We start from the raw sequence: 136,949 nt of genomic DNA, 5'->3' as shown, positions 1-136,949 counted from the left end.
TGATTAGCCCAATTCGAAGTTCATTTTGGCTCGTCAGGGGAAATTTTTTCAATGAATTTCAAACTGAGCTAATTCCATGACGCGTTTCGCCGAAACAGACAATTGAAACTGTACGCGACACATTTTTCAATGAATTAAATAAACTATGTCAAAAACTTTAGTCTCAATATGTATATATATACCCCTAATTCTGGTGGCGACGAATTATCGTCTATCGTTTTTTTACTTCGGGAGCCACTTGTAGAGTCATTAAGTTATTTTGAAGCAAGAGATATGAGAAATCTGCAGTGCCCTCACAAGGACTCTAACCTAAACCTCTCAAATACGCGCCAAGTGTGTTACCATTACACCGCAAAAGCATGCTGCAAGGAGGGAGAAAATACTTCATAACATTTCAAAGGAAATTTGTTCATATTCACTTTACATGTGGAAAACCAACAATGCAGCCAGTCCGTTTGCCGGGATTCGATTCCAGGTCGAACTTGGGCATATTTAGATAAGATATCAAATGCTAACTCATTATAATGGGATACAATTAACACCACTATGAAGCAAACTGAATGAAGGTTTTAATGTATGTTTTCTGCATCGAATTTAGCTTTGCATAAAACAGAAAGTAAATAAAGGTTTGCAGTCGAAAATTGAAACAGTAAAGCTACAATCTGAACAGTGTGACTTCCCTGTGTTTGAACCACAGTGAGGGGAATACTGCTTGAGTATTTTCACAGTTATCCTAGCATGAAATATAAATACGAGCCAGCTCCTCTTAGAAAATGCTCGAAGAACGCATCAGTTTCCTTACGCAGGTGGCCTTTTAACATTATTAAACAACCTCAACAAGAGCATGAAATATGGGCAACAAAAGCTCTTGACAACCCTTAACGATAGTTTTTATCAGCAAGTTGACAACAATTTGCGTTACCAGCTTGGCAACATTTGCCGATTTTTTTTCAATATGTCGAATTTTTCAAAAATTCCGGCAGAATGCATTTTCGAAGCTCTTAGGAGAGATTTTTCTTGAAATTTCATCAAACCCATTTAGCATAATTTAATTACGATTCTGACAGCTAAGTTTTGATTCAGTTTTGAGTACTTCGGATTGGTTTGTTTTACACTCATGTCCATAAATTAAGGATAATTCGGAGTCACGCGGAAATCGAACTCCAAAATAAATATATCACCTGTAAAATCACTACACACATCTTCAAGAATCATATGCAAATTTAAAGAAGTAACCAGATGACACCGATGGTACGTCACAATGACGAGAGTGTAAGAGAGTGATATATAAGGAATACAGGCAAAGAAGTAAAATTGTTCTCAGGCGCTTTATAAGCATTTCAGTGCAATAACCGAATAGTTATGACACAAAGGACGCATTTGGATAATTTTTTACGTGGTAGAATTATCGGCCGTCTGGAATGTGGGCCCACCTGGAAGTATCAGACGAACTTGGAATTGCCCAGAGTGTCATCTCCAGGCTTTGGCAACGATTCCAAGATGATGGTAATGTGAGTAGACGTTACAGCACAGGTCGCCCCAGAGTTACAACGCCGAATGAGGACCGGTATTTGGCAGTTACTGCCAAAAGAAACAGGCGGAGCACAGACTCAAACCTGTCTCGTCAGCTATCTTCAGCCACTGGTACGATAATTTCAAGGCAGACTGTGTACAGACGCTTGGGGCAGATTGGTCTATATGCTCGTAGACCTGTCAGGTGCGTTCCATTTACTGCAACTCACTGTCGCCTGCGGTCAGCCTGGAGTAGAGAGCATGCATTGTGGACACCGCAACAGTGGGCTTGTGTGATGTTTTCCGAAGAGTCCAGGTTTAGCTTGCAGTCTGATTCTCGCCGGACTTTCATATGGAGAGCTCCAGGTACCCGTTACCACCAAGAAAACATCATTGAACGACACCGTTACGGTGGTGCAGGAGTGCTCGTTTGGGGTGGAATTATTCTGTGTTCCAGAACTGAGCTGCATGTTCAAATTGGAACCATGACAAACAAAATTTATCGGGACTTCATTCTGGAACAACATGCACGTTTGTTTCGGGGCTCCATGGGCGCACAATTTGTGTTTATGGATGACAACGCCCATCCTCACCGTGCAAACATCGTAAGCGAATGCCTTCAATCGGAGGATATCACCCGTATGGACTGGCCAGCATTCTCACCGGACTTGAATCCAGCAGAGCACGTGTAGGACATGCTTGACCGACGAGTTGCAGCCCGTCAACCTCCTCTTACATGTCTACCGGAACTTCGGAGAGCATTGCTTTTTGAGTGGTGTAATATCCCCCCCAAGATCAGATCGATAATTTGATACTCAGCATGCCTAGGCGTTGCACGGACTGTATTGCATCGTCTGGGAGACATACAATGTATTAACAATCATACCAACCATGTAATATTGTATTTTTGTAAATAGGTTTTTTTTTTTTTTTTTTTTTTTTCTTGGTAATTTGCTCCAGGGAGAAAAAATCGCTAATTTTTTTAATAATATCAAACATATAGCATCTTTTTTTGCTCTTTACCTTTTGTTTAATAAATAAGCTTTATAAATAAGTCAAATTTGTTTTGCTTCTAACTCTTCCTTTGCCTGATTTTGCATTATCCTTAATTTATGGACATGACTGTATTTAATTTAACTATGGCAAAGCACTCTAGGACTCTCTGCCTAAGGGTAGGGATGTCTTCGTAGAGAACTCTCTAAGGCAAACTGGCTCTTATGCCATTAGAAATAATCTTCACTTAACAAATAGTATTAATGCATTTAACTATCAATAAATAATTTACTTTCTGTTTTTTTTTTTTTTTCCTGTCTTTTAAACAACCCTTCTTGAACAGTGAATCATAGTAGACGGTTCAGTTTCTGTTTGGTGTATTAACACCAAAGCACATTATGGCTATTTTCCTAAAGGGAGAGATGCATCGTAGAGGTCTTTCTAAAGGAAACTTGCTCGTACAAAAATTGCACATGGGGGAAAGCCACGAAAACATCCATACAGCCAGCCCGTTCGTTGGCATTTGAACCCCGATCCGAACTACCAGTTTTCAGGGACTTTGCCACTCGGGCTGAGTACTTCAGGAAAGCCGCTGTTCGCAGTGTTAGCTGAATATTGTTTTAGTCTTTGCTATTAGAGTGATACTGGTAATTTACGATTTTTCTCACGTAGTAAGGAGGACACGTGTTCTCCTTGTGTTATTTACAGCTATTTAATTTGCTGTGTTTTATTATCAGTTATGACAACTTTTAATTTCTTTCTGCTCACTAGTAGTGATTATTTAAAAAGATTCGTGCAACCAGTAGCTTGCCGTGCGTAGTATAACAATTACGTATAGTTTTATGAATTTTATATACTATATTGTATATATGTAAATATTTTGTACACATGTAAATAATTTTGTAAATGTATAAGTAATTTTAGTGACATTATATGTAAGTTGTAGTACCTCTTGCCTAAGTTAACATGAAAGGCCTCAGAAGGTGATATAGGTGAGAAATATTAGGGTTTTTTTTTTATGCTGGAGACTTAAAAATTTAGCAATGCTCTCGCTGGGACTCGAACCTGGATCTCTCGAATACGAGCCGAATGTGCTCCCATTACACAAAGAAGGCATGCTAGAAAGAGGGAGAAAACACCTCATACATAAGGATGCGTTTTCCTATTATTTAGGATGCTCCCATTACACAAAGAAGGCATGCTAGAAAGAGGGAGAAAACACCTCATACATAAGGATGCGTTTTCCTATTATTTAGGATGCTCCCATTACACAAAGAAGGCATGCTAGAAAGAGGGAGAAAACACCTCATACATAAGGATGCGTTTTCCTATTATTTAGGATGCTCCCATTACACAAAGAAGGCATGCTAGAAAGAGGGAGAAAACACCTCATACATAAGGATGCGTTTTCCTATTATTTAGGATGCTCCCATTACACAAAGAAGGCATGCTAGAAAGAGGGAGAAAACACCTCATACATAAGGATGCGTTTTCCTATTATTTAGGATGCTCCCATTACACAAAGAAGGCATGCTAGAAAGAGGGAGAAAACACCTCATACATAAGGATGGGTTTTCCTATTATTTAGGATGCTCCCATTACACAAAGAAGGCATGCTAGAAAGAGGGAGAAAACAACTCATACATAAGGATGCGTTTTCCTATTATTTAGGATGCTCCCATTACACAAAGAAGGCATGCTAGAAAGAGGGAGAAAACACCTCATACATAAGGATGCGTTTTCCTATTATTTAGGATGCTCCCATTACACAAAGAAGGCATGCTAGAAAGAGGGAGAAAACACCTCATACATAAGGATGCGTTTTCCTATTATTTAGGATGCTCCCATTACACAAAGAAGGCATGCTAGAAAGAGGGAGAAAACACCTCATACATAAGGATGCGTTTTCCTATTATTTAGGATGCTCCCATTACACAAAGAAGGCATGCTAGAAAGAGGGAGAAAACACCTCATACATAAGGATGCGTTTTCCTATTATTTAGGATGCTCCCATTACACAAAGAAGGCATGCTAGAAAGAGGGAGAAAACACCTCATACATAAGGATGCGTTTTCCTATTATTTAGGATGCTCCCATTACACAAAGAAGGCATGCTAGAAAGAGGGAGAAAACACCTCATACATAAGGATGCGTTTTCCTATTATTTAGGATGCTCCCATTACACAAAGAAGGCATGCTAGAAAGAGGGAGAAAACACCTCATACATAAGGATGCGTTTTCCTATTATTTAGGATGCTCCCATTACACAAAGAAGGCATGCTAGAAAGAGGGAGAAAACACCTCATACATAAGGATGCGTTTTCCTATTATTTAGGATGCTCCCATTACACAAAGAAGGCATGCTAGAAAGAGGGAGAAAACACCTCATACATAAGGATGCGTTTTCCTATTATTTAGGATGCTCCCATTACACAAAGAAGGCATGCTAGAAAGAGGGAGAAAACACCTCATACATAAGGATGCGTTTTCCTATTATTTAGGATGCTCCCATTACACAAAGAAGGCATGCTAGAAAGAGGGAGAAAACACCTCATACATAAGAATGCGTTTTCCTATTATTTAGGATGCTCCCATTACACAAAGAAGGCATGCTAGAAAGAGGGAGAAAACACCTCATACATAAGGATGCGTTTTCCTATTATTTAGGATGCTCCCATTACACAAAGAAGGCATGCTAGAAAGAGGGAGAAAACACCTCATACATAAGGATGCGTTTTCCTATTATTTAGGATGCTCCCATTACACAAAGAAGGCATGCTAGAAAGAGGGAGAAAACACCTCATACATAAGGATGCGTTTTCCTATTATTTAGGATGCTCCCATTACACAAAGAAGGCATGCTAGAAAGAGGGAGAAAACACCTCATACATAAGGATGCGTTTTCCTATTATTTAGGATGCTCCCATTACACAAAGAAGGCATGCTAGAAAGAGGGAGAAAACACCTCATACATAAGGATGCGTTTTCCTATTATTTAGGATGCTCCCATTACACAAAGAAGGCATGCTAGAAAGAGGGAGAAAACACCTCATACATAAGGATGCGTTTTCCTATTATTTAGGATGCTCCCATTACACAAAGAAGGCATGCTAGAAAGAGGGAGAAAACACCTCATACATAAGGATGCGTTTTCCTATGTATGAGGATCTCACCTGTCACCTGTATATCCGAAGACGCCTGCCAGTGGTCGAGTAGTGAAGACTGCTAAATTCGGGTAATTGGAGTCAAGTTCGATCCCAGGAGAACAGACTAGTTATCTAGTTGGTTTTCGTGATTTTCCCTAGGCATAAAGTAATTACGATCCAGCTTCCTTTAGCAGGTTTCCTTCACCAAGTCATCCCTCCCTTTAAAGAGACAGCCCTCGTGAGCTTTGCTGTATTCAATTAAAACAACCTAACATTTCTCAAAAGACATTTTCTACGCAGTCGCCTTTTGTTGCTGTTTCTAAAGTTGCTGTAACTCATTTTTATGGTCTTTTATATAATGCAGTTGTAGCTTATTTATATAGTAATTCCTCCACTATTCATTATTAACTTGTAGCGGAAGTTTAGAGACTAGCTTTGTAGATAACAAAAAATTGTGAAATGTGTCGAAGCTTTCAAAGCCTCTGCCTGCTCTACAATCTGTTTAAAGATTAGTTTCGTAAGCAACAAAAAATTCTCACAGTTAGTTAGTTAAAAATTCTCACAGTTAAAGCTTTCAAAGCCTCTATCTGCTCTACAATCTGTCTAGAGACTAGTTTCGTATACAACAAAATTTCTCACAGTTAGTTAGTTAAAAATTCTCACAGTTAAAGCTTTCAAAGCCTCTATCTGCTCTACAATCTATCTAGAGACTAGTTTCGTAGACAACAAAAAAAATTCTCAAACGTGTCAAAGCTTTCCAAACCTCTGCCTGCTGTTCAATCTGCATAGAGACTAGTTTCGTAGACAATAAAAAATTCTCAAATGTGTTAAAGCTTTCAAAGCCTCTATCTGATCTACAATCTATATAGAGACTAGTTTCGTAGACGATAAAAAATTCTCAAATGTGTCAACAAAAAATTCTCAAATGTGTCAAAGCTTTCAAAGCCTCTGTCTTCTCTACAATCTATCTAGAAACTAGTTTCGTAGACAACAAAAAATTCTCAAATGTGTTAAAACTTTCAAAGCCTCTATCTGCTCTACAATCTGCCTAGAGATTAGTTTCGTAGACAATAAAAAATTCTCAAATATGTTAAAGCTTTCAAAGCCTCTATCTGCTCTACAATCTGTCTAGAGACTAGTTTCGTAGACAACAAAAAATTCTCAAATGTATCAAAGCTTTCCAAACCTCTGCCTGCTCTTCAGTCTGTATAGAAACTAGTTTCATAGACAACAAAAAATTCTCAAATGTGTCAAAGTTTTCAAAGCTTCTGTCTGCTCTACAATCTGTCTAGAGATTAGTTTCGTAGACAATAAAAATTTATCAAATGTGTCAAAGCTTTCAAAGCCTCTGCCTGATCTACAATCTCGCAATAATTTTCTCCAGGCCAAATTCATTATTCTGTAAGTAATGTATTGCTTGTTAACCAACAGAAAACATTAATATAATGTTTTAGAAAGTCCCTCAGTGTTAAATTAAGTAGGTTATTTCAAAACACTATTATTATTTTACGTAGGTTATTTCAAAACACTTCTGAAAATCACTTTTAGCTGACTTATGTGTTCGTAATTCCCTTTCGTCATCCGAAGCGCTTTCTATTAAGATAATTTTTTAGTGAACAGAACTGTTCCTGATCCGAGACTCCAATGTTCTGTTGGAAATCTGTTGATGAACTGTAATCATCAACAGTTCTGTTCATGAGCGTGGATTCTGTTAGGTCTTGTACGAAAGTACTAGTGGTGTTCATCTTGTTAGTTACCAATCAGTCAACAAAGCAATTACTATAAACAATCTGTTGATGAGTACAGTAGAATGTTAAACATTTATAAAAACTGCTGAGTAAATCTTTTGACGATCTTTCGTGATCTTTTAAATGCTAAAAATTTATAAAAACTGCTAGATCTAGTACGAAAGTACTAGAGATGTTCATCTTGTTCGTTACCAGCCAACCAACAAAGCAATAACTATAAACAAGCAATGTTTAAAACACTTGCTTTAAAAAAAAAATAGCAATAAAAGTTTGAATACTAGCCCTTGAGGAATCGTGTCCAGAATATTTTTTAAACAAGATCTAGCAATTGGCATTAAAAATCACAATTGGATTAATAAGATCTAAAGTTATGACTAAAGAAATCCATAAAAAACTTCAGCAGAGAGAGAAAATAAAATAATAGAAAAAAAAAAAAAAAAGCATTCCTAAACGCCCAGACATTCTTAAGACCGGTGTCTTCTCCGAGTACCTCTTCTCATATCGCACCCGAATCGAAATTGCATATTACAACACAACTTTTCCCACTTTCCCACGCTCAGAGAATATTTGCGCATTCTTTTTTTGTTCTCCTTTTATTTTTTTAACCTAGGGCTCAAAATGGATTTGAACAGTAATGGGCAGGTGAAAAGGCATTTCCAGATGACCCCGCGGATCACCCGCGCAACATTTCCACCTTTCCTCCACGTTCCACTCTCCCTGTTCGACAGGGAGGGGCTCTCTGTTGTGAGAGGGAGAAAAACATTCCAACTTCGAACAGGTAGTTGTTCGGATGCTTCGAGTTTCGTTTTTAAAAGCCGTTAAGAAGCGCGTGAAATTACGCCAATCCGGGGCTTCTTCACTGGGCGTAATTTGCTTGCAAGGGTTGAGATGTGCTGGAAAAAACTGCACAAATTTCCTCGTATTTATTTATGAATTTAACTTTTTTAATGTTTAAATGACATAAATTTCTGCAAAATAATTTTCTTTTGGTTTGAATTTCTGTGTGAATGTAGTAAAACAATGTTGTATGCACTCAAGTTTAATAATCGAGAAAATATTTCAATTATATGCACTCTTTTTGAATATTTTTTTGCGCTTTTAAATTTGGATATTTTGCATATTGAGTAGTGGACATTTTTGTACAGCCCCTCCTTCCTACCTCAAAGGGCTATTACGGGGTCAAAGCCTAAATCTTTGGTATGAATACTGGACGCACTGCACAACTGGAAGACGTACATACAGCTACCTCCCGAAAGTCAGCACTGAACGCAACATTGCAATAGCTCCTCTTACGGCTTATATTACGGGACACGGCCCATTCCCGACCTACTTCAATAGACATGGCATAACAATCACGGACATATGCGCCTGCGGAGCGGAAGGCTCCCCAGACCACTATGTTTTTGAATGCCATCTGACAGCAGGAAATCACCTCCCTCTTCCCATCAACAATAGTGAAGCTTATCACCGCTTCCTTATAAAGCACAAACCGGCAGTAAATACAATTTGCAAAGTTGTTAACAAGCTCAAGAGAATGGGCCAAGATTTGTGCTCTCCTTATTAACCAAAACTCTCAAGGCATGATACACTAACTAAGTCAGCATGCAGTTCCACATTCTCAGACACATAAGTCTACTCCTAAAACTTACATAAGTCCCTATTACAGACACTTATCAAATAATGTACAATCAAATGTATTTAACATTTCCTCTTCTGTATATGCATAATACTTAATTTTTATTTTTATTTATTTATTTTTTAACCTATGAGCCTGTATTTTAATCCTATTATTTTGTAACTGTATTTTTGGATCTGTATATTTAATTTGTATTTTTATTTGAATTTTATTGTGAATATGCAAAATTACCATAGCAAATTGCAACAACAAATGTCAAAACGGTAAAACGAATGCAATCTGCCCTTGTATGGCCATGTAAATGCTCTTGTTAACATCCTAAAAAGCTCCCGAGGCGGCCTTTTGAGGCCTCAGGGAGTTGTTCCTGGTTAGTGGAGGGCGCGGAACACATGCCTGTTTACCTCTGTTAGACATCAGGCGTCCCCGTCCTCCGTTACCAACCAACCAACCAACCGATAGCAGGCCCTCAACTGACTTCGGCTTGGCCAGAAGTGGGGGTCACTTTATTATGAAGGCACCTAATAGGTGGACCACCTTTGCCTCCTATGAAAGGGAAAGGGAAGCACAGTTTCAACCATGCCTTCTTCGAGATTCGAACCCAGGCCCTTTGGTACAGCAGTCAGTTGCCCTAACCTCTGTACTGCTTAGACGGTAGGCCATGAAACTTTACATAGAATTCTATCTTTACAATGATTTTATGAAAATTTTATTATAACTATTATTATTAGTAGTAGTAGTATTAGTAGTAAGTGTTATGGAGGTACAAAAAAATTAAATGATCAAAATTTTTGGATGAGTAGATATTTTGACAAATATGAATTCCTTCTTCTGTCAGAATTCTACGTTTCCAGAAACGTTTGCTTGTAAAGAATTAAGAAATAAATTTGAAAAAAATTATCTGCAAGAGAATATCATATACAACTCTGAAAGAATATAGTCTGCGGCGGAAGTTCTTGCAATTCTCAGGCGAAAATATAGCAATTAAATATATTTTGAATTGGTAACTGCTAGACGTAATTCTTAAAAAATAAAGCAAGAATTTTAATTTTTGAGAAGCACATTTATTGCTTCTAAATCACTCAATTTGTCAATTAGTAATAACTTAAATGATAAATTAAAGGTTTTATATCAATTAAAATGGCAACACTTTGAAAACTGATTCTTTATTAGTCTCCATGACAGGCATCCAGTAACAATCTTGAATTTCAAGCAAAGTCAATACTTCCCAGGATGATAAATATATAGTTGAGTAACTAAAGATTTAAAGGTTTGGCAAGATTTCGCTAAAAAAAATTCTGAGATTAAACTTTACTTTTAAGTTCAAAAAGAAAAGAATTGAATTAAAAACTTTAAAAAACTTGAAAGCTTTCCGATTTTATGTTACGCACAAAGGGGCATTTATTTAACGTTTTATGTGTTACCTTTATTTATTAAATATCATGTTCTTCGCCCTTAAAATTTAATTCAACAGCAATATCACAAAATATTGGGTTGGCAAATAAGTAATTGCGGATTTTTTTTAGAAAATCAAAGACAATTTTTTCATGGAACTAAACAACTTTATTCTGTAATGTATTGCCCATTTTGATCAATGAACGTTTGCCATCTTTCAGGCAGCATCATAATCCCACGTTCATAAAACTTCTGGTTTTTATTAGCAAAAAACTGAATCAGGTACGATTTGACATCATCATCATTATTGAAATTTTTACCATTCAAGGAGTTTTGTAAAGATCGAAACAAAAAGTAATCAGATGGTGCAAGATCAGGACTACATGGTGGATGTGGCAAAACATCCCAACCAAGCTCCAATAATTTTTACCGAGTGACCAAAGATGTGTGTGGCCTTGCATCGTCATGATGGAATACGACACCTTTTCGATTTGTCAATTCGCGCCGCTTTTCTTCAACTGCATTGTTTAATTTCGTTAGTTGTTCAATGTAGACATCAGAATTGATCGTTCGGTTGGGTGGTAAGAGTCCAAAGTAGACAATTCCTTTGTAATCCCACCAAACTGATAACAAAACCTTCTTTTGATGAATATCAGCTTTTGATGTTGTTTGAGTGTGTTCACCTGGCCTGCTCCACGATCTTTTCCACTTAATATTGTTGTAAACAACCCATTTTTCATCGCCAATTATCAGTCGTTTTAAAAATGGATCATTTTTATTACGTTTCTTTAGCAAATCGCAGCTGTTAATGCGTTGCGTTAAATGAATTGCTTTCAGTTTGTGAGGAACCTATGTATCGAGTTTTTGAACATAGCCAAGTTGTTTTAAGTGATTTACAATGCATGTATGTGATACATGAAGCTTCTCTGCAATCTCACGTGTTGTACTGTGACGATCCGAATCGATTATTGCTTTGATTAGGTCGTCATCAGCTTCAACTGGACGACCAAAGCGTTTTTCATCTTTGAGTGAAAAATCACCAGAACGAAATTTGGCAAACCAATTTTGACACTGCCGTTCTTTTAAGGCTTCGTGACCATAAGCAGCACATAACTTTTTATGAGCTTGCGATGCGTTTTTCCATTTGCGGAAATAAAAAAGCAAATTATGACGAAAATGTTCCTTTTCATTTTCCATTTTTCAAAGAAAGCCAAACGAAAACTACGTAACCGATCAAAACACTTCTTTTACTAATTGACAGTTGAATTTCCAACTATCAAATAACAAAACGTGTTTTACATTTGTACTACGTCTGCAACCCTGAAAATTCAACTGAAGCCATCTATGATGAAATCCGCAATTACTTAGTTGCCAACCCAATAATTTAAAAAGAGCATGTCTTTAGAAGTTCCGATACACAGTCACGAGCGCTGCAGATAAAAATACTTTTTCCTATGCAGTATTGCCATCGCTTTCTTTGAAAGTCTTGAGATCAGTAATCAAAAATTCGTTAAAGTTTTAAAAAATATGAAATAGATTCAAAAGTTAATGTTATATATTAATTTTCAATATAGTTTGTAAATTATTACGTTTTAATTTAAATTTTGATATTAGTAAATATTGTTTTTACTTTTTTGAATTTATTTCACTTGCATTGGTTTTTGCATATTTTTATTTCACATGACGATAGGGCTGCTGCGTCGGGAAGACGTTTAAAATTTTCGTATGAAATATCATAATTTAATAATTTAAGATGGTTCGTTAGATAATTTTGGATGAACAGAAAAGCAGTTGTTTTCTTGGAAAAAGGGATTCAATTGAATCTGATATATTTCCTCTTGATAACGTTGAATCAGATTTTAATTGTATATTTATCTTCCTATTTTACACATTTTTATACCTTTTTGTTGTTTGGGGGAATACTTCTGGTTTGAAAATACTTAGGTGATTTGTTTTACACTTTTATCAGGGAATTTTGGAATTTTATTCGTTTTGAATGTCATATCTTTCATGTCTTTGTGAAATACGTTCGAAATTTTTTCCTATTTTTCTATAATGGAGTCTATGCACTGCTGCTGACCATTAAAATTGCAACGCCATGAAGGAAAGTAACCACCAAATAATTCTCCATGCATATACGTATTTACGTAACTAAGAGATATTTCCATATTCTAAAAAGAGTTATCACATAATTCAAAAAAATTATAATACAGTACAACTCGCTTATAACGAGCGCTGATTTAACGAGGAAGTGGGATGTACTTGGTTCATACAATGTTTAAGTTTATAGAAGCATAACTCTCTTTTAACGAGCAAAGCCCGTGAATAAACTTATTTTTCTTAAAGGTTATTTTTTATCGACGGACCAGCTTCACTGCTTCGTTTTTAATTATTTTATTTAGAAAAACATCATATACAAATATTTACAGTGAAGCAAAATACAATTTAATTGTGAGCTTCGGTTACAAGTAATTGCTCACGTCAGACCGGTTAGATTTCTTCTTCAAGTCTGCTGCCTCAATCGTACGAGGCGATAATTTGGCGAGATTCGTTGGCGTAAAATGCGCCAACAGCCCGGTTATAGCTGGCAATATTTTTATAATACGTAAAACTTCTATTGACTTCAACCTCTTCCAGCTCTGCTATTCCTTTCTCGAAAAAAATCCTTTAACATTCCGAAGTCAATCGGAAGTTAGTGATGAATCATAAAATCCTTACCAATTTCATATCAAGTCTATAGCAAGATAAGTCGCTTTTATAGAAAGTCTATAGTCTATAGAAAGATAAGTCGCTTTTATAGAAAGTCTATGGTCTATAGAAAGATAACCAAGTCTATAGAAAGATAACTCGCTTTTATAGAAAGGTCTATAGTCTATAGAAAGGTAACAAGTAAATCCCCGGTTATAGCTGGCAATATTTTTGTGATACGTAAAATTTCTATTGACTTCAACCTCTTCAAGCTCGGCTATTCCTTTCTCGGAAAAAATCCTTTAACATTCCGAAGTCAATCGGAAGTTAGTGATGAATCATAAAATCCTTACCAATTTCATACCAAGTCTATAGAAAGATAAGTCGCTTTTATAGAAAGTCTATAGTCTATAGAAAGATAACTCGCTTTTATAGAAAGTCTATAGTCTATAGAAAGATAACAAGCTAACCCCCGGTTATAGCTAGCAATATTTTTGTGATACGTAAAATTTCTATTGACTTCAACCTCTTCAAGCTCAGCTATTCCTTTCTGGGAAAAAATCCTTTAACATTCCGAAGTCAATCGGAAGTTAGTGATGAATCATAAAATCCTTACCAATTTCATACCAAGTCTATAGAAAGATAAGTCGCTTTTATAGAAAGTCTATAGTCTATAGAAAGATAACTCGCTTTTATAGAAAGTCTATAGTCTATAGAAAGATAACAAGCTAACCCCCGGTTATAGCTAGCAATATTTTTGTGATACGTAAAATTTCTATTGACTTCAACCTCTTCAAGCTCAGCTATTCCTTTCTGGGAAAAAATCCTTTAACATTCCGAAGTCAATCGGAAGTTAGTGATGAATCATAAAATCCTTACCAATTTTACCAAGTCTATAGAAAGATAAGTCGCTTTTATAGAAAGTCTATAGTCTATAGAAAGATAACAAGCAAACCCCCGGTTATAGCTGGCAATATTTTTGTGATACATAAAATTTCTATTGACTTCAACCTCTACAAGCTCAGCTATTCCTTTCTCGGAAAAAATCCTTTATCATTCCGAAGTCAATCGGAAGTTAGTGATGAATCATAAATCCTTACCAATTTCATACCATCCTTACCATCTATGCCAACTTCTTCCGTCCTGTACAGAAATTAAAATAAATGAATAAATAAATAAAATATAATTAAAAGAACTGAGAGATTTCAAATTTTATATTACACCCAAAGGCACGTTTTTCGACGATTTGTGTGTTACCTTTATTTATTAAATATCATCTTCATCGCACCTAAACCATAAAATTCAATTTAATAGCAATATCAAAATATTTAAAACAGCATATCTTTAGAATTTCCGATACAGAGTCTCGCGCGCTGGAGATAAAAATGTCTTTTATTTTTTCGCGTACAGTGTTGCTATTGTTCGCTTTGAAATCGTTGAGTTTCGTAACCAAAAACTCGTAAATGCTTTATAAAATATGAAATAGATAATAAAACAAATTCCAGATCTGGGCGCCCAAATGACATAAGTTAGACGATATATTGAGACGTAAGTTATTAAAAATTGGATGGTTATAAGTACCGTTGTTTTAACAAAATGCGGGAAACATACATACATTTATGCAGATTCTTCATTATTTAATTTCTATAAATATAATACAAGGCTCTAATATTTGGTGCCAACAATTAAAAAAGTGATTTGTCGTTTATAGTGAATCGACGCTAAATGCCCAAACGAAATTAATAGTCCTTCTGGGCAAATTGCTTCTCTGGGTTAACAAAGTAAATATATATATTATACTAAAAGTATGCGTGAACCTTTTATGGTTTTTTTCGCTGTCCCGTTTTATACGACCTCTCGGTTATAATGAGCAAATACCGCGGTTTCTTCGCGCTCGTTATAAGCGAGTTCTACTGTACGTTGTTTCGAACATGAGGTGGCTTCATTTACACATATACAGAACAGGAAAAATGAGGTTGATATCAAATAAAGCTTGGTTAAGAGAAGAAAAGAATATGGCATAACACTTAAGCTCCCTATGTTGACGGCGTTTTAAAAGGGAGTAAAATGACCTAAATTCCACAACTCAGTAAATATGTTTCCTTACAGTAAATTTAAAGGATTAGCACAAATTTATCATAATGTATTTTTTAAATGTCAGTTACAAATGTAAAATGGGTTTACCCACCAAATGGAAATGTTAAGGGGAAAAACAAAGTTTTATATTCAATCTAAGACAGTAATTCATTAAATCTATTGCTTCAGTTGCCTGCAGCCATGATGATAGTTAACCCAAAAATCATGAAAATTTTGAACTTTGACTTCAACATATTCTTCTCCAAATACTAAAGACAACACTGTTACGTCTCGTGATGAACGTATAAGGTCTTTGGGCAAGGTTGCTAGAATTTCGGGAAATTCCACAGCAACGGGTTAAGTATCTCAATTCACCTTGTCTCCTACATGAAAAACAAGTTTAATCCTTCGCTGTCGAAGTTGAATTGTGATTCTGATCCTGTTATGGTAAATCAAATGGATTTCCTCAATCCAAGACTGAAAATGCAGAAGGTTCAGCTCTTAAAAGAGGTAACTGAAATATGACTCATTTTAGAGTCATATTCAATGACTGCCCAAGGTTATTGCGTTACAGTTTCCAAAAGCTTATTGCTCATATGATTTAAGACAGCTACTGCCCACCATCCTGTGTTTGCTACGCTTAGACAAAAAGGGAATATTTTCCTTTCATGGTTCTTCGAGGATCGTCAGATACAAATGCCATGTCTCAAAATTTTTAACTAAGCTACTATGAAACCCGAACTGTTTTTCTAGTTAATTGAGTATTCCTCGCATTTGGTTTTACTAATTTCATCGTCCGAAAATCGAGAGGAGAAAATAATGAGAAATATTTGATAGCCGTATAAGGTATTTCTCCCACCTTCTTGGCGTGCCTTCGTGGTGTAGTGGTTCGGCACACTGGGCCGGTATTCCAGAGGTCCGTGGTTCGATTCCCGACGAAGGAGTTCGCTCATTTTTCATCTCTCCGGCCTCCAAAAAAATCCTAATGTCTCTGCAGTGGCGCCCGAACTAAAAGGATGTTGGGTGATGATTATCCACACCCAGGATTTGGCGATTGGGACCCCTAAAAACACCAATCACTCTTTAAAAGGGGGAGTATATAAAGTTTTTCTCTCCGGCCTTCCTAGCGTGCCTTCGTGGTGTAGTGGTCAGCATACTCAGCCGGTATTTCAGAGTCCGTAGTTCGATTCCCGACGAAGGCGTTTGTTCATTTTTCATCTCTCCGGGCTCCAAAAATATACCTAACCCTGGAGTACTACAGTAGTTGCTGAGTACACTAATACTACACTGGGGAACTGTATACCCCCATAGAGTAAAAAAAGCATTTTAATGAGGTTTGTATTACATATACTAAATCTTTCATTAATAATGACACTTAAATACATTTTAATTAGCTTTGTATTATATATACTCACTCTTTCATTAATAATGACACTTAAATACAATATTGACTATTACATTGATAGGATTTTTCTGAGCAACTATGAGTTTCATTTGCATTTTGGACATAAACTAATTTTATGTGTGTTGCAAACAAATTCTTTACGTCTCTCACACTTTACTGTAGTTTTTCTGTCATTTTTTTTTCTATGACAAACACTGCAACGTCCTGCTTTCTTTTCACTGTTCACCTGTGCAGCTTGTTGATTGCTATTTGAATTGTCCTTTTGGGTGCTTTCAATTCCCAATACTTCATTTATCACCTGTCGAACTTTTGTTTGTAATGTCGGTTTCACTGATCATATTTCAATCCACGGAATTACTAGTTCACGTCCTAGTTGCAAAAGAAAAGTCTTTCTTGGTATGGTTTGCTCTCCTTTTACAGCCATATTGGTATTATAAATAATAGCAGCATTCACCGCATCTATATTCATAAGTCCATAGAACACACATATTAGCCATCTTCTAGTCCTTCTTGAGCAGCTGTATGTAGTGAACTTTCAGTTCTGAATGATAAAACGCAGAAAAATATACTATATTATACTTACATGAATACTACACTGGGGAATAGAGTGCCTGTTGACTGCGATTATTCAGAAACACAACCGTCTAAAGCAAGTTCAAACCTGCAACTGAATAGATGTTTGTGAGTTAGGAGAATACCTGCAACCACAATTAGACAAGTGCTTCCATCTCCTGAAAATCAGAAAAACTAACTGATGTGGGGAGTCTAGTAGCCCAGTATAGTATTCCAGGGCTAATGTTTCTACAGCCGAAGAACGCAGTTACAGTAAGAATATTGTGGAGATTTATTTAATTTAGCTAACAATTTTATTTTAAAACAACTTTCTTTTGATCCTCTTGCTACATTGTTAATAAACCAGCGCGCTTGGCTAGACCAGCGCGAGTTATTCAAATGAGGTAGAAAGAAGTAGTATTAAGGGAAGATTTTGGCAGGTGATTTGAGAGCGTGTTATGCCTGCTTGAAGGCCACATTGCTATTTTGAAATACCAGCGATTAGATTTCTGTGGCCCTGGGCGCTTCTAGCCATTAGGTTTGTTTACACCCACTTGTATGAATCAGAGCCTTCCTACGCGTTAAATTGCCTGTGAGCGTTAGGCTAAACTTACTGCATTTTATTTTAAGTTCATCGTTACCTGTTTTGAGTGAAACCAAAAGTGTTGGATTTGTGTACGCCAAAGTGGGACCATTTGTAAAATTATATTGAGTGAACAAAGGGTTCTTTACTCCCTTCTTCTCTTCAGTAAATTCTGAGGATAATTCCCCATACATCCGCTTTTAGAGCTCATAGTTTATCATTCGAAAATCGAGAAAGAAATAATAATGAGAATAATTTAATTATGATCCTCTTTTCCGCTCACGCTTTCTTAAAAGAGTGTTAGGAAGCTAGCGCGCTTGTATTCAAGTGAAGTAGAAAAAAGGTTTCGGAAAAGTGATTTTAGAGCGTGTTGTGGCTGCTTGAAGGCCACGCTGCTATCTGCAGTTAATTTCTGTGACGTCGAGCGCTTCTAGCCATTAAGCTTGTTTACGCCGACTTCTACTTCAGAGCCTTCCTGCGCGTTAAATTACTCTGTGAGACGTTAAGCTAAACTAACTGCATTTTATTTAAAGTTTATTGTTTCCTGTTTTGAATGAAACCAGAAGTGTTGGCTTTGTATACGCCCAAGTGGGGCCATCTGTGAAATTATACTGAGTGACCAAAGGGTTCTTTACACCCTTTTTCTAATTTCTCTTCAATAAGATATGAGGGTAATTCCTCATACATCCTCTTTTAGAGCTCATAATTTATGCTACCAGAAGAGAACGAGATTTCATAACGTAACAAATGAAAAATAGTCGTGGATAAACTGCAGGTCATTTTCACAATATTATTCCTTTAAAAGAAACCTACATTGGAATAAGAATACATAGTAACATTACAATATCTAATAAAATATCTTCCTCCCTACTTCTTTTTAACTTGAATCTCTCCCGTTCTTATTGTTATCTCTGCTACTTCTTAGGCCTCAAATCATAAATAATAACAGGAGGTCAATGAGCAACTGACTCGAGAAACTGTAGACTGTTTGCTTCCCTGCGATAGGTCTGTGCTTGTATTGGGAAGACATAAAGATCAACAGTTGGGAGGGGAAATGCAAGGCGTGACATTTGCAGGTAGTTTGTGAAGGTTTTTCTACATCAGTAAGATAAAAGAAGTGGACGAATTCATTTTAAAATTTAGGGAAGCCCGTTCTTTGAAAGCACTGAAGAAGAAAAAAATTATGCGAATATCTTAAGATTTCCAGAATTTGGCTCTAAAAAGTTAGGAGGGAAAGGAAATACTGTATTCGGTACATCCAAGTCTGGGGATCTCTCTTTTAAATTTTAAAATTGGGGGCGAAAATAGAATATGTGACCAATATATCTAACACTGAATATGTCTTATTATTTCAATCTATGACTGATACACTGTTATAATTAATTTTGAATTTAGAATTTGATTAGCATTTTCTTACTGATTTCACTTTAAAATAGAAATATTGTTTTATTTGTACGAAACTAAAAAAATTTCAACAAAATTAAATTCAACCAATAAAGTATTAAAAATTACCAGAAAAAAGGTAGGAAATTCAGTTTTTATGAAAAACAAATGCTAGAAGTTGACACATGGCTTCTTTTTATGGACGACTATGCTCATCAGGTTAATTTACCGAATGGTTTTTCGGAAAAGTGGAAATTTTAATGGGATAGATTGACCAGCCAGATCTCCAGATCTGAAAAGTATAGAACATGTCTGGGAAAAATTTAAAAATATTACTAATAACGTAGTTTTTGTTCATCTAGTTCTTATGTCTTAATACTGCGAATCGAATTTTATAAGCAAATTGGTCAAAGATTTGCCAAATAATTCAAAACCTTTCTAACTTTCTTATTCATATGTTTATGTCTTATTGCTCTGAATCTTCACTCTAAAACTTGGGTACAAGATTCTTATTTAGTATTTAAAAGCTGGGCGCATTAGGCGTACCGGTCATTTGCAGTTTTAAAGATTTAGAATTAATTTCTTCTTTTTTGTTACAGAGAGATTAATAAATGATGTTGCGTGGGTTCCGTTTCGTAATAGATTGATTGAATGCACACAGCACCGACGATAGGTTGGTAAAATTCATTTTATCAAAAGAAGCGTTTCAGAGTTCAGGACGTTCCACAGAAGTAGTCATACAACTCTTTACAGTATCACAGAGTGCAATGAGTAGTTAAACTACTAAGAACGTTAAACTCAACGCAGTGCAAAGCGCATCTAAAGAGCGAAGCTAACCCGGAGATATCTCAGTACTCCGAACTCACACTGAACTAACAACTTAGAGCAGATGCTCTCTGCAGCCTTATATAATTTTCGCCCGGATGTGAAGAAATGTCTAGTACTTCTCGAAATTACTAGAAGGCCGGGTACGGTTACTGTTATGTACGAAATCAATTATAGTTATTCAATTAAAATACCTATTACGGTGATACAGGTACGGCACCAAAATGTCGCCAAGTTTGGCTACTTTTTTCGATTTCTCGTCAAATTTGGCGACAAATATTTGTCGCCAAAACCGTTGCCAGCTTGGCGATATCTCGCAATATTAACGCGATAGCCATTTACTCGGTGTTAAATAGACTTGCCCCTGTATTCTAATTTTTCCGGCAGAGCATCGTCTCTGTATATTTTCATGTTACATTATTCAGAAAAATTCTACACTTTGACATATAACTTCACTAAAATCATCTATGTATAAAATTCGTAATAATGCGCTAGAGTTAATTATTCTTCTCGGTTTTGTCATTCATGTTGTTTCTAATGCTTATTAGTGAAGTATTTTGCAATGTTATTAATGTAAATTTAAATAAATATGACTATACTAGGACTCATTTATCGAATAGAAACGAATTAACAAAATATGCTAAGAAACACAGCAAATAATTCACATTTTTCAATTAAATTTATTAATGAATTATAAAAAGACTGATTTTGTCTTGAATACCGTATTCACTCGCGTATTTCCTCGCCTTTTTTTATTAATTTTATCTTTCAAAAATCGAGAGAGGAAAATTTTGCCATATTTCCGGAAGACGAGATAACAATAAAATCACAATAAATGAAAAGTACTAATTGATGAACTACCAGTAACTATCACAATAATGATTTTTATAAAAAGAAACTTATATCGTAATAAAAATTGCCCGTTGGCGAAGTGGCTAGCGTGTTGTGCAGCTGCACCACACGTCCGGGGTTCGATTCGCGGGCTAAGGACTGGCAAGATTGATTCAGTTTTTCATCCCTTGAGTGGGTCGATAAAATGAGACCAAGTTCGCTTGAGGACTAAACACCGGGGGTCCTGCGAGAAGCTGACCGCTTGTTCAGGGCATATGCTGATGCTCTCCGGGGCCCAAGGTCAAGAAAGAAGATTTCGGGGCACTGCAGACATGGCCCACTAGGTCTGTGGCACTACTGAGTTTTATATGGTAATAAAATGCATAGGAATATTAACATTACAATATCTAAAAAGGTATTCATCATTATTGGATTCATCAGGTATTCATCATTATTGTAATCTGCTGTAAACTACTGTCTTTTTATCATCCTATACTGCATTTTTAACATTCTGTACTGTATTTTTATCAACCCATAATCTCTCTACAACTATATGTTTGACTTCTCTTCAGGAGTTTACCCTCGTGCTGTATCATGTATTAAGTATAATCGTATTTCACTTATTAGAAGTCTTATGCAATAACATATATGACTTCGTATTTACATTGTATTATGTTAAATGTATCGTAATCTGCTATTTACACAAAAGGCAACAATTCCTTATTGCCAAGGTATACTACAACTGTTTAAACTGTATCATGTCATATGCAGGTCTATTTTTAACTGGCATAATATTTTCAATGTATTTTACCGCAAACATCTTAGTCCATACCTTTGTATTCATCATTACTGTAATCTGCTGTAAACTACTGTATTTTTGTCATCCTATACTGGATTTTTATCATACTAAACCGTATTTTTATCATGTTATAATCTCTCTATAGTTATATGTTTGACTTCTCCTCAGGAGTTTATCCTAGCGCTGTGTCATGTTTTAAGTATAATGATATATCACTTGTTAGAAGTCTTATGCAATAACATATATGACTTCGTATTTACATTGTATTATGTTAAATGTATCGTAACTTCTTATTATTGTTTGTAATCAATCATTCATTTTCAATTATGTACTCACGTATTTGCATTAGTGTTGTCTAAGGGCTCTCTAGATCATGGTGGACGTGGTGCTATACTAATTAACCGTATCGTAGAGGCATAGTGCCCACGTCCCCCGTTCCTTATCCTTACCCTTATCCCTAGATCTTGAATCTCGCTTTGTTCTTGTTGTTGTTCTTATGCCTCAAATCTTTTAGCATTGTTGCCTGTGCTATCTGCTACTGTTTGCAGATCCGTCAGCATCATCATCGTTGTCATCATCTTCATCACTGCTGAATCTGTCTTCCCACAATCTTCCGAAAAATCAAGAGTATTATATATTCTCGTTTTCTTGGAGTTCTTCATTATTACTGCTCCATTAAGCAATGCCCATGCCCCCAAAATCCATGAGCAAATCAACTAGTAAGACTACATGACTACAATGACTACATGGAGTAATCCATTTTAAAATTTAGGGAAGCTGGTTTTCAGAAGCCTTGAGGAAGGGAAAAACTACGTGATATTAAAAAAGTGTCCAGAACCTTGCGCTGTAAAGCTAAGGGGGGAATGTGAGGGAAAAAAATACGCGAGTAAATAATGATTTTTAAATCTTTTCTGCTTACGCGTCATCAAGGTATCGCTTAAATAATAAGTAACGTTATTTAAAATGATAATGGATAATGAGTAAGGGTAAAGGATATCTAAAACTAGGCATTTAGTCTCTTTTTAATTTAAAGAAATCTATACACCACTCTGTCATTATTGAGTAGATTTGAATGTTTCAAATAATCAAAGAAACTTTTTTGTTTCGTTCTAAATACAGAGGAAAATAAATAACAAAAACTTAGCTCAGCTTACGATTTTTAATGGACGGGTATCGGAAAAACCTACAATTCAAGGCATAAGTCACGATTTATTTATTGTGCTGAAATGTCATTAATAAAATCAAGGCTAATGGTGTTCGAAGCGAAGCTTTGATAGCCAATAAAAACACGATTATGATTAACTATGTCCCAGAAATTTTTTTCCAACTCTAACGCGAGGAAAAATTCTTAATAACTGGCTATATTAATAAATCTTTGCTTACAATGCCATTTCAGCTTAATTAACAAGGATTTTACTACAACTACCTTAGAGACAAAGAAAAAAGTAAAAAAATAAATAAATAAACGAAAACTTGAAAAACTTTCACAGAATCAAAAAATTTTCAGTCAGGCTTTTAATAATATAACCGCATGTTATATTAAAAAACAAAAATGTGATCTTATGTTAAAGCCAGGAACACTAACTTTGACTGAAGGCAGAAATAGATTCAAATACATATAATGAACAAATGAGTATTAGAGTTACGTTTCATATTGTAAAAAATGCAAAAGAAAGGGAAAGTTATTAGTAAATATATTTTATATTAAAATCATGAATGTGATCATTAAATTCATGAGTGTTAAATTTGACTGAAGATAGGAATAGATTAAAATTCATGTAACAAATAAATAAGCATCGAAATTAAATTTTATGCTGAAAATAAAATTATAAAGAGGTATTATTAAATATAACTGCGAGTTATACTAAAATCTAACTTCAGGTATTCAGAAGATTCTGAAAAGCTAAATATTTAATTAAAACATGAAATATTATGGCTATGTTACCCAAATATTTTGAAGACAGACATGAGATAAAAATTATAACAAAAAGTGCAAAGGTAACAATGTAAAACATATACATAAAAAAAAAATTCTGAAAGCTTTCAGATTTTATATTACGCTCAAAGGGGAGTTTGTTTAACGTTTTGTGTGTTACCTTTATTTATTAAATATCAAGTTCTTCGCACTTAAACCATAAAGTTCAATTCAACAGCAATATTGCAAAATATTTAAAAGAACATATCTTTAGAACTTCTGACACACAATCTCGTGCGCTGGAGATAATTTTTTTTAGTCCAAAGAGGCGTTGAATCACTGTAAACTGCGATTCACTTTTCAAACTGTAGCCACCAAATTTTAGAGTCCTGAATTATATCTGAAGAAATTAAGTAATAAAAACTCTGCATATATGTATGTATATTTCTCGCATTGTGATAAAACAACGGTATCTAGAGCCATCGAATTTTGAATCACGTAATCGTCGTACGAATATGGGCATCTGGAAGACCAAATTTGGAATTTGGACTTTGTTTTATTATCGATTTCATATTTTGTAAAACTTTAACGAATTTTTGTGCATCAAACTCAACGATTTAAAAGCGAGCAATGGCAACACTCTATGGGGAAAAAATTATTTTTATCTCCAACCGCGCGGAGCTGTGTGTCGGAAATTCTAAAAATATGCTCATTTTAAAATTATTTTGTGACATTGCTACTGAACTTAATTTTATGGTTTAAGTGCAAAGAACATGATATTTAATAAATAAAAGGTAACACACAAAACGTTAAAAAAACGCCCCTTTACACGTAATTTAAAATCTGAAATATATTTCAGTTTTTTTTTTTTTTTTTTTTTTTTTTAACCCGTCTAGTGTTACCACTGCTCGCTTTGAAATCGTTCTTAATCAGAAAATCATAAATGCTTTACAAAGTATAAAATACGTAGTAAAACAAATTCCAAATTTCGGCTTCCAGTTCCTCACATTCGGTTGGAAATGTACGTTATTCAAACTTTGATGGCTCTAGGTACAGTTGTTTGGTACAATGCGAGAAACATACATACATTTATGCAGATTCTTCATTATTTAATTTCTTTAAATATAATACAGGGCTCTAATATTTGGTGACAACAATTTAAAAAGTGATTCTCCGTTTATAGTGAATCAACGCAAAATGCGAAAACGAAATTAACAGCCTTTCTGGGCAAATTTCCCTTTTAGGCCAAAACAATTCAAGAAAAGGGAATTAACCTTGCATTAATGCTTATTCAATAGGCGCAAATTCATCTAGAAATCCTCAGCAGAACAAAACAGATTAATCCATATAGAAAGATTAACTATTTACAATTCTAAAAGAAAGGAGTTCATTTCAGTTAACAATGCAAAAAATATCATGGGCACACTGATGTATCATATTTTAAGAAATGCACCTTATGCATGGTTGAAAATCAGGAAGACCATGTAGGTAGGATTAAATTTTGCTCAAAAGAAATATGTATTAAACATATATATAATTATTATATTTTAAACATAATTATATTAAACATATTGATATTAAATCCTTCTTTATCCTCCTCCTCGTCAATATTCTCGTAAATACTTTCTGTTCGCCTGCAAATTTAATTTCTGCGAATAGCTCTAGGAAATTTATAATGCCCGGAAGTGAATGAAACTAGTCCAGAAAATAAAGTTTAATGAAAATACTATTAATTATAGTTAGAATAGCTTTAAGGTGTATGTTATAATTAGTGGTTGTTGTCTGTACGTTTTGGATAGTAGTTGCTTTGTGAGCATATAATTTTTGTTTTTAATGTTTAATTAATTTGTGTTACTGTGTAATGTTAGATATTGCAATGAAGTTAATTTCGACAAAATATATTGTGCATTCAGTATGTAATTTTGCTTCTAAACAAGAATTAAAAAGAAAAAAAAATCTCAAAGGTTTTAAACTACGTCTAAAGGGACTTTTTTTAACGTTTTGTGTGTTACCTTTATTTATTAAATAACTTGTTCTTCGTACTCAAACCATAAAACTCAGTTCAACAGCAATATCACAAAATAATTTTAAAATGAAAAAAAAAAAAAAAAATCTGAAATGTTTCAGATTTTAAATTACGTCCAAAGGGGCGTTTTTTAACATTTTGTGTGTTACCTTTCTTTATTAAATATCATGTTCTTCGCACTTAAACCATAAGATCCAGTGCAACAGCAATATCGCAAAATAGTTTTAAAACGAGCATATCTTTAGAATTTCGGATACAGAGACTCACGCGCTGGAGATAAAAATGTTTTTTCTGCACAACGTTGCCATTGCTCGCTTTGAAATCCTTGAGTTTGTTAATCAAAAATTCGTCAAAGTTTTAAAAAATAGGAAATCGATCATAAAACAAATTTCAAATTTCAAATTTGGTCTTCCACATGCTCATATTCGTTGGAGGATTACGTTATTCAAAATTCGATGACTCTATGTACCGTTGTTTTATCACAATACGAGAAATATACATACATTTATGCAGATTTTTCATTATTTAATTTCTTCAAATATAATGCAGGACTCTAACATTTTGTGGCAACAGTTTGAAAAGTGAACCGACATTTATGAGTCCGACGCAAAATGCCAAAACGAAACTAATAGTCCTTCGGGATTCAAATCCCTTTGGACTAATAATATCTTTAGAATAGGATACAGAGTCACGTGCGCTGGAGATAAAAATATTTTTTTTTCGTACAGTGTTGCCATTGCTCGCTTTGAAATCGTCGAGTTTGTTAATCAGAAATTCGTTGAAGTTTTACAAAATATGAAATTGATAATAAAACAAATTTCAGATTCAAATTAGGGCTTCCACTTACCTATATTCTATGGAAGATTACGTTAATCAAATTTTGATGGCTCTAGGTATCGTTGTTTTATCACAATACATACATTCATGCAGATTATCCGTTATTTAATTTCTTTAAATAATGTAATACAGGGCGGTAATATTTGGTGGCAACAATTTGGAAAGGAAACTGGCATTTATTGTGAACAACGCAAAATGCCAAAACGAAATTAACAGTCCTTCATTTAACTTTCTTAAGTGTTCCCTAAGGCAAGTTGAAAATGACATTCAAAACTGCCAATTTTTAAATTAAATATCCTGGTCAATTTTTATCGTACGGGAGTCAAACTTCGTGTTTATTTTTTTTTTTTATTTATTTTTTTTTTTTTTTCAATACTGAGTACAAAATTTTCCCAAGTAAACTTGAGGAACCGACAGAATGCATTAAAAGTTAGATTTCTCTATTTGTCGAAATTTAATTTGACGTGTTGCCAAAACATGAATATTTTTGTCATTTTGATTTCGCTATTTGTCGAAACTTTTATTTTTTAATTTAACGTTGCCAAAACATGAATATTTTCATCATTTAGATTTTGCTATTTGTCGAAATTTAATTTTTGTTTAATTTGACGTTGCCAAAACATGAATACGTTCATCATTTAGACTTCGCTATTTGTCGAAATTTGATATTTTTTTAATTTGACGTTGCCAAAACATGAATTTTTCATCATTTAGATTTTGCTATTTGTCGAAATTTAATTTTTGTTTAATTTGACGTTGCCAAATATGAATATTTTCATCATTTAGATTTCGCTATTTGTCGAAATTTAATTTTTGTTTAATTTCACGTTGCCAAAACATGAATATTTTCATCATTTAGATTTCGCTATTTGTCGAAATTAATTTTTTTTTTTTTTAATTTAAAGTTACCCAAACATGAATATTTTCGTCATTTACAACACTTCTGTAAATGGAAGTATATGTTACTTACTGTAAATATTACTTACTGTAAATGGACTTACTGTATAAATTACTTACTGTAAATGGAAGTATATTAAAGATTGTGAAAATAAAAAGCCGGTACAGAATTTTATAAAAGTACACACATTTTAATTTTGCCCAAATATTACTTTTAATGAATTATTTCCTTTCAACAGAGAATTCTTGAATCTTAATGAATCTTTTCATAAAAATGGAACTTTATTAATTTTAATTAACAATTTTATTAAAATTCACTATTTTTATTAATATGCGTAATTTCCTAGGAGATAATTAAAAAACTACTTAATAAATACATTCATACATATATAAACGTTTAGTACTGCCGATTGCAATAAAAAAGCAAAGATGCGCAACTAAATTTTATAGTTGTCCCATATACAAAATTTCAACGTTCTACGGGTAATCATTTTTTCAGCTATGCCAGATACATACGTACATATATATACGCATGTACGTACAGAGGTCATGAAAAAAAATTCATTTTGAATACATTTAAAATTCATTTTACAATCCATTTTGAAAGAAAAAGTCCTTTATTCTACGTAGAGATGTCACACAAGAAAAAAAAAAAAAAAAAAAAAAAAGAAATCCGAATGAATTCGGAAATGTCAAAATGGATATTTGCGTTGAAACGTAAATTTCCGCGATTGCAATTTTTTTCTTTTACTTCGAAAAATTAATTAACAAAAAAGTGAAAATTATTAATCTAAAATAAAATTATACGTTTTTAATAAATATTTATGTAAAACAAAATACGCATATTCTTTTTTTAATTCCATTTACTACCTATTTTTCTATATTTTTAGCCCAAAGGGCGTTAGCCCAGAAGGGCTATTAATTTCGCTTTGACATTTTGCGTTGATTCGCTATAAATTTCGGTTCACTTTTCAAATTGTTGCCACCAAATATTAGAGCCCTGTTTTATATTTAAAGAAATTAAATAATGTAGAATCTTCATAAATGTACGTATGTTTCTCACATTGCAATAAAACAACGGTACCTAGAGCCATCCAATTTTGAATAACGTACGTTTCCACCCGAACATGGGTATCTGGAAGCCCAAATTTGGAATTCAAAATTTGTTTTATTGTCTATTTTATATTTTGTAAAACTTGAACGAATTTTTGATTAACAAACTCAACGATTCCAAAGCAAGCAATGGCAACACTGTACGGAAAATAAAGAAACATTTTTATCCCCAGCGCGCGAGACGCTGTGTCGGAAATTCTAAAGATATGCTCATTTTAAAATTATTTTGTGATATTGCTGTTGAATTGAACTTTATGGTTTAAGTACGAAGAACATGATATTTAATAAATAAAGATAACACACAAAACGTTAAAAAAAAAAAAAAAAAAAAAAAAAAAAAAAAAAAAAAACCGCCTTTTTGAGAGTAATGCAAAATCTGAAAGCTTTCATCTTTGTTTTTAAATTTAATTTTTGTAATTAATAGGCCACTTCCTTGCCCGGCTTAAGATTATCCATTTAAAGATATGATGATCTCATAACAGCTGGTTAATCGGAAATTTATAGTACATTGACTTACTTGGAAATTTATTTAAACCAGGGTTTCTCAAATTGTGGGTCTCCAAAAATTTTAGCAGTTTTGATATTTCTTTAATTTATGATAATAATTTTACAATTAGCAAAAATTTTTACACAATGTATCTGAAAATAGATAAAGATAAAACAATACTGCCAAAAAAAAAAAAAAAAACGAAAACGTTTCGACTCTTTTTTTTTTTTTTATAATATAAATGTTCATTTTCCTTGCTTTGCACGGGCCTCTGTCATTTCGTCTATTACTTATTTAAAATGTTCACATTGTTCTATGTCTTAAAATTAGAAATTAAAGTTAATGACTTAAAAACTGCGACAGTATATTACAGTACAAGTGAAAAAATTGATAATTTCACTCACGCTTGTGTCGAATATGCGCAATACTTATGGGGTCCTACAAAATTTTTGTAAATAATAATATTTATCCTGGGGGATCGCGAAAAACTCTAAAAGAGGTCACGAGTGAAAAAATTTAAGAAACCCTCATTTATACCATTTAATTATCTTTTCTTCATAATTTTAACTGCGGTTTGTTAGTATTTATTCAGTTGGTTATATATATATTTCATTTTAATCACAATTATCTTTTTTATGCCACAACTCAACATATCAAGTTCATAGTTCCTTAGGGCCATTTTCCTGCTGAACAACAAAATACGCAACTAAAGCATCAAAGTATCATCTTGTGTTCGGTACATTACGATATGTTCGCTGATGATATTCTGGACCCACGTCTGTGGCCGACTTGTGCAACCCTCAGCTGCTTATAAGACTGACCCCTAAGGCAGTTAGTTGGGCTTACTGTGTCCAGCCTTCCCTTTACCTGGATTGTCGCTATTAAATTTCACTGTTGCGCAGACTCCATTGTATTTCTAAGCATTACGTCGTTCGTTATATAAGCGGTATCCCCATTTTTCAAATGATGGCGTCTGCGACCCCCGACCTTAACGTGACCTCCCCCTAGTGGGCGGTATCCAGCGAGGGTCGTGACGAGAGACCCTGTGCGGTCACGAACAGCAGGTGCACGCGTGATTACAGATCGGCAGAATGGCGCGTGAGACTTCAATCTTCTTTTTTCCAACTTTTCTATACCTTCTCGACTCTCTGAATGGACATCGTCATTTTTTCTTGCTTTCCCCTCTTTTTCTTTTCTCCCCTTTTTGGGAATTTGGGATTCCTTTGTGTGTCATGCAGTGTGTGATAGGAAACTCACAGGGAGTTCATTGTTTGAAGATGTTCGCTTTTTATCACTAAAACTGACTCACGTTCTCGAAGAAGTGTGGTCCATGAGGACATACGCTTTTGTGTGTGTGTGTGTGTGTGTGCTTTTTTTTTTTTATTATTTTTTTTTATTTTTGCTTTCATTTATTTATTTTTTAAATTCTTTTGTTGAGTGTTTTAAAAGAAGTTGTTTTTGCCTGGTGCAGAAATCTTTAAAAAAAATTAAAGATTGAATTCTGATTTTTTAAAAAAATTTTTAAACTAGAAGTTCTATTTACCATGCGTTATTTTTAATATATATTGCTGACGGTATCAGTTACATATGCAGAGGGCCCGGAATGTTCACGAATGAACAAATGGCATGCTGTCCTTTGTCATAGACCCTGAAGGTGACAATATGACAATTTCCACATTCATTACATGCATTCACTATAATAACTTACTGCAAACTTACCTCAGTGGGTTTGCCATTAAAAGAAATACATTTAAGTAAAATCATGAGTGTATAATATATTGTTTTTCAGCCAAAAAAAGAGAAGGGGGAAAATAAATAGTCTGATTCACTTAATTTTGTAGTAGGCGACTCAACATTGTTATTGTAAATTAGACATTAGCCGTATTTTAATAGTTGTCATCTTTAAGTTACTTTGTATTTTTAGAACTTCGAAATTAGAATGCCAATTTTATCTGCCACTGTTATGGAGCTGTAGGATATCGAATGTTATTTCTTCAATGATCCGAAACATTTCTTGGATAATATCCCGCTTCAGCCTTTTCCCAACTCATCCCAGGCAGTTTTATTTCCGACTAAGCCGGAACCAGGAAAACATTTCTTGACTGTCATTCCTAATTCGGTTTCTATTTCCTTTTCCCTCTTATAAAGGTAAAACAGTTTATGACGTTTGATCCTCTGTTTCAATAGCAGAAAAATCACGTGATTTGTATTAACCTAACATAGCGTTTGATTTTGATTTAGGGGAAAAATTTTTAGCAGTTATTTTTTCTTCTTTTCTTCTTCTTGGCTTCTTGCGTTGTTCTGCACTGAAGTTTATTAGGTATTTTCTCCCACTTTTCTGCATGCCTTCGTGGTGTAACGGTAGCACACTCGGCGAGTATTCGAAAGGTTCGGGTTCGAATCCTGGCAAGAGCATTGCACATTTTTCGTGTTTTCTACTTCAAGATAACCTAATGTGCCTCTACAAACTAAAAGGTGGTTACTAATGATTCTTCACACCCAGGTTATGGAGACTGAGTCCACCAATCCCCAATCGCCCTTTTGAAGGGACGTATTTAAGGTATTTTCTCCCTCCTTTCTGCATGCCTTCGTGTTGTAACGGTAGCACACTCGGGGCATATTCGAGAGGTTCAGATTCGAGTCTCGGCGAAGGCATTGCAAATTTTCGTGTTTCCTACTTAATAAGTAGAAAACACGAATAATAAGGGGTATTAATGATACTTAATAAGTACTTTTCCTGTTTAATATTTAATAAGTATAACAACAATAAGTAACTCTACAAGTTCTTATAAAATGTGATAATACGTACTAAAACCCAAACGGGTCTAAAAGCCTTAATGGATATTACTAAGTTGTTTAGATTGTAATACATCTTTGAAAATGGATCTGCCGGTCTGTCAGTTCTAATGCAAATATTATAAAATTATAAAGTTGACTTTGCCTTATTTATTTATAAAGCGGTCTTCCTACTAAAGCTCAAATTACTGAAGCTACAACTACTACAACAAACCTACTGAGGCTTGGACACAAAACACTCAATGTTGACATGACAATGGTTGAATAGGTATTGAGCCCACTCACTTGCTCCTCCGGAGGAATACCTTAAGCCACCAGCGAGCAAGAGGTAAAACATCTGAACATCGGGGTCCTTCCGACCTGGGTTCGAATCCAGGCGAACGGGCTGCCTTCATGGGCGTTTTCACACTTTTCCCCATGTGTAACGTACATACTTGCCAGCTTCCCTTAGAAATTCCTCCAAGAAAGCATCCCTCCCCTCAGGTAGACATCCCTAGTGTGCTTTGCCGTATTCAGCTGAAACTCAAACCTGAAACCTTACTATCCTTCAGCTTAAAAGTTCATCTAGCTTAAACTATTGACGTATTTAGTTAAAATTTTACTATTCTGTGCTTACAGCTCCTGATGTCGTCCCGTAACTAGTGTCAGTCTGAGCAAGAAATCATGGCATTTGCAATCTATGTATAAAGCGGTTAAAATTATATATAGAAAAATTCGAAATTTCTGTGCCTTATCGTGTAAATGCAATTACATGTAGATTATTAGTTAAAAACATGGTTCTGAAAAATTGCAAAATCCCCAACACTACGAAATGCAATTAGTTCGGAAGGAAATTTTAGAATTTTTCAGGCAAGCATGATGCAATTAACTGCGTTAATTGCATCATGCTTGCTTGAAACTGCGTTCCACCAAAAATAATTTGCCTGCGCTGCTGAACAAAATAATTCAACATAAATGGGAACCTTCCATCGGCCGAGCGGTAAAACCGCTGCTAGTTTCAACCTGGGTTCAGTTCTAGGCGAACGTGTTGGCTGCATGGGAATTTTGAGGTTTTCTCCTTTTATAAGGGCCCACCAGCGGCCGAGCGGTAAAGTCGCTGAACACTGGTAGTTCGGTCCGAGGTTCGAATCCCGCAAACGGGCTGGCTGCATGGGTGTTTTCATGGTTTTTCCCATGTGTAACGTGTATACGAGCCAGTTTCCCTTATAAAGTCCTCCACGAAGGCATCCCTCCCCTTAGGCAGATAGCCCTAGTGTGCTTTGCCAAAATTAAAATACACCATACACACCACCTTTTATAAGGCGTTTACAAGCCATTTTACCTTTAAAGGTCCTCCACTAAAGTATCCCTCCGATTAGGCAGAATAGCCCTCAATTGCTTTGCCATAATCCACTAAACCAAACCAAACCAACATAAATGAAGACACGAAGGTTGTCCATGGAATGATAAATTAACCCTTTCGCTGTCTTCTCCTGCCCGCGAAAATTTCTCCCCAGCGGCCGTGTGTTTTTCGTAGCGTGCAGGGACGTAGCTAGAGGGGGGGCAAGGGGAGCATCTGTCCCCGGGCGCAGAATCCAAGGGGCGCGAAACTGATGTTACGACATTTTAGAATTAAATGTTTGCGGGCTCGAAATCTTCAGTTGTCCCTGGGCGCTGAAAACCCTAGCTACGACTCGGGTAGCGTGTAATGTTGTTTTCTCTGTACATCATAAATTTCCATACATGACTTTCGTTAATGGATGAATGTTAATGAATATTAAGTAAAATTATAAGGGAATAAAAGCATAATGGAACAATAATATCTCTGCTTATTTCTAACAGCAGAATAATTTGATAACATCTGTTCCAGACGGTCCACTCCTCCCATTTTGTTGTTGTAATCTTTTACAATTATTGTTTTTTTTTTGTTTTTTTTTTTTATTCTTTTCCGTGTTCCAACATCAATCATCGAGTTATTATGAACTGCATTCCTCAAACGTATATCCTTCTTGTCTTTCCAATTCACAACTTCATTTTTTCTCTTTTTCTGCTGAGTAGACGTTGAAGTCATCTCTCACTGTCTTGTATCTTATGTAAAATGGCGCGAATATTCATAAAACCCGGGGGGAACTCAATTAGAAATAGAATGCCTGATTAGTACTGTCCTCTAGGAGGTATTAGAACAAACAAAAATAAAATCTCAAACAAGTAAACATTTAGAAAGCGTTTAAAAGTTTTAAAATGTGGAAGAACGCTTGCAGCGCGTTACGGCCGCCCTGCGGAAGTTTCACTTGAACGCGCTAGACGCGTTACGGACGACGAACGTGCATTGTTGTAATAGAAAAGTTGATAGACAGAAATTAGATGATGAGTTATGTTAAGACATTTCGGAATCATGCTCAAAATTATGAGCCAATGTACAATCTCGAGCACAAATCCATGAACGCAGTGTGATAGTGACATAAAAATTGTCAAACTATTTAAGTGAAAGGTCATACGAAAAACCTTCGTTCACCAGGAGGAAATTTATTACAGAAGGAAGGGAATATAGTTCTTGGTAGTTCTAAGTACAAATATCCTTCGCGATTTTCAGCTGAAGCTCACAGAAAATAATAATAAATTTTGAGCTCAAGGATCAAGAAACAGAATTTTCAGAATTCATAACAATTTTACATTAGTAATATGCACAGCTTACTTTTAAAAATTATACCTCTAAAATCCTTGTACAGAAATATACGTTTTGTGATAATAATTAATTATATTATAATAGATTACATGGGTTTTCATCCGCAGAGAGCCCATTGGCGCTTCGGGAAAGAACCCGTTGGCGTCGTTGCATTTTTACTTGCCAAGCTTGCGGTTCATCGGCGATGAGCCGAGCGAGCCGTAAACGTGATTTTTAGTGCATGTAAATTCAAGTTAGCAGATAAAACAATATATTAAGCATATGGTAGTAAAAATTCACAGGTAATAAGCATGTAGATGTAAAACTAACCGGTTAAACGTGATATACGAAAATAAATTTGTATTAAATTCAAGTTAACACAGAAAACAATATATTCCTTACTACAGCAGTGGTTTGCTAATTTTGATGACCATGGTATTGCATCAAACTATTCTGTCATCCTAGATAACGAATAATATTTTTTATTTCAATTTAATCATCTATTTATGTCACACACGCCATCCTCTGGAAGGTTATTGTTAGAAAAGCATTAACAATATATTATCTTGTTAAAATTTTACGCCATAAAAATTGATTTATTCTCAGAATTTTAGATGACAATAAACAATAATAAAAATAAAAGCATTACTTAATTATTTAAAATGCACATGCACATTTTTGCGGCCTACGAAAACAAATTATTTTAGACGTTGGCAACCTCATGGTTCTTAGAGCTGTTAATAATTAAGAACACAACGTAAACAGCCGTGTTACAAATTAGCATTCACCCCTCCTTTCATCCCGAACCGAGAACCGGCATCTATCTACGAAAATATTTCTATCTATTCGTTGTTAAAAAATTCAGAAAAAATAATAATAAATAAGAGAAGAATAATATAAATCTGCAAATGTGAACAACGACTGTGATAATTCAACAAAATAAATGCAAGAGGAATGGTTGCACACTTCGAACAAGCGAATAGGATATATCCGATGGGTTACCAGGTTTGAACTATTATCGCCAACGTTGGCGATGTTTACATTTACCGGGTTCTCCGCGGAAGTGCTTCCGATTACATTAATATTAATATAATGACAATTAAATAATTATAATAATTACTTATTCTAGTGTAATCATAATAATTCAAGATGAAAAAAAGTAGATTAATATATTGTTACAGTTTTTGTATTTATTTAGCTATTTTCAGTACAATTTGTAATTATAATTGTTTTATATTCCCGTGCAATTCAGCACGAGACTTAGTCGAAGAGAAAGCTATGCCGGAAAAATTAAAATACAGAAGCAAGCGCATTGAACATTTTAATAAATAGATATCTCGTATTTTTGCTCTTTTGTTATCCAGAAAAATCGAGAAACTACGAGTTTCTCGTGAGAGATTAAAAAGATTATAAAAGCCGGAATAAAATATCTCAATTCAGTTGTTGACTTATTGCTGTTATTGATCGCAGCGAATTCTCGGTGACATCGGATTAGCTTTGGATTAGTTTTGAATTGATTTTCCATTGAGGGTTTCAGTAACTTAAAATATAACTACTATGAGATACTGCGATATTGTGCGAATACCTCTGAGGAAATAAAAGCATTTTGTATTTATTCGTTGGATAATGATAAATTGTATTCATTTTTCGGCTAATCTTTAGAATATGGTAACAGGTAGTTTGACGACATGTTGGTAAGGCGATAAAAGTTACTAGCTAGGACTTTAGCAATGATCTGAGAAGTACACAGTTCAAATCACAGATTATTTTGTCTCAGAGAAATGAGAGATCATGAGATATGTTATGTGACATTTTCCGGAAAATTCCGATCGTGATTTTAGCTAATAAGTACTTAGAAACAATTTCGCTGCTAAAGTGCAGAATCGTCCACTTATTTGTTTGGCGCTTTTTACAAAAGTAAGAAGAATTGGATTTTTGTCAATTTTCTTTGACTTTTTAAGTGAAAATAGGTCGATGTGTACATAGATAAAGTCAAGAGTGTGCACAATGCCATTTTTGTGCAATTCTGGGATTTTTTTTAAGTGAAAATAGATCGACGTGTACATGGATACCGTGTATTCTTAAAAACGCGGCAAGCAGTTTGAAATTCTGCACTTTCCCCCAATTTCACACCTAATATTCATCATGATTAAGCATTTTTGTTCCATAAAAGTTCTAGTATAAGCGTAATTCGGCTAGCAGATTGTTAGAAAAAATGTTGAGTTAAAAAAAAAAAAAAATGCCTTTACTTCGTGAAAACAAAATGGCGTCCAAAACAAAACTAGCAGGTTGCTGTAGCAGGGTTGGTCGCCAAATTTTCGCCAAAAAATCGCCAAGTTACCATAATGTAAAGATTCACCCACTTTTCATCGGAATTGTGCATTCCAATTATTACGAACTCGTACGCATGCAACAATATATATTTATGCCTAGTGCAAATATATATATATCCTTGTGATGTACCAGCTTTTGTCAGGAATAAATAGATTGTTGAAGAATCATCAATGTAGTCGTAGCTTAAATTATCAGACGATAGTTTTAAAAAACAAGGATCCATTTATTATATTTCAGGAGAAAATAGCAATTGCAAAAATCTGATCTCCGGAGTAAATAAAAAAGAACTACTAATAAGATTTTGTGTATGAAGTTTACTACATCGTGACATTTAAGAAAAAGCTCCCAATATTCCTTTTGCGAGTCTTTTTATAGCCTCTGGAAAGGCGGAGCTTCCATGAAATGACGTCAGCCTCGTCAGCCACTCCAGTTCGTTTGAAATATTTCCAGAACATTCTAAAACTGTACGTGTAGAAAAGGCGGGAAAAACAACTTGACTACGGGGCTGTGGATTTAATTCCACGTACTTTCAAATAAGAGAACGTCGCCATTAAAAATGAAAAGAACATACAGTTAGAATTTTAATTGTATTCTTGACTATGGAATTTTATTATTACACACACACATATATATATATATATATATATGTACTTGAAGCATTTGAAGTTAATATTAAAATTGGAATTAAAGCAATTTAATTACTCAACGATATTAATAATTGCAACCGTGCATAAGAGGTGTAAAACATTATCTCAACAAATCAAAATTAAACTAAGAATTCATAGTGGAAAAAACTCAAATGAAAATGCGAAAGGGAAAATTATAAAAATTAATCTCCTTTTACTGAAAATTCAGAACTCGTCAGGGAAAAAAGGAATTAAAGCTTCATAAAAGTCTATTAATATGTATCGAAAGCATGTTTCGCTACAAAGCTTTAATTCATTACCGCAGTGTGAACACAAAACATATTATCACCGAAAATGCACTATTTCGGCTTCAATAAAGCTCATTGATTAACTTCACGAAATTAAAGTTATCCAATTAGTGTATTTACCAGCGGTATAAGACAAACCTTTTTCTTTGAAAATCGGCCTGAAAAATGAGGTGCGTTTTATACGCCGATACGCCTTCTACGTCAATTCTTATTGCGTCAATACGTCGTTTGTGAATAGGCAAAAGTTTCATGAGGTGCTGCGAAAACAGAGAGTGTGGTTAAATCCTTTAAGAAGTGTGGGAATAGTAATACACTGGATAGTACAGAGGACAATTTGTTGCATGAGGACTCAGACGGTGGTTAAATCATTTAAGAAGTTTGGCATTAGTAATGCATTGGATAGTACAGAGGTCAATTTGTTGCATGAGGACTCAGATAGACAGTGGTTAATTCATTTAAGAAGTGTGGCATTAGTAATGCACTGGATAGTACACAGGTCAATTTGTTGCATGAGGACTCAAATAGACAGCGGTTAAATCATTTAAGAAGTGTGGCATTAGTATCATTTAAGAAGTGTGGCGTTAGTAATGCACTGGATAGTACAGAGGTCAATTTGTTGTATGAGGACTCAGATGCCAATTTATAAGAGATTTCAAGTGACTCTAAATTAGCTGTGGAGATGAGTTTTGGGTTTTGACGAAGGAGATTAAAAGTGAATCTTTTCCAGATAGATTGGGTATTTGGAGAAAGTATTACTTTGTATTATATTTAAAATGCTGTAAATTCATTATAATGATCACTAATAAAGTTTTATACTTCAAAAATGCCTATAAAAATTCTGATGTGTACACAACATGACTTGTACGGAATATTAAATTATATGCATTCTTTCTTGCATTTCATTTAAACTTATTGGATTGAATTAAATCTACTTCGTCGACAGCGCATAAACCACAATAGAATAAATGCACTCTTCAAAATTCACTCTATTTGTTTACCATAGCGACACTCAGGCGCTAGGTTCACTTAACAGTATTATATTTCGTTCATATTATAACTCAGAATGCAGAAAATTTATATCATTGTTGCCACATGTATTAATAAGAATTATCTAATTGTTGCCACATGTTCTACTCAAATACTATAATAAAGCTAGAACGATGTATAAAAGAAATTAAGCAAACAAAACAAAAAAGAAACCGTTTTTCACAGACGATTGAGTATTTCTCATTCAATTAATTCAGTTTTCACTTCGCGACAAGGCAAAAATGCATAAAAACTCAAAATATTGGTATTAAAAATTACGAGGTAAATCTTAAAAACTTATTTCCTCGAAAAAATTCAAGAAAAGATTAAGCATGATTTAATTTGCAATAATAAATGAAGGCGTTATCTTTGTTGTTGCGAAGCTTAGTCTCTCTAGATTGGCAACAAATCTACAATTCTGCTGTTTCAAATGTAAACAAATATGTCCGCCATGTACTTTAAAACTTAACCGCACTTAAACAGCTTTTAAATTGTTGATAATTGTACAAATATTGCTTCCAGAATTACGAAAGGCATAAAAACCTTAACCGGAAGATAAAAACAACATAATTCAATCATTTTTAAAGCAAAAAAAATGTACAATTTACAAACATATAAGAGTAAAGAAACTGAGATCACTGAGCCGGGTAACAGAGGGGATATATGTATAAATATATTTATATACGTTTGGTGCCGCCGATTGCAACCAAAGTACGAGATGCACATCTACATGTTATAGCAGTCCTATATACAAAATTTCAACGTTCTGAGGCTACTCGTTTTTGAGTTATGCGAGGTACGTTCGTACGCACGTACGTACATACGTTCGTACAGACGCCACGAAAAATTCTCTTCAGAATTCATTTTAAAGCAGTTTTATAATTTTTTTGGAGGAAAAGAGTCTTTTATTCTGTCCTTATGTACAGATATCACGCAAAAACCTCGTTAAATTGCATTCGGTAGCGGTCAAAATGGATATTTTCGTTGAAATATGTTACCTGAATTTTTTCGCGATTACAATACTTTCTTTTTACTTCGTACAAGGAAGTTAGAAACCAAGCAGTACAAAATATTCATTTTCCGGCCCTTCTGTACTGCAATCAGCGTCCCCAAGTACTTTCCTTCTGGGAGGAACTACGTATGTCGAAAGAGCTACTGACACAGGATTCAGGATTACACCATGATAGTATCCAAGATGAGCATATAATACACCTTGAAAAGCACTGTTTTAAAGGATACACTGTAATAGCATTTTATCTTACCGACAGTCTATATTTTTCTGAAGAATTTACTTAAAGTATAATCTTGATTTCATAATAAATTCTTCTAAAAATATTTTACAGATTTTTCGTCGTCTACGTTGGTTAGAAAATTTCAGAAAATAATCGACTCAGATGCATAAAGCATTAATAAGGCAGCTTACTCAAAAAATAAATAAATAAAAATTTTTAAAAAATTTAAAAATTTGAAAGCTGCATTACTCCCAAAGGAATGACTTTAACGATTTTTGTGTTAACTTTATTTATTAAATATCACGTTCTTCGCACTTAAACCATAAAATTCAGCATCACAAAATAATTTAAAAAGAGCACATCTTTAGAATTTTCAATACACAGTCTTGCGAGCTGAAATTTTTTTTTTTTTTTTTTTAAGCCCAAAGGCCGTTAGATAAGAAAGGCTATTAATTAATTCCGTTTTGGCATTTTGCGTTCAAAATTAATATGTCGGTTCCCTTTCGAATTGTGGCCACCAAATATTATCGCCCTCTGCTATATTAAAAGAAATTAAATAATGAAGAATTTGCATAAATGTATGTATGCTTCTCGAATTGTGATAAAATGGCGGTACCTACAGCCATCAAATTTTGAATAGCGTAATCTTCTACCGAATATGAACATTTGGAAGCCCTGATTGGGAATTTGTTTTATTGTCGATTTCATATTTTGTAACACTTTAAATTATTTTTGATTAACAAATTCAACGATTTCAAAGCGAGCAATGACAATACTGTACGAAAAAAAAGAAAAAAAAAAAAATCTCCAGCGCTCGAGACTGTGCATCGGAAATTCTTAAGATATGTTTATTTTAAAATTATTTTACGACATTGCTGTTGAATTGAATTTTATGGTTTAAGTGCAAAGAATATTTAATAAATAAAGGTAACACACGAAAGTTAAAAAAAGTCACTTTGCGCTTAATGTAAAATCTGAAACGCTTTCAAATTTTTTTTTTTTTTTTTTTTTTTTTTTTTCGTACAGTGTTGCTATCGCTCTCTTTTAAATCGTTGAGTTTGTTAATGAAAAATTCGTTTTTGGAAAATCTTTACAAAATGGGAAATAGATAATAAAACAAATTCCAGATTCCAAACTTGGGCTTCCAGATGCCCATAAACGTACGTTATTCAAAATTGGATGGCTCTAGGTACCGTTGTTTCATCACAGAGAAACATACATACATTTTCGCAAATTCTTCATTATTTAATCTTTTTAAATATAGTATAATTTGAAAAGTGAAACGCAAACTGCCCAAAACGAAATTATTAGTCCTTCTGGGCAAATTGCCCCTTTTGACTTATAAAAAAAAAAAAAAAAAAATTAAGAACTTAATTAATCTTTAAAATAATTTAATTAAATAATCTTTAAAATTCTTTAAAATAATCTTTAAAATAATTTAATTAAAAATTACCTATTATTTTTAAATAATTTAGTTTCCTAATTAATAACTGCCACATAAGATATGAAGGAATAGTAGCGTAAGTTTTTATGAATGGCAATAGACTCGAATGAAAAGTGAAACGACGGATTAAAGTGACAATATGCATTTCAGAAGTGAAAAAATATATAACTTACTTCCTTAAAAGTATTTAATGGATTTAATTAGCTACATTATGAATTAAATGCATGTTTGGTTAACTAAATCAGACTCAAAAGTAAGGAAAAAATACGCTTCTTAAGTTCTGCATCAATTGATTTTAAGTAGCTGTTCACCAGTAACAGAGAAATTAAATTTGAAAGGAAAAAAAGCTGAATGCTTTCAGTGTTTATATTACGCACCAAAGGGACTTAACGTTTTGGTGGATTACGTTTATTTATTAAATATCACGTTCTTTGAACTTAAACCATAAAATCCAATTCAACAGTAATATCGCAAAATAATTTAAAAAGAGCATATATGTAAAACTCTCGATGCACAATCTCACGCGCTGGAGGAATTTTTTTTTTTTTTTTTTTTTTTTTTTTTTTTTTTTTTTTTGGTACAGCGTTGCCATTTCTCGCTTTGAAATCTTTGAGTTTGTTAATCAAAAATTCCTTAATGATTTACAAAATATGAAACAGGTTATTAAACGAATTCCAAATTTCAAATTTGGGCTTCTAGATGCACATATTCGCAGAAGGATTACGTTATTCAAAATTTCATGTCTTCAGGTACCGTTGTTTTATCACATTGCGAGAAACATGCATACATTCATGCAAATTCCTCATTATTTACTTTCTTTAAATATAACGCAGAACTCAATATTTGGGGTAAAAAATTTGGAAAGGGAACCAACATTTACAATTTTCAACGTATGATGCCAAAACCAAATTAATAGTCCTTCTGGCAAATTACCCTTTGGGATAAAAATTAAAAAAAGATATTTTTAAAAGCTTCATCTATTACTTGTAAATAATTTAGTTTGTTAATTAATAACTGACTCCTTAATAATATGTTTGAGAAGTGAAAAAATGTAATGTGTTTGAGAAGTGAAAAAATGTATAACATAATTGGATAAAAATATTTAATGCTTTGAATTAGCTAGATGATGAATTAAATGCATGTTTATTTAATTAAATTAGATTAAAAAGTAAGAAAAAAAAAAGATGATACTTTTGTTAGGATCCGCATTAATTGTTTTTAAGTAGCTTAGCTTGTTCACCAGTAACAGAGAAATTAAATCTGAAAAAAAAAAAATATATATATATATATATATCTGAATGCTTTCAGATTTTATTTGAACCTAAACCATGAAATTCAATTCAACAGCAATATCGCAAAATAATTTAAAAAGAGCATATCTTTAGAATTTCCGACACACAGTCTCGCGCGTTGGAGATAAAAAGTCTTTTTTTCGTACAGTCTTGCTATTGCTCGAGTTGAAATCGCTGAGTTTTCTAATCAAAAATACTTTTATGTCTGACAAAATAGGAAATAGATAATAAAATAAATTCTAAATTGCAAATTAGGGCTTTCAGATGCCCATATTCTGTGGACGATTATATTATTCAAAATTGGATGGCTCTAGGTACCGTTGTTTTATCACAATGAGAGAAATATACATACATTTATGCAGATTCTTCATTATTTAATTTCTTTAAATATAATATAGGGCTGTAATATTTGGTGGCAACAGTCTGAAAAGTTAATCGACGCAAAAATGCCAAAACGAAATTAATAGTCGTTTTGGGTTAATGCTCTTTGGGCTAATAAACAAAAAATAATGAAAACTCTACATCACCTAATTCAAAAGTCAAACAACAAAAATCAGCGTTATATTTTCAGTTTCACAGGACTAGTTTCGATGGTTTTACCGAACCACCATCGTCAGCTGCAAAAGTGCAAATGAACGAGATAGGATATAATGATCAGATCAGATAAGAAAGCCTGGACAGAAAAAAAGCTAGTGGCGCCATCTGTTGATGAAAACAGAATTAAAACATAATTTCTTTAAAGGCCGAAGGCAAAGATTGATTGGAATTAGGATCGTTAACTAGAACAGAAAAATTTTTTGGATGTGAAATGCCTCTAGAAAATCCAGTTCACCAATGGAAGATGTTTTTTGAATAATTTTGGCAACAGAAAAATTGAAAGTGTGATTTTTGGACCAACAATGTTGGGCAACAGAAGGCTTCTGTGTTTCCTTTTTTCTAACATATGCCTCATGTTCCTTCACGCGAAATTATAAGGCTCTCTTAGTTTGGCCAATGTAAATTAAACCACACTGGCAAGGAATCCTATAAATACCCCAGGAATTCATATCCGGAATGGAGTCCTTGAGTATGAAACTCGGAATTTTATTGATGGGAGAATAAACGACCCAAAGTTAAATTTCTGCAAAATATGTGCAATTTTATAGCTAATTGATGGAAAGAACATCTACATCATCCGTTTTTAAATAGCTTACCTTGTTTATCAATAGCGGAGAGATTAAATTCGAAAGATAAATAAATATATTTCATCATGTCGAATGGCAACAGACATGAAAAAAAAGTAAAATAACGCATTGAAGTGAAACAACGTAAAATCGATCGCGTTTCGAGACATAGCCATTTTGGGATGGTAAAACATTCCCCAGAAAAACAGGTCTGTGATTTTGCAAGCATAATGTGTAGACAACCCCTGAAACAGACAAACAGCTCTTGATTTCCGAAGGAAATGATGTAAGCTGACGTACAACGTAACGTAACAATTACTTAAAAGCGTAGGGTACGATTAAGGAGGAGAAGATGTCTAAGGAACAAACGCAAATCTTCTCTCCCGTGTCTCCTCCGTCTTCCTGCTTATTTTCGGTCTCCTCAGAGACCAACGGATTAGGGACACAAAGTGGGAATCATCGAACAATCTGTAACAGCGTTGTAAAAACATTTTTTTCGACCAGTTTCCTATCTTTTTTTTTTTTTTTTTTTTTTTTTTTTAGATAGGCTTTTAACCACAAATGGTATTTTAACCTATAAAACTTTGTTTCGTGTTTTCAAAAGAGGTTAAAATTACTTTTCAGAAATGGGAGACTATTAGTGGGGAATTGGTTTGGAAAATTCTTCTTTAGACCAATTACTTTAAAAAAAGTTCTCTTTCTTCTTTTCTTTCTTTTTTCATGTCTCTCTGTTTTCGATATAAAACTCCAATCAAAAAACAAAAAAAAAAAAAAAAAAAAACAAAAAAAAAAAAAAAAAAAAATCAGAATTACTTTTGACACATATTCCAGTTTTTAATGTAGATTTATCTCACGATGTTTCTTTTTTTCCCTTCTTCAGATGATAGTAGAAGGAAATTTGTGAAAAATATTCTTCTTTTCATCATGCTTCGTTTTCATAAAAAAAAAAAAAAAAAAAAAAAAAAAAATCTGAAATGTTTCAGATTTTAAATTACGTCCAAAGGGGCGTTTTTTAACATTTTGTGTGTTACCTTTCTTTATTAAATATCATGTTCCTCGCACTTAAACCATAAGATCCAGTGCTACAGCAATATCGCAAAATAGTTTTAAAACGAGCATATCTTTAGAATTTCCGATACAGAGACTCACGCGTTGGAGATAAAAATGTTTTTTCTGCACAACGTTGCCATTGCTTGCTTTGAAATCCTTGAGTTTGTTAATCAAAAATTCGTCAAAAATCAAAAAGTTTTAAAAAATAGGAAATCGATCATAAAACAAATTTCAAATTTCAAATTTGGTCTTCCACATGCTCATATTCGTTGGAGGATTACGTTATTCAAAATTCGATGACTCTATGTACCGTTATTTTATGACAATGTGAGAAATATACATACATTTACGCAGATTTTCATTATTTAATTTCTTCAAATATAATGCAGGACTCTAACATTTTATGGCAACAGTTTGAAAAGTGAACCGACATTTATCCGTCCGACGCAAAATGCCAAAACGAAACTAATAGTCCTTCTGGATTCAAATCCCTTTGGACTAAAAAAAGGGATAATCATCAGGACATTACTCTAAAAGTAAAAGATTTGTTTCCCTGTTTTTCGCATTTTTCCATTATGACACGGCATGCTTAACAATTTCTACACCTCCTTGCGTTTTCAAACATGCCTTTGAATTTATTATCAACTAGCCGCTACGCGACCAGCCTTCGTCTGGCTTTCAAATGTACCGGAAAATTGTCTAAAGGGAACACCAAGCATTAAATTTAAAAACTGCACAGAATTTTATTCTGCACATCAACTTTATCCCCCCCCTAAAAAAAGACACCACAAATTTCAATAGAAATGTGTCACATATAAAAAATTACCATGAAGTAAACGATATCCCTCAGTATAAATATTAATTAACCCAATAAATAAATTAACCACCTTCCCGTTTATTTCTGTCAACAAACGTCTAGTATCCAAGAAAAACATAAAATTTAAAAAAAAAAAAAAAAAAAAAAAAAAAAAAAAACACCTGCCAGAATTATCGCTCTCATTTTTCCAGGTGGCAACAGTGTTGATTTTCAACAGTCGGCAGTCCAGTATACAAAGCATTGAATGAAAAACAGTTAATTTCTTTTTGATCCATTTCTAAAAGAATGAAACTATTCAAAATGATGCGATTTCATAAAAAAAGATAAAATAAAAAAATCTGATTCGAATTTTGAAAATAATCGCTTCAAGGTGCACTGGCTCTTGTCTAGATGCACCTACGTAGCAAATTTCGTAGCCCTGGGTGTATTAGCTTACGCGCAGCACGAACAAAAGACACACGGACAGACTCATTTTTACTTCCTTGTACGAAGTAGAAATGAAGTATTGTAATCGCGAAAAGTTTCAGGCAGCATATTTCAACGAAAATATCCCATTTTGACCTCTTTCAAATCCAATTTAAAGATGTATTTCCGTGATATATGTACGTAAGGACAGAATAAAACACTCTTTTCCTCCAAAAAAAAAAAAAAAAAAAAAAAAATTATGAAACTGCTTTAAAATGAATTCTGAAGAGAATTTTTCGTGGCGTCTGTACAAACGTACGTACGTACGTATCTCGCATAACTCAAAAACGAGTAGCCTCAGAACGTTGAAATTTTATATATAGGACTGCTATAACATGTAGATGTGCACCTAGTATTTTGGTTGCAATCGGCCGCACCTAACGTATATAAATATATTTATATATATATATATCCACTCTGTTACCCGGCTCAGTGATCTCAGTTTCTTTACACTTATATGTTTGTAAATTGTACATTTTTTGCTTTAAAAATGATTGAATTATGTTGTTCTTATCTTCCGGTTAAGGTTTTTATGCCTTTAGTAAATCTGTATGCAATAGCTTTAAAATTATCAACAATTTCGAAATTGTTTAAGTGCCGCTAAGCCTAATAATGTTTTTGATGGCGGCCATTGCTCTTGTTTACATTTGAAACAGCAGGATAGCGGATTTGTTGCCAATCTAGAGAAACTTAGCTTCGCAACAACAAAGACGCTTCTGAGAAGCTTCGCAAAGCCTTCATTTATTATTTAAATCATGCTTAATACCTTCTGGAATTTTTTCGAGGAAATAAGCGTTTAAGATTTACTTCGTAATTTTTAATACAGATATTTTGAGTTTTTATGTATTTTTGCCTTGTCGCGAAGTGAAAACTGAATTAATTGAATGAGAAATACTGAATCGTCTGTGAAAAACTGTTCCTTTTTTGTTCTGTTTGCTTAATTTCTTTTATACATCGTTCTAGCTTTATTATAGTATTTGAATAGAACATGTGGAAACGATTAGATAATTCTTTAAATGATATAAATTTTGTGCATTCTGAGTAATAATATGAACGAAATATAATACTGTTAAGTAAACCTAGCGCCAGAGTGTCGCTGTGGTAAACAAAGTGAATTTTAAAGAATGCATTTATTCTATTATGGTTTATGCGCTGTCGGCGAAGTAGGTTTAATCCAATCTAATAATTCTAAATGAAATGCAAGAAAATATGCGTATAATTTATTATTCCGTACAAGGAAGTCATGTGGTGTACACATCAGATTTTTTTTATGGCGGCCATTGATTATTTACATTTGAAACAGCAGACTAGTGGATTTGTTGCCAATCTAGAGAAACTTAGCTTCGCAACAACAAAGATAACACCTTCATTTATTATTGCCAATTAAATCATACTTAATTCTTTCTGGAATTTTTTCGAGGAAATAAGTGTTTAAGATTTATTTCGTAATTTTTAATACAGATATTTTGAGTTTTTACGTATTTTTGCCTTCTCGCGAAGTGAGAACTGAATTAATTAAATGAGGAATACTCAATCGTCTGTGAAAAACTGTTTCTTTTTTGTTTTGTTTGCTTAAATGCTTTTATACATCGTTCCAGCTTTATTATAGCATTTGAATAGAACATGTGGCAACGATTAGATAATTCCGTTCTTTAAATGATATAAATTTGTGCATTATGAGTTATAATATGAACGAAATATAATACTGTTAAGTGAATCCAGTGTCAGAGTGTCGCTATGGTAAACAAATACTAGAGTGAATTTTAAAGAATGCATTTATTCTATTGTGGTTTATGCGCTGTCGGCGAAGTTGATTTAACTCAATCCAATAAGTTTAATTGAAATGCAAGAAAAAATGCGTATAATTTAATATTCCGTACAAGGAAGTCATGTGGTGTACACATAAGATTTTTTTATTATATGTAGAGATTGGTGTCAGACAGCCTGCGTTACTTTCATCTTTAATAAACGTAAATATCACCTTTTATCGTAAAGTATCATAGGAAGACCATTAAATATTCCGTAACTGGTCGAAAGATTACAGATAAGTTATATAAGAAAATACAGGGACATTATTAATTTCCGTTGTACCCTTGCTAGAAGTCCGGTTAACAGAGATTCCACTTAATAACTGCTAAAATGTCAATTCCAGCAAAATCCGCACAGTAACCAGAGCCGGCGTGAGAAAGTTCAACCTATCCGGCCAAACATGGCGGCAGAATTTAGAGGCGGACAATGTGGAAAAGCAAAGATTCCACAGGGATGCAAAATACCTAGCACTGACATTATTTGTAATTTTTCGTTTTGCAAGCAACTATTTCATCAAATCAAATAATTTTTTCCCTCTTTTTCTTCTCAATATCTCGGATTGATCATTGGCTAAATAAAAGTTGCTAAATATTTTGGCAAATAGTTAAACTGGTAAACTAATAGGTCGACTCAGATTCTAATCCGAGCGAACTGGCTGATGCGAGTTTTCACATTCTACCCCTATGTTTAACGTAGATAAGAGCCAGTTTCCCTTAAAATGCCCTTTATATAGACTACCCTTCTCATAGGCAGATAGTCCACCAGCGGCACACCGGTAAAAAGTAGTTGTATACTGGTATTATGACCTGGGAAAACGGACTGGCTGAATGGACATTTTTGTGATTTATTGTGAACGTGCTTGCGAGCCAGTTCCCTTCAGAAAGTCCTCCTCGAAGGCTTCTTGACCTTAATCTAGCTGCCCTCGCATGTTTTGCTGTAATCACATGGTGTAGTGGTTCTGGGCCGGTATTCCAGAGGTCCGTGGTTCGATTCCCGGCGAAGGCGGTTGCTAATTTTTCATCTCTCTGGCTTCCAAGAAATCGTAATGTCTCTACAATTTTAGCTAATAAGCACTTAGAAGCAATTTCGCTGCTAAAGTGCAGAATCGCCCACTTATTTGTTTGGCACTTTTGACAAGAGTAAGAGGAATTGGATTTTTGTCAATTTTCTTTCACTTTTTAAGTGAAAATAAGTCGATGTGTAGATGGATAAAGTCAAGCGTGTGCGCAATGCCATTTTTGTGCAATTCTGGGATGTTTTTTTAAGTGAAAATAGGTCGACGTGTACATGGATACCGCGTATGTGCAATTCTTAAAAACGTGTGAAGCAGTGGGCGATTCTGCACTTTCTGCGACTTTCGCACCTAATGTTCATCATGATTAAGCACTTTTGTGTCATAAAAGTTCTAGCATAAGCATAATTTGGCTAGCAGATTGTTGAAAAAGATGTTGAGTAAAAAAAAAATTGCCTTTATTTCGTGAAAACTAAATGGTGTCCAAAAAAAAAAAAAAAAAAAAAAAAAAAAAAAAACTAGCAGGTTTCTGTGGCAGGGTTGGTCGCCAAATTTTCGCCAAAAGTCGCCAAGTTACCATAATCCGAAGATTTACCATGTATAGTGTCTTTGATGCATGGAGGTACTGTAAATATATGACGAGCCGAAAATCCTCTCGAGATGTTGGAAGACTCTCGGACCCGTCCTCACAGGAATGCTCTTCATCAAAATTAGTGGCGGAACGGAACGAAATCGTACAGTTACTTGTATGGTGCTCAAGGTTCTTGCCAACGACAGGCGCAGTGTTACTCTCCTTGTCACGATGAATTTAATGGGCTTGTTCTGATCTTACAGTCAGATAAGTGAGATAAGTCACAACAACAGAACAATCGACTCATAGGCAAATAGCCCTCGAGTGATTTTGCCTTAAATAATCAATACAGCTCAAGCTCTCAGTATCTTATTATCCCTTGAAAGGCTATTTAGTTGGGCTAAATTAGAAGAGGATCATACCAACGTAGAATTTTAACCTAAGCCGAAAAGTTAGATCGGGGCAGGTTTTGTATATGTATTTCAAGAGACCAGATATACAGTATTTTCAACAGCAAGAAAAACTTTCTGCTTCTGATGACTTTTATGAATCCTTAAAATTTTTGTCAAAAATGTTTTGCTTCTGAATAAGAAAGATCATTATAACGTTCCTTTGTGTTAATTAACCAGTTATTTTTTGCTTTGGATATTTACTGTAATTGATATTTACTTATATTTACTGTAATTCTTGATATCCACGTCTATGTTTTGAGCCAACTTCGCGTTAAACTGATCTTTGTTGCCTTCGGCTACTATTTTATTTGAATTTAAATTTTATTTCTCAACTTACTTTACTTTATCTCGTCACAAGTGGTTGGCTGAGTTGTAAACAAGAAGCATGACTTTTGTTCTTATTTGGTTTTAAATGAAGGATCTTTTATAACTTTCTAAAGTTGCAGTAGTGTCTTTAGACTTAGCGATAATTCGTTTAACGTCCACCAAGTGTTTCGGAACTTTGGATGAATGCAAAGAACACTAAACTTTCCAACGTATAATCGTTCTTGAAATCAACGCCATTTTATTCAAAATCTGCTCCAAAAGAAATTTACTTTTTTCCCTACTTTTAAAACTCTTTATTTATTTTCGGTACGCAGATTCTCTGTCATAGCAAATACTACATATTGTTTGTTACCTGAGGAAAATATTTCTTGCGGTCTCTTCAGAAAGCGTTCAAGCGAAAATAACGCACAGGTAAGTCTTGAATAATTAAGTCTTTTCTTCATTAAATATGCGTACAAACTTCCACGTGGCATAAATTTGTGATAAAATAATATCGTAGCAAAATTTTTTATGCTCCATTTGGCTTTGATATTTTTAACAGCTAATTTTAAATATAAGATATTTTTACGTCCTACGGGTTCGTGAATTTGGAGTAATTGATGACAACACTTGATGAAGAATCAAAACATAATTTATTCGCCAGTAAGCAGTATTATAAGGATAGTTCCAAAGACACGTTTACACTCATCGAAAAACTGTGACAAACACGCTGAAACAATCAGCAACACAGCCTTCAGAATATAACGGTGAAGTCTGCTTCACGGCAAAGCACTAAAGTTCAGCTCCCGACTCCCACGATCGCGCTCAAGCTATTCTCTGAATTCAAGATCCTACACTTTCTCCCCGTGCAGGCAGGGAATATGTAGCTTTAATCTGCCTTCAAGAAAATTCCTGAGAAGATCGCTAAGAATGCGATCTAGAATGTTCTCGCGCCGTCTGGGACGTATCTCCCATTTTGTCGCCAAATAGGCTATTTTTCGCTACATCTGGCAAGCCTACCTTTGCCTGCCAATCCCTGGCAACCCTAAGCTGGCCTGCTTTGCCGGGAAGCTATCTCATTGCGTAGCCGCTGGGTATTTCTCAGCAATATTGTAATCTATAACATTTTGAGGACTAATTAACTAAGACATAAAGAAAGTAAATATTACTATGATTAAACGTAACTATGAATTGAATATAACGATGATTTTACAGGGTGACTAAACTATAAATTGCATAAACCCTAAAGTAACTGGTTAGCTTGAAATGTTTAAAGTGTCAAGTTTAAAATTGCATATAAAAACAGTTTACGGGTTCTTTTTAATCCTTTTAGAAACATAGGTGTTATTAGACTCGAAATTAATTTTTTGTTCTTATCACTTTTGTGTCTGAATCCGTTTCCAAATTGTTGCCACCAAATGTCATCAAGATGTATAACTAAAAAAAATTTTAAATGAAAAATCTTGTATGTATGTGCTGAGGACAACACAGAGATAAGCAATTCGTCTGTGAGGTCCCTACAATTCACTGCTCCCAGCCTTTACGATGTGTCAGACGACATGTTTGTGACAGTGCAGACACATAACTTCAGGACTAGTGTCAGGAGATTTTAACGTTCTGCACAGTGCCTGTCTCAGAGCCTCTGGATTTCAGGAAGCGTGACGAACCAATGATCTGCTTTTTCCTCTGATATCGTTCCAGATATAACGAATCAGAGGATGTAAAATGCTACTGTAAAATTAGGGAGGCGTGCCTAATTTAGTTTGAAGATTTTCGCCATCGGAATAATATCAGAAGAATGCTCCTGAACTATCGACTAGAGAGAACTACAATGCTCTTGAACTAATTCAGTCTGAAGATTTTCGCCATCGGAATAACATCAGAAGAATGCTCCTGAACTATCGACTAGAGAGAACTACAATGCTCTTGAACTAATTCAGTCTGAAGATTTTCGCCATCGGAATAACATCAGAAGAATGCTCCTGAACTATCGACTAGAGAGAACTACAATGCTCTTGAACTAATTCAGTCTGAAGATTTTCGCCATCGGAATAACATCAGAAGAATGCTCCTGAACTATCGACTAGAGAGACTTACAATGCTCTTGAACTAATTCAGTCTGAAGATTTTCGCCATCGGAATAACATAAGAAGAATGCTCCTGAACTGTCGACTAGAGAGACCTACAATGCTTTTGAACTGTCAACTAGAGAGACCTACAATGATTTTGAACTGTCAACTAGAGAGACCTACAATGCTTTTGAACTGTCGATTAGAGAGACCTTCGTTAGCAGACTCCTCACACTACGACGAATATAATTTATTTAAATACTTATCTATGCTATTCGTGAAATATATATACATGTGTAAAGAGTTTCTCGTAATTGAAATAAATACTATATTTTGAGTTTAAAATGTAGTGGGCATACGCAACCTTACCCAATCATTATAAGGAGTCAGATACGCTACCTACAGCCACTCAACACAGGGTAACCTGACAGTCACTTCCACAGTAGCAACCAAAAGCCTCCAAATGTACTTTCTTTCTTTCCACCGACAGCGAGGCAGCCGGTCCACTGGGTAGTTAGCATATCGGCCAGGTAGCCCCGCTGACGGAAATAACTTGAACAAAAGACACACTTATAAATACATATTGTGCTCAAGACGACTGCTGGGGGCAGTGCAAACAAATGCTGGATGAAGACGATAGTGCATGATGGAAGAAGGGTGCATTGCGGGCGTGAAGAACAATTCCAGTTACATATTTACAGAGTAATGGATAGGTGGTTACAAATACTAAAAGTAATAAGAAGTAAAATACTAGAAAGTAAAACAATACATAAAATAAAAAAAAGGCAAAACAGTGGAAACAATACATAAAATAAGGAAAAATACATAGTTCAAGGTTCATAATTCAAGGTTTACAGTTCAAGGAGATAAATATATACAGGGAATAAGAAAAGCCGAATAAGCTAACTTAAGATAAAATTAGTTCGCTACAGGTACAGAGCATACAGGGGCTGTGCTGGTGACGAGGATGGTGGCTGAGAATTACTCCAGCCTGTCTGAGATTTTGCGTGCAATGTTTATGCAATCGCATATGCGTTTCAATGCATTGCGATATTTTGAAGTAGCTTCGGCCCATGCATGGATGTGGTTTGCTACTGGTTGCCTAAGATGATATTTGGCGGTCTCTCTGCAAGCGAACAGATAGTGGTCCGGATCTCCTACCATCCCGCATGAGCAATGCTCGTTTTCTCGTCGTCTGAAGCGATGCAGGTAAGTCATGAAGGGACCATGTCCTGTTAGATACTGACTGAAGTGAGACGAGCCAGATTTTAGAAGCCGGCAGACTTTTGGAAAAAATCTGTAAACTCTTCTGCCGGTGGTTTCTGTCTCTCACAGATGTTGCCAACGTTTGAGTAATTCTCTCTCGAGCTCAGCTTTTAAGAACGAACCCGGGAGAGGCACGTCAAGTGTGCGAACGTGGGGGTCAGTTGCTGCTCTTTTGGCTATTGCATCTGCAATTTCATTACCCAGTATTCCAGTGTGGGCAGGTACCCACTGGTACCACTATTTAGGTGTTCTTAGTAAGAGCTTTTGTATGGCCCTGACAAGTGGATTTTTACTACATTGCCTTGGATTGCCTGGAGGCTAGAGGCTGAGTCTGAATATATACTGGAATAGTTATTTTCCAGTGCGTAGACAAGTGCAGCTTTTAATGCAATCAGTTCAGCCTGAAAAACTGAGTTGTGGTGCTTAAGCTTTCTTTCCCAGGTTGTCTACGAGAACAGTGTCGGCCACAGTGTCTGGCAGGTGGCGGTCGCTATAGCAACAGGACTAGTATATTTCAAATAGTGGCCAACCAAGGTTTGCTTTATTGTTATTTGTTTTTGGCCAGTTTATCATTTGTCTTCAAGACACCCCTGCGGACAATGAGTCAAGGCTCGTTTCTACGGCAACAGACAGCTGCAGACTAACTGGCGAGAGCTTTTCTTATGATAGACAGACTGTATGCTCTTCGCATTCTGTGAAAACGACGGCATTTAGAACCACCGAATTTTTAATACATGCAGTCCTCTACCCGAACATGGTCACTTCAAAGCCCGAATTTCGAATATGTTTTTGATTGATTTCATATTTTATGCACATTTAACGAATTTTTGTTTAACAAACTCAGATATTTCAAAGCAAGAAGGGGTAATACTACTCGAAGCAACGAATTTTTATCTCCAGCGGGGCGGACAGTTGCCATTCGGCAAAATGTAATATATTTATCTTTCACCTTTAATCCACAAATTCGGCTATTTAAAAGCGATGTGTTGCCACTGCCTCAAATAGAATACTTTACCCTAGTGCGTTGCCATGCAGTAAAGCGTAAGATATTTAACTTCCAAATTTAATCTTCCTGTTACAGCAAATCTTTGTATTAATTTCTGTTAAATTTAATCTTTCTGTTACTGCAAAACTGTAATTCAAAGTAATAAACGCACTTCTTAAAAATATTTTTTTTTCTACTTTTCAATCTGATTGAATTAAATAAAAGGACATTTAAAGCCTGAGATGTCTGATTAGAAACATTAAATGATATAACTGGACTCCTTAGAATCATTACGTACTTTTCTATTTATCATAACTCTAAAGTACTCTATTGGGAGATCTAAAGATGTGCTGTTTTTAAAGTTTTTGTGTTTTTGTTCTGAAGTTATATAGGGCGTATGTACGAAGAAAGCGATACTAAATAATGAAGTTAAAAAGAAGAAAAAAAATTTCTTACTATAAGGGAGTCCAACAGCCGATAAGCGAGCTTAGCGAGAGTATAAAAAATCTTAACAAATCCTTCGGTGCGACGTTAAAATCCCAATTCTTTCAAATTTTTACCCCGAAGGAGCGTTAGCTCAGAAGTTTGGTTTGGTTTATTCAAATTCCGGCAAATCACACTAGGGCTATTCGCAAATAATGGGAGGGGTGCCTTCGTGGAGGACTTTATAAGCGAAACTGGCTCATATATAGGTTACTCATGGGGAAAATCACTCGAACCTAGGGCTATTAGTCTCGAAACATGATTTCGTGTGGAATCACTATAAACTGCGAATCACTTTTCAAACTGTTGCCACCAAATGTTAGAGTCCTGCATTATATTTGAAGAAATTAAATAATGAAAAATCTGCGTAAATGTGTGTCTGTTTCTCGCATTGTGATGAAACAACGGTACCTAGAGCCATTGAATTTTGAATGACGTAATCCTCCTACCAATATGGGCATGTAGAAGACCAAATTTGAAATTTGGAATTTGTTTTATGATCGATTTCATATTTTGTAAAACTTTAACGAATTTCTGATTAACAAATTCAACGATTTCAAAGCGAGCAATGACAACACTGTACGGAGTAAAACATTTTTATCTCCAGCGCGCAAGAATTTGTATCGGAAATTCTAAAGATATGCTCTTTTTAAATTATTTTGTAATATTGCTGTTGAACTGAATTTTGTTTAAGTGCGAAGAACATGCTATTTAATAAATAAATGTAACACACAAAACGTTAAAAAAAGAGCTTCTTTAGACGTAACATAAAATCTCGGAAATTTTCAGACTTTTTTTTTTGGAGTTTGTGTTTAATATTTTCTTAAACTGCATGATCTGGAGTTATAATAAAAGTAAACATGATTTACATTTATTGCAAAAGCAAAGTTTTCTTTTTCATGATTAAAAGAAGAAATAATTTTTTTTTTTTTTTTTTTTTTTAAATTCACGTTCACCCATTATGCACGTGTTTTCATTGCTATAAAATACCAATTACCATAAACTGACTGTCTTATATATCTAGAGTATGAAAAGAAAAGAAAAAATATATTACAACTATCATAAATTCCCCTTCTATTTCATTAAATTACACCTTATTGCGCAGTTAAAACTTCCGAGAAAGTTATTCTGTAGAATAACATACTTTGATTTCATAAAATGGCAACGAGAAACAAAGGGAATCATTATTCTACGATGAAATTATGGTTCGAAGATCCGGTTTCTCATTTACTACAAATAACGAAGGATTAAAATGTTTCTTCAGAAGTAGCTTTTGAATTCCTTAATTCACCTTTGTAAACTGACTTACAATATACTATTTTTGAGAAAAGACCGTTAAATTTAGTCATTGCGAGACTCGCCATTTTGAAAATTTACCTGCAAACAAAAGACCACTTAAGGGAAATTATACTTCTATACGAGATGGAGTTAGCTGAGTTACGGAGATAAGTTCTAAAGGCCAGAATTGAAGATTGAGATAACACAGCTTTTTATATATCGTGAACTGGGAAAACATAAATAAGATAAAATAAAAAATAAAGAAAAAAAACATATAACCTACAGACACCTGCAAGAAACTGGAGTGTGTTATATTCTAATATAAATGCTTCACAAATAATGAATGCAGTATTCTGCACGATGCTAAAAGACTGAACGTTAAAGATTAATCCTCTAAAAATGTTAATAGTGTTCAAATTACTTACATCTTTCAGTAGATATCTACCATAACAAAAAAATTTTGCTGTGTGAAATTAATTAAAATTTAACTTTCAACATAATGGCTGACCACGATGTTCGCTTAGCCTGTTGGTTAGGTATTGCCCTTAAAAACTAATTATATGTAAATAGAAAATACATTTAAAATTAAAAATCTAAGCCACTAAACAAACAAACAAAAAACTGAAGGGTTTCAGTTTTTAACGTTCGCCCAAAAGAGTTTGGTAAGGTTTTTTACGCTTTCGCTGACCTCGCATTCTACCACCCTGCTGTTACACTTACTTCTACTAACCCCTCTCCCCCCTTTTTTCGTCTTTTTAGCTTTATTATTAAGTATCATTTCCTTTGCACTTGCGACATATCCCAATTCAACAGCAAAATTACAAAAAATTTTAAAACAGTATACTTTTAAAATTCCTGATGCAGCGTTAAGTGTTAACGCTGCTGAATCACTTAAATGCAGTGTATCACTTTTCAAATTGCTGCTACAAAATGTTATCGGGCGGTATTATATATGTTACGATGAAACACCGAAATCTGGAGAATGTCGACTTTCAAGGGTGAATGTCAACATTCACATAGTCTCTTGGTGTATGTCCGAAATATTTTCCAAATACTCTTATTTCTAACTTACAACGGTCAATGTCGACATTCACCATGTACTAATGGAATATATAACAATATTATATGTTGAACATATAACAATATTCATATATGTTGAACATATAACATATTCATTATATGTTGAAAGTATAACATTCACCATGTACTAATGGAATATATAACAATATTATATGTTGAACATATAACAATATTATATTTTCTTCTCCGTAATTCAGTCGCGAATAAACCCACTTGAGACTTGAAATAAGAACTTAAAAACATGAGAACCTAAAACACACAATACATTCAAAATGAGAAAGGAAAGTAATAGAAGTTAAAAACTTACTTAATTATACAGTACATTCTAAATGAGAAAATAAAATAACAATAATAAAAAACTTACTAAATTATGTGATTCAAATCTTATTTATTGCAACAACTTAAACTATTATGGCACTTTATGACCTCTCTTTTCGACTTTCACCAGAGCATATCTGTGATTGTCGACATACACCGGTGAGGGTCCGAATATACAAGAATGTAGTGCAATATTCGATCTTTCACCGACGTATTTGGTGAATGTTGACATTCTCCGGTAAAAGTCGACATTCTCCAATTTCGGTCTTTCACGGTAACATGTATAAAGAAACTAAATAATAAAGAATCTGCAGGAATATAAGTATATTTCTCTCATTGTGAAAAAAAATCAACGGTACCTAGAATCATCAAATTTTGAGCAACATAGTCATCCACCTAAACTCGGGCACCTGGAAGCCCGAATTTGGAATTTCGAATTTATTGTCTATTTCATATTTTGTAAGACTTTAACGAATGTTTGGTTAAAAGACTCAAAGATTTCAAAGCAAGCACTGCCAACACTGTAGGAAATAAAACATTTTTTTATCTCTCCAGCTTTCAGAAATTCTAAAGATATCCTGTTTTGAATACTTTTAGTCCAATTTGGCGTCAGCCCAAATGCTCTCAAAAATGTCTGAAAAAAAAAATAAATAAAAATAAAAAAGCCTTTCAGATTTTTTTTCATTCCCCCCCCCTTCATCATGTTCATGTTCAGTTTTCTTACGAAGATGGCTTTATAAAACCTTTTGTTTGTCTTATTATTAATATTTTGTGTTTACATTATTAAATATCATGTCGTTGGCACTTATGCTACATAAACTTTGATTCAACAGCAAATCACAAAATATTTAAAAACAGCATACCTTTAGAATTTCCGATAGACCGCCTTACGCGATGGAGATAAAATGTTTTTATTTTTCTGTGCAGTGTTGCTTTGATTGTCGAGTTTGTCAATCAAAAATTCGTTAAACTTTACAAAATATGAAAGAGATAATAAAACAAATTCGAAACTCAAATTTCGGGCTTTCAGGCTATTTAGAGAGGAGGTAGGTTATTTAGGATTGAAATTTCGGGCTTTGAAGTTACCATGTTCGGGTGGAGGACTACGTTAGTCAAAATCTGATGCCTCTAGGTACCTCTTTTTTTACAGTGCGAGAAACATGCATACATTCATAGAGATTCTTCATTATTTATCTTCTTTAAATATAATATAAGGTGATAATATTTGGTGGCAATAGTTAGAAAACTGATAAGGTGTTTATAGTGATTCAATGCAAAATGCCGTTTCAAGACTAACATCCCTTTTGGTCTAATAAAATTTGTTAAGTTACTTTTGGTACTAATTCAGAAGTCAAACAACAAAAATCAGAGTTATATTTTGAAAATTTTCGCAGGACTAGTTTCGATGGTTTTTTACCGAACCACCATCCTCAGCTGCAAAATCGCAAATGAGTAAGATAGGAAATAATGACTATATACGATAAGAAAGCCTGGACAGGAATAAGCAAGTGGCGCCATCTGTTGATGAAACCAGAACTAAAACATAATTTCTTTAAAGGCCGAAGGCAAAGACGAATTGGAATTATTGTGTCTTAATTACTTTTGGTAGCTTATAACTGAAATTACAGCAAAGATTTCTACTTAGTTACAAAGATCAACGTGTTTCTTATATCTAAAGTTCAAATCTTTAGAAAACAAATCTGTAATTCAAAGCATAACCGTTTAAGCCAACAACCCAGCTGAGCATTCCAGAACACTCAGCTTAATGGGGAACGAGAACATGACGAGTTACCGAAAATGTCGAGTTTTTAAATAGTAGGGGTTGTTATTCACAACTGCTAATACGTATTTTCCAACAAATTAGTCTAATGAAAGGTCTAGTGCAATATAGGGCACAGAAAACTACAAATACACAGTTGTTAAAAGGTGTAAAAAAAAACTTACATACGCAACCTGAAAAAATGATTAGTAGTTCTTTGTAGTAAAGAAATGTTTCCAGACTGCTTCTCACATTCATTTCATCTTCGTTCACCTTCATCACGTAAAAGACGAACAAAGAAAATGTCTGCGACAGATGCACGTTGCTTCACCAAGTAACAGAAAATTCCTTCACCGACATAATTTTCACTCTCAGTCATAATTTCAACTTTTCCATTGTCTTCTATATGCTTATCTTATGATTCATCTTCATTTTTTATCCTTATTCTTCTGCACTGGCGAAACTATTTCACCATCTTCTAAATGTTCATATGTTTTATCATGCCCCATTCATTCTTCTTGGGATTTTCTTCAATACGTCCACCTATCTTACAATTTTCCTTCTCCGTTGTTTTGTCCAGAAACTCGTTTCCGGAATGGTCCAGCAACTTTCTCAAGGAACAAACAAGGCCTACAAGAAAACCCTGCAGGGCATATAATGGATTTTATTCCAAGATTCAGATATTTATTTTACTATGCCCAACCTGGTTGGTTTATCGATCATGTTGGACTCTTTCACTATGGTTAAGACAAGATATGAAGGAAATTCACGCCCGTATCTCCTCTTCAGTGCTTCTAAATACCCTGGGTTATTGGATGACATGCCGTATTTATGTTAGGAGAAAAAAACAGGGCTATTAAGATCTTATCTCCTAACTTAAGTTCTGCTGTAAGATGGGATGAGTCACCGTCGAAAATAAGAAGTGCTTTTCTTGACAGATTTTACGATATTAGAAACTTTTCTACCGAAGAAACAGACGGCTAATCTTTGGAATATGGTAACAGGTAGTTTGGCGACATTTTGGTAAGGCGATAAAGGTTACTAGCTAGGACTTTAGCAGTGTACATGGATAAAGTCAAGAGTGTGCGCAATGCCATTTTTGTGCAATTCTGGGATTTTTTTTTAAGTGAAAATAGGTCGACGTGTACATAGATGATACCGTGTATGTGCAATTCTTAAAAACGCGGCAAGCAGTGGGCGATTCTGCACTTTCTTTCAATTTCGCACCTAATCTTCGTCATGATTAAGCACTCTTCTAGCATAAACCATAAAAGTTCTAGCATAAGCGTAATTCGGACAGCAGATTGTTGGAAAAAAATGTTGATTAAAAAAAAAATGCCTTTTCTTCGTGAAAACAAAATGGTGTCCATAAACAAACTAGCAGGTTACTGTAGCAGGGTTGGTCGCCAAATTTTTGCCAAAAGTCACCAAGTTACGATAGTTCAAAAATTAACCAAACAGACTGATGATAAAACCAATCCTTAAAATGAGGCATTTAATCATGCATTTGACTGATTTTTTAATCAAGCAGATTAATCGTCAAAAGGTTTTGATACACGATGATGTTATTTTTAAGGCAGTTAAATGAGCCCGGATAGCTCAGTCGGTAGAGCGTTAGGCTTTTAACCTAACGGTCCAGGGTTCGAGTTCCTGTTCGGGCGGTTTCTTTTTTCAGTATCGAAATAATAGCAGCCCTTTATGTAAGGCATCCACTTGCACTGCTTACTCTCGAAATAAGGGTTAATTTTTTTCTTTGCTATTTATACCCCATATATCACTTTCTTATGTTCTTCATCTTTCACACTTACTTTTTTTAAACTATTAGTAGATGATCTTTTCGCCCAACAGGACTTGCTTTTGGGCGTTTTTCGTTACACCCTATAATAATAGTTCAACTAACACCTAGATCCACAGCAATTTTGTCCAGTCCCTTTAAGACATGTTTGATTTTCATTATCATGTTGTTTCTTTTGTTGTTTCTGGTTCAATATTTTCTCTTGTCCTGACAATACAATAGCACTTTTAGGCCTAGATATAATCTAAGAAACTGAATCCTCAATGAACTGAATTCTCAGTCGGTAGAATGTTAGATCATTTATCCTACACAGTCCAAGCTTCAAATCTCTCTTCTGGCGGTTTCCTTATGTGCATTATGGTAGTGAGTTCAGGTTTTCATCCGCAGAGAACCCGTTTGCGCCGTTGCATTTTTACTCGCCAAGCTCCCGGTTCATCGACGATGAGCGGAGCCGTAATCGTGATTTTTAGTGCATGTAAATTCAAGTTAGCAGACAAAACAATATATTAAGGATATAGTAGTAAAAATTCACAGATAATAAGCATGTAGATGTAAAACTGACCGGTTAAACGTGATATACGAAAATAAATTTGTATTAAATTTAAGTTAGCACAGAAAAGAATATATTATTAAGCATACACCTGCCATCCTCTGAAAGGTTATTGTTAGAAAAGCATTAACAATATATTATCTTGTTAAAATTTTACGCCATAAAAATTAATTTATTCTCATAATTTTAGATGAAAATAATAATAAAAATAAAAGCATTACTTAATTATTTAAAATGCACATGCACATTTTTTAGGTCTATCAAAACAAATTATTTTAGACGTTGGAAACCTCATGGTTCTTAGAGCTGTTAATAATTAAAAACACAACGTGAACAGCCGTGTTACAAATTAGTTTTCTCCCCTCCTTTCATCCCAAACCGAGAACCGGCATCTATCTATGAAAATATTTCTATCTATTCCTTGTTAAAAAATTCAGAAAACATAATAATAAATAAGAGAATAATAATATATGACAGTGATAATTCAACAAAATAAACGCAAGAGGAATGGTTGCAAACTTCGAACAAGCGAATAGGATAAATCCGATGGGTTACCAGGTTTGAACTATTATCGCCAAAGTTGGCGATGTTTACATTTACCGGGTTCTCTGCGGAAGTGCTTCCGAGAGTTCAATGGGGCGGCCTGGGTAATATCAAGGAGGTTAGAATAGAAGGAGGGAAGGTTCAACTCAAACGGTGAAGCTTGGCGGCCATGTTACTGTTATCACTGTGACTTGTGCAAGGAAGTCTGTAATTGTAACATTTTTTTTTTTTTTTTTAACCTTTTCTTTTTGAAGCATGTCTGCTTATATTGCATATGGATGCACAAATAGATTTTCGAAAAATATTTCTGGGATTACTGTTCACTCGTAAGTATTTTCTTTTTTTTTTTTATGTAATTTCATAAATATGTTAAAAAAATGTCACAATGTCATGTTGTTTTCTTTACAGATGTGACAAAAAAGACTTAATAATAATCGAAACATGTTAAATACAATACATTTTAATGCTTTTGCTTACAGCTGGTATCTTCGTTCCTTAACATACAATGATATATGCTAGGATTATATGCTTGCTGTATAATTTGAACGCTTAGATAATTCGTTTTATAATTTTCATGAAACGTAAGAAATTAATTGTTGCTATTTTTATGAATTGTAAAGGTGTTAAATAAAGCAACGCTTTTCCTTATGTATTAATTATTATTCATTCTTAAGTTCTGTGAACTGTTACGAATATAATTTGTGCATTTGATCAAGATAAACTGTTCTGTTGTTAAAATGTTTTTGCATAAGCTGACAAATTTCTGAGCAGTATAGCGATAAACGTAAGTAAAATATTTACACAATTGAACATGTGAAAAGATATATCCAAAAATTTATATAGGTATATTTCTGTAATTCAGTTTAATTCAAGGTAATTTCTTTGAGATTCATAAATATGAAACGCGCATAAACTGAAATCATTGAATTCACATAAATCTGTTTTATTTTATTAAGATTTATTTTCTTGTTGATATAAGGTTGTTGATTGTGAAAAGAATCTATTTAAAACTTTCATTTAAAAAAAAAAAAAGCAACATGTTACCATTTTTTTAGATAATTATCTGCTATTAATTTCAGGTAAAAATGATTCTTTAATAAATTATAATAATATTGCGAATAAATCAGAAATATCACTTCTTAAAGAAGCAATTGGAAAGTATACCAGAGAAGTTGCTAATAAAACCTAAACAAATTCTTGAAATTATGCAGAAACATAATTTGTAAAGGCTTTAATGTTATGCACATGCATTTAGATTTCGAAATATTTCTTAATGATTTTCTGTACTTAGTAAATTACAGATATCACCTTTATAACTTTAAAACAAAAAACTAACAATAGCGAAGCATTTCATTATAAATTTAACATATTTTTACTGGAAAATTCATGCATAGAACAGCTTACAAACACGTACGTTTCACTACCGTATTGCAATGTTTTGAAGTAACAAACATGGACGCCGCTTGTTCCGTGGAGTTTCATTCCCCGATAGTGGAGGAAACTGCGAACCCTCCCTCCTTCTATTCTAACCTCCTTGGGTAATATAAAATCTGCTTTCCGCAGCCTCCTAGAACCTTTTATATAAATCTTAAAGATTTAAGTGGGGAAAACATTTGTTTAAGTGATGCACTTTGAATTGGTGAAGTGTCACATGTGGTCCAGTCATTAGATTACTTATCTGTTACCTAAGAGGTCTAAGTTCAATTTCCAGACAGGATATCATTTCATTGATCCATCTTCCTTAAAAAAAAAATATTTTAAAAAACTTCAAGCAGATTCAGAAGCATGCTGATTGGTTGGTTATCAGTCAATTAATTCTACAGTTTTCCAATAATTTTTACCAGTGTCACTATGATTTTGAAGAGCAATATGTATTCTAAAGCTTAAGCATTAAGAATTTTTCAGATTTTATACAAAAAAGGGCAAAGGGAAACTAACATTTAAAAGAAACTAAACGAGCAAGTAGGTCAGTCAAATCCTGTGAAAAGTCTAAAATTAACTGTCAACGCATTAAAAGAACGATTCAGATCAGTATCTTCTTTTTTAAGAACTAGTCTGCAATGATTTCCCTCGCAGCTGCGCAATCACCGTGTAATTGTTTATCATATGTGTAAGAAACTTAACAGATTTAAGAGAAAAATTTTTAGAAGAATAACAATAGTTTTTTTGCCTCTTTTCTCCAAGCCCGGATAGCTCAGTCGGTAGAGCGTTAGGCTTTTAACCTAACGGTCCAGGGTTCGAGTCCCTGTTCGGGCGTTTCTTTTTTTTTTTTTTCACTTTGGAAAATAGCTGGCCAGCACTTTTCTTGAAATAAGTATTAAGGTTTTTTTTTTTTTTTTTTTTTTTTTTTTTTTTTTTTTTTTTTTCCTTTCTAAACAGCCTAAGTTACAAATATAAGACTTCTCTGACACTTTCATACATTTAATTTTCTTTAAACTATTGCTACATATTCCTTTCGCACGACAAGACTCCCTTTGGAACTTCTTTTTCAACTTATTATAATTTTTCGACCTGCGCAATACTTTTAGTACCTTACACTTCGTCTACTCCGTTTAAGGCATCGAATTTTATTTCCGTCTTCATGTCCATTTATTTATTTTCTTTTCTTCTTGTTCAATATTTTCTGTCGTACTGATTGAACAGCACAACACTTTTGCATTGTAGATAAAATCTATATAAAGTCTACGATTCTAGATAAAGTCTCGTTGCAGAATGAAAAAAAAAAAAAAAAAAAGACTCGGTTTGAGTTGAAAGCTTAGCTTATAATATAGTAGAGCTGCAAAACTTCTGACAAGCTCCCTGGTGGCTAGTAGCAGAGTGAAATATGAATGGGTACTGATAGCACCTATCTGGCTTTCTTCAGCCTTTCATCATTGAAACTTAGATTTAATGTCACAAAGCTAAAAAATCTGATATGTGCACCACATGACTTCCTTGTACCGAATATTAAATTATACGCATTTTTTTCTTGCAATTTCATTTAGACTTATTGAATTGAATTAAATCTACTTTGTCGATAGCGCATAAATCACAATAGAATAAATGCACTCTTTAAAATTCACTATATTTGTTTACCTTTAAATCTACTTCGTCGATAGCGCATAAACCACAATAGAATAAATACACTCTTTAAAATTCACTACATTTGTTTACTATAGCGACACTCTGGCCCTAGGTTCACTTAAAAGAGTTATATTTAGTTCATATTATAACTCAGTATGCACAAAATTTATACCATTTGAATAATTATCTAAACGTTGCCACATGTTCTATTAAATTATTATAATAAACCTAGAACGATGTATAAAAAAAAATTAAGCAAAGAACCACAACAACTACAGTAAAAACGAAACAGTTTTTCACAGACGAATTCAGTATTTCTCCTTCAATAATTTCAGTTCTCACTTCACGACAAGGCAAAAATACATTAAAACTCAAGATGCCTGTACTGAAAATTATGAAGTAAATCTTAAACACTTATTTCCTCGAATAAATTCCAGAATGCATTAAACATGATTTAATTCGCAGTAATAAAAGAAGGCATTATCTTTTTTATTGAGAAGTTTACTTTCTCTAGATTGGCAACAAATCTACAATCCTGCTGTTTCAAATGTAAACAAATATGTCCGCCATGTTATTTAAAACTTAACGGCACTTAAACGGCTTTTAAATTGTTCATAATTGTACAAATATTACTTCCAGAATAACGAAAGGGATAAAAACCTTAACCGGAAGATAAGAACAACATAAGTCAATCATTTTTAAAGAAAAAATGCACAATTTACAAACATATAAGAATAAAAAAAGTAAGATCACTGAGAGTGGATTTATATACATCACTGAGAGTGGATTTATATACATACAACAGAGTGGATTTATATACATATATATCCACTCAGAAAAGTAGTTCATAGTTGTTCAGCCAGAAAAGTAGTTCTTACTTTTGACTCGGGCGATTGCAACCAAAAGATGAGGTGCAGATCTGCATGTTATAGCAGTCCTATATACAAAATTTCAAAGTTCTGAGACTACTCGTTTTTGAGTTATGCGAGATACATACGTTCGTACAGACGCCACGAAAATTTCTCTTCAGAATTCATTTTAAAGCAGTTTTATAATTTTTTTGGAGGAAAAGTGTCTTTTATCCTGTCCTTACGTACAGATGTCACGCAAAAACATCATTGAATTGCATTCGATAGGGGTGAAAATGGATTTTTGCGTTGAAGTATGATGCCTGAAACTTTTCGCGATTACAATACTTCCTTTTTACTTCGTACAAGGAAATAAAAAACTGCCAAGCAGGTTACCGTGATTGAACAGAATAGAGAAAATGCATTTATTCATACACTCAAATATCTACTGTAATTACTGTAATACAGTAATTTAAGTGTAGCTGTAGTGACTGCGAGCTGTAGACAATGGTGAATATTATTACAGGATAGCTATTTCAAAACCACCATCTTATTTCAAAGATAGATAGGGGGATCGTCGAGTTATGCGGAATGTCGAAATATCAAGACTGGAGTTTGAGGAACTCTGTTATTATCTAATTTTTGACCTTGCATTTCGTCAGGAAAACAGTGACAATGCTACGAAGACTCCGATAAGTTAAAATACTATTTTTAAAGTATGTTGTATGCCTTCAATTTGCATAACTTTCTGGTCTGTGCGATATTGTGACACTAATCAAGAAAGATATTGTAAGGTTTAATTTAAATCTAATAGTTAGTGAAAGTTACGGATAATTGTCACACCGCACTTTCCATTTGAAACGATACTTTCCGTGTGAGAATGAAGATTAGCTTTTAGTTGTTTCATTAAAAATTAGTTTTTTTTTTTTTTTTTTTTTCCTACTAAAACAAGACCGATGAAAAGTTTCATATATTTAAGTTAGAGCTTATATTTACGTTAAAGTTTTAGTTTGGAAAAAATATTCAGTGTGTAAGCCTAAACGCTTGTAAAATAAAAAATAACTTGCTTCTCATAACAAACTTTCAAAAGTGCAACTAAAGTAATGTATTAGACACACATTTACTAACGAAAATAAGTAGTTACTACTTAAATTTTCGGGCTCTAAATCTTCTTAAATTTTCATGTGTTTCAGTTTTCGCCACGTTTTCCCAATTTTTTTACAGTTATTTTAATTAAATGGCAAGATTTTAACCAACCGAAAATCTGTTTGATGGAAGAAATGTAGGATTTAGCAATAAATTCACAATTAAAAAAGGAAATGCAGAGAGAGAGAGACTTTAAATATATTTTGAGTGAAACTATAAAAGAAATGTTGCAGTCAGAACAAGAAGTTTATTATAAAGAATGATTGCAATAAGAAGTTTATTGTAGAGAATGAGGATAATAAGAGGTTTATTATAAAGAACGATGGCATCACAGTAAGAAGTTTATTGTAAAGAATGATGAAATCCGAAGCATTGTTTCTTTAGAAGGCGTGGCTTTGTCAATCACTCAAGAACATGAAAGTCAACAAGATAGAAAATCTTGACAATTTAATTATTGTGATGATAGTTTGGTTGGTTTATTTCATCATGGCAAAACACGCACTGTCTATCTGCCTAAGGAAAAATGCCTTCGGGGAGGACCTTCTAAGGAAAACTGGTTCGTGTCCACGTTTCACATGGGGAAAACCTCAAAAAAAAAAAAAAAACATACAGCCACCCCATTTGTCAGGAATAGAATCCAGGTCGAATTACCAGCGTTAAGCGACTTTATCGCTACGCCGCTGGTGGCTTTACAGGTTCAGAAAATGTTTTGCGTATCATTATCAAATACGTAAACAAATTTTGAGTAGACACCTCCAGCGACTGATCTATGAAACATAAAATAGCGGTTTTCTTCTCTCCATGTGTCTAACCCTCGAATACCGGGCATGTTAACACCTAAGTTACACGGAACGTATTTAAAACCTAATTGTAAATCATTAAGGAAAAAATAAGTAACCGTTGCAACAATAGCCAAAACCAATGATTAAAAATTACGGAGGGCCTATGGTTCAAAACCATGTACCTCCTCATCAGAATTACATAAAATCGAGCAGAAAATAGGAAAATTACATAAGTAGTAAACTTGATGCTCACTAGAGGGAGCCACATGGCTCGAGAAAGGTTAGGGATAGCGAGAATTTATAAAACTTAATACATAATAGATTTTTAATAATTTTTTAAAATTTATAATTTTTATAATTAGTTTTGGTATTTTATATATATATATATATATATATACACACGATGCAACACAAAAGCATAAAGAGGAGAGGAAAGATTTTACGATTAATAGGCTCATTGGCATGTGGCATAAAATGGAAATGCAAATAATAAAGTTACAGCAGAAAAGTTAGAAGGTTCTTTTAGTACTGTTTATCATATATTAACATATGCAAAACAAAGCATTAAAATTTTATTTTAAAAAATTAAAATCTTTAAATAATAAACATTTATCAAAATAAATATTATTTAAGCTAATAATAATATTAATTTAGTTATAATATTATTAATTAAGTTAATAATATGAATTATTATATTATATATTAATTAATTAAGTTAATAATATGAGATGAAAAATGCAAATTAAATTTCGCCAATCCGGCCAGTAGAGCGAGAGAAATATAATTTTTCCTATTTTTTCCCCCCCATGCAAGAAATACACACTGAAAAACAGAAATATCTGAATAATTAGTGATAATAATTATATGATAATAAATTATTGTTATACTTATTTGATTAATTATTATATTTCTTTTTGATATTTTGCACTAAGTAAATTAATAATAAGAAGAACAAAAATTAATCAAAATTTACCATCTTGAATTACTGATTTTAATTCTAATCCTGTTGTCTGCAAATTATTCACCGCAGCTCACTCTGAAATTTTATTTTATACAATTTTTATTTGAAAAGTTTAATTAATATTAATCAGATTTCTATGCAATAGATGGCACCACAATACTTCCTTTCTTTTTATTATTTATGTTTTTAATCAGTGAGGAGAGTCCACCAGCAATCGAAACCATTGCACGCTGATAAATTGATCTTGTTTCAAACCCTAATGGAAGTGTTGGAAAAGTTTTCTTTTCCTCCTTGTGTAATGTAAAGGCTTTCCAGATTCCATTAAAAGCTATACTGTTGACATGGTGGTAGTGAAGCAATAGTCTTGGTCCTAAGGTTCGAAAGCCCGAGGATGCATGCATGTTTCGAAGATTTCTTTCGAACATTGGAACAATTAAAACACTACAGTCATCTCGAGAGGTTAATGAAAGGGGGAACGGTTGGGAAACTATAAATTTGTTCCCCCCCCCCGGGGTATTATCATCAAAACTTGAACTAAGATACTAGATACATATTTATAACAGTTACTAAAAAAATATAAACTTAAAAAACAAATCAGAAAACAACTGCGAATTTATTATGTTATTTGTACCTAAATTTCGAAATGTGGAAAAAAAGGAATCCAGTAAGTTTAATTCGAAAAAAAGATATCAGTAAATATATACCAAATTCAATTAACATTGACAAGATAAAAATTTGAGAGCAAATTTTTTAAAAATTACTCATCCGATTTTTCCAAAACTTGGCACTTTGGGATAATTTGAATCGTAGAATCGAAAAATGGAAAAAAATAAAATCTATACGTCATTTCAGAAAAAGTTCGATATTTTATCAGAGTACCTAAGTTTGAACAATATTATGTATAAATCAAATCTATATCCTAAATTGTGTTTTTGAGACATGAAAAATGCATTATATTATATATTAATTAATAATATTAATTAATTAAGTTAATAATATGACATGAAATATTAATTAATTATATTAATTAATTAAGTTAATAATATGACATGAAAAATGCAAATTAAATTTCGTCAATCGGTCTAATAGAACGAGAGAAATAGAACTGTCCTTAATTTTTTTTTCCGTTCAAGGTTTATGTTACACTGAAAAAAAGAAATATCTTAATAATTAGTTATAATAATTGTATGATAATAAAGTATTGTTATAATTATTTGATTAAATAATATATTTCTTTTTGATTTTTTGCTTTAAAACCTCTATGCATTGTTATGCAGACTTAGGGGAAAATTGTCTTAGAGAAAAAGAATGAAGGAATTTATTGTGTAAATAATTTCTATTATAGTATTGCATAATCTCACATTAAATTAACTATGATTAGGAGGGGCGGGAGAGATTTCGCTCGCATACCGTAAAATGAACCTACTGACTTGGGGTCTACAAAAAGAATATTTCGGCTAAAAAATACAGTTTCATTGTTTTTATTGATCTCATTTTTTAAAAGTAAGTAATGAAATATGGGAAGCACTTAAGCAGAGAACACGTAAATGTAAACATCGCCAACTTTGGCGATAATAGTTCTAACTTGGTAACCCTTCCGATTTATCCCAGTCGCTTGTTCAAAGTTTGCAACCATTCCTCTTGCGTTTATTTTGTTGAATTAAGACTGTCGTTGTTCGCATTTGCAGATTTATATTATTCTTCTCTTATTTATTATTATTTTTTCTGAATTTTTTAACAACGAATAGTTAGAAATATTTTCGTAGATAGATGCCGGTTCTCGGTTCGGAATGAAAGGAGGGGTGAATGCTAATTTGTAACACGGCTGTTCACGTTGTGTTCTTAATTATTAATAGCTCTAAGAACCATGAGGTTTCCAAAGTCTAAAATAATTTGTTTTCGTAGCCAGCAAAAATGTGCATGTGCACTTTAACTAATTAAGTAATGATTTTATTTTTATTATTGGTTATTGTCATCTTAAATTATGAGAATAAAGCAATTTTTATGGCGTAAAATTTTAACAAGATAATATATTGTTAAACAAGATAATATATTGTTAATGCTTTTCTAACAATAACCTTTCAGAGGATGGCAGGTGTAGCATAAATAGATGATTAAATTGAAATAAAAAAAATATTGATTATCTAAGATGACAGAATAGTTTGATGCATCACCATGGTCATCAAAATTAGCAAACAACTGCTGGTGTAAGGAATATATTGTTTTCTGTGTTAACTGGAATTTAAGACAAATTTTTTTCGTACATCACGTTTAACCGGTTAATTTCAGTATATTAATACTAATTTATATTTTTTAAATGAATTTTTATTTCCGTTATAAATGCTTATATATTGTCTTATGCTTAATAATATATTCTTTTCTGTGCTAACTTGAATTTAATACAAATTTATTTTCGTATATCACGTTTAACCCTTTAGTTTTACATCTACATGCTTATTATCTGTGAATTTTTACTACCATATGCTTAATATATTGTTTTATCTGCTAACTTGAATTTGCATGCACTAAAAATCACGTTTACGGCTCGGCTCATCGTCGATGAACCGCGAGCTTGGTGAGTAAGAATGCAACGGCGCCAACGGGTTCTTTCCCGAAGGGCCAACGAGTTCTCTGCGGATGAAAACCCGAAATATGCACTGCTCACGTAAAATTCATATATGATGAGAAAAAAAAAAAAAAAAATCCAAAGTTTTTGTGAAAGTTTTGTTTTTGTTTTCCAAAGTTTCTTGATTTCCAGTTTTGGAAATCAAACGAATGTTTGTAGTTATTTCTGCGAATATCAAACAAAGGAGCGAAAGACGACGGTGTCATCCGATGACAGGAGGATCTTCCCTCTTTCCATAGAAAATTCCCTCTCTCTTATAAACTCTGATGAGATCTCTTCTTCACTTTGCTGGAAGTAATTAATAATACCCTTTTAACCGATTCTTACTATTTTGGCAAAATGCCAGTCAATGTTGCATTTGTCACGGTTGAACAGTAAAGTCCACATTGGTCGATTCCAGGCGAACGGGCTGGCTGCATGGGCGTTTTCGTGGTTTTGCCATGCGTAAAGTGTATAAGAGCCAGGTTCCCTCAGAAAATCCTCCACGAAGGCACTTCTCCCCTTAGGCAGATAGCTCTAGTGTGCTTTGGCATAATCAACTAAAAGCAAACCACAAAGTTGTGTCTGTTAGGTTGTTTTCCTTACGTTCTGATAAACAGCAGAGCTCCATTAGGCTCCTTGGATAAAACAAATCAAAACTCTCTAAAGAGGGCTTTCAAAAAGTTTAGTGAAAAGGAAAAAATTTTGTTTAAATCAGAACTTTTTTGTTTGTTTGTGATCGGTCAGTGTGGTTCCATGTGGTTATAATAAGTGGGTGGTTCATAAGGCAAATATACCAACTTAATATTTTTACATAATTTACTGACTATACATTAAAAATATAATTAAGGAAATCATTATGTATGCCGGTTTTAAAGTTCTTGAAGAAAGTTTTCATCCGCAGAGAACCCGTTGGCGCTTCGGGAAAGAACCCGTTGGCGCCGTTGCATTTTTACTCGCCAAGCTCCGATGAGCCGAGCCGTAAACGTGGTTTTTAGTGTATGTAAATTCAAGTTAGCAGATAATGGTAGTAAAAATTCACAGATAATAAGTGTGTAGATGTAAAACTAACAGGTTAAACGTGATTTACGAAAATAAATTTGTATTAAATTCAAGTTAGCACAGAAAACAGTGTATTAACGGGAAATAGAAATTCATTTAAAAAATAAAAATTAGTATTCTTATACTTACGTTTACGTTATACTTATATGTATTTTCTCTAATTCATATAGAATACTAATATTTCTTTTACAAGTGTCATTTTTCATTATTAAGTACTTGGCCTGTTGATTGATGTATTTCGGTAAGAGCCATGCCCATGTAATAAATTAATGAATGCATGACCTTTATACATCCATTTTACATAGTTTTCAGTTTTTTTTTTTTTTTTTTTTTTTTTTCAAGTTACTTGCATACAGCTTAAAGCATTTTACGTTGCAACAAATACCTGTCCTTTTTCATGATATATTTCACAATACAAATAACCTTCAACAGTAATGAAATTTTCTTCAGTAGCATTGTTAAGTTAATAAAACTAGACTTTATACATTTTAAAATTATTTTAGGATTTGGAAACCTCATGGTTCTGCGTGCTTACAACTGTTAACAATTAAGAACATAACGTGAACAGCATGTTAGAAATTAGCATTCACCCCTCCCGCCATATTTTCTTCCTTTGATCCCGAACTGACGAGCCGAGAACCGGCATCTTTCGACGAAAACTTCTTTAATTATGCGAAAATATTTCTATCTATTCGTTGTTAAAAAATTCAGAAAAAATAACAATAAATAAGAGAAGAATAATATAAATCTCCAAATGCGAACAACGACAACCTTCGCACAAGCGAATAGGATGAATTAGCTAGGTTACCAGCTTTGAACTATTATCGCCAAAGTTGGCGATGTTTACATTTATTGGGTTCTCTGCGGAAGTGCTTCCGTAAATTTGTAACGGCAGGAATATATGCGCTGTTAGCAGAGTACGTCTCTTTCAAAGCTGGGCTTTCAAATCCACAGCAAACAATTATGATAACCATAAATTTGAGAAAGCAGTGTGTATGACTCTGGTAGCGAGGCTTTAGCCTGTTATGTTATGTTAGTTAAAAAAGCTTAGATTCTTCGCAAAAAATCTGATCATTTATCTTGTAAATTAAAATCTTATTTTAAATTTGTCACTGTACTCAATATTTTTTGTAGTAGACGATGCAATTATGACGTTCTAAATATTTCCTTTTGTTAAATTCAGCATGTTTCGCTGTTACTGTAAATCCCACGTGGTCTAGTGGTTAGGATACCTGGCTCTCACCCAGGAGGCCCGGGTTCGATTCCCGGCGTGGGAAGGTTGTACTTTTTGCTGTAAACTCAATCCATTTTTCTCTCAATGATTTCTTTATTCAAGAATAAAAGTCAATAGCTTCAATATTTTAAGGAATGCTAGCTGAATTCTTGTTGCTTCTTATGCATTTATCTCATTTTTTTTTAATGTTATGCATTTCTGATTTTGGGGCACCCATTCCAGCTACACTGGCGGATCGAGAATTTCGGAAATTCTCGTTTCTATCTAGCGTTTCTATAAAAAATAAAACATTAATCATATTTGTAGAACTCATGCAAAAAAAAAAAAAAAAAAAAAATCGAAAATAAAACTGATATCAAGTATCTTAAACTCAAAATTTTAGCCTCGCCTTCGTTATCTCGTCACAAATTCATAATTGTTGGATGGAATTCTGCACTTTTATCCATAAAGACGATGTATTTTAATATCCCACCTCTCCTGGATGGATGATTTCACAAAATGTTGGGAACATACGGACACCTTTACGCAAGTCAGCAACTTGCATAAAGGAAACTGTTTACGCGTTCAACCTTATTGACAGTCACTTACTTAACTAAACTCCACAGAGTTGCCGATACCACGGCATATTTATCATGGAGCTACGTTGTGTCTTGACGAACGGTGGCCAACTTGGGAAAAACCTTTATGCAAGCTGGCCGAGAGCTTTAGACTAACTCCATTCGCTTCTGCCTGGCTGCCCTAATCGATGGAATCATGGGGCACTTTTCGGTGCTCACATATTGACGCAATCACCTTAGCACAATTTGACGTTATTTTAGAGATAAAAAGGTAAAAGTTACTTTACTCGGGAGCATGATGGTGGTTTTCGCGCCTTCTTCTTACAAAGATTCCCAAACTGTTAAGTTGGTAAACATTATTAACATATGAAAAAAACATACATTACAAATTTAATATAAAAATTTTAATTATTAAATACGGAATACATGATGCATTAAAAAATAAGAAAAAAAAAACTTATGTACTTCTTCAATTGTTTCTGTAATTTTTTTTGCGCAATTCTTCTCCCGAAGTACACAGAGATCTGTTTTCACTTAGAAAACGTCAGAGAATTGCAGGGACTCGGGTTATCATAAACTTCGGCAACAGCGGCCATCTGAGAAACGCATTTCTTCGTTGTTCTCTTTAGGAAATTTTCCGCAAAATCCTATATTCCTGCAGAATTTTGCAGAAATTAAATCGCAGTTTTTTCCACTACTCGCAAATTTCACAAGCTCATAATTCAATACTAAGGCAAAAAATATCATGATTTGTTTAAAAAACCCGTTGGAACTTGTAATACACCTACACCCCCCCCCCCCGAAAAAAAAACCGGAGAAAAAAATGGCGGTATTGCTTGAGTGAAGGATTGTAATGAGCATGGTTGCCGGAAGAATCGTTATACGCATGGTTGCCAGAGTTTGACACAATCTGAAAATATGGCGACTTTTACTAAAGTGGTTGCGTTAATACGTAAGTACCCACTTATCGAATAATATTCGAAGGAATAAAGTCTTTGAAGAAGATAAGAATAAATTTGGTGACAGCAAAGTGCGCTTTATTTCTAACTGATCTTCAACTGCTTTATTCCTAACTGCGTACGCAATTACAATAGCAATAAATTTGAGGATAACGTGTATGTCGCTTTTACTGAGGCTTTCATCTCTTATGCTAATTAAAAATTTATATTCTTAAACAATGATTTAGTGGATTATCTTGTAAATTAAAATCTTTGCATATTTTATATCCTTTTTTAGTGTTTTATGTAATTGACAATAAAATTATTGCCTCTTTTATTGTTACATACTTCTTTTTCTTAAAATGGGAATCTTGAAATGGCTGAGTAAGTCCCACGTGGTCTAGTGGTTAGGATACCTGGCTCTCACCCAGGAGGCCCGGGTTCGATTCCCGGCGTGGGAACGCTGTGTTTTTATAACCTACTGGGTTATTCAGAATCACCATGTAAGTAGTTCTTACCCGGATGACTTCAATTCTTTGCGTGGAATTTTGCTGATTTCGCCTTCAGTAAGTAAAAAAGTTTTAAGCATATCCATTCACCAATTTAAGATTTTTAGGTAATTTAAGAGGAACTAAATTTAAAAGTAAGGAAAAGGTTTCTGCGGAATAATTACTGGAAAAAAAAAAATCTCCGAAATTTTCTTTAAAATATTTATAGGAGATATGCTAGATCTGTCCAATGAACTAGCAAGTTCTGGTTTTCTAAATCCTTGGCTGGCCACCTTGTCACGGTGAAATTTGGGACATTTTTTAAAATAGCAAATGTAAATTGAACTCTTTGAAAACAGTGATAAATTTAAAGCGATAGGATTGTATTTGAAGACAGCAGTGAGCTTTTTATTCAATGCCAATTCACGACTAGTTCACAACTTATTCACCAATTCACCCATACTTTTCATGACAATCTACATAGCTTAATTTAATCTACTATCATCAGAAATAATCTTTCTAAACCGATATTTCATTTTTCATTAATTATATGTTCAAATATTTCGTCTTTTTGTTTCAATTTATTTTTTATGATGCATTATTTTAATTAATTATTTACTATTCTTCTTTATTTTATATTTTTTGCCCAGCATTTTATGTTTTATTCATTATTTTTACAATTTTACTTATTTAGTATTTTTCCCCCTCCCCTTCCCCCTGATGCTTTTTTATAAGATTTCGCTTTGAATTTTGGAAATTAAATCTTTTATCCTAAAAATATTTAAATTTTTGATTAATTTTAAAAATTTGTTTAAGTTATTATTTAATTAGTTTAAATTTGTTTAATTAGTTTAAATTTGTTATTATTTAATTAGTTTAAATTTTTTAAATAATTTTAATAAATTTTAAATTTGTTTAAGTTATTATTTAATTAGTTTTAATGATAAAAAATTTAATTTAAAAGTTATTATTTAATTCATAATACTTAAGTTAATAATAATAAATTAACTAATATTTAATTAGTATTAGTTGAAATTTAAGTTAGTATTTAGGTTAGTAGTAATTAAGTTAATACTAATAAGTTCATATTTAAGTTAAATAGATTTAAAATAAGTTAAATTTGCCGTATAACATTGTGAAAATAAAGATTTTAACACGCAATCTTTTAGACGAAGCAATTATCTGCGACTTCTAAGAAAGAATGTTTGTTTGAAGAGGAAACACCAACTTGATATTCACACAAATGCTCATAGCAACATGGCTGAATTTCCTAAATTGTATTTTTTTATTTTCCATATTTTAATATTCCAAAAACCATTATTGTTTTGAAAATGTAATAAAGAAAAGTATATATCATGTCTGCTTTTCCATACATAAGTAGTTTTATTTGTACGACGTGACAAAATATCATAAAATTATATAGCTATACTAACGATATTATTGTAAATTTTACGCTTGCATAAAAGAATAAATATACACTAGATAAGTTAATTTATATCCCTTACAAATGAATTAGGTGTTTAATAAATGTTAGTTCAAGAAGCGAAAGTTACAAAACGCAAAATATTGATACCAGTTGCATGTGCTGCCATCTAGAAGCTAAAGTGTGAAGATTTCGTATTTCCTATATTCTCAGAAATTGAATGTAACTTTATAGATGGTCCTTTTTAAATTATTATAATTTAATGGAACAAATTAATTACATTTTGTGCGTGTTTGTGAAATATCATACATGTTTTTAGATCTTAATTACTATTAAATATTTCAAAGTAAAAATTTTAATACAAACAAATAAAGGTTATATATTTATTTATTTTGTGTGTTTGAATTTTTTATCCCTTATGCAAATTGAGTTTACTTTTCTAAAATATATTAAATTATTATAATAATAAAACTTTATTTTACAAAAAAAAAAAAAAAAAAAAATCTGCTTAAATTCTTTATTTTTTACAAAATGAAGTATACAAATAATTGTGTAGGCACCAAAAATAAATAACTAAATAAATAAAAGAGAGGTGAAAAATTACATGTAAAAAACAAACTTAATTTTTCAGCACCATAACTGCTAAGCTGTGATACATTATTTCTTCTTTTACGTCAAAGATAATCTTCTAGGAGGTTCTAAGGCCCAATAATGATTTTCCAAAAATTTTTTAATGATAAGGATTTATTATTAAATTCTTTCAAAGGTTTTCTATTTAAGTTGATTGTCATTAAATCTGAAAAACGTAGTCAAATAAGATCTTCTTTTGTAGAAATACTGTTCATTGAGCGGTACTTAAATTTCCTATGCAGTTTTCCTGCTAAAGTCCCGGAAATCATTATTTGCAGTCTATAGTTTAGAAGCAAATAATTATGTCATATCTATTTACAATTTTATTTTAGTTGCCGTTCATAGCCGCAAGAGCGCAATTTTTTAATCTGTATTTTAAAATGTAATTATCACAAAAAGATTTTAAATAGCGGGAAAGGAAAGTAAAGATTACTTCCCACGCCGGGAATCGAACCCGGGCCTCCTGGGTGAGAGCCAGGTATCCTAACCACTAGACCACGTGGGACTTAACTTACGATGTCTTGTAATGATTCTAGTAGCCGTGCCAACACAGTCAAACTATATAATTTTCTCAATTTTTCATGTGTCAATAAAAGTATTTTCAGATTTGAGTGGTATGTAGGTATGCAATTTAAAAATTTAAGAGACGGTAAAAATGACGTGCATTCCAGCAAATGCTCTGCTGTCATCTAATTTTATTATAAGCATTAATAAATTATTTTAATTTTTTTTTTTTTTTTTATGTGCGCATCATGTTACGAAACCTTAAGCTGCTTTACTTAAAACAAAGTCATAGCTCCCATTTTGTTTATGTTAAAAAACGAATCAAGATAGTTATAAAAAGAATCAATCACTTTAGTAGCGTTTATCATTTTTTAAGTTTTGGCCTTTTATATTCAAATATCTCAATTAAAATATCAAAAATAACTTAAAAACGGTGATCAGGGATGGCTGCCAGAGGTGCAACTGGAACTGCCGCTCTTGCAGGCACAATTTAGCGACAGCAAATTTTTTAGAATTTAGAGAGGTAGAATTTTGTGCCTGCAGAGACTGCACCGAACAGTAAAAAAATTATAATAATAATTTTAAAAAGTATAAATAATTTAAATTTAGTATAAATTTAAAATTAGTATAAATAATTTTTAAAAAAATCTGAAAGGTTTCAGATTTTAAATTACGTCCAAAGGATCGTTTTTTAAACGTTTTGTGTGTTACCTTTATTTATTAAATATCATGTTCTTTAAACAGTTCCGCGCGCTGGAGATAAAAAAAGGTTTTTTATTCTTTTCCTTCCCCGTAGAGTGTTGCCATAGCTCGCTTTTAAATCGTTGAGTTTGTTAATCAAAATTCGTTAAAGTTTCACAAAATATGAAATCGATAATAAAGCAAATTCCAGATTTCAAATTTGGGCTTTCAGATGTACATATTCGCAGTGGGATTACAAAAAGTGATAGAGCCTTTTAAAGTTTTAAACACAAAATCGCAAAACAAAAGCAATAGTCCTTCATTGTAATCGCGAAAAGTTTCAGGCATCATATTTCAACGCAAATAGCCATTTTCACTGCTATCGAATGCAATTTAAAGATTGTTTTTGCTTGACATTTGTATGTAAGGAGAGAATAAAGGACTCTTTTCCGCAAAAAAGTTGTAAAACTAATTTAACATAAAATCTGAAAAGAATTTTTCGTGGCGTCTGTGCGTACGTACGTATGTATTTCGCATAACTCAAAAACGAGTCGCCTCAGAACGTTGAAATTTTGTATATAGGACTGCTCTAACATGTAGATGTGCACCTCGTATTTTGGTTGAAATCGGCCGCACTAAAAGTATATAAATATATGTATATATCCACTCTGTTACTCGGCTCTGTGATTTCAGTTTCTTTATTCTTATATGTTTGTAAATGGCGCATTTTTTGCTTTAAAAGTGAATTGAATTATGCTGTTCTTATATCTTCTTTTATGCCTTTAGTAAATCTGTATGATATATTTTTAGAATTATTAACAATTTAAAAGTTGTTTAAGTGCCGCTAAGCCTAATAATTTTTGTCATGTGGGCCATTGCTTGTTTACATTTGAGACAGCAGAATAGTAGATTTGCTGGCAATCTAGAGAAACTAAGCTTCGCAATAACAAAGATAGCGCATTCTTTTATCATTGCGAATTAAATCATGCTTAATCCATTTTGGAATTTATTCGAGGAAATAAGTATTTAAGATTTACTACATGATTTTCAATACAGATATTTTGAGTTTTTATATATTTTTGCCTTGTCGCGAAGGGAGAACTGAATTAATTGAATGAGAAATGCTGAATCATCTGTGAAAAACTGTTTCTTTCTTTCTTTTTTTTTTTTTTTTTTGCTTACGTTCTTTTATATATGGTTTTAGATTTATTATAGTATTTGAATACAACATGTGGCAACGATTAAATAATTCTTAAGATGATATGAATTTTGTGCATTCTGAGTTAAAGTATGTTGTGTAAATAGTTTTTACTCTTGTGAAACGTTTCAATGTACTGCAAATTGTGTATTTAATCATTTTACTTACCAATTATTGCTTATCAGAAGAATAATTTTTATGAAATTTTAAAAATACCTTAGAATACATCCTGCAAGAGATGGCGCCACCAGAGCTCCAGTCAAATAAAATGCTTTTCATCCCTACTAATAGATGGGGCCACACGAGTGCCTCATTTGTTCAAAATTTACTTATTCTACGGACGGCCGCACAGGAGCCTCCGTGGCTAGTAATCTCTGAGTTCTAGCACAGCATGTGCACAAGTACTTCCATATTATTGGATACAACTTACTCGATTTCTCACGCATTTAAAAGTCAAATTAAATATATCGGTAAAGGCCGTTAATGGTACATTGCCTCTTACTAAGTGATAAGCATAGACATAGTTAAAAAATGACTGAAATGTAGCGCTGTTAAGTGAACCTAGGGCCTTAGTGTCGCTATGGTAAATAAATATGGTGAATTTTAAAGAGTGCATTTATTCTATTGTGGTTTATGCGCTGTCGGCGAAGTAGATTTAATTCAAACCAATAAGTTTAAATGAAATGCAAGAAAAAATTCATAGAATTTAATATTCCGTACAAGGAAGTCATGTGGTGCACACATCAGATTTTTTTAATTGTCTTTTTAGTTTTATTATTAAGCATCGTTTTCGGTTTACTTACACCATATACAATTGAACAGCAAAATCACAAAAGTTTTAAAAGCAGCATACGTTTATAATTCCCGATGCAGTGTTGGCATACATTTTTCTTTTCTTTTTTCCCGTTCATCATATCAATGCTCAGTTTTCTTAGTAATATGGCTTATAAAACTTTTCTTTAGTCTTTTTATTTTTTGCTTAGTATTTTATTTTTGTATGTTTATGCCTGTCTTATGCCTTAACTTTACAATAAATATCATATTCTTCGCATTCGCGCCACATAAAATTCAATTCAACAACAAAATAAAAAAAATTTAAAAAAAAAAAATTGCTTAAAAGCAGATCTTTAGAATTTCTGCTATGCAGTTTCGCGCGCTGGAGATAAAAATGTTTTATTCCGTATAGAGTTGACACTACTCGCTTTCGAATCGTTTAGTTTGTTAATAAAATTCGTTAAAGTTTTACGTAATGTAAAATAAATAATAAAAAAATTATATCAAGTCATTCTTTGAAAATATTGAGTATCTTTAATTATAGCCTTTAATTAAAAGTCATGAATTAAATACATTTTTATTATTTAATCAATCCGATTCAAAAGGAAGAAAAGAATATTCTCAAGAACTTCGTCTATAGCTTTCAAATCGCTTAGTTTGATAATTTAGAAAAACAGATTCAGTTTGAAAGAATTACAGGTTACTGAATGGCTACAGACTCGAAAAGTGAAAGGAAGCATTTATAGTGATTCGATACAAACTCACGTTTCAATACTAAGAGACAGTGTGGTTTGATTTACATTGGCCAAACTAAGAGAGCCTTAAAATTTCGCGTCAAGGAACATGAGGCATATGTTAGGAAAAAGGAAACACAGAAGTCTTCTGTTGCTCAACATTGTTGGTCCGAAAATGACACTTTCAATTTTTCTGCTGCCAAAATTATTCAAAAAACATCTTCCATTGGAGAACTGGATTTTCTATAGGCATTTCACATTCAAAAAAATCTTTCTGTTCTAGTTAACGATCCTAATTCCAATCCATCTTTGCCTTCGCCCTTTAAAGGAATTATGTTTTAGTTCTGGTTTCACCAACAGATGGCGCCACTTGCTTATTCTTTGTCCAGGCTTTCTTATCTTATCTAATCATTATTTCCTATCTTGTTCATTTGCGGTTTTGCGGCTGAGGATGGTGGTTCGGTAAAACCATCGAAACTAGTCCTGCGAAAATTTTGAAAACATAACGCTGATTTTTGTTGTTTGACTTCTGAATTAGTATTTATTCGGCTGTTATTGTGTCTTAATTAAGAGACCTTTTGAGCTAATAAACAACTAGCGCTGATCCTGATTGCAATAAATATAATTCTAAAATTATTAATTAACTCAATAATTATGAATACATAAGAAATTAAAAAATTATTCCTACATATAAATTCTAGTTTTAAGTCCAAACTAATGAAGATAAGCTTAATGTTTTCCAGCTGACCTTATAACATTATAGCTTAACATTATGAGAGACTGACCTTTCATCTCCGTTTTGGAGTTATTACTTGGATGTTCACACTGCACACCTACATTTATTTAGACTTTAAAAAAAATGTAAATTTAGCAATTATGAGTCAGGAAAAAAAGTATCTAAAAACTTTCAGGTTTTATACTACCCCCAAAAGGTCGTTTTTTTTTAACGTTTCGTGTTCTACCTTTATTTATCGAATAGCATGCTTTTTGTACTTAAACCATAAAATTCATTTCAACAGCAATATCATAAAATATTTAAAAAGAGCATATCTTTAGAATTTCCGATACACAGTCTAACGCGCTGGAGATAATTTTCTTCTAGTATTGCCATTGCTCGCTTTGAAATCGTTGAGTTTGTTAATGAAAAATTCATTAAAGTTTTAAAAATTATGAAATAGATAATAAAAAAAATTCGAAATTCGAAATTTGGGCTTCCAGATGCCCATATTCGAGTAGAGAACTATGTTATTCAAAATTTGATAATTATTGAAAATAGGTACCGTTGTCTTTTCACAGACCGAGAACCATTCATGCAGATTCTTCATTATTTAGTTTCTTTAAGTATAATACATGGCGATAATATTTGGTGGCAACAGTTTGAAAAGTGAATCAACGCAGAAAGTAAAATGATGCAAAATGGCGTTATGAGACTATGGCCCCTTTGGGTCTAACGTCCCTTTGGTCTAATAACTGTAGGGTTGCACGCGGTATGCTATTACAGGAAAAACACAGCCTAAATGTTAAACAGAAGAGATAAATGAAAAAATAAAAATGGAGGAATCCATGTGATCAGGTTGACCTGTTGACCAAGAACGTGAGAGTGACAGAGATATACGAATAGAGCGAATGGAGAAGAAACACTTTTCTAGATAGAAATCTACCACAGAAAAAGGATGCACAAGTATTATTTTGTCTTTTAATGAAAATAATCTAAACAATAACGTAAAATAATTAGGTACTTCTTGAAATATATTAACAAAATACTAACGAGATAATTAAAAAATATACGCCTAAAAAATGCTGCATCAAGAATTTAATCCAATTCAGCTAAGAAATGAATAATTTTTTTAAATAAAATATTAAGCAAGTTTTTGATGAAACAACCAACTGAAATATAAAAATTCTTAAATTTATCACATTGTTCATTAAATGTAAATTAAAATGGCAAGGAAGAAGAAAAGAAAAGGTGGAGATGCAATTCAACACATTTTTTTTAAGCAAGTGAAACTTCCAGTGAATTTTTATAGGCATTTTCATCAGGAAAACTGGCGTTTATGCATTATCAGATAAGAAACAGGACGCTATCATGAAATAAAATAATTCCTAATGCATTAATTATATGACTAAATATTACATTTTTCTATTTTTTGCTTCTCTTATTATATATTTAATCCCGACAAACTTTGTGTATCACATTTCAATGAAAATATCCAATATGACTGTTTCCGAATCCATTTGGACGATTTTATTTATTTATTTATTTATTTTTATTTTATTTATTTATTTATTTATTTTATTTTTTTTTTTTGAGCGACATCTGTAATTACGCACAGGACTTCATTTCCAAAACGGATTGTAAAATAGATTTAAAATGAATTCAAAAGGGATTTTTTTTCGTGACGTCTGTACTGACGTACGTATGTATATATCTCTCATAACTCAAAAATGAGTATCCTTAGAATGTTGAAACTGTGTATATGGGGCTGTTATAACATGTAACTGTGCGCCTCTCGTTTCGGTTTCAATCGGCAGAACCAAACGAATTAATAATTCATGAAGTGACTGAACGTATTTTGTATGTTCTGCTTGCACACAAAAATTGCAAGAATAACTTCCAACAAACAAATTATACTTTCTATTTTTTTAATCAGACTTCTATCTTTTTTATTAAGACACGAAATTAGCATTCAGAAAATTACTTCATCTCTAAATGTAAGATAAGGAACACACAATCACAACTTATTGTTTGTATAGGGTAATATTGTTATTATTATTATTGTAATAATAACAATAAAACCCTATAGTCAATGCTTTTACTGCACATCATTAAACTATTATGATGATTATCGCACATAAGCTAATTGCAAACAAATTCAATTTAAAGAAATTAAACAAATTCAAATTACAATTAGCATACAGAAAATTACTTCATCTCTAAATGTAAGAAAAGGAATACACAATCACAACTTATTGTTTGTATAGGGTATTGTTATTATTACAATAATAACAATAATACCCTATACATACAATAAGTTAATGCTTTTACTGCACATCATTAAGCTATTACGATGATTATCGCACATAAGCTAATTGCAAAAAAATTCAATTTAAAAGTTCCTAGAATTATTACAGGACTTACCTATAATAAGAAAGATGGAAAACAATTTCAATTCGATTTTTTTTTCAGGTATAATTTTAACGCTAAAAAAAATTTTTTTTTTCAATTCGTATTTCAGTATTTTAAATACGTAATGCATTGAAAAAGGTAAAATAAACGAAAACTATGGCAATTTTTTTAAATATAACTATATATTTAAGTTAATATCTAGAATGTTATTGCTTAAATTTAATGAAGTAGCTACTGCGATTGCAATTGCTTCTTTTCTAAAAACATTAGTTCCGACCCCCCTAGTGTCCGAACGGCAAACTCGCTGAAACTGATAGTTCGGTACGAGGTTCAAATCCCGCAAACGAGCTGGCTGCATGTCTGTTTTCATGGTTTCCCCCGTGCGGAAACGTGTATACAAGGCAGTGTCTCTTAGCAATCATTTCTTTTGAGCAGAAACTCTAATTTTTAATTGTAATACCACTTCTTAACTGTTTTTATATGTATTTGGTATTTTAAAATTTTGAATGAAGATGTTTTAAGTTTTTTGCATTTTTGCCCTGCCGCGAAGTAAGAACTGAATTGCATAAATGAGACATATATCTCTAATGAAATTCGGGGAAATGAGTTTAAAAGAAATTCGGCAAAAAATGTAAACAAAGAAGTCGTACAAGGAAGTCGTGTTGTCCACATCAAATTTTTTGGATGTGGTGTTTCAACTTTTGCATTTTTTGCCAAAACTCTGGTTCAAAACCAGATCTAATGTTGGATCCTTTAAAAAAATAACGACTAAGTAAAATTCTTACAGTCTAGAAGGTGCGGCATTAATAGTTATAAGCATTGTTTTCGCCGTAGCAATGTCAATTATATGCTGATAGTACACAACGTCGATCTTACGTCAATCTCGATTGTGTCTAGCGTCGATTGTTTTTTATGACGATTCTGTGAAGGTTACAACCTATATTAATATATTAATTATCAAATATATATTTTAATATATCTACTTTTTATTACATCGCTACTAGATGTTCTCTTTTATCGTATTGCTCTTACTATGACGGCATCTAATACCGATTATGTCCCGGTAATCGATTTTAAGCCACGTCGATACTGTGCAGTATCGATCCTGTGTTGTGTTGACTCTGCGCATTTCTGATCTTATGAATGTAAGTACCACAAACTTCTATTACTTGTATAAAAGTTTATTTCTTTTTCAAGTGCAAAAAACGCAGAATTTATTGCTCCTCCTGACAAATATAAAATCCTGTTTTCATCAGCTAAACTGGAAAAAGCTTCTTTTGTTGAAATAAATAAAAATTCAAAACGAAATTCTCCAGGTGCTGTATATTTTAGGCTCGCTTATATGTATTATTGTATGCATACTTGTTATATTAGGTAAACTATATATTTTATTAAATGACAATTTTCAAATTACAGTGTAAAACAGTCATTACAAAAGAAAATTAAACTATGTAAATGTAGTTCCCAGGTCGAAAATACTTATTTATTTAAATAGTAAATAGAAGATGGCTAATATTCATCTTTTTGTATATTATAAGCGATTCTTAATTGCTCCAGCAGATCTTTCTTCTCTTCTTCTGGTAAGAATGAGCTACGAGCTGCGTTGAAATTCTGAAAATATAAAAAAATGGATATATCAGGACGAAATGAAATATATGCTAAAGAAACTCTGTACAAATAAAACTGAATTTTAAGAGTTCGTTCTCAAGCATTCTTAAGCATTTCCCCCAATTTTCTCATTGTCAAAATGAATGTCATTTCTTTAAAAAAATACAAAAAAGTTACCTTATAAATTTGAGACAATTAATTTTGATATTTGCATTTATAAATTAGCATGGGAATGATAAACCTTTTTCAAATAAAACATAAACTGCGCGATCAGGCGCAAAGCCGTAGTAATAAACTGTTTGAATTCTTCAGCCTTCATTACTGTCTGTCTACGAGAAGAATAACCTCGCCACAGTGTCTGGCGGGTGGCGGTCGTTATAGCAACAGGGCTAGTCTATTTCAAATAGGAGCGAACGAAGGGTTGCTTTATTGTTATTTCGTTTTTGGCGACTGTTGGCTGAGATGAAAAAAGACTTCAAGACATCCCTACGAAAAATGGGTCAAGTCTCGTTTCTACGGCAACAGACAACTGCAGACTAACTGGCGAGAGCTTTTCTTATGATAGACAAACAGTACTACCAAAGAATCTATAGGGGATTAGATTCTTTGGTACTACCTGACTATATAGTCGCATGTATGATATTAGTTCGGTTTTACAATCTTTCATCTGCCAACAAGTTGTAATACAGAATAAAAACACGTCTTTTACAGAAGTAGAGGAGGAATAGGATAATAAATCTTCCTTGAACTCTGCAGAGTTCTTTCAATTTTTGCGCATTTGGGTATAGAAGAACATTTTTTCTTATATCCCAGTCAGTAATTCTAAAATATTGGTTAAAGCAACCGAAAATTTGGAAATTTATAGGGATACATTGTCTACGATTAAAATTATTTATAATGAAATTGTAGGTAATGTTTAGGTTTCAAATTATTTTATTTCAGAAGATTATCATGAACAGCCAACTAACCTTTTACAGTGTCACATTTTCCAAATAATATAAGTATGTAAAATCGCAGATTAATGTTTGTAAGCGAGAATTTAATATTATAGTTACCAAAGGGCCGCCCAGACGGTATAGTGGTTAGGGGAGCCTGACTCCGATATCGAAGGGCCTGAATTCGAATCCCGAAGAATGGATGCAAAATTGTCTGTCCCTCCATAGAAAGCAACGGTGGCCGCACATTAGACCACCTGCACAATAAAATGGCCATCACTTAGTAGTGATCTTAGTAGTGGCCAATGCCGTTACAGGTAAGTGCCCGCCATTAAAAAAAATATTTATATACCGAAGGCATTTTTTTTATGCAAAATTGTAAGCTAAATCGGAGATAAATAAACGTTTGATTCATTTCCTTCTTTTTTTAATTTAACTATTGAATTTTATTTCTGTGGCATATGCGTAGGTAGGTCCAAATGTTCTCAGCGTGATATACTTCTAAAAGAAACAGAGGAAGTTTTAATAGATTATTTTTCACTACAGTATCCTTTTACCCTTGGTGCACTTTTCACATCGTTTATGAGCAACTGTATCGTGAGAAATAATTCTTAAGATTTGTTCCCAAAATATGTCATTTCCGCTCTTTTCATGGTATCCTCAACATTAAATTTCGAACAGAATACTCAGATTGCAGTCATAATTCACTTTGGAGAGCATATTATAAGGTATTTCTCTCTCCTTCTTAGCGTGCCTTCTTGGTGTAGTGGTCTGCTCACTGGGCGCGTATTCCAGAGGTCCGTGGTTCGATTCCCGTCGAAGGCGCTGCTCGTTTTTCACGTCTCCTTCTTAAAAAAATACTTAGTGTCTTTATAGTGGCGTCCGAACTAAACAAGGGGTGGTGGATGGTGTTTCTCCACACACAGGATTTTGGAAATTGGGTCCCCTAAACACCAGTCGCCCTTTAAAAGGGGAAGTATATAAGGTAGTGCCTTCGGAGTGTAGTGGTCTGCACGCTGGGCGCGTATTTCAGAGGTCCGTGGTTCGATTCCCAGCGAAGGAGTTGCTCATTTTCCATCTTTCCTGTTTCCAATTAACCTAATGTTTCTACAATATAAAAATCAGTTAAAACTAAATCTGGAGTTTCAGTTTCCTTGAATACACACTGCTGTTTTTGAATTTGATTGACATCTGCTGCTTTCGAATAACAAAAATAAGTCAGAGTATTTATCTTACAGAGACTTTTATCATCTGCTGCTTTCGAATAACAAAAATAAGTTAGAGTATTTATCTTACAGAGACTTTTATCATCTGCTGCTTTCGAATAACAAAAATAAGTTAGAGTATTTATCGTACAGAGACTTTTATCATCTGCTGCTTTCGAATAACAAAAATAAGTTAGAGTATTTATCTTACAGAGACTTTTATCATCTGCTGCTTTCGAATAACAAAAATAAGTTAGAGTATTTATCTTACAGAGACTTTTATCATCTGCTGCTTTCGAATAACAAAAATAAGTTAGAGTATTTATCTTACAGAGACTTTTATCATCTGCTGCTTTCGAATAACAAAAATAAGTTAGAGTATTTATCTTACAGAGACTTTTATCATCTGCTGCTTTCGAATAACAAAAATAAGTTAGAGTATTTATCTTACAGAGACTTTTATCATCTGCTGCTTTCGAATAACAAAAATAAGTTAGAGTATTTATCTTACAGAGACTTTTATCATCTGCTGCTTTCGAATAACAAAAATAAGTTAGAGTATTTATCTTACAGAGACTTTTATCATATGAAGGTGTTCAAGAAAAGGTGCACAATGGTTTTAGGTAGGTCTCACCTGGCTGCTATCTGCTTTGTATTTAAGTTGCTATCATTCAATATTTTCTCTTGGACACGAATAATATTTTTTATGTCCGTGCCTCAAATGATCGACCTTCATCGAAATCGTTTTCTACAGATTTGATACCCCATGAGATATAGTTTTACCCATTAATTTACTGAAGAACACGAAGAAGATTAATTATCTACTCATGTCCCTCTTTGCGGTTAAGATATTTTTTTCGAAACAAACTTAATCACAGAATAATTCCCCATTTAAACGTTATAACCAACACATTACTTCAGTCAGTGAACAGTGAAAAAGAACTCATGCGAATTAACCTAAAAGCCTTTAGATGTTTCATGTAGGTTAATGACAATAAAAAGATCTAGCTTACAGCTTTTATAAAATGTTTCTCCTCCAAGCCCAAGCAGCGGAGAAATTCGTAATCATCATCAAGGGATCTTTGTATCAATGTAGGATCATCTCTACTAATCGAAAAATTTGCTCCATCCTCAGCAAATCTGAAACAAATTTGAGAAAAGATTTAATTAATTAAAACAGGAAAGACTACAGAAAACTTGAGAAATATCTACTAATAAAAAAAAAAAGAATCTCTCTGTATGTGTGTCTTTCGTTCGAGCTGCATGTAAGCAAATTGATCCACGGTTACGAAATTTGGTACATAGGTGCATGTAGACAAGAGCCAGTGCACCTCGAAGCGATTTTTTCGAAATTCGAATTTGAATTTTTTTATTTTATGTTTTGTGACGAAATCGCGTCATTTTGAGACATAATGGGCTATAGGAAAGCGAGTTTTACTCTACACACTCCATTTTCACATCCTCATGAAACGTAAGCACTTAGCTATTTTACAAACTTAACATAAATTTCGTGTTTCAATAAATCGATTAAATACGAATTTATTTAACAAAGGAAGCTTAACCCCTTTTCAATAGGATTTTTTCTGAAAAAGTTTATTTTTAAAAACGTACAGTTTATTTTTCTTTGATTTTTGGACACGCTAAACTTTCATCCTTGCGACTGCTTTTACAAAAAGAATTTTGGAAAAATGATAATATTTTGTATTTTTAAAAATTCCTTAAATGAAACTTCCGAGTACACTTCTCACATCTCACATCTTTAAAAATGTGATTTTGGCAACAATTTTCCTGTTTTATTGTTGTTGATAGAAATCGCATCATTTTGAATAGTTTCTTTCTTTTAAAAATATGGGTTTGGCAACAATTTTCCATCCTATTCCTTATATCACTGTTTTTAAGAAATTGGCATATTTCATTGTCATTTACATATATATATAATACATCTTTATTGTTTTTTTTTTTTTTTTTTTTGATAAAGTTGTTCTGTAGAGTAATATTCTGCGCGGAATTTTATGTTTTTTAAGTTGCTTTCATGTTATTTTTTGCTTATTTCACTATTTGTAAGATATTGAAAAGTTTTGCATGTTTTTTTTTCTTCAGCCGAAAGTTGACTAATTCTTTTTATTAGGTAATTAATATTTGTATCAAGCGATATAGCTTATTTCGTTGTAATTTTTTTCTCTTAAAAATATAAGATAAAATATCATCAATTATACTTTGCCTTTCAGAATTTTTTGTTTTTTGTATTCTTTTATGTTATTTATTGCTCATTTCACTGTTTTTAAGATACTGAAAAGTTTTGAGTGATTTTTTTAGGAAAAAATTTTCTTACCTCCTTTATACCATTTGAGTTCATAAGATTTTGCAAAGGGATGTTGGTTAATTTATTTATTAGGTAATTAATATTTGTATTAAGGGATATTGCTTATTTCATTGTAATTTTGTTATACGTAATAACTTTTTTTTTTATGAAATTTTTCTGCAGAGTAAAATTTTACGCAGTTTTCAAATTTAACGTTTGGTGTTTTCTTCAGCTATTTTTCCAGTACATTTAAAAGCCAGATGACGGCTGGCAGCAAAAGCTGCTATTAATAACATAAGGCATGAAGTAAATATAGAAAGTGAAACTTAAAAATTGTTGTTTTTGGTTTTAAACTAGACTGCCCAGTAGTAGACTGTTTAGCATGATACTGTTACGTTCTACGTGTTCGTGGATTTAGCGTGATTAATGATAACACTTGATAAAAAGTGAAAACACAATTTATTAGTTAGTATTCTGAGGACAGTTTCAAAGTCACCTTAAATTAGTGCTATCTAACGATGCTAGATTTAACTATATCTGTCATGTAAATAGATAATATAATTTACATTGTTTTGAAAGTCGCGCTGTGTACTTTGCAATATAATATGATATATTAATGTTTTTCTTATAAAATATAACTTTTGTCAATATCTGTTAAAAATGTATAAAATTTTATTTAATGTTTCATTAATTTAATTTTTTTTCCTCTTTCATTCCTTCTCTTTCTCGTTTTTGGTTTACCGGCCACCTAACAGAAGTAAGTTTGGTTTATATAATTACGGCAAAGCCAGAGGACTATTTGCCTAAGGGTAGGGATGCTTTCGTGGAGGACTTTCTAAGGAAAACTGCCTCGTATACATGTTAAAAATGGGAAAAACAACGAAAATAGACTGTGTCTTCGAGGGATTCAAATCCGGACCGAACTGTCAGTGTTCAGTTACTTTACCGCTAGGCCGCTGCTGAGTCTAACAGAAATAGAGTACCCGTTTTACTTAATAACATATAACCAGTCTCTTCCAATGAAAAGTGCCTTTTTAGGCTAGAACTTTATTAATACATTCAGCAAAATGGGCACAAAAAATTTTCCCATTACCATGTAGCTAAACCGAAAACGAGAAGCAATGAAAGAGGAAAAAAATAAAAGGAATGAAAACTGAAATGAAAATTTATACATTTTTAACAAATATTGAGAAAAGTTATATTGAGAAACTAATATAACATATGATATTGAAAATTCCATATCGCCACTTTCAAAACATAGTATATAATATTATCTATTTACATGACTGAACTAGTTAAATCTAGCATCGATAGATGGCACCATATTACGGTCACTTTTTATGATCTGACGCTTTGCTCCGCCCTACGTTGTTTGTGGCCGCCTCCTTCTACAGCTTCAGTTATGAATATAACAAAACATTAAAGAATATTTTACATCTACATTAAACATTATGCACTATTTTAGGGCTATAAACTTTAACCTATGTAAATATTTTAAGCGAGAAGCGTGGCCAATAAAATGTTACAGGATTTTTATCTCAAGGATGGTGGCATGAACTGCAAATTACAGAGGTCACAAATAATTTATACTTTTGCTGGTCTTAAAAATTCACTTTTTTAAATTGTCTTTAATAACAAAATAAAATAGATTTGTTAAACTAACCCTCACTGCCATATGTTTCTATAAAAAAGTATAATTCAAGAATAACAATAATTTTCATTGCTTTATTCAGATTCATGACCGGGCATGGACCTTATAAGAGATAGACAAACCCAAATGGGTTTTCTCCCTCGTCTGACGCGTTTCCGGCTGTCACCTTGATCACATTCTGAGGAGTAGGGACGACTTGCAGGAATTTAATAGGGGTTGCCTATTACCGCGTGTATAATTGTCAAGAAAAAGCTGGTTGTAGCGCCTCATTTCACAAATTTGAATTTCTACATATTTTTATTTTTGAAACTGAGATTGATTTTTAAAAATTTAGCATATTTATCAAGCATAATTAACGTTCCAAATAATTATAAAGCTATTGCATGCTTTCAGGACTGGATATTTTTTTAGCTTTTCCTATGCTGTAAGGAAATTTGTAACCACTTCTTTTAAAAAATAATACTTTAAACCTGAACTAATAGATTGCAATTTTTATGCTTTTTATTGGTGTAAGTAACTAAAATATTTAAAAACGAATTTTTGAAAGTTTTGTTTAAAATTCTAAATTGTACTGCTTTTTTAAAATTATAGATGAGTATTGTAGCACAATTTATATAAAGAAATTTTATTTCAATTATGTTTCATAATACATCATAGTGATAAACACTATAACACTCCTTAAAAATTTTTATACATTTAATTCTAATATTAAAATTGTATTTAACCGTGATAATTAATTTTGCTTGTATTTTAAAGCGATTATTTTTAAATTTATTCTTAGTTCCGCATAAGATTTTTTTTATTTACTGTTAATTTAATTTATTAGCCCAAAGGGGCGGTAGCCTAGAAAGGCTGTTAGTTTCGAAGCGGCATTATGCGCTGTTTAAATATAAATGTCCGTGTCTCCTTGCAAATTGTTGGTACCAAATATTTTCGCACTGTGTTTTATTTAAAGAAATTAAATAATGAAGAATCTGCATGAATACATGCATGTTTCTCGCACTGTGACAAAAACGACAGTATCTAGAGCCATCAAAGTTTGAATAATTTAATCCTCCACCCGAATATAGACATCTGGACGGCCGAATTTCGAATTTGTTTTAATCTATTCCATATTTTGTAAAACTTTAACGAATATTTTATTAACAAACTCAACGAGTTCAGAGCGAGCACTGTACGGAAAATAACAGTTTTATCTCTAGTGCGGAAATTCTAAAGATATGCTGTTTTCAAATGTATGTGGTTTACGGGCGAAGAAAATGATATCCAATAAATACAGCTAACACACAAAACTTTAAATAAAAGTGCTTCTAGATTTTATTTTATCTATTTTTTTTCCCTTTATTACGCTTAGAAAATTCTATGCTCCGAATTTTATGAATTATTAAAATAACTAATCCACTTTAATGTTAATAATTTAATGATCATATAATCAAATAAATATGATCGTTTTGTAAGGTTATTATAGTTTGGAAAATCACTGCATGAAAATGTTCATTAAAAAATTGTCAGATCTTGTTTAATTTTACCTTATTTATTTCAAAGCATCGCGTACTATCAATCTTATTTAATTTTACTTTATTTTTACGCAAAATTAAGTTCATAAATTTTGTGTTTAGAGTTTTTACCGTTTTACCAAAGTAAAGATATACAAAAGTACAAAAATTACAAAAATTACGCGTGGAAAAAAATGCGCGAAATGCAGTAAAAAGTGCTTTAATGAGATATATTAAATCCTATTTGCAAAAAACTGTGGCTTTCATAATCTCATCACTATACAACGTATCACATTTAATAATTAAAAAGAGTTATGTGATACAAACGCCATAGGTTTCAGTGTTAAAGTAAACCAGATCGTCCTTACTCTTTCTTGCCGAGATGTCGGTGACGCGCGCTCCGCCCACTGGGTTAGTCTATCTCTTATAAGGTCTATGATCACATTTAATAATTAAAAACAGTTATGTGGTACAAACGCCATAGATTTCAGTGTTAAAGCCAAGGAGGTTAGAATACATGGAGATGGCGTCTCTGCTATTGTAGTACGAAGGAAGTGAAGCCAGGGGGAAGGAAATAAGCCACGCCCCGTGAGGGCAAGAAAACGATTACCTTACTAAGCGACGTGAGGTAAAACGCCAGCTGGTTTCAAGTTCTCAGTGTGTTTTCTGATTTTGTATGCGTAGATGTGAAAGGCCTAAATGGCACTGAATTGCTACAACGAAATAATGTCTACATTTCCGACTTCATTTCCATGTAACAGAATGTTTTAAAACATGCATAAAAAAGAATAATCGAAATGTCTGTTTTAATGTTCTTCAAGAAAGAGTTTGAGTATTTTCTTTGTGTAAAGTACACGAAGAAGCATATATAGTTCTTAGATTTACCTTTTCATAATAATAATAAAGGTGATATTCGTAATTAATTTATATGTGATGGCAAGACGATAAGTAAATAAGGGGAGGGGCTAGCTCTCCATGGAAAAGAAAACAGTTTACTTTAATGTCTGATCATAATTACATTACAGGTCTTACCTTCTATGTGTTTAACTACCTTTTATTTTATGCTCAAGTAAATATATAATAACTGGATTTGATTTTTAGTCACATTTGTTGTGTGAGTTTTAAAATTACAAAGTAAAATTTACATGTTTCTATCATTGTTTATTCAAATTAGGTTTTTTCGAAACATAAGTAATATTTATAACATGAAAAATTTGAGAATTATATATAAGAATAGGTAAATTATAATCAAATTATAGTTTGAGTACGTAGTTACTGTTCTGTGTTCACAATACTTTTAATGCTAGCATTCATTAATAGAAATTATTGCAATTATATAATGTAGAAATAAAATGAAATGGCGAGAAAAGTAAAGGAAAGAGGACGTGAAGAATCTGCAATCCTTAACGACTACCAGGAACAAAATTGGGTGTAGTTAGAGCACGTCAATCTTTCTAAGCCACGACTACTAAGGGCACGCTTTTCCCCTTTTTTTGGCTTCACTTGGACTGCGTGGAGGGCATCTCCATGAGTTCTAACCTCCTTGGTTAAAGCAAACCAGATCGTCCCTACTCTTTCATACGGACATGTCGGTGACGCGCGCCCCGCCCACTGGGTTAGTCTATTTCTTATAAGGTCCATGTGACAGGGAAAAGAAATTTCATTAGTGGGAGGAGCCAAACGATTTTTTAACCCTTTGCGGCATGGTGGGTCAATATATGACCCACCTAATTAATATTTATTTTCTCAGTTAGCAATTTCCGTTAGAAATTTTCTAATCTTTTAAAAATAATCTATTTTAGTTATTGTTTTTCTCAGTAGATGTCACTATTATACCAGGGCTAAGTTTATAAGCAAATATATTCAAAATAAGATCACAAAAGTGATATCCATGTATCTCGCATTTTTCAATATTTTAAAAATTTTGGTATGCAATTTATGATATGTATGATTCTTTTTAATATTCAGCCCACCAGCGGCCGAGCGGTAAAGTCGCTGAACACTGGTAGTTCGGTCCGAGGTTCGAATCCCGCGAACGGGCTGGCTGCATGGGTGTTTTCGTGGTTTTCCCCATGTGTAACGTGTATAAGAGCCAGTTTCTCTAAGAAAGTCCTCCACGAAGGCATCCATCCCCATAGGCAGATAGCCCTCGAGGTTTTGCCGTAATTAAATAACCTAACCTAACCTAACCTTTTTAATATTCAAAGGTATTTTATTTTCAAAAATCTTAATTGGATTCAATATTTTATAACATTAATTTTGCAGCTGAAATAAGTGGGTTAAAATTTGTCCCACCACACACTTGAATTTTCGCTCAATAGATGGCAGCACTCACGATTATTTTTCTTTTCTTTTTTTGCATCTACTTTTTCCGAGATTGTGCGTTCTTTTACATCCGTTGTATGCTCTGATGTGCTAAAATGTCTAGAAAAAAAAAAATTAACAACTCAACTTAAAGCTTTGGATCTTTTTGCTGAATTGCCATCCGATTGAGACTCAAATGCTTCAGATGTCAGTTCTGATTCAGATGAAATTGAAATCCAGGAGAGAATAACTGAGGTTGAAGTTATTGCTGAAGAAGAAAAGGAAGTAGTTATAATTTGTTTTGCTTTTTAAAGACACAGACCTATCTATGCATGTGGCTGCCATCTATGCATGTGGCAGCCATCTATGCACGTGGCACTGTAAATATGAATCGGAAGTATCTACCCACAAATTTATGTCAAGAGGATATATAGACTTTTCAGTTAACGATGATTCAATTTATTGCATAAAATGGAAGGATAAAAGATCCGGTTCTATTCTGTCTTGCTTGGAAAAGGCAACTGAAATGAAAGAAACTAATAGAAAAGAACGAGATGGAAAGACAAAAAAAAAAAAAAAAAAAAAAAAAAAAAAAAAATACTGTGCCCAAACAGCATTATTTCATACAATAAGAACATGGGATGTGTCGACTGATTGATCAACTGAAAGGACTGTATGAAATAGACCGCAAAAGCAAGAAATGGTGGCACATGATCTTTTTTTTTTACTTTTTAAATGCATTTATTCTATTTAAGTTTGTTCGCGAACACGATCATGATGTAAACACAATGAAAGATTTTCTTCTCTCAGTTATAGAAGGTCTAATGGCACTTGCAGGCAAGAAAGAGCTGAAAAGAAAACTGAAATCCCCAGTTCAAATAAAAACTAAAAAACAGTTCGTACAGCCAGAAAAGAGACTAAAAAATGTAAGTCACACGCCAAAGAGAACGAGCAGATGAAGATGTGCATATTGCAGCACATCGAAAGAAGAACGACGAACATTTGGATGTGTGAAACATGTGAAGTACCTGTATGCTTACAAAAGAATGAAACAACACATTTTTCAAAGTTTCATGAAAAATGACTTTTTTTTTTTCAATTTTAATCATATATAAATGTTTTTGAATCAAGTGCCAATTTTAATATTTTATTTAGTATCATATGTACGTGTATCAAATTTTAATCTTAAAATAATATTGAAGAAAATATTTTCTTTTGTTCCTAAAATTTAAAAATATTCAATATATATATGCAAAATTTTACAAGTCATGCATATATGCAATAAGTACAAAATGCATTTTAGTGTGTTTATTATGAATATTTTAGAATGCACACTTTATTTTGTTTATTCATTCCACATATGATTTTTTTCCCCTGCTGTACACCAATATGCTATAAGACATGTGCTATTTGCATGGTGAGACAAACGGTATCCCACCTTCCCCCGTAAAAAATAAAAGCGCAGAATTTTTTTCCAGCCTTAAATACACTTAAGTAAGTCCATCTGACTTATTCTAAGGCATTTTTTTAAAGATTAAAATATATTTTAAATATGCGTGTCGCAAAGGGTTAAGGGAAGGAATGAACATGATGTGATGAGTAAAATAGTAATGAAACGTAAATATATTAGAAATTTTAAAGCATTTGGAAGAGCGAGATTGGAAAATTAATATCTTTAAGTAAACAAGAAAAATTATTAATGATGTGAAAGTTGATTAAATGGAATAAAGCTTTACGGATAATTTTTGAAGAATGGGATCTTCAAAAATTAACCGTAAAGCTTCTAAATTAAAATGTAATTAAGTGACCGCCGTACTTAGCTAAAAAAATTCTTTTTCCTTTCGAAATTTAATTCATATTCCCTGACGATAAATTTCAGCGATTTTTCAATTTGGCCAATATACACGAAACATATGAAACAATGCTAAATTAACACAATAATTGAAAGCGCGTATGAGATCTTCAAGAATCGAAAACTAAATTTTAATGATAAGTGAAAAAAATAACTTAAATATTGAACTTATGGAGAAGTCGAACTTATGGAGATTTTGTAATTGATTGTAAATTTAAATAAATATTGGGTACGCGCCAGCTAAACGTCACTGTCGGCTTAGTGTCCTGTTGACTAAATGTCTTGACAGTTAACTGTCTCGTAGCTAAATACCCTGACGGCGAATTCTGTGTGTCGGCTAAATGTCCTGTCGGCTAAGTGTCCTTGTCGGCTAAATGTCTTGTCGGCTAACTGTCCTTGTCGGCTAAATGACCTGCCGGCTAAGTGTCAGTGTCAGCTAAATGTCCTGTCGGCTAACTGGTGTTGGTTCAGTGTCCTGTGGGCTAAATGGTAGTCGGCTAAGTGTCACGGACCCGCCCTCCACGCAGTCCAAGTGAAGCCAAAAAAGGGGGGAAAGCATGCCCTTAGTAGTCGTGGCTTAGAAAGATTGACGTACTCTAACCACACCCAATTTTGTTCACTGTAGTCGTAAAGGATCGCAAATTCTTCACACCCTCTTTCCTTTACTTTTCTCGCCATTTCATTTCATTTCTACACTAGCAGCTTCGCTGCCAGCCTTCGTCTGGCTTTTAAATATACAGGAAAAATGGCTGAAGGGAACACCAAATGTTAAATTTAAAAACTGCGTAGAATTTTACTCTGCAAAACAACTTCATAAAAAAAAAAAGGTATTACGTATAACAAAATTACAATGAAATAAGCAATATCCCTTAATACAAATATTAATTATCCTAATAAATAAATTAACCAAATTCCCTTTGCAAAATCTTGAGAACTCGAATGGTATAAAGGAGGTTAAGAACTTTGTTTCCTAAAAAGAATCCCTCAAAACTTTTCAATATTTTAAAATCAGTGAAATGAGCAATAAATAACATACAGGAAAAAAAAAAAAAAAAAAAAAAAAATATTCTAAAAAGCAAAGTATAATTAATGATATTTTATCTTATATTTTCAAGATAAAAAATTTACAATGAAATAAGCTATATCCCTTAATACAAATATTAATTATCCTAATAAAAAATTAACCAACTTTCGTTGAAGAAAAAAATCATGCAAAACTTTTCAATATCTTACAAACAGTGAAATAAGCAAAAAATAACATGAAAGCAGCTCAAAAAACATAAAATTCTGCGTGGGAACGAATCTGCTAATGTACCATAATTTTAAAAAGGCAAAGTTATTTTTTTTTTTTTTTCATCACCACTCTTTTCGTAGATTAAAGTTTGATTAAAATTTTATATATGCTTGTCCTGCTCGTAAGAACAGAAAAGAATATCATTAAATCAAGCGAAACGTTGCTCTGCAATATGCAGCTACGTGTTGTATAACCTCCTCGGTCCCGAGACAAAAGTAAAAGGTTGATATTTTGTAAGAGGTATTTAAATAGTTGTTTCGATCACTTTGATGTAGAAAAGTGCAATAAAAATTTTTCTTTTTTAGTTAATGAAAGCTAGGGGGTATGTATCACATGTGATACATCAGGAACAAGGCACTACAATCAGAATTTTCTTAAGTATTAAGCAAGATTTAATCTTATTAATTTAATCTTAGTCTTTAATCACACAATACATACAATTCATAAATTCAACACGAAAATTAAGTTTTATTGGAGTTGTAGGTACATATTATTATTATTTATATTCGTGAAATGCCTTGAAACAATTTCTACTAGTTGTAACTGCGTTTTGGAGGGGGTTCATCATTTTCATCTTCGGCTAGCGAAGGAGTGGGAGATGGCTTCTTCAGTAAGCCGTGGATGAGTGTATTTGCAATACTGAGTCTAAACGCAAAATAGTCCAGAATGTTCTTCTTCGGTTCCTCTAATTCTGTCATAGTATTTCTCCCGAAAATCAAATGAAACTGGATTGAACTTATCTGTATGTATTCCCCATTGATTTGGAGCAGAAAAGTCAAAAGTTACATCCTGATCTTCATCAACATCATTCACCTCACATCCATTATCGCTTTGATAATCATCTTCATCTGACAGTGAACTCAAATCAGAATCATCGCGATTCATCAGCTCTAAAATTTCATCTGGTGTCAAATATTTCACTGAAAAAAAATACTTATTAAATAAAAAATTATCAGGAAAAAATGGGTAAAATGGAATGCAAACACCTCAAGATTTGAATTCAAGAAATATTTCTATCAATCTTCAAATCTCCCCAAAATATAACTAAAAATTAAAACAAAATTGACTTAAAAAGTGTGTTCATAAGTGATTGGGTCCCATTGTATCACAAGTGATAAAAACAAATTTCACAAGTCGTTATGCTTTAATATATCAGTAAAAATTTCTTTTTTTGCTGTTAACTAGTAAAACGTACATATACAAAGAGAAAGCATATTTTAAAAATAGTTTAATTTTTGTATATAAATAAGAAAAAAATACTTACTTCGACGACGTGCAGACATTTTGTTTTGATTCAGAGATGCTACTAGAAATCGCTATCATGGACATCTGTTGACTAAACGAGGAAAATATATGAGGTATTTCACTTTGTATCTTATGTGATACAACCGGTCCCAAATTTGTTTTTGCAGCTCAGCCTTCACAAAAAATTATGAAACTTTTGTAACAAGGGAACCGAGGAGGATAATGGAAGAATTTGGGAATGTAGTTATTGCGTTGTTTTGTAGCAAAAGTTTAGTGAGCCGACGACTAATAGTAAGATTGAGTAACTTGTTTAGAAAGAAGGCCGGCTGTAATACTCTGATAGGGTATCCGTTTGACTCTTGCTGCAGTTCTTATCTGCAGAGATTGTTAATGAAGAATTAATTTTTTTAAACTATTAACGGTTCTAGATGGAAAATGCCGGTTACAGTGGAACCTGGAGATACGTGTTTACTTGGTTCCAGCATTAGCTCGTATAGTGAATTTCTCGTATCTAGAAACAGACTTCCCCATTAAAAATAATGGAAATTCAGTTAATCCGTTCTGCACTCCCAATAATATGAATATAAAAATCAATTTTTCTAATAAATAAAGCTATTAAATAATATAACCGTAGTTTACCTTTATGACGAGTCCTGACTGGCGATACGGATGTGGGAAAGAAGAAACTGGTTACTTTTTAAGGGCGTTTTATAAAATACTAACCACTACGCGGCCTTCATCTAGCTTTTAAATGTACCGTAAAAATGTCTAAATAAAACACCAAACATTAAATTTAAAACCTGTGCGAAATTTCACTCTACAGATCGACTTTATCAAAAAAAAAAAAAAAAAAAAAAAAAAAAAAAAAAAAAAAAATTCAATAAAAATGTATCACATATTAAAAACATTACAATGAAATAAGCAATATATCCCTTAATACAAATATTAATTATCCCAGTAAATAAATTAACCAACTTCACGTTGCAAAATCTTAAGAATTCAAATGGTATAAAGGAAGTTAAAAACTTTGTTTCCTAAAAACAATCATGCAAAATTTTTAAATAATTAAAATTATATATAATTAAAACATAATATAAAATAATTACAATGAAATAAGCAATAAATCTCATATTTTCAAGAGAAAACAGTTAGCAGCGCAGTGTCCAAAGCAATGAATGAAAAACTGTTGCCAAAACCGCATTTCTAAAAGAAGGAAACTATCACCAGAAAGCAATAACCAATCAAAATTGTGCTTTGTGGATGAAATAATTCAAAATATACAAACGGCTTTGCCATTAGCTACTAACGAGAGAGAGAAAGTAGGAAAAAAAAAAAAAAAAAAAAGAAATTCTTTCTGTTGTGCCCCGCGAGACACACGAGCGCTTCAGAATAAGAAGATTGCGTTGTGTGTGTTGCGTGTCCAAAAATCAAAAGAAAATAAAGAGCATGAGATAAGCAATATCCCTGAATACAAGTATTAATTATCCTAATAAGTAAATTAACCAACTTCCCATTAAAAAGGAATATCATGCTAAACTTTTCAGTATCTTAAAAACAGTGAAATAAGCAATAAGTAACATGAAAGAAACACAAGAATAAAAAATTCCGAAAAAAGAAAATATAATTAATAATATTTTATCTAACATTTTCAACAGTCAGCAGTCCAGTACACAAAGCATTGAATGAAAAACTGTGACCAAATGTTACCGAATGACATACAGGAGAAATTCAAATGTTCTAGGGTAGTAATTAAAGCAATTGTACTACTATAAAAATTGTACAATACTAAATGCGCTTTACTTTGGGTTAAAAATATAGGTAAAATTTTACAGTTTACAGTAAAGAGCTGTATCTTTTAAAAAGTGGAACATTAAAGTGAGGATTCATTTCTGTATTTTGAAAAAGAGATGGATGGATTGAAAGAGCTAAAATCTTTTAGTCTGAAAGGTTTAAGACCTTCACAGTCAATTAGCACATGGATCACAGATACTGTAGCATTGCAGTTTGGGCATTTTGCACTTTTAGCGATGTGTAATACGGAAGTGACTAGTGCTTAAGCGTGTCAGAATGACGTCTTCTTTACGACTTTTTGCTAGTGACCTAATGTTTGATTTTAGGCTTCACACGCAATAACTTGTTATTTATTTGTAACCCCCAAAGCTGTTGGCGTTTTTGAAAATCTGCTGCTTCACCTATTTTATGATGTTCATATAAGGGCTGTCAAGGACATATACAGGGTGTTCGGGATAAATTTGACAGTTTCGTAAGGAAAAAGAAAATCCACTTGTATGAGTAGTAGCGAAGGTCTTCATTGAGTGCAAGCTTCATAGTAGAGGCTGCAACATTCATTTCACGTGACAAAGCCCGAATTCCAATGCCAGGGTTCTTCAACACCTCTTCCTGCAGATTTGAGAGGAATTCTGATGTACGAACGCATTCAGATCGTCTGCTAGGGATCTTTCTTCTTGCTACATCCTCGTAGTCACCATTGCAAGTCTCTAGTTCATGCCTGATTGTTTTTACTGTGTTCAGGGAGCATTGGGCAGCAGTCATAATATCCTTATTTTGATGGCCGGCACGAATCATCATGATGCAAGTTATTCTCTTCCATGATTCAGGTATGTTCCAGTCATCCATCCTTTCTGATATCTTGTATATGAATGAAGAAGGGTCCAAACTTTTAAATGGCGAGTAGTGTGTGTCAATACCTCCAACCTACGGAAAAATATAATCAATTATAAATATGTCAAATTTGTCCCGAACACAATGTACTTGCATCAGCAGATTTATTAGCAGCAATGTCTGCAAGCTCGTTGCCCCTTACACCAACGTGGACAAAAAGCCAACAATATCGGATACAGTAGCTTCTGGATCAAAAGATCTAAATGGAGATTAGTAACCTCGGTCAACACAGAATTTCCTAAATGGTTTCCATATTCTAACGACCTGAGTGCTTTCAATGAGTAAAGGGTGAATTTCCTTTTCTGTTGCTTTGCAATGAAAAGAAGCGCTTGCTGAATTGTAGTAAATTCTGTAGAGAAAATAGAGCAAGTTGAGTGCAATTAGATGTCCTCAATAATGCTGCCGCGAACAAATGCTAATTCGAAATGATCATTAGACATGGATCTAACGGTAAATTAAGGAGTAAAATCGTTGTAAATACGTCAACGCTCATAGAAGGGTTTTCTGTAGGTAATTTTACTCTTTTGTCACTATTGTTAGAAAGTGGGAAAATATTCAGGAGTTCCGATTTTGCATTTTACCACGAAGAAACAATGAAATCTCACCAGTTTTAGGTTTCAAATCATTCAATGAATACTTTTCAAGATATCAGCGAATACGCAAACCAAAAAGTAAAATGGGAGATGGCCTTGTTTGGTTCAGAGGAAGATGGAAATTATTCTGTAGAAGGATGTGAGCAGGATGGCATGGTGACACATGAGTTGAAAAATAGTCACGTCTGGCTTTAAATGATGATTCCACATAATCTGCATACAAGCTGTTTACTGTTGAAGTACTGAAAGCACTTCGGAAAGTCGTGAAGCGTCGTGGTGTACAGATCCAGCCTTGCCAACACAGAAGATCATGCTACACTATAGTAGATGAAGGAACCATAGTCAGATCTAGGCCTAATTATGCCTTATAAATGTCGAACACTGAAGACAATCAGCGCGCCAAGAAAGGAAGAAAAGGGCTTTAAGCAAGTTCAGGTTTAAACATTCGTTCTTCAAATATATATTGCCAGAAAGGAGAGTTAACTTCACATCAAACATAAGATCAAGAAATTTGACGTCTGATAACACCGGGATCAGGCATTTCTCGAGGTGGAGCTCTGGATCAGTATGTAGGCGTCTTTTACGAGAAAAATGGTCCGAAACGCGACAGCAAATTATTGATTAATGTGGGAAGACGATACTGAGCTTGTCATAACTGGTACACTTCACTGAACAGACTACTGACACTTTAATTAAGATTCAATAACACGCCGAACAAGTATTAATTTAGAAGTCAAACAACAAAAATCAGCGTTACATTTTCAAATTTTCACAGGACTAGTTTCGATGGTTTTACCGAACCATCATTCTCAGCTGTAAAAGCGCAAGTGAACAAGATAAGATATAGTGATTAAATAAGATAAGATAAGAAAAACTTAAAAGGAGTTAAGCTACTGGCGCCATCTGTTGTTCTGTGATCTGAAACATAGAAGTCTTCTGTTGTTCAGCATTGTTGGTCCGAAAATCACACTTTAAATTTTTCTGCAGCCAAAATTATTCAAAAAACATCTTCCATTGGTGAATTAGATTTTATAGAGGCAGTTCACATTCAAAAAATCTTTCTGTTCTAGGAAACGACCCTAATTCCAATCCATCTTTGCCTTCAGCCTTTAAAGAAATTATGTTTTAGGTGTGTCCTGCGACAAGCTTACCACTTATATGGGACATATGCTCATGCCACCCCTCCAGGCCCACGGTCTAGAAAACAGATATCAGAGCACTGTCGGCCATGGCTGTCTAAGAGCTGTTTGTGTCATTGGGATTAGTTTATTTTAATGGATTTTAAGTTTTGTCTCCATTGCTGTAAATGACGACTAATTGGAACTACGGATACTGAATCAGTGGACATGGAGCCATGGCTGTAGACATGTTTTATAAAATGCACATATTTAGTAGCTTAGAAAGAACAAAGCAGAAGCAGAAACGTCTTATGTAAGCGCAAATAATAGAATGGATTTCTGAGCATTTAACTGAATTGCGCAAAGTACATTTTATGTGAAATTCATGGAACTGCTTATTTATTATTGTAAATAATAATAATAATTATTATAATATATTATGATTATTAATTATAATATATTGGGAATGCAAAAATGAACCTGAATGCATGAATTGCGTACAAGCGAATTACAAATATAAATTAGCTTTAGAAACTAAGCATTCGAGCTTAGATAAAAATTGCTCTTGTTTTAGAAGACAAATGGATCTCATAATAAGAAGAACTGATTATGGGTAATGCTCCTATAAAAGAAGAGGAAGGAAAAGAAAGGAAAAAAAAAAAAGAAAGAAAAATGAATGATGGGCAATCTTGGATTATGAACTATTATTGACTATTGTATATATTTATATGTAAAAAATAAATTGAAAAAGTTATTCATTTTGTTAAATAGTCTCTGTGTATTATAAAAATTTATTTGACATTGTATATTGTACAAATAATCTTATTTACCACAAAGATGTCATTTGTTATAATTAGTATTATTGTATATGAAAAAGTTTGGACTCTTCCTAAGTTTGGAGTGTGTTATTTTTAAATAATTAAAATTATGTATTATTATATTTTTGTTGTAACAAGTTGTTTCATTAATAAAGTTTTTAATTTGTTGGCAAGGTTAATGGATCTTCTGGCCAGTAATGGGTGCAGTATGGTGGTTGAATTTATATTCAATTAGTAGTTTCAATAAGCCCTGCATATACTGCAAAGGTTCGCAGGATAAAATACCAACCTTACAATCATTGTTACGTAGAAAAAAAAAAATTAAATTTAACTTTAAAATAAATTAACTTCTTTTTGGTACCGTGACAAAAAAAAAAAAAAAAAAAAAAAAAAAAACTAACTACTAAAACTACTAAACTTTGTACTTAGATAATCAAAACTTTTAAAACACTAAAGACATCAAAGAAAGATATCCTCCCTGGTGTTTTGGTAGAATCACGATTAATTATGCACTTCCACAACAAAATCTTTAACAGGCTATCTCTCACTAAATTAAAACTAATTTATATCTCCAACCTGAAAACACATAAATTTCAGTACAAAATCTAGAGATAGCCTTAAACCTTTGACATTTCAAATACTACACAGATCTCTTCAAACACCGGGGAAAGATACAAACTCACAATTAAGAAGTTTACTCAACAAAATCAAAATTAAATTCTGTAAACAGATCGTATAGTTACCAACACTAAAATTGATTTTTCTACTACCGCAATATAATTACCCAGGTTCGGTTGAAAAACCATGTTTCCGTAAGGATCACATGGGTGACCTACAGTAGATCACAATTAATACACACACACAAAAAAACATACAATATTAAAGATAATAAACACATTTATTGAAAATTCCCACACATTATAACTTAAGATAGCTGGCCAGACTACCCCTACAAAATCTTTTAAAGTTACTCATAGTTTTTTTTTTTTTTTTTTTCATATCAATCTCATATTTAACATTAATCCATTAATACAAAAATCATAGTGAAACACGTCACAGTTCTTAATCATTTAAACAGGAACTCAAGATGATTAAACTCATTTAAAAGACTAATTTAGAATAAATCATATTGAACATAGCACTTAAACATTAAAACAAAGATTCACTTCCTCCAATTAGTTCAATTAACTTCTGACTATTAAACATTAAATAAAAAAATTACTTTCTCAGCTAGAAATTTGGTAAAAATATTCAATTTTTATCTACTTAACATGTCAACTCTTGCTTTAGTATTAAACATTTCCAAATTTAAAAGGATTATGCATCAAAATAAAACACCAATGAAAATTAAAAAGTCACTCACGAAATCGGCGTACCACCTTTGAGAGACTCAGGGAGCTGCCCCGATCTAAATTACAAATCCCGAAACAATAACTGCCAAATCTTCATCGTTGTTTTCCGGAACCGGAGCCTTTTCATAGTTCCAGTTTAAAGTTTTCAAATTCCTCCGTTAAGCAGCACTTTCACGCAATCAACTTCCCGTTTTCGAAGTTCCACTGAAGATAAGAGAAAGAGGTCGAAACTGGAGACAAAAGACCAAGGCAGACCTCAGGCGATGACGACTTTCCATATTTCCATCTTTTCGAAAGCAAAATAGATACTCCAGCACGAACGAGCAGTTCAGACTGTTCCACAAATGGGAAAAGAAATCTCAGCGACGAAATTGAAAATAATAGGCCGCAAGAATCGCCGCCGTCAAACATGTCGAGCACCCTCACTGTCTCGGACCCTCCGTACCCAGAAATCTCGGAGATAAAAACTTAACTGTATACCACGGTCGACCACCGAAGAACCGCCGCGTTTTTCCTCCGCTCCATCTCAGCACCTCACTGACCGCGGCCGGCCCCATAGGGGCCGCCGTCAAAGTAGCAAACCCCTAAGGCTCCAAAAAACCTCTTAAAAGTCTTCTCTAAAAATCGCTTTTTTTTTTTAAGTCCAAAAGATCCCCTCCTGCCTTCCTCAAAATTACTATTGGTTCAAACTACACTAAAATTAAAAATTTAGCCAATCTTAAGGAAACTTGGACTCCCTTTCGCCAATTAAAAGAAAAGTAATAAATAGCCACTGAAATTCTCAGAAATTCAGAACTTTCTACAAGAAGACAGACCCTTTCTTTCCCACGCAACAGAAGAATGTTTCCAACCTATAACTCTGTCAAAAAATCGCTGGCTCTTAGAACTATTCGCCTCTGAACGAGAAAAACACGTGTTTTCAACCCCCGCGAAAAAAAGGGAAAATGCAGCTGGACAGTGACCTCTAACCTCCAAAGAAGCCGAATCGTGAGAAACGGAAATACATCCGCGCCCTTTTAACTGTAACACATATCTTGTCAACTTAAGGGAGCTTTGCCGTAAAGTTTAACAATATTAAATATTATACATTAATTTAAAATAAGCTCAATACAAATTCATTAACACAGTAAAATATTATAATAACTAAGAATACATTATGCACAGTAAAATAACATGCAATAATTATATACAACAAAAATAAAATACATAAGAATTTACATAACATCATCATTTCATCAATATTTACTTACCTGGAAGAACACTTACCTAACAATGGGATGTTTGGTATCATCGTTCAAAGACACTGCTCCTGTGAGAATACTCGATAATGGGCATGTCTCAAAGTGAACACCGGATTTGAGGCACTGGGAGTAGATTTCAGGGTCGTCAACAACATGGTAGCCATGACCTATTCTTTCTACTAAAAGTTCTTCTAAGGAGAATTTAACTTGAGAAGCTGGACCATCTTCGCCTGCATGAGCAGTACGATGTATGCTCATGGATGCTGCCTTCTTTATATGCATTAAAGGTTTGAATAAAAAATAATCTTTATTACTAAAGAACCGTAGAATTAAATATATACTTCATGTAAATGAAAATTATTGGTAAGAATATCGAAAAAAGTGTTATAGATTGCTTACTGGGGAAAACATTATGGTTTTTGGGTTAATATACACAAATCTGGTGGTAATAGCATGTGTTATTAAATGTGTTATTGAAAGTATTGTTCAGTAAAGTACCAAAAACATGCAAAGTCTCGAAAGTAGAAATCGTTTTACTTGCTTTTAAATATTTTAAGTACAGTGGATGGACAAAAATATGGAAACACCTTGTGAAATGCATGTTTGAAAAGAAAGATTGATTTTAATGAAATATGTAGGTGGCGCTGGCGTTTTTGACTACTGACGCGACCTACACAACTTCGTAAATGTGCTAAACAGTTCAGTTGTTGTCGGAGTACTGTTATGTGAGGTTGTCATTGCATTATGTCAGAGTTAACAGACTTCGAACGTGGGCAAATTTTTGGAGCACGTATGGTAGGTGCTTCCGTAAGCAAGGTAGCCGAGGTGTTTAGTGTTTCAAGAGGTACTGTATCGAAGATTTATTCCGCATATTTGAAAAGCGGAAAAACATCATCTGCTAAATCACAGCGCGGACGAAAGTGTGTCCTGAGTGATCGTGACAGACGATGGCAATTGTGACGAAAAATAAGGCAAAAGTTACTGCTGAAATGAATGTTGTGTTACCGAACACTGTGAGTACCAAAACAATTAGAAGGGAGCTTCATAAACAGGGAATTGCTGGCCTGGCTGCAATTGAGAAGCCACTCATCAGTGATGCTAATGCCCGTAACAGGAAAAGGTGGTGTTTAAGTCATAAAGCCTGCACTATAGAGCAGTGGAAGTGAGTAATATGATCCCACGAGTCTTCTTTCACATTGTTTCCCACTTCTGGCCGAGTTTACGTCTGGAGAACACCATCTCAAGCCTATAATACAGACTGCTTGTTGCCAAGAGTGAAACATGGCGGGGGTTCTGTTATGGTTTGGGCAGCCATATCGTGGTTCTCTGCTAGCCCAATGATAACTGTGTCAGGGCATATCACTGCCAAGACTTATGTGAACATTTTGGCCGATCACGTTCATCCCATGGTACAAACTTTGTTCCCCGATGGTGATGGTGTCTTCCAAGACGACAAAGCCCCTGTTCACACAGCTAACATTGTCCAGGACTGGTTTCCTGAGCTCGAGGATGAGTTATCCCATCTACCCTGGCCACCATAGTCACCAGACCTGAATATTATCGAACCTTTGTGGTCTACATTGGAACGGAAAGTGCGTTCTCGTTATCCACCGCCAACATCGTTATCTGAACTTGCCACCGTTTTGCAGGAAGAATGGTATAATATTCCCTTGGCAAACATACAGGAACTGTATTTATCCATTCTGAGAAGACTGCAAGCTGTTTTGGATGCCAACGGGTTTCCTACACCATATTAAGCAAAGAAACATGTTTTTTTAAAGGTGTTTCCATATTTTTGTCCAACCCCTGTATGTATTTCCCTTAAACATTAATTATCTTGAATCTTAAGTTGTATAACACACTTTCAGTGACCACGGGGCGTAAGAAACTCTAAATATAAGATGCGTATTTTGAAAATCAAATTTGCATGAGATGGAAAAATTTATGAAAAGCAGTAAAATTAAATATTCTTTGAAAAAGCTATTATGTCAATCTCGCACTAATCTGCAATTTAATTTCCAAATGAATGCAACTATTTTGATCGAAACGGCTTCTAACGCTGTTGGCTAAGAATTCTCAAAAAATATTAACCAAATTTTATTTTTTAAGATTCTGAATATTTTTGTAATATTATTACATAGTATAATATTACAATATGTAAACAAAAAGACAAATTTTAAAATTTCTCCGTACGTTTCTCACTAAAATTTACAAAATTTAATATTTAGGCACAATTTGAGGTGTAGAATCGAAACATGGGAAAAAAATCCGTACGTTATTTCAGAAAACGTCCGATTTTGTGTCAAAATAACTTTATTTCAGAAAAAGTATGATTTTGGGTCAAAATAACTTTATTTCAGAAAACGTCCGATTTTAGGTCAAAATAACTTTATTTCAGAAAAAGTCAGATTTTAGGTCAAAATAACTTTATTTCAGAAAAAGTCAGATTTTGTGTCAAAATAACTTGATTTCAGAAAAAGTCCGATTTTATGTCAAAATAATTTGATTTCAGAAAAACTCCGATTTTATGCCAAAATAACTTGATTTCAGAAAAAGTCCGATTTTGTGTCAAAATAACTTGATTTCAGAAAAAGTCCGATTTTATGTCAAAATAACTTTCAGAAAAAAGTCCAAGTTTGTGTCAAAATAACTACGTTAGAGAAATGCTATATATAAATCTAATATACATCCCAAGTCGTGCTTTGGAGACATGAAAAACGCAAATTATATGTTGTCAAGCTACCCAGTAAAACGGGAGATGTTAGAACTGTCCCTTTTTTTGTTGTGCAAGGTGTATAATTATCTACACAAATGTGAGTATGTTTACAATATTAACATCAAGCATTAAATTTTTATTTACCTGCAAGCTACTGCACTTAAAGAATCAAAAGTAATACGCAATTTTTAAAATTTACAAATAAAAATTCACATAAGCTACAGTAAGTAATAAAACATTTGTATGTATATAACAATGGCAGCATCAAGTTGAACTTAATTGCATACATAAAAAAGAAAAATCGGAAAGCTTTCATATTTTATATTACTCCCAAAGGCGCATTTTTTTTAACGTTTTTTGTGTTACCTTAATTTATCAAATATCATGTTCTTCGCACTTAATCCACAAAATTAAATTCAACAACAATATCGCAAAATAGTTTTAAAAAGAGCAAATCTTTAGAACTTCCGATACACAGTCTCGCGCGCTGGAGATAATTCCCCCCCCCCGTAAAGTGTTACAATATTTCGCTTTGAAAACGTCAGTCTCTTAATCAAAAATTCATTTAAAGTTTCACAAAATACGAAATAGATAATAAAACAAATTTCAAAGTCCAAGTTCGGGCTTCCAGATTCTTTAGTCTAGTGGAGGAGAACTTATTGAAAATTTGATGTCTCTAGGTACCGTTGTTTTTTTTGCAGAGCAAGAAACATACATACATTCATGCAGATTCATTATTTAATTTCTTTAAATATAATATTTGGTGGCAACAATTTGAAACGTGAACCGATATTTATATTGAACCAACGCAGAATGCCAAAACGAAATTAATAGCCTTTCCGGGCTAAAACCTTTGGGGTAAAAATCAATAAATTCTCTAGAAAAATAAGAAAAAAAATTTGGGTGCAAGTTATCTTAAAATATTTAATATGTTTACCTTGAAAATAGCTATATCTTTGTCTGAAGTATGAGTATTAGCCTCAGCATCACCAGCTATATCTATTCCTACAACACCATCATTTTTATATTCAGCACATAGTCGCAGAACATCTTCAGACCACTCTACATAAAAAGGAGAATTATTAAACTTATTTGAAAGCTAAATTTAAGAACATTTCAATGGTTAATAAAAATGATAATTAATAAAATTAATACTTCACAAAATTTTCAAGAAATATCGTATTTAAACCTTACCAGATCTCCCTCGAATACAACAAAGTATGCTTCTGACCTTTATTCCAAACTTCTCGCAACCTCGGGAGAGTCCTTTGTTAACATGTTCAACCACATCTGAAGGTGAAACAGTTCTGGCAGTAGGTAAAGGGGAATCACACTGAGTGGTGGACAGTTCGTGAGGGGCGTACCTTGCTTCGGCGTAGAGTATTCCTTCTTTTGAAGCATCTTCGCAAAATTCGTAAGCCATTCTTTCAATGGCATCAACGTCTCCACTTGAAAAAAATGAAAATAAGTTTCATTCAGGAAGTGAATATATAATTCAGGCAAGTGAATACATAATTCAGGCAAATGAATGTATAATTCAGACAAGTTAATATATAATTCAAGCAGTGAATATATAATTCAGGCAATGAATATATAATTCAGGCAAGTGAATATATAATTCAAGTACAGTGAATATATAATTCAGGCAGTGAATATATAATTCAAGCAGTAAACATATAATTCAGGCAAGTGAATATATAATTCAGGTAGAGTGAATATATAATTCAGGCAGTGAATATATAATTCAAGCATTAAACATATAATTCAGGGAAGTGAATATATAATTCAGGCAAAGAATATATAATTCAGGCAGTGAATATATAATTCAGGTACAGTGAATATATAATTCAGGCTGTGAATATATAATTCAGGTACAGTAAATATAGAATTCAGGCAGAGAATATATAAATCAGGCAGTGAATATAGAATTCAGGAAAATGAATGTATAATCCAGGCAAGTGAATATATAATTCAGGAAGTGAATATATAATTCAGGTACAGTGAATATGTAATTCAGGCAGTGAATATATAATTCAGGAAGTAAATATATAATTCAGGCAAGTAAATATATAATTCAGGCAAGTGAATATATAATTCAGGCAGTGAATATATAATTCAAGCAGTAAACATATAATTCAGGGAAGCGAATATATAATTAAGGCAAAGAATATATAATTCAGGCAGTGAATATATAATTCAGGTACAGTGAATATATAGTTCAGGTACAGTGAATATATAATTCAGGCAGTGAATAGATAATTCAGGTAGTGAATATATAATTGAGGCAAGTGAATATATAATTCATGTACAGTGAATATGTAATTCAGGCAGTGAATATATAATTCAGGCAAGTAAATATATAATTCAAGCAAGTGAATATATAATTCAGGCAAGTGGATATATAATTCAGGCAGTGAATATATAATTCAGGCAAGTGAATATATAATTCTGGCAAAGAATATATAATTTAGGCAGTGAATATATAATTCAGGCAGTGACTATATGAGTCAGGCAAGTGAATATATAATTCAGGCAGTGAATATATAATTCAGGTACAATGAATATATAATTCAGGCAGTGAATATATAATTCAGGTACAATGAATATGTAATTCAGGTACAGTGAATACATAATTCAGGCAAGTGAATATATAATTCATGCAGTGAATATATAAGGTGTTTCATATGATTACGAATTTTCTACTCGAACAGGTAATTTTAGTAGATAAGTAAAACTGTTGCATTTCTTTTATAGCATGAAATATCTAAAGAGAGACTATACCGAAAAAGCAAGAATACAGGGGCAAGTGCATTTAACATTAAGTAAATGGGTGTCTTGGTAATTTGGCTGACAAGCTGACAAAAATTTTGTAGGCGACATTTTGGTCTAGTGTCTGTATTACTGTAATATGTATTGAAATTGAATAAATGTAATTGACCACTATGAACTTTAACTCCATCCTTGTATTTCTTTTCACTAATTTCGAGAAGCAGAAAATAATAGAAATATCTCTGCAGCCGGTTGAGAGCATATGCTCCTAGTTGCTTACTTAATGTAGTTGCGAATTGTTAGTTCCGCGTGAACTGAGATATCCGAGTTTGCTTTCTCTTTAGGCTGCGCTTTGCATTACATTGTGTTTAACTTCTTGGTAGTTTGACGCGTAACTACTGATTGTACTCTGTGATACTGTGAATACCTGTACAAGTATTTCTTCGGAAAATTATAGAACTTTAAAATGTTTATCTCGGTAAAATAAATTTTTTTATTAGCCTGTCATCGGAACTGTACGCATTCAATCTTCTACGAAACTTTACGCACGTAACAATATTAAATGGGACAAAAAGAAAGCTAACCTGTGAACGCTGTAATTACTTTATTTTCATAAATCAAATTTACACTGAAACTATAGTTATCCAAATTTTGATAGATGTTTTATATGTGCCCATCCGCTGACACTGCTAATATTTATGCAGTACTCCAGTTCCTGCCCCACTTTTGATAGAATAGAATATCCTTTCTTAATAGGTCCAGTACTTCAGTTATCGGCTGCTTCAATTTCTGTAAGTTCTGCGGGAATGGAGACACGAACACTTTGTCTTTAATAAAGCCCAAGGAGATAAATCTGGGGATCTCGGTGGCAAACAAAGCAACGGCATACCTTTGACCCAGCAGGGACAATCCAGCGATGAGGTAGACTATCGTTTAGGTACTTTTTTAATTGAGAAAGCAAATACAAAAATTCCTCGTGTTCTACGAAGTATTCCACGAAGCTTATAGATGTATGTAACTAACTTACAGTACAAGGAAATCAACAATAAAAACATAAAATCTAGGTATGAAGAGAGCAGAGAAAAAATATAAAATACAAATACTATTACAATAAAATACTAAACTATAGCATGAATAATTAAACTATGTTATTACACCTAAAAAGAAAATAAACCAACTTGAAAAATACACTTATATAAAAAATGAAAAATATTTAAAAGTAATGCTGATACGAAGGAAAAATGATACATCAACAGTAGAAAATATCAATACATAACGTAATCATACATAGAAAATACGCAAAATGCTACAATAACCCATAAAAGATAAAAATCCAATCATATTAATAATAATACTAAAAGTTCAAAGAATAAATAAAGTCGCGCAAGACTGCAAAGGCCTCGGAACACCTAACAAGATCATAGAAAACAGGAGACCAGAAAATAGAGAAACTCACTTTAAATGTACTTCTGGCAGTTGCAAATAAAATATGTTCCACTTCTTCCACAGCACCGCCACAAGCATAGAGTCCACTAGTAACAATATTGAAACAAAGTAAGCAAATTCCAAAATTCCCATGACAGATCAAAATCTGAGTATATAATCCGGTTGAAAATGCCTAGACTCAATTCGTTGAAGAACACTTGGAAAAAGTCTGTTTGTCCACTGGATCTTCGAAGAAGTCAGATACTCAACATTCCAATGAACCACAGTTTTCTTCCAAGCCACATGCTTCCAATAAGACTTGGGAACAGACAACATTAAATCAATATCACGATAAGTCGCTTGCTTAGCTAATTGGTCAGCCCTCAACCTCTATGGCCTCGAACGTAGGTAAAATGAACACCTGCAGTATGTTCAGTCGCGTGTAAAATAGAGGTGAATTTCCATCGTCAGTTTTTCAGTCGATTAATGTATCACTTAGAAGAGAGAGAGAGAGGAGAAAGTGAATTTGTGCAAATAAGATATTCAAATGTCTCATTCTTTCGACAGGAGTTTTGTATCCAATTAACGGCAAGATTTAAGCCCAGAAGCTCGGCTTGAAAACCAGAACATACCGTATTTTTCGCCGTATAAGACGCACTTTTTCTCCCCAAAATCAGGGGGGGGGAAGTGCCTGCGTCTTATACGGCAAATACAAAAGCCCACCATGGCCCTCCGCTGCCCCTCCACCTCTGCATACATACCTTACCGCAGGAATACTCGGCCACTCCGTTCCCTTCTACCTCTTGGCGCCGTCTGAGACCAGGAAGCCCCGCTCTGCCTCGCACTGTATTTGGACGGTCTCTGCCTCGCGCTGCGATTGGCTGAGCAAAGAGGCGCGTGCCTTCGCTCGCTCCCGCACTGGCTTTGTGCACTTTTTAGAGTCTCATAAGCCAGCGCGGGAGCGGGTGAAGGCACGAGTCTCTTCGCTCAGCCAATCGCAGTGCGGGAGCAAGCGGAGGCGCGGATAGCTGTGAGCTGTGATATATGTAGTATGGTATATCTGAATGAAATATATCATATTTCATACCACCCCATCAAGATGTCGAAGCAGAAGATACTGGCATATAAAGTTGCTTTCAAGCTGGAAGTAATAAAATTTGCTAAGGAGCATGGAAACAGAGCAGCGGAGAGACACTTTGGGCCACCTCCAACTGAGAAAATGATAAGAGAGTGGAGAAAACAGGAGGATCAGCTCCAAAAGTTGGATAAAAGTAAGCACACCTTGCGTGGACCAACTGCAAAGTGGCCAGAGTTAGAGGTAGAAGTAAAGGAGTGGATCACACGTCACCGGCAAAATGGACTTTCTGTCTCAACAAAAATGATAATCTATGAGGCCAAACGCATTGCTGTGGAGAAAGGCATTCAGGATTTCACCGGATCACCATCGTGGTGCTATAGATTTATGAAGAGATCTGGCCTTTCTATGCGCACCAAAACCAGAATTGCACAAAAAATGCCAAAGGAATACTATCACACAAGTGTGTGAATGGGTTAAAAGGTCATGGGACTCCGCAAAGAAAGACATTGTTGTAAAATCATTCAAGAAGTGTGGCATTAGTAATGCCTTGGATGGAACAGAAGACGACGTCTTATTTGACACCAGTGAGGAAGAAAGTGATGACAATAACTTCCTCATTTCTGATAGCAGCGAAGAAGAGGAATTCTTGGGGTTAGAATAAAAACATGACAGCCTTATTTTTGTTACTTTCACTGTTTGCTGACTGTTTATGAGAGTAAAGATAGCTCTTAGTATGTTACATGGTTGACATAAAATTTTTCTTAAACTGCTGTTAACTTTATACAGTTGATATAAAATATTTTACTACAGAATTTGGTTCATAATCTTTTTTTTCTAGATTTGCCTCCTTTAAAATTGGGTGCGTCTTATATGCCGGTGCGTCTTATACGGCGAAAAATGCGGTACATCTGGTATCCTATATTGAACAGTTACATTCTCCCTGCTGTTGTCGTAAATAACAAATGCGAAGCCATGGCGTACGTTTATATGCCAATATGGTGAAGCACGGTTTTGCTACAGAATGCAGCTGGGCACCGCTTCCTCCAACTGAGGGAACAACCATTCTGATAACATTAGCTTGGTAAATGTACCTGTTATTCGGTGTTTGTACCGTGTACAGTGGAACCTCGAGATTCGAGTTTAATTCTTTCCAGCATTGAGCTCGTAACCAGAATTTTTCGTACCTAGAAACGAATCCACATTGAAAATAATGCAAATCTAGTTAATCCGTTCCGCACTCCCAAAAATTTCATTACTGTGGGATGGCATCATTCCTTATAATCGGCTGACGCAACGAGCTGTGAGAATAAATCTTTTACTTTTCCGGTGATAGAAGTCAGACGATTCCGCCATTAAGACGACGATGCGACTGAAAGATGTTTACATGTAAAAGACGGTCGATTCTCTTCATCTGTAAATATCATCTATGTAAATTCATCCTTCTACACATGTAATCATTTTGTAGTTTGTAGCAACTATTCATGTTTCATTAAATTATCGAGTATTCCATAAATCGGACTAGTTTATTAGCCCCTAGACAGCCACCTAAGAAGTAAGTTTACAGACATCATATTCCTAGACAGTAAGTACCAATTCTACATTACCATCTCATCTTCAGTCGACGTACTTGGTGGTTTTCGGAGAAGGTCCAAGTACAGATTCTTACCCTTAGTGCAAATAATAGCTTCCGACACCGAATCGCCTTTTAACTGCTTCTCGTTTATCCACACCAACAACAGCTTCTTAACATCTTGTGGACGGTGCTTGGAAATAATGGTAACTCATTTGCCCACATCAGATTTCTTACTTTCTTCCTTCTTCTTTAAAGCAGATCGTTGATGTCGAACGGCCATAAGTTTTTGCCAATTCCATCACTTTTACACCACGCCCCCTTATGTTTATCTATGACTTCTTTCTTAATTTCTGAAAATACCAAGAGCTGGAGCAGGTGTTTCTGTACGCTTGGAGTAAAAAGGACTTAGCTCCGGGTAGTAATTTCCGAAATTATCAAGAAATGCAGCAGGTGTTTTTTGTACGCTTGGAGTAAAAAGGACTTAGCTCCGGGTAGTAATTTCCGAAATTATCAAGAAATGCAGCAGGTGTTTTTTGTACGCTTGGAGTAAAAAGGACTTAGCCCCTGTTAGTAATTTCCGAAAATATCAAGACATGGAGCAGGTGTTTTTTGCACGCTTGGAGTAAAAAGGACTTAGCTTCGAGTAGTAATTTCCGAAAATATCAAGACATGGAGCAGGTGTTTTTTGCACGCTTGGAGTAAAAAGGACTTAGCTCCGAGTAGTAATTTTCGAAAATATCAAGAGACGGAGCAGGTGTTTTTTGCACGCTTGGAAAAAAAAGGACTTAGCCCCTGTTAGTAATTTCCGAAAATATCAAGACATGGAGCAGGTGTTTTTTGCACGCTTGGAGTAAAAAGGACTTAGCTTCGAGTAGTAATTTCCGAAAATATCAAGAGATGGAGCTGGTGCTTTTAGTTGAGTTAAACTGCTACAGGGTAAGGTTTGCTTACTTGGTGTTATACTTCACGCCCTGCTGTTCTTGGTTACTTTTAGTGTACGAGAACTGTATTTTCATTAACACTGTTGTGCTTTTCTATTTTCTCACATGTATGATGAAAGCTCAAATGATCGTGAACCTATCAGTTTGGGATCATCTGACGAATACTATCCGAGGACAATAACAACGAACGGTCAAGAAAGAAAAGAAACGTATAGAATTGAGATCTCTAAAAACAAACAAAAAATGAGTCGCAATGAATGTATATTTCAACTAGAGGGAACGTTATTCCTCTAAGAAATACTGGTTCATAGAGAGCACAATTTGACAAGCAGTGATGCTGAAGAAACTGAAGGTGAATTCTAAGATGAGTAATGAAGATTACCTATATAAGACTACTTCACTGAATTAATGAATAATGAAGAGTACCTATTAAAGAGTATTTCATTGAATTAATGAATAATGAAGAGTACTTCATTAATGAAGTACTTAATTTAATAATGAGTAGTAAAAGTACTAACAGAGTAATAGAAGTAATTAGTAATAGAAGAGTATTAAGTAATGAAACCATTATTAAATCAACAGTATATCAGTTAATAAATAATAAAGAGTACTTCATTGAATTAATGATTGTATGTAATACTGACAGGAATGCATATTGAAATTATGAATAATGAAGAATTAATGAATAATGAAGAGTACTTCATTAATGAAGTACTTAATTCAATAATGAGTAGTAGAAGTACTAACAGAGTAATAGAAGTAATTAGTAATAGAAGAGTATTAAGTAATGAAATCATTATTAAATAAACAGTATATCAGTTAATAATAAAGAGTACTTCATTGAATTAATGATTGTATGTAATACTGACAGGAATGCATATTGAAATGAACATTTTCGCATTATACACTTGTATAATCTTATTTTTTTTCATATATATATATATATATATATTTTAAATATTTTTTCATAAATATTCTCTTTCATTTGTTAATGAAAGTTCATTTATTAATTCAATGCCTCTCACAGGCATTGAATTTTAGATTTTTCTCACCTAAAAATGGGCAATTTAATGACCATTGGGACAATAAGGGCCTAGCTCCTAAATTTATAAAAGGCCCAACAGTGGACAAGAGTAAAGTCGTTGAAAGCTATTAATTCGATCAGAGGTTCGAATCTTGCAAACAGACTGGTTGTAAGGGCGTTTTCGTTGTTTTCCCTATGCGTAACGTGTATACGAATCAGTTACTTTAGAAAGTCTTTCACGATGGCATCCCTTCCCTTAGGCAGATATAGTTTGAGGCTTTGCCGTGATCATATAAACCAAAACTAAATTTAAACAATGTTTCAAATCACATATGAAACTGCATTCTCGTAACAGGACAACATAGTGCCGGACAAATGTGAGAGACAAATATCAAAGAATTTGCCAGCAAGAGGCTATGTTGCTAACAGCGTAAACACTTTAATAATAACTTTAATAAACACTTTAATAGAGGAGAATAACTATTGCATTCATTGCAAACGCCACAGAGATAATTTTAAGCTTATGCTCCGCGCCTATTGAGATATTTAATAATAATGTATGTAACCTTGAATGATTTCCCGTTACATTTTATTTTAAATAATGTACGTAATACATAATTTTTTATCATCACTTACATTATTAATCTGCTTAATGAAAGGAAAAATGTTCCTGCCGCAATGAATTACTACAGAATAATTATTTTATGCCGCTTTGCTACAGAATAATTATTTTATTTACTTGTCAGTGTAAAATCGAGGTCGCTTCACAGTTTTTTTAATGCTGCCTTTCAGTGTTGCTTATATATACATAAGAATATTGAAATAAATGTTAACACATTTTTGTGGTATATTTTTAAAGAATGTTATTTACGGAAAATGAAAAAATGTAAAAACGTATAATAAAAAGTAAAAGGTGTAGTATAGTTAAAAATAAATAGTTAGAAGTTTAAGTATAGGTTAGAAGTTATAAAGTGGAATATAGTTAGAAGAGACCATAAATTATTATTTTACTTACAAATACGACCTAACTGAGCACACATTCTGATACGGTAATAGCCGTAAAAAATCATTTTTATTACCTCTTTTAATGAGCACAAATGTTTAAAAGATAAGTTAAAAAATGAAATTTTGAAATTTAAAAAAATTTTCCGAAAATTTAAAAATGTGGACCTTAGCCTTTCTTGCTTTTTGATTCAATTTTAATCAAATATTTTTTTCTAATATATTTCACTTTTCGTTTTGCATGGTCAGTCCGAAGAGTAAAATTAATCGGCACTGATTAGAGATGACGACAAATTCTTAAATTCGTCAATAAAGTTTAATTATATTTAAATGCTTTAATTAAATTTGTTTCAGATAAAATTCATTTGATACAGAATTTAAGAAAAGGATCGAAAGAGGTAATTTAAGCGAGTCATTTATTTAGGTCAATCAAATAATGCATCATTAAATAAATATGTGACTAATAGGGAATTCATAATTAAATACTTACGTCATAACAGGCAAAAATATTAAAAAAGGACTCAAGAAATTTTTCAATGTAGATGGTTCCTTCACTAGACAAGCCATCTGAAGTTCATCAAAGGTTTTCGTTTGTAGTTGAATTCCTCTTCGCCTGCAAATATTAAAAATGCAAATCAAAATTATAATTTTTTAGAAGAATGCTTAATATATTTAGGAAAATAAACAATCAAGCTGAAAAATCCATCTCCTTTCAAAGCTTATTTATTTTTTCGAACTTATTGCAAATTTTTAATTTTTTTGTTTCTTCTATTCCGAGACGTAAAGACGTTATTCCGCTTAAAAGATGGTGATTACGATTTAAAATTAAGGCTCTCAAAAGAGAAAGAGATATTAGAAAAAATGGCCCAAAAGGAGATATTAGTCCAAAAATGGCATTTTGTATCGTTTAACTATAAACGGTGAATCACTTTTAAAATTCTTACCACCAAATATTATCGCCCTCTATTATTTTTAAAGAAATTACATACTAAATATGCATGTATTATGTATGTTCTTCACTTTGTGAAGAAACGACGATTCTTAGAGTTATCAAATTTTGAATAACGTATTTCTCCGCGCACATGGAAGCTCGAATTTTACATTTCATGTTTTGTAAAACGTTAGTGAATTTTTGATTAACAAGCTCAAAAGTCTGAAAGCCAGTAGTGGCTGTACGGAATAAAGGACTTTTATTTCCAGCGCGCGAGACTTTCCATCGGAATTCCTAAAGATATGTTGTTTTAAATATTTTGTTACTTTTGCTGTTGAATTGAATTCCATGTGGAGTAAGAGCTAAGAATATGATATTTTATAAATAAAGTTAACACACAAAAAGTTAATAATAAAAAGACAAAAAAGTTCTTCAAGCTATTTTAATTAGAAAATTAATATTAATATTAAAAGTGAGAAAATAATAAAAAACGAAAAGTAAAAAAGAAAATCTGAAAGGTTTTAGATTTTAAATTACGTCGAAAGGAAATTTTTTTTGACATTTTGTGTTACCTTTATTTATTAAATATCATGTTCTTCGCCCTTAAACCACAAAATTCAGTTCAATTCAGAGAATATCACAAAATAATTTTAAATTGAGCATATCTTTAGAATTTACACAGTGTCACGCGCTGGAGGTAAAAATGTTTTTTATGTACAACGTTGCCATTGCCTGCTTTGGAATCCTTGAGTTTATTCATCAAAAATTCGTTAAAGTTTAACAAAATATGAAATCGATAATAAAACAAATTCCAAATTTGGGTTTCCAGATGCCCATATTCGCAGTAGGATTACGTCATTCCAAAATTGGATGGCTCTAGGTATAGTTCGATCGTCTCAAGCGCAACCCTGGTTGGCATTCTGCCAAAACACATAGACTCGTACAAAAGGGGCGGTATTACTTGCTGCGACATGAAAGGTCTTCTCTTCTTCGGAAAGAGTTAAACTGGAGAGAAAGAAAGTCCCCATCCTTCCACCCTATTTTGAGAATAATGGCGCATGCCTGTTTGCGCTCATGGTCGCGGATGAGGCGGTGGAACTATACCGTTGTTTTATCACAATGCGAGAAACATACATACATTTATGCAGGTTCTTCGTCATTTAATTTCTTCAAATTTAAAGGGAGATAGTATTCGGTGGTAACAGTTTGAAAAGCGAAACGGAAATTCAGAGTGATTCGACGCAAAATTGCAAAACGAAAACAATAGTCCCTCAGAAACAAAGCCCCTTTGGATTAATAAAAAATGTATGCTAACACTTAATACTGCATCGGGAACTCTATACATATGCTGTTTTTAATTTTTTTTATTTTGCTGTTGAATTATATATGGCGTTAGTGTGAAAAAAAAATGGGGCTTAATAATAAAGCTAAAAAGACAAAAAGAAATTGGCTAGCAAGAGTGAACAGCAGACCGATAGATTGCGAGCTCAGATTGCTTTATAAGATGAAACCTATGAAGATTTTTTAAAAAATTTTTATTCTTGTTTACTTTTAAGTTACTAATTATTCTGAAGCTATCAATTTTTGCAAATTAGTAATTTTAACAAGAATACTATTATTAAATAAATCAAAGTATGTAAGTAAAAATTCACTAATTGAGTTTCCACTTTTAATTTGATTCGTTTTATTTATTTAGAAATACATGTAGAATTACAGACTTGACTTGTATTTACAATCTTTATCTCCCCTTGCAAATTTTATCTGCATTATTCTTAGAATTACAATCTTTGACTGAGTAGTCGAAATTGTAATTTAGGTGCCTATAAAATAGAAGAAATATGGCAAAGTTGATTAAGAAGTACTTGAAATATTCATGATAGGTTAATACAGTTAACCCTTTGCGGCACAGTCTGGACACACCTAAAAATTTCCTTCTGCACGCACAGAAAATTGAATGAAAAAGGATTTATAGGTTACTATAGGTTACTCTGAACCTTCCTTATTTATAGTATATGGCAGCTCAACACAAACCAGTCCATATATTTTAGCCATGTTTAGTTTTTTAAGACTCTCATTTTTCAAAGAAATCTTCCAGATTTTTTTAGGGTATAAAAGGAATTGTTTGAAAAGAAATTTCTATGTTATTTTTTGGCTATATGCTAATCAACTTATTCTATATTAGTTTTAAATTTTTACCTTGAAATCTTGCCTAAAATTAAACGGCGAACCCTCGGTGTGCCCAGACCGGGCTCACCGATAGTTTAGGACAACTGAGATTCTGTATTTCTTGTTTCTCCGCATCTCATCGATCAGTTCATTGACTCGTTTCTTTCAGTGCTCGTTTCAGCACTCTTTTTCGAAGCTCTATTCAATCAGTGTGCCACTTTCGACACGCCCACAGAATTAAAACGATAAGTGCTATCTTCACAAAATTTTATTTGTGTACTCCTCTAGGCCTAATTAGCCTGCCTACCCTTTTTTTTTTTTTTTTTTTCAAAACACCGACTTTAAAAGGTAGCGTGCCAGAAAGGGTTAACAGGAACAGAAGGAGAACAATAAAAATTATGCGCCATTTATTCGTTATTAATTAAAGAACTTATATAAAAGAACACTCTAGAGAATCTATACTATTAAAAATCTGTGAGCGTCTGTCTGTTACTTTGTGACATCATCTTCTTCGGAATTATTATAATCAGCAGAGATATTAACAAAAAAAAAAAAAAAAAAAAAAAAAAAAATATCTGGCTCGCTGCAGATAAAAACAAAGGTCATATTCTGTCTTGAAGAAAGCACGCGACTGCATTTGACGTCACTGCAAGCTGAAAATTTTTCGTTAACATAAGCATTTTAAATAAATAGCTCCTGTTGGCAACATTTTTTTGTTTCAGGTTAGGATAATTGAGACGATACATTGTCTCACTAAAGTGATGTTACACTTGTGCTTTACAAAAGGAAACTGTAATAAAATAAATTAAAAAAACATGTAAACATTTTTTGTGGTGTGTTTCATACTTAAATTTAGTAACAATTATTACATAACATACATTTTCTCAAAATATTAAAATATTAATTTAATAAAAATACAATTGTTTAGAACGGAGCAAAAAATGGCTCACATAAGTGATGGGACACCATTAGATACTACTACGTACTACAATAAAAATATTTTTTGGGGTTTTTATTTTTACTCAAAAGCAATTGGAAATAATTTATAAAATCGTCTGCAGTATTTCTCTCCAGTTTGTTTTAGAATTTTTGTGTTTTTTAGCTCTGTGAAGCCATGAATGCTAAACGAAAAGAAACTTTGCCTGAAATTCGAAAATTAGTTATTAATTTGCATACTGATCGTGGAAAATCTATTAGAGAAACTGCTGAAATAGTTAACTTGAGTCATTCAACAGTTTTTAATATAATTAAACGATATAAAAAGAATCATATGATTCAGGATAAAAGAAGACCTGGCCGACCATCAAAGCTATCCCATGGAATAAAGCGAATTATCGTTCGAAGTATTAAAAAAATCCAAGAAGGAGTGCTCCTAAAGTTGCTGCTGATTTACAAGCATTATATGGAGTAATTGTTAATCCTGAGACTATTAGAAGAGTAATTCGATCTGCTGGATATCACGGTAGAGCAGCCAGGGAAAAATTCTTCGTAAGTGAAAAGAATAGAAAACTCAGACTGGCTTTCGCAAGATCCAACATAAATAAGAATTCTGATTACTGGAATGAAGTTGTATTTGCTGATGAGAGTAAATTTAATATATTTGGTTCTGACGGTAGAATTTTGGTGTGGAGAAAACCCAGGGAAGAATTCCGCAAACAGAACTAGGTGCCAACAGTACAACATGGTGGAGGAGGAGTTATGGTATGGGGGTGTATGTCGTCCGCTGGATTTGGTAATCTTGTTTTTATTGACAGTATAATGGATCAGTGCAAGAATATTGACATTTTAAATCAAAATTTGAAATCTTCAGCACGAAACTTGAACCTTCATAATGATTTTAAATTCAACAGGACAATGACCCCAAGCACACTGCTTTGAACGTTAGACTCTGGCTGCTGTATAACTGTCCTGAAATAATAAAAACAGCACCATAATCTCCAGACTTAAATCCCATATAGAATATTTGGTAAGAATTGGAATCAAGAATTCGCAAACACACCATTTTTTAAAAACAACAATTAAAATCGGTGCTTCAAGAAGAACGGGGTAAAATCACTCCAGAAATAACAAAAAAAAAAAAAAAAAAAAAAAAAAAAAAATTAGTCGAATCCATTCCAAGAAGATTAAATCATGTTTTAAAAGTAAAAGGAAATCCAACAAAATATTAAAACCTTTTAAAAAGTAAAATTTTTGGATAAATATTTGATGGAAAAGTAAGTGTCCCATCACTTATGTGAGTCATTTTTTGCTCCGTTCTAAACAATTGTAATTTTTATTAAATTAATATTTTAATATTTTGAGAAAATGTATGTTATGTACTAATTGTTACTAAATTTAAGTATGAAACACACTCACAAAAATGTTTACATGTTTTTTAAATTTATTTTATTACAGTTTCCTTTTGTAAAGCACAAGTGTCCCATCACTTTAGTGAGACACAGTATGTTATTACCACGTTAATTCTTTTATTGAAATTGAGAAAAAATTGTTATATTACATTAAATTTAAATCATGATATCATTCGCATATCTGAAGTATCAAAAGATTTTGTTTTCTGGTGTGGCAACAAAAAATTATTTACGAATTGTTGTTGCTTGGAAAGAATGAACTGCCGTTATTCGTACTAAATGTTATTATACACTTTTCTTCCAGTGTTCATAGAATTTGCTAAATTTTGCTTTGGCCGCAGCCCCTCATCTGGCGGGCTTGCCTGGTATTATTAAATAAAATGTTACAATGACGTTTCATATTCTTTAGTAAAAAGATGGCTTTTAATTTCTTTTTTATAAAACCCAAATACATAAAGTGGAGAACACAAATAACATTTAGCTTAATGATTTAGTTCATTTATAACAAAGATGCAGAAAATATACTTACTGCGCTGTCTCCCATATTGTTGGAATTCTAATTGATCCATCCAAATGTATGTGCAATTCCACCTAATTAAAAGAAACTATAATTAAAAAAACTGTGATCATCGCAATTTTGTATCGTCTTACCCATACACATTTAGACCAATCTGTAAGCGAGGCTGTCTAAAGAAAGAAAACGCCCTCTCAGATTTAGCACCGAAACCTTTGCATCTAGCAATAAAAGTCTTTGCAATAATCAGTAGTCGCTGTTTCCGTTTTGTAAAAAGATTTTTACTCCTTAAGAACGTTGATCTGTATCTGATCGCCACTAAGTTCTTCTTCTGAAGTTCACTAAACTTCTTTGATTAACATTAAATTCTACAGTGGCGTTTTCTCTTCCACTTTAAATAATTAAATACTCTAAAGGAAAAAAAAATCTTTAGTAATTCATATAAATATAAAATAAAATATTTATAAAATAAAAAATTTTATGAACCTCGCAGTGTACTGTACCAGACCAAATATAATTTTAAAAATGTAACTCTGATACTTTGACTGTGTTTAACAACGGGGGGAAAAAAGATGCCTGCATATAATATAGTTTCATGTATTTCATATATTTCAGGCTGTCATACTGAAGAATAAAAGAACGATAGTTAAATGGAACAAAATCATACTTTCAAATAAGATTTAAATAAATATTCTTCGAACTTAAGACCTGATGAATAAGTAGTAAAATAACTAAAAGCACTTTTTAAATTTTTTTAATATTTTTAAATACATAAATAAATTTATGTATTTAAAAAATTACTATTTATAAAAAAAATTACTTTGTTTTAAATACTTTTAAATATGATAATTTATTAAAAAATTGTGTTGCTCATGTAAGAGGAATCTTCGCAAAAATTATATATGTATATAAAATTAATAATAAATAAATATAATTATAGAATATCTTATACAGTTTTAGCTATAGACATTAAAAGAATAATATAATTTATATCGTTTCTGTTAGAGGATGTTTGTCCACAAGCGGCCTAGCGGTAAATTCGCTAAACACTAGTAGTTTAGTCCGAAATTTTATTTTCGCAAACGTGCTGGATACATGGGCGTATATATATACATAAATACACACTCATATATATATATATATATATAAATACATGCGTGTGTATTTATGTATATATATATATACTATATGCGTATGTATTTATGTATGTATATATATATATACATGCATGTGTATTTATATAACTGTGATGCTACCGACTAAAACCAAAAAAAAAAAAGAGTTGCACAAGTACGTGTTATAATAGTTCCATAAACAAAATTTTAACGTTCTGAGGCTATTCGTTTTTGATTTATGCAAGATACATACAGACGTACGTATGTACAGACATCACGAAAAAAGTCTCTCCTGAATCCATTTTAAATCCATTTTGGAAAAAGAAATCCTTTATTCTGTCCGTACATACGGATGTCATGCAAAAACATCGTTTAAATGACTTCGAGAAAGGTCAGAAAGTTTTTGCGATTAACAACACTTCGTTCAGGGAAGTAAAAACATACCCCTAGCAAATACGGTGTGGTGTATTTAATTATGGAAAAGCACACTAGAGCTATCTGCGTAAGGGGAGGGATGCCTTTGTGGAGGACTTTCTAAGGGAGCCTGGCTCGTGCACACGTTACATATGAGGGAAACCACGAAAACACTCATGCAGCCAGCCCGTTCGCGGGATTCGAACCTCGGACCGAAGTACCAGAGTTCAGCGACTTTACCGCTCGGCCGCTGGTGGGCCAACCTAGAAAATACGATTTTACAGATCTAGTCATAATTGTTAAACAAAAATATCTAAGAAACGTTCGATATTAAATGAAGTATCTATGTAAGATAAAAAATATGTAATAAAAATATGTAAAAATATGTAAGATAAAAATATGTATGTAAGATAAAAAATATGTAAGTATCTATGTAAGATAAAAAATAAACTATAATTTAAATTAGCAATATCCTCTTTAAAGATTTAATCTGCCTTAATCTTTGATTTAATCTTTGAAGATTTAATCTGCCTTAATCTTTGATTTAATCTTTGAAGATTTAATCTGAATTAATCTTTGATTTAATCTTTGAAGATTTAATCTGCAAATCTTTATTTTTATTTCACTAAACATACTTCAGCCACAACAATTTCTATGTAAGATAAAAAATATGTAAAAAATAAACTATAATTTAAATTAGAAATATCCTCTTTAAAGATTTAACCTGCCTTAATCTTTGATTTAATTTGCCTTAATCTTTGATTTAATCTGCCTTGGCTGCTAATTTAAATTAGCAGCCAAGGCAGATTAAATCTTCACTTTTATTTCTCTAAACATACTTCAGCCACAACAATATCTATGTAAGATAAAAAATATGTAAAAAATAAACTATAATTTAAATTAGCAATATCCTCTTAATTCTTAAATTAAATTGCGTAGAATATTGATCCATAATGAAAAGGAAACTGGCAGCCAAGGCACATTAAATCTTCATGTTTATTTCACTAAACATATTTCAGCCACAGCAATATCTATGTAAGTTTAAAAAATATGTAAAAAACAAACTATAATTTAAATTAGCAATATCCTCTTAATTCTTAAATTAAATTCCGTAGAATATTGATCCATAATGAAAAGGAAACTGCCAGCCAAGGTACATTAAATCTTCATGTTTATTTCACTAAACATATTTCAACCACAAGAACTTGTCATATTACTAGTGCCTATTTCAAGATGTTTACATTTTTGATAGCTTTGTAGTAAGGAGATAGTAGCAGGTAGCAGTCCAACTAGGCGAAATGTGGAAAGCAAGTGTGTTGCGTTCAGGATGCAATCTTAATTTAGACTGAGCTAGTTTTGGTTCTCAATGCATTTTGTTTGAGTAACTTATATTACTATAAAATTATTACTTACTGCTTGAGTGTTAGTTTCATTTACATCATCAATGTTGCGTACGAGTCATATGACATGGACTAGTTTCGAAATAACCCAGCGCAAAAAAAGATTACTATTTTTAGAATAAAGAGTGGAAACACCAAATTAAGCATCAATGGGTTATTGCTAATTTAAATTATAATTTACTTTTTACATATTTTTTATTTTACATACGTACAACTTGAAAATTGGAAAATACTCTCTGTGATATTGTAGTATCATTGAAATATTTAAGTGCGAAATGTTTTAAGAAAAGGAAAGGTGTCAGATATAAATTTCAAGATTTTACGAAAACAACAAAAAACCGAAGTTCTGTAAACCTATGTAGAAAGTGCGTGAGATCAAGTTGATGTGACGCATACGAATGGCAAAACTGTAGCTCAAGTTAAAGAAAGATGTCGAAACTTATTATGGTTCGTCCAAATCATGTGAAATCACTGATGCTGTTGTTAAATCTGCTATAATAATTGGAAGATGATCTAATTTGTGCTCCGATGTTTAAAAGTAAAATTTCATGGTTTTCGTTCAAGTTTAAAAGCTTAAGTGATAACAAAATACATTTATCAGATAATAAAATGTAAAAATAATTACTAACCTTATTTTTTGGTGGTTTAACGGTTTCATATTCTTCAAAATTCATCTCTGCAGAACGTATATTCCCTTCTTGTTATTCTTCTGCTTGTTTTATGTTTAGAAAAGAACGCCTACATAGCTCATCGTTTTCAGCTGCTATCGGCCACCTACCTTGAACACACGTGACAATACTGTAGTGATAAGGCTTAAAATCGAAAGCATTACGTCATGGCTGACACATGAGATGACAACAGAAGCCAATCCATGTCAAGAAAATTATGCTGAAAACGTAAATAAATAAATAATAATAAATCTGAAAAATTTTAGATTATAAATGCCGCTTAAAAGGGTCTGATAAGATCTTGCTGAATTCTCAGTCAACCGCTGTATTGTTGTACAGTAAGACCCCGCTTAACGCGGGGGATACGTTCCATCAAAGTAGAGCGTAATGCGAAACAGCGCTAAACGAGGCTATCTTTACATGTAAATATTGGGGTTAGGGGAAGATGGCTAGGAAATTGGTTAGGTATTAAATTTAAAAGGTATGTTTTTTTAATAAAAATAAAACCAAACATTTATTTCTTAAAGCCCAAATTAATACCACATTATTATTTCTTGCAAAAATAAAAACAAAATATAAATAACAAAACTAATATTCTTAAAAAAAACAAAAAATTCTCAGTCATGTTTAGTTAGCCTTCCGCGTTTTCAGTGTTCTGCCTTTTTGTGACAAAAGCATCTAATGTTGTTTGCCTTTTTCTTTTGCGTTGTTCTCTTAAAAGTTCTTCATAAACGGATAGAGCATCTCTAACACCACGCCTTACTTTTGAGCTCCTGTCAAAATTCGGATTATTTTCAATTAATTGATCCATTATTTCAGTTATGGTAGACAAACTCCTTTTTACAAACGCCATCGAAAGTTCTTTTTGCTCTTCTTCTGAATCACTGTTGTCAACATTTTTGTTTTCTTCTTGTTCAGTTAATTCCTTGAGCTGATCATTAGAAAGACTAGCCGCTGCTTCTTGAATTATTTCTTCGACATCTTCCACATTTACCCCTTCAAAATATGTCTGTACAATACCGCAACAAACAAGAAATACAAGTACACTCTTTCGGATATGTATTTGAAACCTATCGCTGCATAATATTTCGGGGAATCCCCGTATGCTGCGAGGGATTTCGTGGAATCCCCGGGTTGAAATAAAAGAGCGCTAAACCGAAACAGCGTTAAGCGGGGTCTTACTGTACTCCTGTTAACACATTTTTTTAGACCAAAAGGCGTTAGCCCAGAAGGGCTACTGATTTCGTTTTGGCATATTGCGTTGATTCACTATAAACAGCGATATCACTTTTCAAATTGTTGTCACTAAATATTATAGCCCTGTATTATATTTAAAGAAATGAAATAACGAAAAATCTGCATAAATGTATGAACGTTTCTGGCATTGTGATAAAACAACGGTACCTAGAGCCATCAAATTTTGAATAACGTACGTCTCCACCCAAATACAGTCATCCGGAGGCCTAAATTTGGAATTTGTTTTATTATCTATTTCATATTTTGTAAAGCATTTACGAGTTTTTTATTAAGAAACTCAACGATTTCAAAGCAAGCAATGGCAACACTGTACGTAAAAATAAAAATAAAATGTCAGCGCGAGACTGTGTGTTGGAAATTTTAAAGATATGATCTTTTAAATATTGTGATACTGCTGTTGAATTGAACTGGATGGTTTAAGTGTGAAGAACATGATATTTAATAAAGGAAGGTAACACATAAAACGTTAAAAAAAAAAAAACGCCCCTTTGGGCGTAATATAAAATCTGAAAGCTTTGAGATTTTTTATTTTTTATTGTTTAAATCCATCCGATTGAAAAGCAAGAAACAAATATTCTATACACAGCAGAGAAATTCAATTTGGAAGACGAATATCTTACATTTTGCCAAGTGGGAAAAAAAAGGAAGGAAAAATGAAACAACGCATTTATAGCGATTCGATGCAAAACCCCATTACGTAATTAGTACATAATTTGGACTAAAAATTAATAAAATGAGATAAAATAAACAATTACTAATACAGTAAAAATCCATTTAGTGAGTTCTTCTACTTGAGAAGTTTTTGTTCCACTAACTTCTAAATATTTTCTGATTTCTATAATATTAAATTTATTTGCAAAAAATGTATTAACTTGAAAGATTTTTTTCCCTCGAAAGTTTGCTGTAACCTTTCGTGTAATATTTCCTTCTTTCGCGAAATAAATGTTTTCGCATACATTTTTGAAGAAATGTTTTAATGCAGCTATTTTCATAATTTGAACTAGAATGTTTTGTATATTTTGTAACGTTATGTATTGATTTTATTAACTTTTTTATATAATGATTTCAGCAAATATTTTGTGTAACCGAAAGTGTGGTAATATATTATAATTAGAATTGTTTATATCTGAAACAGAATTATAAGTCTCTTGAGTCCTGAATAGCTCAATCCTTAAAGCAAAAAAATAGCTGAATTAAAGCCGAGATATAGGAAAAAAGGCTTCTTAAGATTTTGGCAAAAGCTTTAATCAACAGACTGGCGATTACTTACTAACTTGGCGTTTTTTTAGAAGTTTAATAGCTTTAGGAACGATTTCCCCCGAATTTTCCAGAAGGTCGGGGAACCCAATATAAATACGGTTTCTAAAGCCAGTCAATTAGGAACTTCAGAAATTATTGCAAATTGCAGATTTCTTTCTGTTCATCATGGGGCAAAGTCCCTAAAGAAATTCCCATAAACTTGTAGCAAACAATATAACATTTTTGCGCATAGGAATGAAAGTTTATGCACGGGAGCTGTATGAATAGCAAATCTAATCAGTAACAAAAATTGGAATTTAAAGGTTTTATTTGAATTTAAATACATGTCTAAGTAGCAATACAATCATGAAACTGGAAGGATAAAAGGGAAAAAAAAAATTAAAATGCTTTGCAAATAAAAATTAAAAAGGCTTCTGATATCTTGCAATTAATATGAAAGTAATTAATTAAAAAATTTCTTAGCTATAGTCACACCAGCATTCGGTGGTTTAAAGAGTTTAAATTAATTTAATTAAAAATACCTTAATAAATTTGCTGCTTTAAGCTTTACAAATAAAGCGGGAGGAAATTTTCTTATTTAATTAATAATAATTCCCTTTGTTCCAAATATGTGTTTTTAAGGTGTCTAGCAAAAAACGTAAAGTCATATTTTCCATTGAACTGACATTTGGATTCCAAAATGAAGTTTCTAACTTGTGATACACAAAATATTTTAAAACATTGTTTTGATATACCTGTTGCATTAACTGTAAAACAATAACGAAAATAACAATACATTAACTTTAAAAACTCATGGGTACTGATTTCCACATCCTTAGGACGAAGAGCAGAAATTAATTACGTCTTTGTGTATATCACTGATTTTACTTGAAATGAAACCTTAGAATGATTAAAAAAAAAAAAAAAAAAAACATGGATAAATATTTCTCAACTTCTCAGAGTGCAATACGAGCATCATGTCGAACAGAACATTTTATTTATTAAAGTTTTCCATAATTAATATTAAAATACTCGACAAAATTACTATATATTATAACTCATGTAATCAATTATTGGGATATTGTATTTTTATAATTATAAAATAAAAATAATTTTACGACACTGGTAATAAAACGCAACAACATACAGGAAAATTAAAGTAGAGATAAGCGTGCAAATTTTGAGAAAGGAAAAAACACGAGTATTCTGAAATGTATAGGAAATATAAAGATATATATCTTTATGTTCTAGAACAATTGTGAATTAACATTCGTATAAAAACTGGTCTTACAAAATGGAAATTTTCTTCTTTAGTACGGATATTAAATGTTATCACATCTAGGTAAAATGTCTCTACTGACCTTAGTAAATCGATACCATTTTTACATCCTTGTACGAAGTAAAAAGGAAGTATTGTAATCGCGAAAAGTTTCAGGCAGCATATTTCAACGAAAATATCCATTTTGACCGCTATCGAATGCAATTTAAAGATGTTTTTGCGTGATATCTGTACGTAAGGACAGAATAAAATACTCTTTTCCTTCAAAAAAATTATAAAACTGCTTTAAAATTAATTCTGAAGAGAATTTTTCGTGGCGTCTGTACGAACGTATGCACGTACGTGCGTACGTACATACGTACGTATCTCGCATAACTCAAAAACGAGTAGCCTCAAAACGTTGAAATTTTGTATATAGGACTGCTGTAACATGTAGATGTGCACCTCGTATTTTGGTTGCAATCGGCCGCATCAAACGTATATAAATATATTTATATATATATCCACTCTGTTACCCGGCTCAGTGATCTCAGTTTCTTTACTCTTATATGTTTGTAAATTGTACATTTTTTGCTTTAAAAATGATTGAATTATGTTGTTTTTATCTTCCGGTTAAGGATTTTATGCCTTTAGTAAATCTGTGTGCAATATTTTTAGAATTATCAGCAATTTTAAAGTTGTTTACTTGCCGCTAAGCCTTTTTTTAATGGCGGCCATTGATGTTTACATTTGAAACATGAGACTAGTGGATTTGTTGCCAATCTAGAGAAACTTAGCTTCGCAACAACAAAGATAACGCATTCATTTATTATTGCCAATTAAATCATGCTTAATTCTTTCTGCAATTTTTTCGAGGAAATAAGTGTTTGAGATTTACTTCGTAATTTTTAATATAGATATTTTTGAGTTTTTATGTATTTTTGCCTTCTCGCGAAGTGAGAACTGAATTAATTAAATGAGAAATACTCAATCGTCTGTGATAAACTGTTTCTTTTTTATTTTGTTTGCTTAATTTCTTTTATACATCATTCTAGCTTTATTACAGTATTTGAATAGAACATGTGGCAACGATTAGATAATTCTATTCTTTAAATGATATAAATTTTGTGCATTATGAGTTATAATATGAACAATATATATATGTTAACTTAGTTTCCATTATATAATTATTATATAAGTTATATAATTATTAATACTGTTAAGTGAATCTAGCGCCAGAGTGTCGCTATGGTAAACAAATACTAGAGTGAATTTTAAAGAATGCATTTATTCTATTGTGGTTTATGCGCTGTCAGAGAAGTAGATTTAATTCAACCCAATAAGTTTAAATGAAATGCAAGAAAAAATGCGTATAATTTAATATTCCGTACAAGGAAGTCATGTGGTGTACACGTCAGATTTTTTTATATAGCATTACACAGTAAGTCCAAAAGTCAATTTACACCTGAAATAAATGCTTGTAACAGTGTAAGATGATAATATATTTTTAAAATATTCTGTTCAGCTATATATATATATTAGGAAGAGTCTGTTTGTCGGTTGTATGTGTGTCTTTTATTCGTGCTGCGAGTAAGCTAATCAATCTCCAAAGCATGGTGCTGGAGAATTATCATCCACCACCCTTTTTTAGTTCGGACGCCATTCTAGAGACTTTAGATTGTTTTTGATACGGGAAACGTGAAAAATGAGCAATTGCCGTCGCCAGGACTCGAACCTCGGACCTCTCGAATAAGCGCCGAGTGTGCTGACCACTAGACCACAAGGGCATGCTAAGAATTCGGAACAAATTATAGTTTGACGTGGAAAATGTAAAAATTTAATCAGACATTAAATTTTTCTCTTTTCTTTTCAAACGTAAAACTAAAAAGTTTTAAAATAGTTCTTGTTTCAAGTATTCCCTTAGTAATGTGCAATTTGTGTCACGTGATTGTCTGTTTCAATTCACAAATTTCTACTTTCTTGACAGCAAATATAAAACTAAAAGTAGATGTGCTACATTTATAAAGAGTTTACGTAAAAGAAAACTTCATAAATCATTTTCCTTTCATCCAAAATGAAGCCTCTTTTTAAATAAGCTTCTTTTCTTTCCTGTAAACAAGATAACATGTTAATGATCCTCTTCTTATTGACGTTTGCTCTTAATTAATGTAATTATATTATCTTGAAAGAGATGCGAAATAACGACCTTCAACCAAAAAAAAAAAAAAAAAAAAAATACCAATTGATTAAAGCTGATCATATACTTCAACTTAATTGAAGTTCTTAGACAGAAGGCTTCTTGTAAATTCGAATAGTCTGATAGTATTCTTTCTAATTCTTTAT

At 32.9% G+C, this 136,949-nt stretch overlaps 1 protein-coding gene and 5 non-coding genes across 6 annotated transcripts; 4 read left to right on the top strand and 2 right to left on the bottom strand.

Moving 5' to 3' along the window:
• Window positions 1–61,017: 61,017 nt before the first annotated feature.
• Window positions 61,018–61,090, top strand: TRNAK-UUU (transfer RNA lysine (anticodon UUU)). The gene has a single exon. It is a non-coding gene; the product is annotated as a tRNA-Lys (tRNA).
• Window positions 61,091–64,500: 3,410 nt separating this feature from the next.
• TRNAK-UUU (transfer RNA lysine (anticodon UUU)) lies at window positions 64,501–64,573 on the top strand. Its single transcript has one exon. It is a non-coding gene; the product is annotated as a tRNA-Lys (tRNA).
• A 9,416-nt stretch (window positions 64,574–73,989) lies between these two features.
• TRNAE-CUC (transfer RNA glutamic acid (anticodon CUC)) lies at window positions 73,990–74,061 on the top strand. The gene has a single exon. It is a non-coding gene; the product is annotated as a tRNA-Glu (tRNA).
• A 1,841-nt stretch (window positions 74,062–75,902) lies between these two features.
• TRNAE-CUC (transfer RNA glutamic acid (anticodon CUC)) lies at window positions 75,903–75,974 on the top strand. Its single transcript has one exon. It is a non-coding gene; the product is annotated as a tRNA-Glu (tRNA).
• A 2,513-nt stretch (window positions 75,975–78,487) lies between these two features.
• Window positions 78,488–78,559, bottom strand: TRNAE-CUC (transfer RNA glutamic acid (anticodon CUC)). Its single transcript has one exon. It is a non-coding gene; the product is annotated as a tRNA-Glu (tRNA).
• Window positions 78,560–86,533: 7,974 nt separating this feature from the next.
• LOC118182323 (adenosine deaminase-like) lies at window positions 86,534–130,960 on the bottom strand. The gene is made up of 8 exons (XM_085827338.1): window positions 130,814–130,960; window positions 127,271–127,332; window positions 121,787–121,909; window positions 112,679–112,932; window positions 112,422–112,546; window positions 108,794–109,038; window positions 89,834–89,960; window positions 86,534–86,683 (listed from the first exon to the last, which is right to left on the bottom strand). The coding sequence occupies exons 1-8, from the start codon at window positions 130,856–130,858 to the stop codon at window positions 86,582–86,584; spliced, it is 1,083 nt and encodes a 360-aa protein (XP_085683464.1). The 5' UTR covers window positions 130,859–130,960; the 3' UTR covers window positions 86,534–86,581.
• Window positions 130,961–136,949: the final 5,989 nt, after the last annotated feature.

This window comes from Stegodyphus dumicola, chromosome 11, assembly GCF_044657685.1.
Source record: "Stegodyphus dumicola isolate Sdum_Otavi_A_Nest chromosome 11, ASM4465768v1".
In the NCBI taxonomy this organism is placed as follows: Eukaryota; Metazoa; Arthropoda; class Arachnida; order Araneae; family Eresidae; genus Stegodyphus; species Stegodyphus dumicola.
The sequence above is the reverse complement of the archived record's forward strand: the minus strand, read 5'-3'. Positions and strand labels throughout refer to the sequence as shown.

Bases quoted from the DNA above. Each gene is read 5' to 3' on its own strand.
- LOC118182323 (XM_085827338.1), bottom strand. From the start codon at position 130,858: ATGAATTTTGAAGAATATGAAACCGTTAAACCACCAAAAAATAAG. The intron at 109,039-112,421 runs GTAAACATATTA...ATGCATATAAAG, and splicing joins AAGATATAGCTATTTTCAAG to AAGGCAGCATCCATGAGCAT. The intron at 86,684-89,833 runs GTAAGCTAGATC...TTATATTTTCAG, and splicing joins AGAAACATTTTATAAAAGCT to AATTTCAACGCAGCTCGTAG.